Source organism: Centropristis striata, chromosome 19, assembly GCF_030273125.1.
Source record: "Centropristis striata isolate RG_2023a ecotype Rhode Island chromosome 19, C.striata_1.0, whole genome shotgun sequence".
Taxonomy (NCBI): domain Eukaryota; kingdom Metazoa; phylum Chordata; class Actinopteri; order Perciformes; family Serranidae; genus Centropristis; species Centropristis striata.
The window spans coordinates 27,638,629-27,771,128 of NC_081535.1; the positions used below are offsets into that span (position 1 = coordinate 27,638,629).

The 132,500-nt window shown below is 38.0% G+C and overlaps 4 protein-coding genes across 4 annotated transcripts in view; 1 reads left to right on the forward strand and 3 right to left on the reverse strand.

The window, feature by feature from the left end:
* The window catches only part of pum3 (pumilio RNA-binding family member 3), a 21,349-nt gene extending 12,339 nt beyond the window's left edge, over positions 1-9,010 (forward strand). The window contains exons 10-18 of the mRNA XM_059358038.1: positions 1-69; positions 1,286-1,384; positions 1,932-1,985; positions 2,699-2,779; positions 2,928-3,070; positions 3,931-4,153; positions 5,347-5,434; positions 6,340-6,430; positions 7,818-9,010. The exon at positions 1-69 is cut by the window's left edge and continues 10 nt beyond it. Coding sequence (XP_059214021.1) covers positions 1-69; positions 1,286-1,384; positions 1,932-1,985; positions 2,699-2,779; positions 2,928-3,070; positions 3,931-4,153; positions 5,347-5,434; positions 6,340-6,430; positions 7,818-7,947 — 978 coding nt within the window. The 3' untranslated portion in view covers positions 7,948-9,010. The remainder of the gene's footprint in view (positions 70-1,285; positions 1,385-1,931; positions 1,986-2,698; positions 2,780-2,927; positions 3,071-3,930; positions 4,154-5,346; positions 5,435-6,339; positions 6,431-7,817) is intronic.
* An 800-nt stretch (positions 9,011-9,810) lies between these two features.
* Positions 9,811-20,957, reverse strand: kcnv2a (potassium channel, subfamily V, member 2a). The gene is made up of 9 exons (XM_059357677.1): positions 20,820-20,957; positions 18,441-18,578; positions 18,130-18,308; positions 17,093-17,264; positions 13,942-14,133; positions 13,249-13,503; positions 13,043-13,159; positions 10,962-11,087; positions 9,811-10,153 (listed from the first exon to the last, which is right to left on the reverse strand). The coding sequence occupies exons 1-9, from the start codon at positions 20,955-20,957 to the stop codon at positions 9,872-9,874; spliced, it is 1,599 nt and encodes a 532-aa protein (XP_059213660.1). The 3' UTR covers positions 9,811-9,871.
* A 4,726-nt stretch (positions 20,958-25,683) lies between these two features.
* Positions 25,684-108,962, reverse strand: vldlr (very low density lipoprotein receptor). Its single transcript, XM_059357589.1, is given in 22 exon segments — positions 25,684-26,934; positions 28,326-28,495; positions 30,581-30,658; positions 36,399-36,455; positions 45,380-45,529; positions 46,648-46,789; positions 52,451-52,590; positions 54,898-55,016; positions 55,125-55,349; positions 56,577-56,748; positions 59,681-59,806; positions 62,620-62,739; positions 65,155-65,277; positions 67,662-67,784; positions 68,288-68,450; positions 71,347-71,555; positions 76,992-77,114; positions 87,707-87,829; positions 94,325-94,444; positions 108,765-108,859; positions 108,861-108,922; positions 108,924-108,962. Coding segments are annotated over 22 exon segments (2,700 nt in total). The 5' UTR covers positions 108,948-108,962; the 3' UTR covers positions 25,684-26,898.
* A 12,829-nt stretch (positions 108,963-121,791) lies between these two features.
* sh3bp2 (SH3-domain binding protein 2) overlaps positions 121,792-132,500 on the reverse strand; it is a 30,036-nt gene continuing 19,327 nt past the window's right edge. The window contains exons 5-13 of the mRNA XM_059358591.1: positions 131,981-132,048; positions 131,279-131,364; positions 131,111-131,185; positions 127,839-128,514; positions 127,429-127,546; positions 126,256-126,311; positions 125,362-125,437; positions 123,295-123,354; positions 121,792-122,370 (exon numbers count right to left, since the gene is read on the reverse strand). Coding sequence (XP_059214574.1) covers positions 122,233-122,370; positions 123,295-123,354; positions 125,362-125,437; positions 126,256-126,311; positions 127,429-127,546; positions 127,839-128,514; positions 131,111-131,185; positions 131,279-131,364; positions 131,981-132,048 — 1,353 coding nt within the window. The 3' untranslated portion in view covers positions 121,792-122,232. The remainder of the gene's footprint in view (positions 122,371-123,294; positions 123,355-125,361; positions 125,438-126,255; positions 126,312-127,428; positions 127,547-127,838; positions 128,515-131,110; positions 131,186-131,278; positions 131,365-131,980; positions 132,049-132,500) is intronic.

Genomic DNA, 132,500 nt, shown 5'->3' on the forward strand with positions numbered 1-132,500 from the left:
ATCAAACACTCTCTGGTCCACAAAGTCTTCCTGGACTTCTTCCTCTTTGCAGCCGACAAACCCAAAACCGTAAGCAGCTCTTCGACACCTCACATAATGTTGGAAGTATTTGAAGACATTACTGTATTGATGCTCGGAAGAAGTGTACAGTGTGGTGTACAGCAAAACTGAATTAAAAAAATAATAATTAAGAAGTAAAGAAAGACAAACACCAACAGAAATTAGACTTAGGAAGATGATACACAAATATCACCGTGTCATAGGAGAGAAAATAAAGCACAGCGTAATGAGTAGGGACGAGCGTTTGGAAGAAACCTGCCAACTGGAGCATCTATAACATTAATGATCAATTAATCGCTATGTTTTTAAACATACTCCAGTATGTATTAAAACATGCATATATGGGCAAAATAAAATATATATACACAGTTCTATGCAAAAGCCTGTTTTGATAATGGACGCTTTTATTTTGAAAGGACGAAAAGAGAATTCCTGTTGATTGTAAAACTCAAGCGAGATTATACTGTAAAGATAACGTCAAGGAGTTCAATGTTTTATGTTTTAGCCCCCGAAGAGCCATGAGGTTAGTTTTCACAGTAATCTGCATATTTAAATGTGTTTAAATAAGTTCTGGATCAAATTAAAATCAGTAATTCACGCTAGCAAGGTTCGATACAGTAAGCTAGTCTTGCTCAAATTAATCCTCTTGTATTTCTCTCTCGTACGTTTTATAATTGTTATTGCAACTTTCAGTTTGCAAACTGTAGCTTTATCCAACTTCATCCAACAACATAAACATTGTTTGATATCCAACTGATAATGTTTTGTTTGTTTTGTTAATAAATGTTTCTTCTTTTTGTTTAAATTGAGACTTGTGTAACATTTAATTATGATAATAATTATTAACATATAACATTAGACTTTTATAGCGCATTTAAAAGGTACTCAAAGTGGCTTTTGTTCTCATTGTGTCATTTTTATCATGTAAATGGAGGGAGAAAAGGCAATATCAGCTTCAAGAATCGGCCCAAAAAATCGGCAGCACATATCAGGGATCAGTTAAGACTGATGTCAAAATAATCAGTATCGGCATCAGCCTTAAAAAACCCGGCCACTAGTCAGATAAAATTAAACAACACACAGATTGATTAAAAGTTCCATTTGATCAACCAAATTCTCAACGGCTTTAATGGATCATCAATTAATTATTCCTATCCCTAGTTCTGAGTTAGTTTAGTGCTATGTTACCACTCACATGTTTCCTGTCTTTGCTTTGTATCCGCAGGAGATGATCGAGTCCATCAGAGAGTCAGTTGTCTACATGGCTCACACTCACGACGGAGCACGAGTGGCAATGCACTGTCTGTGGCACGGGACGGCCAAGGTGTGCGCAACACACACACACACACACACACACACACACACACACACACACACACACACACACGAAGACACACTTTAACTTTAAATGCTGTTTGGCTCAAATACACAGATAACAGAACAACATAAGTGAACAACAATCTGTTATCAAAAAAACATGCCAGCAATATTCGATATAAGAATAAAACAAAAATTGATAATATATATAACAAGTCAAAGCCATGAGCAAAGGATAAACACCTTCTACCATCTTGGAAAAAAGTGGAAATTTAAGATTTGTGTCAGGTTCTATAAAAATAAATGAAGTGCTGTTGTTTGTAAATGCATGTATGAAGTGTAAATAATGCCCTGCACGGCCCTGTGTGTTTCTTTCTTTACCGAAAGCTGATTCTGTAAACAGACTATCTGGGTCCTGTATAGATATTCAACAACATTGTTGGAGCCATCAGGATTTAAGATCAAGTGAAGTAGCCTTTCAGAAAAGTGATAATAGATATATATATATATAAGGAGAAATGCTCAGCAAATGAATTGTTTTTGTCACATTTCAGGACAGAAAAGTCATCATCAAAACTATGAAGACGTACATGGTGAAGTTTGCTACGGTGAGTTCTCACTGCTGCTCCTTTCATTCGTTCTTATTCATGAAAGAAACAAGCTCTCAATAGTTTATTTGCTCGCTGGATTTCAGAAATTCACTGTAAATAATGTATATTTTCCAGACTGATTATCGGATGCGATATTTATCATCATCTTTTTGTGTTATTTAATCTGGTTGCTGGTAAAATAAATTATTTTAAAATGCTGCATCAGTGCGCTGCCCACTGTCTGATTGGCTTCAGGTCACGTCTGTCAACATAGTGACACAAATGTGCAAAGACACATTTTTATATATTCATAGACTATTCATAGAGCTGCCCCTTTCAGCAAGTGGAGCTGTGTGTTGTTTTCTCGTAGATTTGCCACTTTAATCTCATAAATCTGCTTCTTTGTTCTTGTAGATTTGCCGCTTTTAATCTCATAAATCTGCGCCTTTTTCTCGTAGATTCGCCACTTTAATCTCATAAATTTACTTCTTTGTTCTTGTAGATTTGCCACTTTTAATCGCATAAATCTGCGCCTTTTCTTGTAGATTTGCCACTTTTTTCTCATAAATCTGCAACTTTTTTCTCGTAGATTTGCCAGTTTTAATCTCATAAATCTGCTGCTTTGTTCTCTTAGATTTGCCACTTTTAATCTCATAAATCTGCCACTTTTTGACACTTTTAATCTCTGAATTTTTCCGATCTCTAAGTGTCAGCTGTTATGTGTTCCACAGGGAGAGTACGGTCACCTGGTTCTTCTGGCCATGTTTGACTGTGTGGACGACACCAAGCTGGTCAAACAGGCTGTGCTCTCAGTAAGTCTGTTTCATGACATTTCAATATTGTCTGTGTACTGTGTTAAAAAAAAATAATTGTCCAGGTTATGTTTTTATAGACCTGAAAGTATAGGATGTTTTAGGTACTGTCTAAAAACCTCGCCCCTCCTGTTTCCCATTTGTTCAGGAGATCTTGTTGTCTCTGGATGAGGTCATCGGTAATAAATACGGGAAGAAGGTTTTGCTGTACCTGCTGAGCCCCAGAGACCCCGCCCACCTGCTGCCTGAGATCATCAAGGTGCTGGAGCAGGGAGACGGGAACACACACAGGTAACAGCCAGCACCAACATGTTCTCTCTTCAATAAAGACATAACCAAACAAATAATTACATGTGTATGTATGTATGTATGTATATATATATATATATATATATAATATAAAAAATACTATATATTTTCGTTTTACATCATTTAATTTCCATAATAACAGCTTTATTAGAATGCATTTTTATCTTTAAATTCTCATTTTCAAATAATTGTATTTCATTGCATTTTTCCCAAATGACACCCTGATGATACATTTATTTATTTGTTTATTTATTTTCTAGTTATAAGAACGTGCAATCAGTCATAAGTTCAATTAATAACAACAAGAAAAAATGAACTATATCAGAACTGTTCACTGTTGTTTTTGTTACAAATTTTAGAGACTCAAAATAACATTAAATCAAATAAAAAAGTAGTATTAATAATATATTTTTTAAAATATATATTTACTGTTCACATTCAAAGTAAGTAATATTTTTACCTTCATTAATAATTGCATTTATTATTTTTCACAATGTATAATTAAGTACTGCAGAAAATATCAAGTAAACCTAAAATAAACATGTTGGATAAGTTCTGTGTCATATTTTCAGATGTGTTTCTTTCATTTTGTTTGTGATGCAAAATGTAATAGTAATGAGCCACACCGTCTCATTTCACATTTTACTTGTCACTAAGCCCCGCCCCTCAGCTTTCAGCCAATGTTCTCCACAGCTCTTAACAGCAGATATTTTGACTTGTCATTATGGGAAATAAGCACTTCTAATGTGCTGCTATGTGATTAAAATAACCAACTGAATGAAGAGTATTATTGAATGAATCAGTGGGTCACAGTGACTTCAGCTCTGTGTTCCTCTCATCAGTAAAAAGGACATGGCGCTTCGGAGGAAGGAGCTGCTGGAAGTCGTCTCCCCCCCGCTGCTGGAGTATCTCCGTGACAACGCCGGGTCCATGGTGATGGACAAGGCGTCCAGCGTCACCATCAGCGACATCCTGGCTTCAGCCTGCGGAGACCTGCGACCCGCCATGACAGCCGTGGCTCAGCTGGCCAATCAGGAGCTGGTTCCCGGAGGGATCGGTGGGCAGGTAGGGTGTGTGTTTATCTCTGTGTGTGTCTGTGTCTATAGCCCCTTTCATAGTGCGGTCCCGCAAATGTCCCCCTACATTGCCGGAAAGATCTGTGCCGGCTTTTCACCTTACGGAGTTTATAGTGATCCCACGAAGGCGTGGTTGGAGGAGATGATAGTGACGTGCTACAGAGCCGCAGCAGTGCTGCGCAGTAGCACAGTGCTAATAGGCGAACAGTTAGCTCTGTAGCAGCACAGTGTGTATGTGCTGCAGCAGCATGTGTTCACTTAGCAACTTCTGTTTGTTTACAACTAGCACCGGACACTAAGTGGACAATTAGCGATGCTGGTTTGTTTACGATCAGCGGCGGACACTTTGTGCACAGCATCCACCGCTTATTGTAAACAAACCGGCATGTTAACTGTACACAGTTAGCAGGGTTCGTACGGTTGCTTGAAATCCTTGAAAATGCTTTAATTTAAATGTTGTATTTTCAAGGTTTAAAAAGGATTTTGGATAAAGTGCTTGTAAATGCTTGAAATTGTTACTGTATTTCTCTTGCAATCTGACTTCATCCATCTATAGACTATAGATAATCACATGTTCAATGTAAAAAATAATGAGTAGCCTATCTGAAATGAAGACCGTTCCTCTTAAAAACACCATGTAACACCATCGCTGTTGGTATGGTAAAGTGAAATCTCCCCCTTTTTATATGCAAGTACTCATCTAAAACATGCAGTTTACAACAGGTGTAAGATACTGGAAAAGCTTGAAAATTTACCTTGAAAGCTGCTGAACAGTGATTCAATGACTGTCAGACCAAGTGGGAGGTGTGTGTTAGACGTCACACGCCACGTCAAATATTCCTCCTTGCCGGGATGTCCCGTTCATATTGGTCCCACTTCCAACAGTCCCACCAATTTTCCGCCTCTGTAACTACCTCTGGAGGGGGAAAATTGGTGAGATCACTTGATCCCGACATCCCACTTCGGACGCTGTCATATTGGAGGCGAGACGTTACAGAGTCGTAAATGTCCCGGCATGTGTATGTCTCTGTGTATTATTAGCAGTGTGTGTGTGTGTGTGTTATTAGTAGGATGGTTATCAGAACAGTCGGCCATGGTTTAGATATTTGTCCTTACACACTGTGTAATCCAACTAAAATCAGTTCTGCTGTTCTTCACTCTACGTTTTTGTTTGTGCTGCAGCTTCACATGGCCGAGCATCCAGCAGGACACCTGGTGCTGAAGTGGCTCATGGAGCAGGACATGACACTGGCAGAGGCCGGCAAGGAAGGTAAATACACACACACACACACACACACACACACACACACGCACGCACACACAAATGTAAGATGATGTAGTGCTCATTATAGAACTGGAGATAATCTGCTTGAACAGCTGACTCATAAGTGTCTTTTAGTCCAACTGAACACTGAGCAAGACATTTTTAAGCCACCAAAGTGTTTAAATTAACTTTAATGAAGTGAAAACACACTGTGAAAGGGTCAAAGTTCAAAGCCGAAAACACACTGTGGCGGTGACCTGCCAATCACAGGGTTTCCCCGCACTAAAGCATACCTTGCCTCATCATCTATTTCACCTTAAATGGGACCATAATTTACAAAATGAACATCATGCTGTGTTCAAAATGACTTGAAACTAACGATTGAATCCATAATCAAAATGTGGGATATTTTGGTGCCACTTTTGTACAGTGGGACACGTCATTCATTCTTTTTACAGTCTATAATTCTAAGCATTTCCTGAAATCATCCCAGCAGTTTTTGTCAGCAGGCTATGAAAATTACGTCCCTGAAAAAAAGTGTGGTGCACTGAAAAGTGCACATTAAAAATAATGTGCACTAGTTTTTCACTGTGATCTGATGAATCTTAATCCTGTTCAACAATTCTGGAAGTGAGTCGCTTTATAAACGCAATGTTCAACAGCTGGGATAGAATATAAAATCACCAAAAAAGATGTCCAAATGACAAAAACTAGAAGGAATTATGTCAAAGTGTAAGATAATTTATTGACCACAAGAGGGCGCCAACTGCTCCAAAAACTGTTGACCCATGGCCCAACTTTCCACCAAACTGAATGGAATCAGTGAAATGACTTATAGGAGGTCAAAGCATGACTTAAAAATATATTTTCTCTCTCTCTCTGCTCTTCCTTCTCCCTGTTCGCCCTCTCAGAGCGGTTCGGCAGGATCCTGGTGGACACAGTGGGAACAGACAAACTGAAGAGCTGGGTCAGAGTCAACAGAGGAGCCATGGTGCTCTGCAGGTCAGTGGACACTCATACACTTAGAAAACAATCTGATGATATGATACACTGCTGCTACTTAAAGGGCCAGTTCACCCAAATAACAAGCTTTTTCTGCTAGTATCTGATTTGTCTCAGATTTCTGCTTCTGCACCAAGGTTATTATAGTAAACGAAATAACGAAAACTAGAATTGAATTTTTTTGTTAACTGAAATAAAAATGAAAACGATAACCAACTGAAACTGTATTGTGTGGTTACAAAACTAACTCAAATCATAGTGAAAATGTCCTTCGTTTTCGTCTTTGTCAACTTTTATCATACAAAATCAAGTGTTTCTGTTTCTCCACCGCTGAGTGTGTGTAGTCCTGCTTTGTGGGCTTCCGGGAAAGGCGCGAGTACAATTACCGCAATGACACCATATTGCCTGTAAAGCCTTTTTAGCTTTTAGAAACCTTTGGAAATATGAAAATTCTGATAGCGTAAACCGTTCAGTTATTATGGTAATCCAAAGTCGCATGTCTTCAATTTGCCCATGATATTACAAATCACGTTTTTTTTTTGCAGTGGCGCTGAAAACTATCACTAAAAGTAATAAAAACTGAACTAAAACGAAGCATTTTCAAAAAATAAAACTAAACTAAAACTAGCAAATTCACCCTGAAGACGAATTAAAACTAACTGAATTTGAAAACAAAATTTCACAACGAAATTAAAACTAATGAAAAATCCACAACTATTATAACCTTGTTCTGCGCTGAACAAAACTTAAAAATCTCAACACAAAGGAAGTTCTTTTCACAGGCAGTGTCCCAAGTTTTTCTTGACCTAACTTGATCTAACTCAGGGGTCGGCAACCTTTACTAACAAAAAAGATAAGATAAGAAAGATAAAAAAGCCTAAAATTCAGTCTAAATTAGCCTACCAACATTACTAATAGGTCATAATGAGCATTTATTAATATGATTTTTGTCAGAATGTAGTAAAGACCCAAGTGCAAATGAGGCTGGACATCGAGGAAATATCTCAGGAGATTTGAATCGAAAGATATCCTAGCTAGGGAAACACAAAACTAGACTTGAAGTTGGCAAAATTTAGAGGTTATGCTAGACTTTCGTAAGCTATGATCAACAGCTGACACAATGTTTTCAAAAAAATGTTAATACCACGTATAAGCTTCACATTTTTACAAGACTACAGATAGCTTTCGGCCTACACCAATGATAAATGAAAATTAAAATGTAAAGAAATTAACATTTGGCCACATGGAGCCACTGCAGACGGCCTAAAGAGCCTCATGTGGCTCTGGAGCCGCAGGTTGCCCACCCCTGATCTAACTGCACAGTTTACAAATGATGAGTTGAATGTGGGGGATAATATTTGTTTATCTGGTGTGTTTCTGTGTGCAGCCTCCTGAACAGCTGTGACAAGTCTGTGGCGTCTGAGGTGAAGGAGGCACTGGAGTCCATCAAATCAGAGCTCAGCAGCATCAGCAACAACAAAGGAGCTGAAATCCTGCTGGAGAATCTCAACAAGTAAAGACTTTTTATTACAAACAGACTGGCGACGGTGAACACATCACCTCCTGTGCAGAAGACGCCAACAAGACTGTGAGCGTTCGTTGCCGCAAACAGGAACGCGTTCACAAAGCGGATACAACCTGGAGAACAGTGCTGTCATGTCCGTCCCTGATGGAGAAATGGATTGTGTCTGTGAATAATGAAATAAAGGTGTTTGGAGGACGAGGAAATGCTCTGCAAAACAGGTTAAAATGCACACATGCCACTTGTGTGCAGGCAGCAACACAAATATGCAACATATAATGTTCTTTGCTGTATTTCCAACCACTGTCAACAAAACTCAACATTCCTTTCACAATAAAAGCTTGCATGGTAAAAGAAGACCTGTGCAGACTTTTTCAAGAACATCTGCTGGAAGTGTTGAGTTTCATTGACTGTAAAAAGTGAAAACAGTTAATTATATAACAGAATAACAGTATTTCATTTAGAGAAGAGAACTGGTGAATGTCATTATTTTGCACTGTTGGATTCTCAACAGTGTCCCTGTGGCTCAGGCCAAACTAAAACCATAACCATCTGTGGCTACATGAATACAGCCTGAGGGATCTCTTTTGGTACTTAACAAGGAGGCTGAATAAAAGTCAACTGTTGTGCACCTGAGCTGTAACATAGTGATGTACCAATGAAGCCTCATGAACCATTTTCTTTATTTTCTCACTAGATAGTGCTCTTGGTTTAAAGAAAAGGCTCAAGCTATTATAATTGAGTGTGCTTTCAGCTCTCTGTTGAACAGAGAGCGCCATCTAGTGGGTTCAGAAAATAAAGAAAATGGTCCATGAGGCTTCATTGGGACATCACTACTGTAACCCTCCAACATCAAAGCTCCAGTGACATTGCATTGTATTTGAGCGAACTGGCCCTTTAAAGGGTTGGCGTCGGTGAATACAACAGGTTCTAGCTGTCCAGTTGCCTGGACAGTTTGTGCCACATTCAGATTTGTTTGTAATATTTTCTACCTTGTGATTTATAATTATATCAGCTGAAAAGAACACGTTTGCAAAATAAATATTGTTGAATAAATATTTGTATTTTTCTTTTTTTTAATCAAATGGTGAATAATTAAAAGTTTTCAGTGTAACAACAGACACTAAAACGTGTTCTCTAATCCAGCAAACATTCAAAGGATGTGGAGGTCCAGGGCTTTTGATATGCAACTGAAATATGATAAATATATATATTTTTATACTTATGCACATGATAGATGACAAAGAAAGTGGTTCATGAGGCACACCACAAGTTTAAAGAGACACAGGTTTCTATTAGAGAGAGGGGAAATAAACTGGTCTAATATCCATTATCCAGATGTTGTCTTCAACTTGTGATTCATTTCAGTTCACTCCTGAATCCTGGATTGCTTGTGAGCTTGAGAGACTAATGGACATAGTGTGGATGGGTGAAGAGTAGAGGTTGTTGATTATGGTGGAACAAAAAGCTTGAGCACACATTATAGTACAGTATGTTGATTAAAAAGCATATAAGAATGAAGCATTTTGGCAAATATATAAAAGAAAAAGACATTTTTGTTTTGAAATCAATTCCAAACCCGCCCCACAGATTGAGAGGGTGTCTCCCTACTTTTCTCCTGATGCATGCTGGGACATCCTTAATATGAATACATATTGGTAGTAATGTGCCAGTGAAGCCTCATGAACCATTTTCTTTATTTTCTGAGCCCACTAGATGGCGCTCTCTGTTCATCAAAGGGCTGAAAGCACACTTAATTACCATTGCTTGAGCCTTTTTCTTTAAACCAAGAGCACCATCTAGTGGTCTCAGAAAATAAAGAAAAAGGTTCATGAGGCTTCATTGGCACATCACTAGTTATTGGTTCAAACCCCCATGATTTCTGCAGTTTAATTCTTGATGGTAGAATGTCAAAAGTCTTATTTCATATACTTGACTGTCCTCGGCTGAACCACGTCCTCGCAGTACTCGGCCAACCTCTTTGCCGCCCTCCTGCCGAACTGCACCTTCCCGCGGGCCTTGGTGACGGCGGTGTACTCGTGGGCCTTGAGCTTGGTGTAATAGTCAGAGAACTTGTTGTAGAGGATGGAGATGGGCATGCCGTTTAGGATGACACCGAAGGAGATGCAGGCGAAGGCGAAGATGCGGCCCAGGTTGGTCTCAGGGAACATGTCGCCGTAGCCCACTGTGGAAATGCTCACCTGAAGGATGGAAGAGACACAGAACGATAAAATATAGACCTTGTAATTCATCCATCCATCCATCCATTCTTGTCCACTTATCCGGGGCTGGGTCGCGGGGGCAGCAGGCTAAGCAGGGCATTCCAGGCGCCCCAGCCATAACGTCCAGCTCCTCCTAGGGGACCCCGAGGCGTTCCCAGGCCAGGAGAGAGATATAATCCCTCCACCGTGTTCTGGGTCTTCCCCGGGGTCCATCCTTACCAGATGCCCAAACCACCTCAACTGGCTCCTTTCGACATGAAGGAGCAGCGGCTCTACTCCGAGCTCCCTCCGGATCTCTGAGCTCCTCACCCTATCTCTAAGGCTGAGCCCAGCCACCCTACGGAGGAAGCTCATTTCAGCCGCTTGCATCCGCGATCTTGTTCTTTCAGTCACTACCCAAAGCTCTTTGTTTAAAGAAAAAGGCTCAAGCTATTATAATTGAGTGCGCTTTCAGCTGTTTGTTGAACAGAGAGCGCCATCTAGTGGGCTCAGAAAATAAAGAAAATGGTTCATGAGGCTTCATTTGCACATCACTACAGAAAAGCATTGACTTTTTATATCAGTCCTCACTATTTATATCCACTTTAGTTACTAACATTGCAGTATTTTAAAGAAAAGAGGCTCAAGCAATGATTAAGTGTGCTTTCAGCTCTTTGTTGAACAGAGAGCTCCATCTAGTGGGCTCAGAAAATAAAGAATATAGTATATACATACATTCCTGTGTTAAAGAATAGAAAAATAGAAGGAAGAATAGAAGGTGTGTATACGTGTTTATGTGTTAACTTACAGCAGCCCACCACCATGCTTGCGGCATGGAGGTGAAGTTGGTGTTGTGCACGTCGTGCTCCACAGTGTACACCATGGCTGAAAACATGAAGATGCCCATGCCGATGAAGAGCAGTAAGCAGCCCACCTGCACACAAATACATTTACGTTTGTAATTGCTCCTTAGGTTAACTTTATGGTTTTGCTCTTAACCGTGAGGCATAGATTCATTAGTCCAACATGTACAGTATCTATCAGGCCACTGCCATTTCCTCCTAAAATTCCCAAATGTGCAAATGCGGCCTCAAACAAAACTGTGTATGTGATCATTTGCTAGTCCTCTGTAACATATATGTGATGTAGCACTGTATAAAGACAATAGAGAATGTTCAAATGGATAAACATATTAATATAATTGTAAATATACACTTGTTCTGAATTCAGAACTGGCAACATGTTCCAAAAACGTTGGGACAGGGACATGTTTACCACTTCTCTCAACAACACTAAGGAACTGACAACACTAATTGTTGAAGTTCTGAAAGTGAAATTCTTTCCCATTCTTGTTCGATACAAGACTTAATTTGCTCAACAGTTCTTGGGTTTTCCTTGGCATACTTTATACTATATACTAGTGATGTGCCATTGAAGCTTTATGAACCATTTTCTTTATTTTCTGAACCCACTAGATGGAGCTCTCTGTTCAACAAAGAGCTGAAAGTACATTCAATTATCATTGCTTGAGCCTTTTTCTTTAAATCAAGGGCACCATCTGGTGGACTCATAAAAGATAAAGAAAATGGTTCATGAGGCTTCATTGGCACATCACTACTATATACATCATGCTCCACAAATTTTCACTGTCAGACCACAGCACACTTTTCCACTTGGCATCAGTCTGTCTCAGATGAGCTCAGGCCCAGAGAAGTGGGCAGTGTTTCTAGATGTTGTTTGTACAGTATAAAGATTCCACTTTGCATAGTAGACTATTAACTTACATTTGTATAACCAGCGAAATATGTACTGACAACAGTTTTCTTAAGTGTTCCTGAGCCCCTGTAGTAATTTCCTTTGTTGGTTGTTAATGCAGCGCTGCTTGAGAGGTCGAAGGTCACAGTCATCCAGTGTTGGTTTTCTGCCTTGCCCCTTACATGTTGAGATTTCTCTGATTACTAAGAATATTTTAATGATGTTATGGACTGTAGATGGTAAAATCCCTACATTTCGTGAACTGTTGGATTATTTGCATGGCGAACTTGCTCCATCCTTGACCCAATCATTATACTTTCTGTTACCAATTAATCTGTTTACCTGTGAAATGTGTGTGACAGGTGTTGTTTGAGCGTTCCACAACTTTCCCATTCTTTTGATGGCCCTGTCCCAACTTAAGCATATATAAACAAAAATCCATGAAGCTGATAAAGCTAAATGCTAGAAATGAGTCAATTATACTCTGTTGATACATGTGGTAGTATAGTTTGTCCAAAAATAGCAAAAAAAACCCCACCATATTACAAGATGTCCAAAATTTACCCACTCAAAAAAAGTTGTACTATAGAATGTCGATTTTTGTCCAAAATGGTCAAATTTTAAAATGCCCAAAAATGCTTCAAATGGGTCAATTATAATCTGCTGATACATATTAGAACATAATATGCCCAGAAAATCTATAGAAAAAAACACCTTATTATGGGATGTCCAAAAATGACTCCCTTAAAAAAGTCATACTATAGTATGTCGTTTTTTTTTTCAAAAATTGTCAAATTTTAAAATGCCTAAAAATCCTTTAAATGGATCACTTATATATAGTCTGTTGATACATGTTACATCATAATATGGCAAAAAAAAAGACTGAAAAACATCATATTGATGAATGGGATGTCCAAAAATGACCCCCTCCAAAAAAAAGCTGATTAAGGTAAAACAATACATATAATGTCTTTGTACAGTTTCCAATTGAATATATGTCAAAATGCATCAGCACATTGTCACATTTCATTTTATATTTTAAATTTTAGACAGCGTGCCAACTTTTTTGGAATTAGGGTTATACTAATTTCATCTATCTGTCTTCTTTGAAATAAGCTGACGGTGCAGTCAGACCTGCTGGTAGCACTGTCTCAGTGTGAAGCCAAACGCTCTGAGGCCTGTCGAGTGACGAGCCAGCTTCAAGATCCTGAAGATTCGCATCAGACGCATGATCCTCAGAACCTGACCCAGCTACAGAAAAGACAAAACACAGAACAAAAGCCATTTAATATGGACGAGACAAATAAATCTAACCAAGTCGTCCATCAGCCTCCATTTACCTTTCCGACCCGTGCCATGGTCTCGATGTCCCCTGCGTGAGAGTGGATGTCCTCGTCATCAAAGCACTCCAGGGCCATCTGCAGGTAGTGTGGCAGGATGGCGACCAGGTCGACGGTGTTCAGCATGCTGCGTCCGAAACACCTGAGGTCAGGGGTGGACAGCAGGCGCAGCAGGTACTCCAGGGTGAAGAAGGAGATGCAGAATGTTTCCACGTACTCGCCATAGAATCTGCCGCTGAGCTGGCCTGATGGCGTCTGGAAGAGAAAATACAAGTCCTGTTTTCCCTGTTTGCTTGATGAACTACTTTTTTTGTTGCGCTGTTTAGTGGTGATGTACCAATGAAGCCTCATGAACCATTTTCTTTATTTTCTGAGTCCACTAGATGGCGCTCTCTGTTCAGCAAAGAGCGGAAAGCACACCCAATTACCATTGTTTGAGTGTTTTCTTTAAACAGAGAGCACAGAAAATGGTTCATGAGGCTTCATCGGCACATCACTACTGTTTATGTTTATATATATTTTATTTTTCATTTAAGGTCTGATTTGTGAAGTGTTCTCAACTGTTGTTGGAATATCCAGATTTTAACTGAACGCCTAAGATGCCTGTATTTGTTTAATTTGTTCTCTTCTTCTTGCTTACTTACCCTTCTATCTCTCTTTCACACACACACACACACACACACACACACACACCTTGTACTGCATCTCCTCCACGGTGTTGAGTGTCATGGCGACCAGTGAGACCAGCACGAACATGGAGGAGGCGACTCCCATCAGTTTGGCGGTGACTGAGGAGAAAGGCTTCTCCATCAGGCTCCAGATCATTTTTCGGATCGGTCCGAAGGCCATGCCGTCAAATAACACCTCGTTCTCCTCCATCTCCACCTGGACAACACAGAAATACATCCAAGTCACAAAACAGGAACAGAAGAAATGTAAAAAAAATAAAATAAAATAAAAAGTGGTCAGTTAGGGCTAATCATTAGTGATGGTGCTCTTGGTTTAAAGAAAAAGGCCCAAACTATTATAATGAGTGTGCTTTCAGCTCTTTGTTGAACAGAGAGCGTCATCGAGTGGGCTCAGAAAATAAAGAAAATGGTTCATGAGGCTTCAATTGCACATCACTACTAATCATGAAATTAACTTTTTTTTTCTTTCTCTAAAATAGTGGGAAAAAACACACCACATTATGGGATGACCAAAAATGACCCAGTCAAAAAAAGTCATACTATAGTATGTCGATTTTTGTCAAAAATTATAAATTTGAAAAATGCTAGAAATTGGTCTATTATAGTCTGTTGATACATATAGTAGTATAGTTTGTCCCAAAATAGCGAAAAAAACACCATATTATGGGATGTCCAAAAAAAAGAAAAAAATTGTCAAGATTGCATGTTGATTTTGTCAAAAATGGTCAAATTTTAACACACCTAAAAATGCTTCAAATGGGTCAATAATAGTCTGTTGATACATATTAGAGCATAATATGGCCAGAAATGACTGAAAAACACAATATTATGGGATGTCCAAAAATGATCCACTTGAAGAAAAGTCATACTGTAGTATGTTGATTTTTGTCAAACCCTAACCCAAAGGTCAAATTTTAAAATCCCTAAAAATTCTAAAAATTGCCAAAAAAACATCATATTATTGGACAAACGTTAAAAAAGAAAGCAAAAAAGTGGCCAAACGGGACTAATCATGTAAATGAGCATATTTATTTCTCTAGAATATGTAACTTATTAAGGATCAGACACTGAAACAAAACAGAACACTAAGTGTAAAAAAAAGTTTAAAGTGTATATATTTAACTATGGTTTATAAAAACATATTATTTAAAATGAGGACAGAGCAAAACTGTCTGTATCACAAACCAAAACACAACTGAATTAAACAAGCAAAACACTACATGTCAAGAGAACACAACAGGGAAGAAACTGGAGCAACAAACTGCATCAGAGTGGGACCTCTGTAATGGAAACATCTGTCCAAGTCTGTGCCAAGAAAAAGCTTATTCTCCGCTCTCCATCTGTCAAGACGGCGGAGCGGAGCAGTGATTTATAATGTAGGTCAGTCAGATTACCAACAAAATACAAAAACAAAAACTGGTGAACCACTGAAGATAGAACGAATGACTTCTTGACATTTGTATTTGCAGCACTATTAAACATATGGAGTCTGGAAGGGGGGACTAAATACTACAAAATACTAATTCATACAAGTCTACCTCCAGAGTTTTCTGCAGATTATCCCTGGTACACCGGATACTACGTTTATTATTTATGTTTATTTTATTAACGTCATTTTTCAGGAAGCAACCTAAATTACATTACATTACATGTCATTTAGCAGACGCTTTTGTCCAAAGCGACTTACAATATTACAAATTATTTTCTATTCCTCTCTACTCAAAGGCAGTTCAGGGGTGGGGGGTTGTGCCCCTCTATTATTAAGTCTGGACCCTGTAGCTGTGGAAATATTTATGCACATTTTAATCCCCAGAGAAGGCAAATCATAATTATTCATGGGCAAGTGACAATAAAATGCATGTTAGCAATGAATGAGTATTCTTGTGTTTATTGTTACATATTGTCAGCCTTTTGGTGAACGACACCAACAGTAGTGTTGGTTGTAAATAACAGTTGTGCTTACTAAATAGACCAATTTGAAGTCTGTGTCATGGCACGTCACTGGAAGTTGCGCGCACAGACTGGTAGCAAAAAAAACTCAGAAGAAAACAGTTGCGATCTATAAAAACAATAAGGAAACAGGAAAACCGACAAGTTTCAGGGGTAACGATGTCTGGATGAGCCATTGGATGTCGGGACAGAAAAAGTAAAAAAAACAAAAAAAAACTGGCATTCATTCATATTGATTACTTTCATTAAAGACGCCCTTAGAAGCTGGACTGAATTATGGTTGCAAGCCATTAAACAGACGGACTGGACCACTGAAATTATCGGGGAAAAAAGTAATTCTAGAACATGTCAATTTTTGTCAAAAATTGTCAAATTTTAAAATGCTTCAAATGGGTCAATTATAGTCTGTTGATACATATGATAGCATAATATGATCAGAAATTATAGAAAAACACCATATTATGGGATGTCCAAAAATGACCCCCTCAAAAAAAAGTCATACTATAGTATGTCGATTTTTGTGCTCAAATGTCTTTAATGCCTAAAAATGCGTAAAATGGACCAATTATAGTCTATTGATACATATTACAGCATAATATGGCCAGAAATTACAGAAAAGCACCATATTATGGGATGGCCAAAAATGACCCCCTCAAAAAAAAAGTCATACTATCGTGTATGTCAATTTTTGTCAAAAATGGATTCAATTGATGTCCATTTAATTCTATTTTGGGTTCTTTACCATCCTGACAGTAAATCTGGGTCAGGAAATATCACAGCATTGTTGAGGGTTATTTGACTCATGTAAAAGTAATTTGATAATAAACCATTAAAATGATCAGGAAAAACATCTGGACGATTCATAATATTTAACAACTGTAGCGCTCGCAGCGCTGGGACCAGCAGCTAACTGTCACTTTCTGCCACCAATTAAGCTCCGCCCACAAAATATGTCATCATTGTTGGTAAACAGTAAATTGGTCTATTAGGCAGTGATGTGGCAGTGAAGCCTCATGAACCATTTCCTTTATTTTCTGAGCCCACTAGATGACTCTCTCTGTTTAAAGAAAAGGCTCAAGCTATTATAATGGAGTGTGCTTTCAGCTCTTTGTTGAACAGAGAGCTTCATTGGAACATCACTACTATTAGGTACTATTTATTGTACTATGGTTGGAGGCAAAACCACAAAACATACACCAACCCACCTCCGCTATCAGCTGTCTCTGTATTTTCAGCTGCTCAGTGAGCTCGTCCTGCCTCTCTTCAAAGGAGATGCGGCAGCAGCGTTGGCTGTTTTTGATTCTGACGCCCCAGTAGTTAATCTCCTCCAGGAAGTGGCGGGGACACAGCTCATCTTTAATGCACAACACTCCAGTTCTGATAGAGGACAGAGACAGGAGAACCAGGTCCAGAAGTATACCAGGGAGTCACTTTTTCTGCTTTTTAAAAAAATCTTACAATGTATTTTTATTAGGGCCGGGACTTCAACGCGTTAATTAAGATGAATTAATTACACAAAAATTAACGTGTTAAAAAAATTGACGCATTTTAATCGCACTTATTTTTGCACCGCGGAACGTTTCTCACTGGATGAGTTCCAGGCGGACCGATTATACTGGAGCACCAACTAGCGTTCATGAGTTCAGGCAACAACAAGCCACAGTGAACATGAAGGAAGAAGCTGATGAGACGCTTTGGTTGGCCCCGTGGATGATGGGACATTTTGTTACAAAAAACCAACGTATGGAAGCGTCGATAAGAGCATGGTTGTGTTGCTATGCAACAAGGAATTCACATATCACCGCAGCACATCGAGCTTCAAGTATCACCTCAATGCAAAACATATAGCAGCTAGCGGCTAGTGTGGTAGCTAGTGGATTGTGTTTTACTTAAAAAACCAAAGTATTATAGTTTACAGAAGGTCTACCTACCTATAGGCTACCTGAATTTCTGAAATGTACTATATTTCTAAATATGCTATTGCTACACTTAATGGCAAAAATTGCACTGGTCTGCTGGCCTTGAACAAAAATAAACAATATTTTTGTTGCTTAAGCTTATGTATTCAGTCATTATTCAATGGTATACTAAAAATCCATGTGAAAAAAATTACTTCTCACTGTTCTCAGGTCAAATATTTATATGCGATTAAAATGCGATTCATTTCGATTAATTATTACAAAGCATCTAATTAATTAGATTAATTTTTTTAATCGAGTCCCGGCCCTAATTTTTATTTTACCTGTAGAAGTTGAAGATGTTGTGGAAGATTTTAGGGTCCCGGTCAAAGAAGAACTCGTTGCTCTGGACGATGTAGTCGTCACACAGGTCCAACTTCCTGCTGTGATCTGTGTACGTGGCCAACTGACCGATCCGGGTCTTTGGATACCTGGCAGCTAACCTGTAGGGCAAGTAGTACACCTGGAGAATAAAGTAGACTTTTCAATTGGTATCTCTGCTGGAGAAACTGCAGAATGCAACAAGTTGTCATAAAAAGATGTTATCAGTCTGGTTTTCAACGTTTCCAGTAGAGCAGTATGTTTGTGGCGTTACCGTTCCTCCAACATTGATGTTCAGGTTGAAGTGTTTGGTTGGAGAGAGCAGCAGGTGGGAGGAAGACACCGGGAGCCGATCCTCCTCCTCCTCATCTTCGTACTCAGCATAAAGATCATAGATGTCTCTGCCCAGATCCTTCACAAAGAACACGTAAATAACTGTTGATGAATCCAGCATTTTAAGTTTTGGCACAACATAAATTAAACAATAAAGTAATGATCAAACTAAGAGAAATACAACTAAAAACTAGGACGCGATTTGAACAAACATGCAAATACTGGGTATTGAATGGAAGACTTATGGAATTATGCTAATTAAAAAATGCTCCCTTTTCATATAAAAAAATATGTCTGTGGATGTAGCATCGACTAGTGATGTGCCAATGAAGCTTCATGAACCATTTTCTTTATTTTCTGAGCCCACTAGATGGCGCTCTGTGTTCAACAAAGAGCTGAAAGTACATTTTATTACCATTGCTTGAGCCAGTTCCTCTAAATCAAGGGCGCCATCTGGTGGACTCATAAGATAAAGAAAATGGTTCATGAGGTTTCATTGGCACATCACTAGCATCTACCAATCAAGAGACACCTACTGGCAGAACTGACGTACTGACTGCTTTTCTTTGTTCTATATCATCAGTATCAGGAGGATTATTTTTAAAATACATTCCATTCTACAAATTAAAAAATACATGCCCTAAAATTAGATTTCTTCCTTGGCCCATGTTATACCCTTGTCGAAAATGGTCAAATTTTAACATTCAAATGGGTCAGTTATAGTCTGCTGATACATATTAGAGCATAATATGGCCAGAAATGACATAAAAACACCATATTACAGGATGTCCAAAAATATCAGTTGGCTTTGGCTCAGTTGGATGAGCGGTAAATCATGGAGTGGAAGGTTGGTGGTTCAATCCCTGACCATGGCAGCCTACATAACCAAGTTTCCTTTGGCAAGATACTGAACCCCAAATTGCTCCGGATGCTGCGTTCATCAATACTGAACCATGGCAGCCTACACCCACTCCAAAAAAAAGCATACTATGTATTAGTGATGTGCCAATGAAGCTTCATGTGGGCTCATAAGATAAAGAACATGGCTCATAAGGCTTCATTGGCACATCACTAATACATAGTATGCTTTTTTTTGGAGTGGGTGTAGGCTGCCACTACTACTATGTATATTTTGGTCAATTTTTAAAAAAATGCTAGAAATGGTCCAGTTATATACAGATATATAGATACAAGTGGTAGTGGAGTTTTTTTCTCCCCCCAAAAAATAAAAATCAATAAGAATGAAGGACAGTCTTTTTAAATTTTTTTTTTTTTTTTTTTTTACTATTCCTGTTCTGACATCCAACCGCACAGCCAGACATCGTTACCCCTGAAACTCTTCTGTTTCCCTCTATTTCCTCATTGTTTTCATAGGTCAGTCGTTAATAGATGTTGTTTCCCTCCAAGTTTCTGCCGACTTACAGTAACATTACATACATAGTAGCAGTATCTTTATGTTCAATCACTCAAACTTTGGCCAATGAATGCTATTTTGGGTTCTTTACCATCCTGACAGTGAATCTGGGCCAGGAAATCTTACTGCATTGTTAAGGGTTAGTTAACCCATGTAAGATAATCTGTCAATCTGTCAATAATAAACTATGAAAATAAACAAAAAAAAAACCATCTGGGTGATTCATATTATGTCAAAACTGTGCCAATCGGAAAACTAATTAAACTGAAAAAAGAGAGAGCACCATCTAGTGGGCTCAGAAAATAAAGAAAATGGTTCATGAGGTTTCATTGGCACATCACTAGTCGATGCTACATCCACAGACATATATGTATATATATATATATCATCATCATCATCAGAAATTTTATTGAGTAGGATAAACCCCTTGTATGTATATATATATATATATATATATATATATATATATGTAAATTATACAAATTAAAGAATGCTCCCTTTACATATATATATATATATATATATATATATATATGTAAAGGGAGCATTCTTTAATTTGTATAATTAAGTATAAATAAGTACTCAGACTGCAACTCTATTCAGAATACCACTAATATGTAATCCAGTTACTTGTATTCTATTACTCCCCATCCCATCCCGTGTATCATTGAATATATTTGGGTTCTAAATAAATGTTGAGGCAAAAAAAGCAAACTGAGGACATCAACTTGGGCTTTGGAACATAAATCAATCATAAAAATATTCAGAAATAACAAAGTCCTAGATTGAGCATTACAAATATGACTCTTCATGTACATTTATGCAAGAAAACACATTTAATATGACAGATGGATGTGATTTGTACAAACTTGGAGAGAAACTAGAACAAATGGAAGAACGTCTGACCTGCATGGAGTTCCATGGCTTAACAAAAGTGTTTGTGAGGTCCAGATAGTCGGCCTGTTCTTTGGCGGCTTGAGTCCTGCTGCCGTGCTTGTAGCTGGGGAACAAACTCCTGCTGCGGGCTCTGAGGTGGCTCAACATGCTCTCTGCTGATCCTGAACATCAATTAACCTGCATGGGGAGACATCCTGGCAACACCAAGCACTCCTCACACACACACAGCTGGGCTCTCACACACGGACAAATGAGTAAACATGCATGCAAGGATGGGGATGTTTCACACCAGTTCAGAAAGAAATGATGTCAGCATACATACAGCTGACACACACACACACACACGCCTGCACACACACACACACACACACACACACACACACACACACACACACACACAGACACAGACACACAGCGATGAGGTAGGAAGTGGCTCTCGTCCTCTAATGCAGCTGACTGAGATGATCTGGGTGCTTAAAGTTTTAAATACTGTTATCCTCTTTGATCCATCACTTGATCTCTCTCTCTCTCTCCTCCCACTGACTCCAACGTCTCATAACTTTACATTTATGGTAATCCTTGGCTGGTTGATATACATATGGGGAGATATAAATATAGATACATACATACAGTGGTGGAAGAAGTATTCAGATTCAGATTAAAGTAAAAGTACTAATACCACACTGTGAATTACTGCACTACAAAGTCCTGCATTCAAAACTTACTGAAGTCAAAGTACAAAAGTAGCAGCATCAAAATGTACTTAAAGTATCTTAAAGTAGTACTTAAAATGGACTTAAAGTAGTAAAAGTACTCCTTATGCAGAATGGACCCACTCAGATTGTTTTCTATATTCCAAATATATTATTGGATTATTTTTGTGCCATGAACATTAATGACACTTTGAAGTACCTTTTTGCTCATGATACTTGTCATGTTATGTTTCTGACAGGCTTGTGTGACTCTTATGTAGAGACCTTCAAAATAAAGTGTTACCATATTTTGCTTATGTCACAAAGTCATTTATTTCTCTTAAGTTACATCATTTACACACAGTGTTATTACTATGCCAATAGCCATCCTTTGTTACATCCTTTTTGAGTGAAATGATCAATAATTGTCATATGTTACACTTTTGGTGAAGTTTTTTGCGTTTCCTGCAAAACTTGAAAAATTACTTAGGCGATTATTTTAACAGGGTGACGATTTTAATTATGATCTTAAAATGCTTTACTTTGTATGGACTTTATAAGTCTCTACATAGCGGTGAACGAAACCATGGAAACGGCAAATAGCCACCTTCGTCCAGACCTTGACTGTGAATTACTCAAGTGGGCTCACTTTTGGATGATTGGATGAGGATTGTAGAGTTGTAATGTCAATTATTACATAATTGACATTACAATCTACCAATCCTCATCCAATCATCCAAAAGGAGCCACCAATCACGTCAAAGGTCTGGAGAAGGTGGCTATTTGCCGTTTCCATGGTTTCGTTCACCGCTATGTAGAGACTTATAAAGTCCATACAAAGTAAAGCATATTAAGATCATAACTCATATACAACAGCTTCCTTACTCACTACTAATAAGCAATAATTCTGAGGTTATTGAGGGAAAACTCTTAGTTAATGGCTTACTGCTTGTATAATAAGGACTTGCAGAATAAGCCATTAATAACTACTTAATAATGACTAATTAAGAGCCAATATGTTATTTATTTGTATGCTAATAAGCAACTAATTAATGTTGAATATGTGTTCTCTAAAGTGTTGCATAACAGAACAATAAGAATCTACGGCTAGTGACTGTACTTGCGCAGAGTGGTGCTTTAAGCTAAATGCTAGTTATGTGCTAATGAAACCATTTTCTATATTTTCTGAGCCCACAAGATGGCGCTCTTGGTTTAAAGCTAAAGGCTCCGGCAATGCTAATGGAGTGTGCTGTCAGCTCTTTGTTGAACAGAGAGCACCACCTAGAAAAAAAAGAAAATGGTTCATGAAGCTTCATTGGCACACCATAAATGCTAACGTGATAATGCTAATGGTTCCATCTAGTTGTGCAGGTTATCATGCTAAATGCGGCCAAACTAAAAATTTTAATTCACTGGAGTCAGAAAAGTCAGAACATCACCAAAGTTATGAGGACACATTATCTAGAGATCTTAAAAATATACGCACATTTTTATACGTTGGCTTTTTTGATGAAGTATTCAAATAATTGTTAATTCTAGTTTGTACACAATTTTCAAGTAAGTGAGATCCGATGTAAAATCTGGTAACAGTTAAGGTAATTTAAGGTAAATTGTAGCGTTAATGTGAGGTTAGATCTTTGTTGTGGTTTCATTCACATTGATGTGGATTTTTTTTTTTTTTACAAGTCTTACAAACATGAAATAATATGCATTAAGTATTTAATAATTTGTAAATTACACATTTTCAGAAATTGTATTTAATTTATTTATTTTGTACAATTCATGGATTAATTGATTACTAAGGCACTCCTAAGAAGCTGGGAAGAGAAGAAAAACAGGTGAGAAAAAAAAGTAGATTTAAATACTTTTGCATTCTTTTCACCCCCAACCTAAAAATAAATGGTTTTTTTTCTTCCCACCAGTATTTTTATTTTCTCCCTCATGTCCCCTCAGGCGCTCCGTACTTATAACATTGTTTAAGCAATACAATGCTGGAAAGCCAGCAAGGCACCTGCTGTGAAATGTGTATACACACAATATTTAGCATACAACAATTATCATTAAAGACTGTGTTGGGTTATTTGGGTTCTTATTAGGTGGTTCAATTTCCTCTTGTTAATGTCAGAAGAGGTTGAATCTCTTTTTCTGGCTGCAGTCCTTTCTTTATATGTAACCTAGACCTACACATCTGATATCTGTCTTAATCCAAGTGTGTGTTTGACGTAGTTTGTATAACGGATAACTCAAGCAGTCAGATAGGTGGAGATTAATCCTCGCTGCAGTTAAACGGGGATAATGAACCGTTGGAGCCGGACTCGTTCCAAATAAATCGACTTAACTCTCCCACCATCTCAACCCACTTAGTCAAAAACACACCTCCCATTTGTCAAACGAGTCCTGAGCAGTGACAGATGAAACTGGGTTCTGGGTTCGATACTTGGCTTTTGTTTCCTGTCTTCTACTTGGATCCTTTAGAGGAGGGTGCATGAATGTCAGTGATGCAATGTATCTAAGTACATTCAATCAAGTACTGTACTTAAGTACAATTTTGAGGTACTTGTACTTTACTTGAGTATATGTAACTTTAAACTTCTACTTCACTACATTTTGAGCCAAATATTGTACTTTTTGATTTTTTTTAACTACATTTAAACATTTAGCTGACAGCTTTAGTTACCCTTTAAGGTTGAGATTTAATATAAAAAACATGATGCATTTATTGAAATTAGACATTTATAACAGTATATTAAGTAGTTAAAATGAGCTTACATAAATCCATTTACACTACAATAATATATTTGGAATATACACAATGGCCCATAGGGTTGAATTAAAATATGTTTTACCCACTTCCATGAAATGATTGTCACAATGTGATTTATTATTGACTAGGCCTGGGCCGATAATCAATAAATCAATTAATCGCACGATAAATTAAATGAACTCAATAATTTTGCCGGCCTCGATATATCGCCATGCGCATGCGTGTTTGTTTTCCTCGTCTGTTGCCTCCAAGCAGGCTGGATGACAAGAGGGTTCACTCTGTGCTCGATCTCAGCACCTGGGCGCTTTTGTTCCATAGCAGAATGAGCGGAGTGAACCCTCCTGTCAGTCATCCAGTCTCTGCTAGCATTGGCTACACACAGAGTGCAGCAGGTGAGCCTCGTGCGGAGCAACGCGAGGAAAAAAGATGATTGCAAAGCCAAATGCCACAGCCCCGGTGTGGGAATATGTCGGTTTCAAACCGAATGAAAAAGGTGAGCCCATCAACACACGGACGAGCCTGTATGCCGAATTTGTTCAAAAGTGGTGGCAACAAAAAAAGCCACCACAACAAACTTGCATGCCCATCTAAAGCAGAACCACCCGACCCAGTTTTCCCAGCTGGGGAAAAAAACTGCACCTGGAGATGCAGAGCCTTCGTCCCGACAGTCAACACTGGTCGACAAAGTAAATATAAACGCTGTGCGCTCACAGAAAGTGGAGTTTACTACATCGCAAAATAAATGCTGCCCTTTTAAAAAAAAAAAGTTTGTTTTATTTATTTAGGATATTTAAACGTTCTTAAAATTACAATTACAATGGTAAAAAACACTGAGAAATAAAAGTGTATTGTATTTGAAAGGGTGTGCATTATTATGATATATTATCATGTTGTCAATAATATCGTTTATCGGCAATAATTTGTGTGACAATATATCGTCCAGCAAAATTTGTTATCGTCCCAGGCCTATTATTGACAGAAGTGTATATCTTCTCAAAACGTCATTAATCGATCCCTTCCAAACATATCACAATGAAAATAGAAACCACGATAAACAGGATTGTCTGGAAACAATTTTTCAAACTTTATGTGCAACCGTATATATAACAGTCTGAATAGGTCCATTCTGCTAAATGAGTACTTTTACTTTTTATATTTTAAGTACATTTTGATGTTGATACTTTTGTACTTTTACTTGTAGTGGAGTCATTTCACAGTGTGGTATTAATATTTTCACTCGAGTTAGGGATCTGAATACTTCTTCCACCACTGGTGCTAACTCGCATTAAGATTTCCCTTTTTTGGAACCAAGATGGTTTAGTTACCATGACAACAGCATCAGACTAAAGCTATACGAGTATGTGTCCTTATCCTCACATAAACACACACATGCATGATGGAAAAGACAGGACGCCAGTTCTGAACAATGTTGTGGATTAGTTTTTTATTCTCAAGTGATCAAATCGGTTTCTTCACAGATACAGAGCTTTTAAGTTTTGATAGTATTCCCCCTCACTGTACAAGGCTAGAAAAAGTTCACAGCAACAGCACACAAACATACAAAATAGTTTTACCAAATTCAGTTGTGTTGTTTTTTTTTGGTGTTTTTTTTCTCTATTTTTTCTTTCTTGTTAAATACATCTGAACTCTAACCCTGGTATGATGCCCAACCATAGCAAAAAATTGATTTCAAGTCAAATGTATACAATCTTATTTACAAAAGGAACATTTGATCAAAGTGCATTGAAGAGAGTCCTGATTGACGGTCATGTCTTTGAGGGATGATGGGTAAATATATACAAGGTTTTACAAATGCGGTAACCATGGTGATCCTTACGCAGCTTCTATATTATTAATAATAATAATAATAATAATAATAATAATAATAATAATAATAATAATAATAATAATAAACACTGGTTGAAAAACAGCTTGTAAGAAGTAGAGGATGTACTGTTTGACAGAAAAAAATTAAATAAAAAATGAGAAAGAAAGAAAGAGAAAAGAAAACTTACATTTTAAGATATTACTGCCCAAAACATAATGTTACATAAATATTCACACAAGTGAGCCTGTTCAGAGGAGGCAAGAAAGACCAAGTTTGGGTTGAGTTTCCCTCACTTCTTAATGACCCCGCTTTCACTCTGAATATGATCAAAAAGTAGCCTCACGCTGTCTTTAACACTTCTGTATCACTTCTGATACGGACAGCTCAGATCCAGTTTTAAATCCTGTCCAGCAGAGTCGATCTGTTTACTGAGAGAAACGCTGTGTCCTCCTCAAAGTGTTTCTCTCATCTGTTGTGAAAAGATGGCGTTGGACTCCTTTGAGAGGGCGGGCAAAAAAAAAAAAAAAAAAAGCTGTGGCCCGAAAATAACAAGGACCAAAAAAAACAAACAAAATCCTTAACACTTTGGATGCATTGAGTGAAAACAGTTATGGACACATAATTCATTGTAGTATTCACATAATAAATAACATTTCCTCAAGTCATCCTCTCCACAGATAATGACATAATGCACTTCAGAAGGCATGTGGTCGTACTGTAAGGGCTGCTGCTGCTGCTACGGACAACCGTCAGCATGGGGACGAGGTGGCGCCACGCAGCGCGACGGGTTGCCGTGACGATAAATCATGATAAGTCGTCATCTGTGCTCACTATCGAAATCTGGAGACAGAGAGAAAGAGGGAGGGGGAGGAGAGGAACAATAGGCTTTATTAATGTGTTCTATAACATGGTGCATCTTGATTGTTGTTTTTAACATTTCTTTTTTTTTTGCAAGTGAAACCATTTGTGTCTTTTTTAAGAGTTGCCTTCTGTCTGCTGCAGCTGTGAGGTGTGTGTGTGTGTGTGTGTGTGTGTGTGTGTGTGTGTGTGTGTGTGTGTGTGTGTGTGTGTGTGTGTTCATCTTGTGGCTCTGGCCGGTTTAGGTTAATCTCTTTAATCTGTGTACAGAGAGACGTGCTCTGTGCACTCAGGATTACTAAAAGGTCACAGAGTCAGGATGAGAGTAGAGGTCATTGACATTCAGTCTCCATCCTCCTCTCTATACAGATAAACTTATTTAAACTGCACGGCTGATCTGAAACTTACTGAAGACCACCACCCAACAGTGGAAATTGGGGAAAAAAGTTCTGATCTAAATGCATTTCTTTGTGTTAGAGTGCACTTAAAAACATTTGATTTAGTCTGAAATTAGGTTTTGATGTTGGGAAGTTGTGTGGGATATGGGAATTGTCTTTATTGCTGATCTGAAATGAGTCAGAGAGAAATGAGTATTACAACTAAAAAAAGATTTGACATCACCTGCCAAAACTTTTTATTTTTAAGAAAGCTTGTTATTTTAATGCATAGGGCTATAAAAAGTAGTGATGTGCCAATGAAGCTTCATGAACCATTTTCTTTATTTTCTAAGTCCACTAGATGGCGCTTTTTTAGATTGAGCCTTTTTCTTTAAACCAATAGCTCCATCTAGTGGTCTCAGAAACTAATGAAAATGGTTCATGAAGCTTCATTCGCACATCACTAATAAAAAGCAGCTGTGAGTAACATTTTAGTTCACATTGTCTTTACTGATTAAAAGTATTGATTGGGCGACAAATGTGAAAAACTTCTAGCAAGTTCATTTTGTCTACTCTGAATATTATTCTTAGGTTTCTTTTTTTTCAACGAAGGAAAGTAGGAGATGTTTTTTTACCTAGCAAGTCAAGAGAAATATAATTATAAATATATTTCTCTTGACTTGCTAGGTAAAAAAACATCTACTTTCCTTTGTTGAAAAAAAGAAACCCAAGAATGACAAATGTGAAAAGTTTTTACCCTTCTTACCCATGATGCCCTATGCTTAGAGGTAGTGATGTGCCAATGAAGCTTCATGAATCATTTTCTTTATTTTCAGAGTTCATTAGATGGCACTCTTGATACAAGGAAAGAGGCTCAAGCTATGGTAGTTTAGTGCGCTTTCAGCCCTTCCTAGCCCATCTAGTGGGCTCAGAAAATGGTTCATAAGGCTTCATTGTTACATCACTACTTAGAGGCTGTTTGTTTTTTTTACTCACCGCAGGGTAGGTGTGGCCCACGTTGGCACCGTGTCGGGTGATGTCTATGTTTAGGTCTTCTTCCGTGGTCTTCAGGTAGACGGGGTTGTCAAAGTTCATGCTCTTCTGGTTCTTTAGCTGCCAGTTTCTCCACATCAGGTAGCCACCCGCTGCCGCCATCGCCAGCAGCACTGTACACAGGAACCAGAGCACAAAGGTCAGATAATCCAGAATTAAGCTTTAGAGCTGATAGGCTGCAGTTTCCACACATGTATTTATCTGTGCTTGAATGCAGCACAGTGAGTACATCTTTGATAAGTTGTTCATTAACATTCATTGTTTGTGCACTCAAGTTAAATTTTTTCCCCCTCAGTTTGGTAACTTGTACCCCCACCCATTTTCGGTTTTATTGCTTCGTTCACACATTGTTACAACAAAAATAACTGGAGGTAACAGCTGCAGCTAACAAGGGGATCTAGCTTGGACATTAGCCATTACATAAATGGTGTAGTATTACTGCGTTTGTTGCAGCACATATGAACACAAACACATAACGCTGGGTTCCTAAAGATTAAAAGAAGACTTTTTAAAGGAAAATTATAAATTATATTTTATACTCAACCCAGTTTTCAAAGACAATATTGTTGAAATAAAGTCTATTCATTGCACAAATTAGTCATGGCCAATGCAGCCTCATACTCACACCTTACATGTGTGAATGTGTGTGTGTGTGTGTGTGTGTGTGTGTGAATGAGTATGAGGGGCATTTTATGCCAGCACACTATACTAAAACGCGTGTACAGCGCCTATGCGATGACATCAAACGTCTAACGTGCGCGTGTAAATTCCATTCACTTTCAATGGACAGACAGGCGTCACGTAGGCGTCACGCAGACGCTGTACAGGCGTTGTTGCACATACGCCTACGTGACGGCTGCGTGACAGGTGAACTACGCCTCAAATACGTGACATGAAGACCCGCGTGACTGTTAAGTACAATTCTACATAGGCGTACAGACACGCGTATTGCGAGTACACCAGATAACATGGGTGACGGGTGAAAAGTGCCACTAGCGAACGTAGTGGACGCCTGTGTGTGTGTGTAACGCGTGTAAGCCTATAACAGTTCAGCTGTTACACAGAGTCTCAGCTTCATATGGTATTGTTTATAAGAAAGCACAACTTATAGATGAAGAGAAAGACCATCTCGTACTTACCAGATAAACTTAACGTTTTTCCGGCCAAAACCGGAGGCTTAATTAGCCTGTTTTAGGAGTGAAAGTCAGCAAAATGCAGCTTAAACAAAATGTTTTACCTCATTAGTTAACTACGAATGTCTGTAAAACATAATGGGACTGTGCATAAGTGCCGAATTGGGTTAAACAGTGTAGATATAAGGTCCGATGGAATCATATTGTGAACGGACTGCTGTCCACATGGCTACTGAATATTCATTAGATAGGTCCGCATGGCTACTTAATATTCAGGGGTGACAGCGATTACGGCTTCTGCAGGCAGGTAAACCTACCTAATTACAGCTGGTGCGTAATGAACTGTGTGTCCGCGCGCGAAGCTGGGAACTGGCTGTGAGCGTTGCACTTTACTATTAGCCTACTATTTTTAAGTAGCTGAAATTATTTTAATTATCCCTTTCACCCTTGCTATCATTAAATATCAATTCGATATCATTCAAACCGAGAGAGAGAGAGAGAGAGAGAGAGAGAGAGAGAGAGAGAGAGAGAGAGAGAGAGAGAGAGAGAGAGAGAGAGAGAGAGAGAGAGAGAGAGAGAGAGATTTCGTTAACAAGAAAATAAAAACTGGCCTGAAAATAATAGAAATATCCTGACAGCTCTGTGGGGGCTTGGAGTTCATCTGTAAGTTGTGCTTTCTTATAAACAATACCATATGAAGCTGAGACTCTGTGTAACAGCTGAACTGTTACACAGAGTAACACACTGTTAACGTACACGCGTTACACACACACACACAGGCGTCCACTACGTTCGCTCGTGGCACTTTTCACCCGTCACCCATGTCATCTGGTGTACTCGCAATACGCGTGTCTGTAAGCACGCCTATTAATCAGACTTTATGCTGGCACAGGCGACGCATTCTAGGCGTTTAAGTATAGTGTGCTGGCATAAAATACCCCTCATAGAATGAGTGTGTGTGTGTGTGTGTGTGTGTGTGTGTGTGTGTGTGCGTATGTGAATGTGTGTGTGTTAATGTGTGCATGTGTGTGTAAATGTGTGTGAATGAGAGTGTTTTTTACGTACAGACAGGCAGTATGGCCCAGGCAGCAGCAGAGCCTCTGGCTGTAGAATCCACCTGAATCGACGTGCTCACGTTGGCTTCTGAAAGACAAAAAACAAAACACTTTAAATCGAACACACACTTTAGGACATCTTCATGTTCAGTTTGAGAAAGCAAACTGAATGCTGAAAAATGAAGAAGGTTCACTTAGAAGTGGAATGGGGCTGGGAGGTCAAGACGACGGAGAGCGTGTTCTTGATTACTACTGAAGTGCTGAACTATGCATGGAATCCATGCATGACTGACTTCCTGTTGGGAAAGTATCATCACCCAAAAAAGATTCTGGGAACAAGCACTGACTTGTTTCCTTTGGGGAAAATGTCAGCTGGTGGAAATGTGAAATATCATTTTCACATCCTGCCACGATACTCAAGTTGTGAATCTGACAGTTTGGCTTCAAACTTTAAGCGTAATGTTAAAACTTGTTGCAGCACTGTGTAAAGAATCGTTTTATGTTGTCCCTGGATCAACATTATGTAGTCTCTGCGTTCATGCAGCAGGCCAGAGTGTTTTGGTGTCAGTAGCAAAGTGAGTGACATGACTGGCAAACAGCTCGGCTGAAAGCAGCCGCAGAGACTTCAGGACAAAGAGACAAAAAACGGGGTTTGTGAACTCATGTTCTTCCTGCCAGTCAGTCTGCTCTGCTGCCAAACGCTCCGGTGATGTCATCCACACGGCTGTCAGCCACAAAATGAACAGAGCAGCTGGTCAAACTCGACTTAAAAACAATTACAAATACACCATCAATTCTACTATTCTAATGCCACAATAGCTGTTCAAATGCATTTTACACATATATACAATACAATAAAATACAATATACAAAATTTCTAATTCTTAAAAAGACCTTAAATGTGTCAAGTTTGCCTCTAAGTACTTTGACTTTCATCCTGTCTGTGGCTTTGAGCCCATTCATTCTTTGCTGCAAAGAATGTCCTGATCCCCACAAATGTATCCTTTCATTTTAAAAGGACTCTGTAATTTCCTAAAAACAGCTGGGCACTGTATTTCTATCAAGTTACCCAAACAGTAAGAAATATAGCACATTTGTTAGGGACTGTTTACAGCTGTGGATTCATACACATTTAGTGCTCTAGTACAGTGCGTCCCCCAAAATAATCAGGCTGGTGTTTGCAACTGATAAATATTTGTAAAAAAAAAAGTTTGTTTGTGAGGACAGTACTCACACAGTAATGTAAAAATATATTTTATTTTTTCTACCTGGTGTCACAAGCCCTCAGGTTGAGAACCACTGCTCTAACAAGTAGTGATGTGCCAATGAAGCCTCATGAACCATTTTCTTTATTTCCTGAGCCTGACAAAGAGCTGATAGCACATTAATTATAAAAGCATCTTGTGGTCTCAGAAATTAAAGAAAAGGGTTCATGACGCTTCATTGGCACATCACTACTAATAAGTATCTCTGGCAGCAGGACGGTGTTTGTGGAATTAAGTAAAAATAAACTTGTATTCATGGTAATGAATAAAAACAGTGTGGAATAACATACTGCACACAAAACTTGTGAGGAGGATCATTTTTTTTGCTGCTATGGACTCTTCATGGGATTTGATAAAGATAGATTCACTTTTTCCCCCTTCATCCTTACGTTTTAACATGTTTTACTACCTTTTCGTACAGTACAGACACTGTACTAATTGAGGGCTGCATTTTGAGTTTACTTGAAATCAGAAAATAGACTTTCATCTAAATAGCTTTTTGAGCCCTAGTGTAGATATGAATAATTTGTGTGTTCACAAGAAAGCTGAGATCAGAGTTAGAAATATAGAATAACAAATATCACTTAATTTCTCTTCCTGCACAGCTCTGTTTCCCGAAGCTGGTTGGAAGATTTGAGGTACAATCCCTGTGTGTGCATTAATACAACAATCACACTCATTAACCTGTAACTGTAGGGGGACAGTTCCTCGTCTGTGCCACTAGGTGCTGCTCTCGACCTGTGCTTGCAGACAAAAATCTACCGGTGCAAAATGTGATGCTAAACTGTGGTTTTAATATTCAGATATTCTGCGTCACCAGCTCATTCTACTGTAACAAAGGAGCAGAAAATATAAAATGCTCTGTGCGGATGAATCCAAAGAATTCTCCTGCATCACATGTGCAGGACTGAGTGGTCAGCTCAGTGGTCAACAACATTATGGCTTAAACATAAAAATAGAGGGTCAAACTAACTCAATGAAAGTCATGAGAACAAGAGCTGTAGGTATCAACAACTCATCAGAAGAAACATTGTCTGTGCTCCTTGTTGGGCTGATTAGACTCCCTCATTTTATGTGGAACACTTTCAACTGCATTTTTCAGAGGATTATAACAAAGTTAGTGAGCAAACACTTCATTCCAGTTTACTAAACACATTAAGTCTGAAATGTTTACAGGACGGAACAGTGTGGTTTTAATCCACAGAGCTGGAGTCGAGCCACAAATATGACCCCAGACGGACACTAAGCACGTACACAGGTTACACCCAGTCTAAAGCAAATAGCACCAACAAAAGCCACAGAGGCCTGAAAGGTATTGGACACTCAATATAGAATACAGAGCTGTACCCAGATGACAGCTCAATGTGTGTTCATTTGATCTGCGATTAGATTACACATTGTGATTAGGAGAAGACGAAAGGAAACATTTGTGTGGTGAGATAACAAAAACAAGGGAAAAAAAGAGTGATTCTCCTGAACATGGTACAGATCATACAAAAAATCCAAGAGCATTGAATACATATTTTCCTTGACCCTTTATAACAAATATAATCTAAAGTCACTGTTAAATATGAATTTATAATCTATTTAAAATTTTTCAATGTATTTGACATTTTAAGAGACACTTTGAGCAACAAAATTCATTACTGTAACACATTTTTAAATGGAAATGTAAAAAAAAGGTTTTTTTTTTCTTTTTTTTTTTCTTTGGCAAGCACTTAAATATGCTCAAGGGTAGCTGATATCACCAAAATGTATTTTATTAAAATATACACATATTTTAATGCAAACAATTCTATCATTACCGTGACATCTAACCATTTTTTCTCAATTTTCATTCAAATTTTGTTCTTTATACATTGTTAAAAAACATAATATTTGATTATATTCTGTTAAATTATAAATTTTTAAACAAATGTATATTTATTTTTATAAAGTTTAGTAAATATTTATTGTATACAAGTGTGGGGAAACCATGACATTTTTATCTGGACACATTACGGTAATGAATTTGTGAATTAAAAATATGTTCAAAAATATAGAAAATATTATTTTAGCACAAAACAATGAATTGTGCCTCGTTATGGCTATATTGTTTATTCATATAAAAGTGAAACATATGTAGTTTAATAAAGTATGTCCTTATAATCTTCACAGACATAACTTAGACTGGCTTCATGAGAATCACCCAAATGTAGTGTCATGCAGTCATTTGTGAGTTTTGGCACTACACAGCCATCATTCTTTGGCTGATGTAATAAGGCAGTATAATGTCATGGAGTCAGTGGCAGTTAGGGCTGGCCGAGGACGGAGTCAGGCGGGGGCGGGGAGTAACGTCACAGCACGCCAGCAAGTGAAATGCCAGCATGGACGAGTTGTTGTTATAGTCAAAGAAAAACATAAATAACATTTATTCAGCCATTATAATACTTTGGATTACTAAGAGTAAGTAATGCAGTCTTTGTTATCCAAATTTGATTATTGTGACCGTTTATGGGGCTTTTACACATTTCTATTATTAAAATGTTTCATTACCTTTATAGTAACATTCATAGTGCCAACAGTAGTAGTACATTCATTTGTTTGCATGCATTTCATTAAATCACATATTTACAGTTTAGCTGTTTATTTAAATTATTGACAACTGTGTTAATTGGTCTAAAGGAGCACAGAACAAAGTTTTGGCGAGCAGAAATATGGATTCATGCTCATGAACAGGTGAACCAGATTTGGAAGTAAGTTAGTTCAAATCACCTTAATATCGTTGTGGGGAAAAGTAATTGTCTATTATCTTTTCAATCTTCAACATATGATCTGATTGCCATTATAGGTAGAGCAATATATCGGCTGGCTGATATATCGGCCCGATATTTGTTGTATTTTTTACTTGTATCGGCATTGGCTGATACGCGTGTTCGCCGATCAAATAGCCCATTTCACTGAGCCAACAGCAGGCAAGGCTCGGTGAGCTGCTGCTGATACCGGAAAAAAGAAAAACACATCAAATATGTGGATCATCTGAGGCGCCACCACCTCGAGGCCTAGAACAACATACACATTGTTTGCTATCCAACTGTTAATATGTTTGGTTTGTTTTGTTAATAAATGTTTCTTTTTTGTTTAAATTGAGACTTGTGTAACATTTGTTATCATTGTGTCATTTTTATCATGTAAATGGAGGAAGAAAAGGCAATATCGGCAGCACATATTGGTTAAGACTCATACCAAAATAATCGGTATCTGCCCCAAAAAACCCATATCGGTCGACCACTAGTTACCATCAGCAGAAGCACAGCGGCTGTGCCCCAAATAACTTAATAATAATAATACATTTTATATATAGGCGCCTTTCAGGTCACTCAAGGTCATCTTACCAACACAGCAAAAAACATTAGATAAGAACAAGAACACAATCAGCATCATAAAAACAACAGAGCAGAAGTGAAAATGGCAAGGTCAAACAGAAAAGGCTAATCTAAAGGCGATTTTTGAGCTGTGATTTGAAGGTGGAGAGAGAGAGGTAATGTAATGGATGGTAAGTGGAGAGAGAGAAGACAATGGGGTCCAGACTTGCCATTTGCTTCATAGAGAATCACTCTTTTTCAGTTATTACCATATATAGCGCCCCCTCAATAATTCCCACAATGGCACAAATAAAGTAGTGTCCATGGGATGTACACTATATACTTTCTAAGAACAGAGATGCCTGGCTTTATATAGGCACAAAATAACAGCTGGGCTACAATAAACGTGTTAATTATGACTCAAAATGACAATTTATTAGTGCCTGAACTCTGTTTGTTGCTCACTAGACTCAAGTTGTGGATGAGCGAACAAGAATCAATTTGACACAACAGAAAAGTTCTGTGGGCTACACCTCGACATCTTGATTTTTTTTTTGCAAAACTTAGGGCATTTGCTGCTATAAGTTAAATGTGTACAAAAAAAAAAAAAAAAAAAAAAAAGCATCGGGTTGGGTTCACAGGGATAAACAAACTGAGCAACCCAACTGCACTGGTCAGATTAATCAAATATATAAACACATTTTCATACAAGTATTAAAAAACAACAACTTCTGAAGTATTTTGTTTTGTCTCAACTTACAGCAGACCAGAGGACAGCTGGGATGGAATTACCCCTTGAATACCTCAGGCTACTTGACCGTGTGTCACAAATTAGGCCGAAATAGACTTAAATCAGTTATCTGAAAAATGCAGCAAGGCCTGAAACACATCTGAATGTGCGTCACAACCAACAACAAAGCAAAGACAGAAGCAGTCGTTACAGATGCAGGAGAGGAAAAAAGACAAAGATCTCTATTAAGCACCTTGGAGACACAAGAAGAAATTTGATTTTTGTTTCATTTTGGCAGCAGATTAACAAAACGGCTGATTCAAGAGTACATGCCAGATCAACTGAAGCCAAGAACAATCAAGAGACAGATGTATAGTTTAACAATTAAAAGCCACGGTAAGAGAGGAGAAGAGAAAGTGTTATTTTGCTTGTGAACAACATGCTTTAAGGCGAGTCAGCAGCAGAGCAGGCAACAGCTGATGGGTTTACCTGGTGGCTGTATTAGAGCTTTTCCATCATCCTTTGAGGGGCCTTTGGCAGAATGGTCTGTTACAGAGAGAGCCAGAGTCATGCTTTTGACAACAAGACATCAGACTACAGCAGCTGTCCTATTTACAGACGGCACACGCACGCAAGTAGCTTTCTTTGAAAATAGACCAGATCTCTGGAGACTAAACTAGTAAATAAACGCTCGATGGATCAAAGCAGGATCCATTTTTGTTCAGCAAGACATCACCCAGCTACGAGACGAGACGAACGCCACGACACCATCGACAATACACACAAACAGCAGCAGCGGTACATTTCTACATGGAGAGACAATCCTGATAGTTTCCCTGCTTTTTAACAACAGAGCAAGATGCAGACAAAGCTGGAGAAAAAAAGTGAGAGAAAGACATCCAGAAGCAATTAAAGAGGTTTAAAGCCACATCGCACAGTTAACTGTATCGATCATAACATCTCTATCAGCAGCCGTACAAACAGGGTGGACAGCTGCAGCAACAATAAGAATCCTTACAGGCCAATCAATGCAGCTGTGATTAGCAGAAGCAGCAGAGTGTTGCAGTGTTTACAGGGCTGTTAGGTCTCCTGTGTGGGAGTGGGAAATTAATGCATATCATGCTTGCTGCCAAACGGTACTACAGTAAGCAGTCTAACTCACACTAAAACAGATCCAAATCTTTTATCTACAGGACATTATACTAGTGCTCAAACTATTGATCCAGAAGCTGATCAACAGGAAATGATCATGACATCGATAATCAATTATAACCTGATGCTGCCAGAACAGAAGCAGTTATTGGACACTCTTTGAAAAAGGGCAGGCATTTTCACAAAATACATGGTGGGTGACTGGGTGAACAATCTGTCTATCGACGTCATGTTAGAATTATCTGTTATTCTGTCTCTGTGAATGGGGGTCACTATCTGTTAATGTAGGTCACTTTCTAGGCGTGCAATTCACTAACTGTGTATGTAACCTCTCTCTGTGCATTTATAGATTAATCATGCAAGATGCTTTGATACAATGATCATGTGCTAATATTGTTTTTAAACTATGATTAAACTAAATACATTCATTATATCTGCTTAAACTTTCTCTGTCCTACTTAGAGTAAGATTCTATTATCACAACAAGATATATTTTATGTTTTATTGTTTATTGAAAATCTGTGTCTCCAGTAATATCTCTGCAGGTCATATCAAGGCAGGAGTTTGTGTTTTGAAAGTTTGTTACAGGTCAGGTCACTGACATGATGTGCTGAGCAGAAAGATAACTGTTCAGTATGCTGACACGTCATTTCACCAAGCAGAGAAGACAAACTGACAAATCAGCGGATTGGACAGATCTACCTACATTCTTAGAAAACTTTTGTTCGGCTAAAAAACTGGGTTTAGGGAAATTAGAGTGCGTTCAGACTTCATGAACTGACCAGCCTAATGTCATGTCAGGGACGTGTAGTTTGAACCCAGAGACTCTGTAACTGCACATTTCTTGACGTATTGTAATAAAATGAAGTTAAACAGAGAACTGGTACGTCTCCTGCTCATCATTCCCCATCAAACGATCGGAGCAGAGAAATAGGTGAGGATTTGGTGTTGGAGTCAGATAATTTAATTTTAAAGGTTCTCAATGTATTTCTCAACAATCATTATGACAGGATATCATGTGATTCAGCGGCCATGCAAGGTAAACTCAATTAGTCATTTAACAAGCAATATAACAAGTACCCCAACAATTTGGCAATTAATTCCTAGAACATAAAAAAAGAACACAAGAAGAATAAGATCAAAGTTGATGCAACCTGAGGTTTCATCTTTGTCGTTTTATAATCTTTCTTCCTTCGGGGTGTGTTTTTATCTTTCCACCTGCAGCTAATGTAGCCTTGAGCTGCTAGCCTCAAGCAGAGATGAGGAGCGGACTACAGAGGTCTGATAAAAGCACTTTTACCTGAGACTGACAGATTGTTTTTTATCTGTGTCCCTCATTTTCACATTAGTAATCTCCAGCCACAAACTATTCTGACTCAAGCGACATCATTTGAGGTTTTAAACAACTTTTCCACATATGCAGTAATACTCCTCAAGACCTGCAAAACAGACTGTAATGTAAAATTGTTCTCCACTTTAAGATTTGGTGCTTTTCAATATTTTTTCCACTGACTTTTTATTTCACTGACTTTTTTTATTTTACAGATTTTTTTAATTTTATTTTTTAATTCCCTGTTAAGAGTCTTTGAGTGTTTAGAAAAGCGATATATAAATGCAATATTTTATTATTATTATAATTATTATTATTATTTATAACACTTTGAGATTGTTGGATGGAAAAAAGAGGAATTTAAAAAGCCCATCTTTTGGGAAATTATTTCACCATTTTGGACATTTAAAAAGGGTAAATCATTAGGGTAAAAAAAAATGTACAAATAACAAAAACAGCCATTTGCTGCAGCACAAAAGTACTGGGAGAGAAATCTAGATATATTCTATTATAGCTGAAGTTGTCAAAACTGTTGCACAAGCTGGTCTAGGTGCAAGTGGGAGAGGACACAACAATATATCAATAGATTAAAAACTTGTGACTTTTGAAAATGATATCCATTTTTTACAATACATTTTGACTTTTGGATTTTACAGTGCTCTCCAGTTATTGGAAATGTTGGGTCACACCAGTTGAAAACAATCCTACACTGCCACCACTAGAAGTCAGTTATCCCAATATTACTGCAGCCTCATTTTTATCTGCAACTGTGTCGAAATACTGGGTTTAAACAGAAAACGAAAACAAAGAAACATGATGAGACAATCACATCAGGTGTGTGGGGGTGAGACAGTTAACTTCTCTCTGAAGCCCCTTCATTTCTACTCATCACAGTTCATTTCTCTTAGTTTTGGACAGTCTTATTGAAGGCATTCATTATGTTACACTTGACCGTTCACGTAAAAAGGGTGCACTGTTAGCAGAATATGTACAATTCATCAAATTGAGATGACAAATATGAGAATAATGCAGACAAGTCTTGGAGAAAAACCAGAGAACAAGGAGATAATGATAATTTTGCCTAGCCTTCCAGTGGTGGTAAAGCCTTGTCATGAAACACTGAGTGCATTGTTGTTAGTCACAATAAAAACTTCACAGGGTACCTTTGAGACTCCTCAAAGCTAAACCTGCATAAATCAAATGAGGGATTGGAGAGGATTTGCATTTTATAAGCATATTTGATTGAGAAGTCAGTTTGGATAACATTTTGACAAACCCTAACTGTAAAACCCTCAATCTTAAACTCTAGACTTGTCAGGCTAATGATGACTGATTTCTAAGGAAACAAGCCGTAAAACTAAGGAGTCCCAACAGAGTCACAACATCCTGTACTTCAGCCGGAGATCGTTCAGCCTGAAGGAAAACACTCCCCGGTTGCCTCTAAAGGCGGTTATATAAATCTCTCAGTGGTAGTTACAGGTTCAACCCCACAAGTGAAGAGAATTGCTTATTACTTTCTTTCACTAACAAGATTAGAGCCGGTCAAAGCTGCAACTGCACAATGCTCTACAGTTCCTATTCGTTTCAGCTGCAACGGCTATAAAAAGGGATAAATATGTTAGCTGGAGGTTTAAGCAAAGAGCAGCGAGGCCTTTGGCTCCAGCCCAACTAGGAGGAAGGTGGAAGAGCATTCAGCGAGTGACAGGCATCCCTCTTTAAACCCTCCCACACTATTCTCACATCTAAACAGTACCAGAAAACGCAGACAGGCGTGGAAACACACACATGCACATAAAGACACTCACAAGACAACCCGAGCATGCGGGAAAACTTGCAGAAGCGCCCACACTCTTGGAGAAAAAAAAAAAAAAAAAGTGTTTTCATATATCCACATGTCTCAGAAACACTCTGAAACTACATACATGCCCTCACACACACACAGAGCCAACAAGCTGCAAGAAAATGTGCAGAGAAGAAAGTCTGGGTGGTACATTCAGTCATCACAGCGGCTGTAAAGAGCCTGGAGGCAGCTCCAGATTCCCAAACAGCCTGTGAGGAGGTGAGTCAGGCTGCAGGGACTTTCACTTTATGAAGCCCATTACATTTCTGTAGACCAGGCAGCCTGTAAAACCTGCTACAGCTAAGGCAGATTTTTATTGCTGCAGAGTTCATCTAACCCTACTGTATCTTATTCCTCTAGTGCCATCCCATATCTGTGAATTTTTCAACATTTCAAATCTGATCTGAATCTGAATCTGCTTGTATCAATTGCTGTAACTTTCTTAAGCTCACGATCAGACAAGCAAACCAAATTCACACAGACCTTGCAAACTCTGTTATCTACAACATTAACAACAATCACTGCATGCATACATGGGCAAAATAAAAGATATATACACAGTACTATGCAAAAGCCTGTTTTGATAATGGATGCTTTTATTTTGAAAGGACGAAAAGAGACTTCCTGTCGATCGTAAAACTAAATCAAGTGAGGTGATACTGTAAAGATATCAAGGAGTTCAATGTTTTGTGTTTTAGCCCTCAAAGAGGCATGAGGTTAGTTTTTTCAGTAATTTTCAGTAATCTTCATATTTAAATGTGTTTTGTGTTTTAATAAGTTTTGGAAAAAATGTAACCTAGTAATTCATGCTAGCAAGGTTTCATACAGTAAGCTAGTTTTGCTCAAATGAATACTCTTGTATTTCTGTGTTTTATAACTTAATTCTCAGCTCATTGGCTGATTGTGCATCACTGAACTGAAACACGCTGAGCGTTCAGTTCTGCGGCCGTACATCAGTCATAGATAAAATAAAAAATACACAGATTGATTAAAAATTCCACGTGATCGACCAAATTCTTAACGACCATTCATTGATAGATTAATTATTCCTGTCCCTAGTTTGGAACCTGAACAGTTCATACTGGGCTGGAGCAAACGTTGGATTCTCTAAATGCATGACTCAATTAGACTCTTGATTTTAAGGTTAAACCATTTGATTCATTTCAATTCCAGCACTGACGGCAGGCTGTTCTCAACAGTGTGTAGGCATTTGCATGAAAAGTAATGCACTGAATTTCACAGGTATCCCACAAAATGTTTCCCCATTTATGTTGCATTCACATAAGGTAGGTGGAGGGCATAAACTCAGGAATTGACCCAGGAGACCACAGTAAGCATCCCGTCCAAAACTTCTTTCCCTGTCGCAACCGGGGCCGGCGGTTCAGTGATTTTAAGAAAGGAGAAAAGGCTGCACAAACTGTCAAGAAACTCTAGAAACAGATGAGGAGAAGAGACGTCCTTAAAAAATTGAACGGGCTAACTATGCGGACTTTCATTTCGGAGGGCAGGAGGAAGGTGCTGGGGAGAGTTGCCAGGGAGATGTTCCAGTATTTTGTGTACACCAGTGTCTCGGTCTACAGTTTGAGTCCAATTAGGAGAGTATGTGCTCTGAATTCAGCTGTCAGGTTCCTATCCGACGCTGCCTCAGTATGAAAAGGCTAATCTGTGGGAGCGCAGAAAAGAGCTGGGCAGCGAAAGACAAAAACAACTGGAGCAGAGGAGATGAGGGAGAGAGGACAGCGTTTCCAAGCAAAGGAAATTAGCCTGATGCAGGGCGGGGCTGCGGTTAGAGTTTCATTTTGAAAAAACAGTTATTCAGTTCAAAACTAATGCATTGGAAATAACATGTCAAAAGTGACAAAAGTACTTTTTTAATGAGTATTCATAATCTTCTAGTTTGGGCTCAGCCCCTTAGTTTTAACAGAATTAAATCTTAATGCTTCTAACTTTTTTTTGACATGCATGTGTTTCAGTTTCATGCCGATGCCACTATAAACAAAGACAGGCCCCTACAAGACTGGTGACCTGGTTTGCTGTGGAAGAACTTAACTTTTGTGCACAGAACCCTGACCTCCCTCACCCAACACCTTTGGGATGAACTGGAGTACTGACTGTGAACCAGGCCAGCTCCAGAGAGCAAATCCCTGCAGCCGCTCTCTGAAATGCCTTCTAAGAACAGTGGAACTATTATAGCAGCAGATGAGAAGTCCCACAGTCAAGTTCCGAATTCTTAACATGGGAGTTTCAATTCTTAAAGTCACAATATGCTCATTTACGAAAAAGTAACAGCATTTTAACAAAAGAGTAATATATTCAATTTACTAGAAGGGTGATTGTTTTTCAAAAATGTGTATTTGTGTGTTGAAACAAGTATCATAGCATATAGCATGGCTTGGGAAAAAGGTACAGAAAACTGGTTTTTAGAGTGCTTCCCAAAAGTGAAATGCAGTCTGCTAAAAAAAAAAAAAAAAGTTAATGAGCCGAATTTGATGACTTACTAACAGAAATGTAACGCATTAGATTAGACTGGGTGAAATATATTGATATAAAGAAAAATATTGATATATTTTTAAATGTGATATATCAATATAGTTCAATTTTTTTTCAATATTTATTTCGGAAAAAGATTGGCTTATTTTATTTCATAGGTTATTTTATTTAAGATATTTTCTTAATTAAATGTGTACTTTATTAAGCTTTGATTTAAAAAAAAAAAAAAGGTTCTCCTGTTATACAGTATTTATGTTCACTTAAATAAACAGTTTCAATAAAACTACTTGTGGTGTACTTATGTCATATTTGACTTTGACTGAACATTTGCTCTCACTTTGCGATAAAAATATCGGGATATATATCGTATATCGATATTCAGTCTAAATAAATCAGGATATGACTTTTGGTCCATATCGCCCAGCCGTACATTAAAATCTATGAGAGTAATTCCTCTCTAGAAGGAATGCTACAGAACTAGTGCACAAAAGCAACTCCTCAAAAGAACAGAGTTACAAGTCTTTTTGGTTTTAGTCAAGTTGGGTCTAAAGTCGTCAAACTTGTGACTCGAGTCCACACCTCTAGTGTGTTCGGCCTCATAACTTCAGCTGTCATGGTACACGGTCACATCCCACTCATAAGTCGAAAGATTTGAAGGCAGCTCAAACCAGGACTGAACCCAACAGGCAGAAAATTAACAGGAGGACAGCTCTGAATGTGGAACCCCCCCCCAAAAAAAAAGAAAAAATGAGCTGTCAGGATGAGGCCACGAAGACACTTTCAAACATCAGAGGGACAGACAGAGCTGCAGCTGAGATGCAAAGGAGGACGGTGTTGAGACGTGTCAGAAAGACACTGAAAAAGTGGATCACAACACCAACTGACTCAGCTACTGTTGTGCTGTCAGACTACTAACACAAAGAGACAGCTGGGTTTGTGGCTGGCATGGATACAGACAGAAGACGAGACTCAGAGGGAACTCACTCACACGGGGAAACATGCTTGAGCGCCTGAGAAGCAGAGGAGAGAGGAGGGGGGCTGAAGTTTAGAATTCGACTAAGTGAATTCTGTTTCTTACAACTGATTCTGTTTTGAGGGCTCCACTGTGAAACGCGGCTCCCTTCAGCCTTTTCTTTTTAATCAGTTCTTGAAGAAGAGGCACATTGGAGAGCAGCAGCACAGCAAAAGGAAGATGAAGCAGAGAGGAACGCACAGAATGGCCTTTGTGTGTGCAGTCATTGAAATGCACATTTGGCACTATGAGTAGCTACAGGTTTACAGTCCGATTTTCCCATGAAGCCATCCACACCGACCTGAAGGCATCAAGAAAATCACTCAGATGGATTATTGGAAATATTTACCCCAACTTCTATTAAGTTTCCATTTAAAACATTCTTCCTTTTCGAGATTTGCTCCTATGAAGTGTCATAATTCTCTATGGATTATTCATTTTGTAGCTAAAACAGCCACATAAGTGAGATAACACTGAACTCAGAGTCCCATGAAGCAGTTGAATAGCAGATTTTCCAGGCAAAACTTTTGATGGAGTTTTGAAAGGAAAAAGGTTTGTTGGAAAAAAGACGTTTTTCGAACAAACTTCAAGACCCACTTTCCTGGGCCTGCACACTTTTAGAATAAACAGAAACTGCAATAGTCACATTTTTTTCATGATTTCATAGAAAACTTAATCACAATGTTTGCCAGATCTAAGGTGGATATGTATATTTCCTCACCACCACTGGCAAGTTTTTCCCTTATTGTGAATAATTGTGTTGCTGTTTCTGTAAATCTTCTGCAGGGTTTTCTTTCATCATGTTACTCGACCATCTCTCTATCAACAAGTCTTTGCACATAATTCAGTCTTGTCATTTGGTTGATACAACATGTTTGCAGAATTAAGGAGTGCTTGGTTTAATGCAATAGATCTCCATACCATTGCTACACAATTGTAAGACTTTTTTGAAACATGTTTACTCGCAAATTAGAGGTCGACTGATATATCGGCCGGCCGATACATCAGGCTGATATTTGCATTTTTACTGTATTTTTAACTGTATCGGCATTGATACGCGCATGCGTTCGATCAATTAGCCCATTTCACTGAGCCAACACCAGGCAAGGCTCAGTGCAACATCTGCCGTTCTCTGGTGAGCTGCTGCTGATACCAGGAAAAAGAACACATCAACATACAACATACACATTGTTTGCTATCCAACTTTTCATATGTTTTGTTAGTTTTGTTAATAAATGTTTCTTTTTTTGTTTAAATTGAGACTTGTGTAACATTTGTTGTCATTTTTATCATGTAAATGGAGTGAGAAAAGACAATATCGGCTTCAAGAATCGTCCCCAAAAAAAATCGACAGCACATATCGGGGATCGGTTAAGACTGATGTCAAAATAATCGGTACCAGCATCGGCCTTAAAAAACCTGTATCGGTCGACCACTATTGCAAATTGTAGATGCAATCGTGAGCCCTACTGAGGTTTCACATGCTCATGCAAACAAGTGTGGCATTTGTTTTAATCATAAAAACATGTCAAAACCAATGGGAGAAGGAATGATCTAATGGTGAAAAATGTTCTCTGGGTTGAGGCGTAAACACGACATACATAATGTAAATACATCAGTTTTCACACTGTGGTGCTGTGACTCACCAGGTCTGCAGCGTAGGCCGTCAGCAGCCAGCTCCTGTCCCTCCGGACACACACACGTGTATTTGGGGGAGTGTTTGTTGATCTGTGGTGCAGGCAGACACATGTAGCTACAGCCTCCATTTTCACCTTTCTCTGCACACCAGTTAGTACCTGCACACAGGAGTCAAACAAACAACGTTTATTTTTTTTAATATTCTTCTAATTTTCATGTTTATACGTGTCTGGGTTCCTACCAGTGGTGGAAGAAGTATTCAGATCATTTACCCAAGTAAAAGTACTAATACCACACTGTGAAATTTCTCCACTACAAGTAAAAGTCCTGTATTCAAAATTTACTGAAGTAAAAGTACAAAAGTATCAGCATCGAAACGTACTTAAAGTATCAAAAGTAAAAGTATTCATTATGCAGAATAACCGTATCAGACTATAATTTATACATTCTAAATATATTATTGTATTATTATTATTATGATGATCCATTAATGTAAGCAGCATTTAATAAATATACTGTTATGAGGTTTGATTAAAATAAAATAAAATAAAAAACAAGTAAAATTACTTTAAATGTTTTTGTGTTAAATTTCTGCCTGAAAAGTAACTAAAGCTGTCAGCTAAATGTAGTGGAGTAAAAAGTACAATATTTACCTCTAAATGTAGTGAAGTAGAAGTATAAAGTTACATAAAATGGAAATACTCAAGTACAATTTTGAGGTACTTGTACTTAGTTACTTTCCACCACTGGTGCTTTAATGTTTAAAGGACACATTTTGACTGACGATAGCTGTATTCACCCTCTGTCTGAAACACGTTTTGGTGCCCGTCTCTTTCCTTACTAGCTTGTTTTTGACATATTCAAACTGCATTGCGCATTTTGCTCAGTTATGGAATTGTAAATGCTCAAAATTAAAGCTTAAAGGTTAAACTCCCAACGCTGATGGTTTTACGATAGCTAGTAGCTAGTTCTTCCATCAATCAGTTGCCAATAGGCTCGTGTCAATAAGGGCTGCATGATTACAAGTAATTAGATTAGAAGTAATAACCATCATTAGTACTTCCTGTACCCTAGTCATATGCACTTAGTGATTTCTGACCAACTTTAGCTTCATTAACTGCAGCAGCTACTGTAAAATAAATCCACCAATTCAGCTCTGAACTTGAAGAAGCTGTGATGTCACTGAGCCTGCAGCACTCTAATGATGGAGATTATCAAGCAAAACCACTATTAACGTTGGTCCTTTCCTCCAGTTTCTCTGCGAGCAGGTTTTTACCTGACAGCTGGATCAGCTCGTGGTACACTATGATGTCCTGGGGGTCGTTGAGGTTACTGGCCAGCGTCACCACGTCAGAGCCTGTGAACTTGTTTGCGCCGTAGATGGCTTTGTTTTCACCGTCCGTCCAGAAGACTCGATCCTGAGCGAGGAAAAGAAAACACAGCTTATTTTCCCCAGGAACCCATTTGTGCTCACAACTGAAATGTTAGATTTTCCTTTACAGTGCTCACTGGGGTTTCTGAAGCACAACTGTGAAGACATTTACAAAATCAGTCAAACCGTTTAGCTGAACAATGACTTTATCATACTCTAATTAGTCTTTGGATACATCTGACTCCATTATAATCTCCATTATAATTATACACAATCCCGTATTTGAGTTAACCCGTATGCCCTCCTCAAATTTACTACCCTCCCGTGACCTTCCATGGCCAAAAAAGGCCATGCACACATTAATCCCCTAAATAACCGTACATATTGTTCAGGGTTTTTTTTCCATAAATCTCTTCAACAACTCTTCTACAACTTCAGACTTGTTCAAAACTATTACTATTTTACTGTAGCCTGGCTAACACCAGACCAAATCTCATTGGAGATTAGGTCTGGACACCTTCAATGCTTTTCTCCGTAGAGGAGGTGTGGTTTACGATCCTCCGGAGCCGTTTATTGGACGCTTAGAATGTCTATCAAAGGGTCTGTAGGTAGCTCTTAGCCAATCAGATCAGTTATACCAGATGACGTAGTAGAGCAACAGAGATGGATGTTTGTTGTGTGTGTGTCTGTGAGAGAGTGTTGCTGCTGCTTTGCTTCTCCAGTTCTCGCTTTCTGCAAGATTATTTATTTTCACGCTTTATTCCCCCTCATGTCATTCTGCCCCACACATCCACTGATTTTATGGGCAATAAACAAGCTGCTGCGGGTCTCTGGGGGCTCCGCTGTCCCCCGGCTCGGAGCCAGATCACCGGCGGTGACCGGCGGTCTCGCCGGCTCGGCGCCAGATCACCGGCGGTGACCGGCGGTCTCGCCGGCTCGGCGCAACGAGCCGCAGAAACCGCCCGTGCGGCGCTAATAGCCCCGCTACCGGTGATCTGGCTACCAGCCGGGGGACAGCGGAGCTGCCGAGAGACCTTTCGCCTTTCAACTTTCGCTCTAAACTATTTAAAACACCATCTACAGCTAAAGAGAGTTTCGCGTCTGCAGCAGCCATGTTGGATCCGGAAAGCTTCCAAGTGCCGAGTAGTACGCGTCATCGTCTCACCGTCCCTCCCCGCTCTGTGATTGGATCCCTAAAACAGGGCTCGCAAAATCGCCTAGTTTCCAGACTGGCTGGAGGTTCGAAATCAAATTCGAGCGCGCAAGGCATTCTGGGTATACCCAGGCTAATTTTACTGTACTATTTTCAGAATTTTACACTTTATATGCCAGTTTTTTTCATAATTTCTTCCAAAAAAAACAACAAAAAAACACAAAAAGTGAATTATTTTCCATATGATAAATAGTGGGGAGCTAGAGTTTTGGTGGTGATTACAGTCTTGGATAAGTCAAAGATAAGCAACAAAATGGATTTGATTGCATTAGTATTTTTTATGTAGTGCCAGATACTCCCTCTCGTGACCTTTGTGGCCAAAAACGCCTCATAAGACTTCCATTCAAACCACATTTTTTGATCTCACTGCCATTATGGTATAAAAACATGCATTGTGTAATGTCAGCATTTCATTTTGAAGTAGTGGTATTTGACATTTTCACTGTATTCCACCAAATTCCCCGTTGTAGGCAGATTCATGAAATTCTTGTATTTTTGCCAGTTGTATAATGGAGCTTTGTGACTACCGGGGGGTGTGATGTGATTTGTGTGTGTGATACGTGTATGCGTGTGTATGAGAAAGGGATGTGTGTTTGTGTGTGAGAGAGAGAGAGAGAGAGAGAGATGTGTGTTCAAGGATATGCAAGAATATGGAAAACATTTAATCAACCCAATTATACATTTTTCTAGTTAAAAAAAACAAACAAACAAACAAACAAAAAAAACTATTGATACAAATGATTTTTCATGTCATGTAAACATTTCAAAGCTGCACTGTGAGATGCTTGCCAAAAGTCTGCCCATATAAAAATGGAAGACTTTAGCACATTTAGAACAAATGTGGTTGGCAGTTTTCTTTATACTGAATATAATCTGTGGGCCCAAATGGACTGATGGCTAAAAGCTTTAATGGATTGAAGAAAACAACAGACGAGGCAAAAAATGCAGAATGCCACAAACCGATGTATCAGGAAAATATTCATCCATTGTTCAAACTTAATTTGGCTTTAAACGGGTATCTTAGTTTGTCCACAAATCCGAAATTTTGTGGTTATAACTATGGTACAGCTATAATAAAATCAATTCTTCCTTCTGTAATTAATACTTTCACAGACAGCCTGTTCCCTGCAAAGTATATCGTTTAAATCTGAACAAAAGAAAGTAATTCATAGAAGATTGAGCAGAGGTTCAGCTGTATTGTCTTCTAGAAAAAATTCCATTAAAAAGACACACAAAAAAACATGATACTTCATTACTTTCTGGAGTCAGGCATTGGAATGATTTTCCTTCACAAATGGGTGTGAGGTAATTGTGGAGTACAAATAGGAGATGTGGAAAAATGGTGATGAGACTCTACATCACAAATTCAACCATCTGTGTGCCCCGGCCATCTGCGAGGTGTTGTACTGCACATTGCAGGGACCGGCTGTCAATCTAATACACATCTCTCTTTGGATTTTTCTGCTGAATAAGATGGTGCGCTTGTTTTAGACTCTTTAGCCTGTTAACATTCTGTTCATCAAATATTTATCTTTTTATAAAGCACAGAACTTCTGTACAGCAGAGGATTTTTTTTCACCCAGGTGTGATGAGAGCACCGAGCGTGTACTGTTTGAGAGTTGGGTCCTAAATCTATCACCTGGAAGAAGCAAAAAGTAATTTAAATTAAACTGGGACTAACGGTAGGGGTGGGCGATATGCCCTGAAAAATAAAATCACAATTTTTCAGGGTATTTTTGCAATAACGATATTCTTGACGATATGACAAAATACTGAAAAATATATAGAAAAGGTGATTTAAATGTTTTTCCCCCAAGTTCATCATTTTGTTGTGTGTATTTATTTATACAATCATGAATCTAAATTGTAGTGTACATTACACATCTCAACAGTTGACAAATACAAAAAACCTACTCTTTACCCCTCTGTGCAAAATGGAAGTATTAGAAATTAATAAAAAAATAATGGTGCAATTGTCAGTAATGGAATGTAACTAAGTACATTTACTCAAATACTGTACTTGAGTAGATGCATCTCAACATTTTACTTAACTTGTTAATTTCCATTTATGTAACTTTACATTTCTACTTCACTGCATTTTAAAAGGCAAATATTTCATTTTTTACTCCACTACATTTAGCTGCCATTTATTTGACGTCACTACATGTGTGTTGCCATAATCACGATATGCATTTTTTAATCATAAAAAATATACCCGTATTATCGTGAATGACACGATATGGCACACGCCTAACTAAGAGTCATTTTAAGTACAGTGTTACAGCACTACAGGGTAGTGTTTAGCTGAAATCACTTGATGTTAAAATGGTGCACTACAGTGTTCAGACATGAGCTATACCATAAACTCATGTGCCTGAATGTGAAGAAGTGTGTCATCTGTTAGCAGTTGTCTGAGTGGGTGGAGGTGAGACAGACAGCCAGGGAGCCACATGTCCATGGTGCTGTGACTGCTGAAAGATTACGTGTGAAAAGACACAGCACTGATATATGAAGAGTCCACGTTTAAAGCAGGAGAAATCATGTTGTTGTTTTTTTTGTTGTTTTTTTTAAATGTTACGACACTAGTTCTCTCCACACCTGATACAACAAATCATCTCAGGCCCCGTTTACACGAGGACGCTTGAATACAATTCAAGACCGATTTCACATCCATTCTGGCAAAAAGTACAGAAGACATGAAGGAAAATTGGGGCACACTAGCTGGTTGCGCTCGATAAATTGTGACCAGGCTGCACAGGTACTTGGTTCAGTTTTGTAATTATGTTATAGCTTCCTCAAAAATCTAAACATTTAGAAGCGTGACTGAAGTTTATGCATTTGTTTTAAATTAAAGTACTCTTAATACATTTTTAAGACCTTTCAAAATTGTATTTAAGATATTTCATGAGATTTTAAGAGAATTTCAAGGCCTAAAATTCAAATTATTTTAAGACTTTTTAAGACCCAGCAGATACCCTGAACAATGTTGAAACTTCTCCACTGAATCGCACAGAGTCCACCAGACTTTATATGTGACAGCGACCTTAAAATCTCCACTTGTAAAAAATATAAAAACATGTAGCCTATACACAGAATAAAAAAGTGAAGTGTGTCATGTACCTGTATGGCCTTATCCTCTACATTTTGCCAAACTTAAATTGTGGTGGCTAGTCTTCATTTGATTTGCTGATAATAGCACATGGACAGATTTGTTTGCCTTTGATACAAATGCTTTGGGCTTACCAGTACACTAGATCTATGACGAGCATTTCACAAATAACCTTCAAGACAGCTTTTAAGGCTCTCGGCAGTTTTGGGGATTTTTGCCAAAAATGTCTCTTTTGATAATAAATGTTTCTGATGCCTGAGGTAGATGACAGATTACTATTCATGATGCTACACTGTGCTGTTTGCTCAGCTCTAGACTGACTCAAAGGTTGTAGACTGTTGGGATAAGCCTGCCAGTGGAAGAAGAAATTCTCCTCCCCCTTCCACTAACTTTGCAATCTATGTTGCAAGGTCAGATGTTGCCGCAGCAACCAAGACAATGAAGGAATTGGTTTAAAGAAATACAAACAAGCCGGTGTGTTCTTTCCCTTTTCCTGTTTCCACTACAACCCAATACTCTGAATGAGGCGGGTCTCACTCAACAAAACGCCCCTAATTTGAATACTTAGCGATCTCCGTTTGTTTACAACAAGCACCAGAAAACTGTGCACAGTTAGCGATGCCGGTTAATTCACGATCACTACTCCTACCTACCTGAACGCCCTGATTGAGACATATGCTACCTCACGACTGTTGCGCTCTTCCAATGAACGGCGCCTGGCTCTACCCCCCCGTTGGTCCAAGGCAATCCAGACTCTTTGCACTCCTTGTTCTCTGCTGGTGGAACACACTACCAGTTCCAACCAGAGCAGGGGCGTCCCTCTCTACCTTTAAAAAACTCCTGAAGACCCAGCTCTTCAGAGAGCATCTTCTCTCCTAGACCACACGATAATTCTACTCCTCAAAGAATTGTCACCAGCACTTATTGATGCACAAATAGCTCTTATTGCAGTATACCTTGATTGTTTGTTTTTACTCTTCCTGTAAGTCGCTTTGGATAAAAGTGTCTGCTAAATGACTAAAATGTAAATGTAAAATGTTTATGACGCTTTGTATAATTAGCCAAGCAGCTTTCTTTATGATCAGCTGCTAACATTGTGCACACCTCCTGAGTCTCTAAATCCCTCTGGACTAACTTGTAATGGAGACACACAGAGTGAGCAGACTTTTGAGAGGGCGTGGCCTGAGACTTTCCTGGTAGCCACTCTTCCCCCTAAATGAAACACAGCTATAGTATGATGATCCTGGATCATGGCTGGTAGCAGTGATTCCAGTTGTTAATGTCGGACACCATTATTATAATTTTAATGATAATGACAGACTAGATCTGATCTGTACTAGTCTGTCCAACAACTCAGAGAGAATGAGGAGTGTGTGCAGCAGTACCTCAAAAACAGTGAGAGCAAATGGATGAGCCAGGTAGTCAGGAGACTGGAGGACTTTCTTCCTGTTGTCTCCGTTCAGGTCGACGCTACAGAGCATATGCAGCTTGGAGTCGACCCAGTACAGCCTGCCTTTGATCAGATCTGAGAGGAAAATGAAGCGCAAGACGCAAACAGAAGCAGAGGAGAGGGTGAGAAGAGGTGAGGAATGATAGAGAGGAATAACAGAAGAACCAACAATAAATGGGAAAGACAACAGAGGGCAGAAAAAGACAGGAGGGAAAGGAATATTTACACAAGGTGAGAAGGAAAGACAGGAGTGGTACAAGATGAGTATTGAATAAAAGTGTGTTGACAGAGGATGAGACGCCAGGGAGTAGAAGAATAGAGGGATGATAGAGTACAGAAGAGTGGAGTAAAAAGATGAAACATGGCGAGCAGAGATAAGAAAAGAACAGGGAGGGAGAGAGAGAAAATAAAGATCAATACAACATTTCATTATCAAGGAGAAATCAATAGCTTTTCCACAGTGTGGAAGATGCAAGTACAGGGAGATAAAAGAGACCGAACAATGGACAGCATTTGATTATCTGAGGAGCTGTAAAGTATGGATTCTACTTCTTTTTTTTTTTTTAAAGAACAGCAACGGTGTTATTCAATATTTACATGTTAGGTTTAATGTATTCAAGGAGTGGAGTCATTTTAATATCATGTTTGACTGATAACCTGCGGGGAAATTCATAATGATTGAAGGATTAGGTGCTGGGGCTGCATTGTTCATTCTTTTCAACTTAATTATTACATGTATACAAGGATAAAAAAGATAGATAGGTAGATTAAAAAAAAGCTACTTGAAGATGCATTAAAAATGAAACAATTAAAACATGTGTGCTAACTTCAGCTGGTTAGAAAATTGACAATTTAAAGATTGATGTGAAAGTTGAGACTGAACAAATTCGTGGCAGATAGAATTTTAAATTCTGAAAGAATGCAAGTCCTGTAAGTTAAGTCACTTGGACGATGCTTTAACTTCAAATCCTGCAAGTGCTGGTGAAGCTGGAGCAAACTATTGAGGTTTTGCAAACATTAAATATAAACTACACAAAAATAGGCTCATCATATGGTTATTTCATATAGATGATTCATCTATTGAATTACCAGAAAACATGCCGTCTTGTGCTGTATGTAGTTATTCAGAAATGAAATGATCTATATCAGGACACAAGATTTTGGTCATATAGCCCAGGCCTAGTGGCTGTTGGAAGAAAATTTAAATGGCAGTAGAAATGTAAACACTAAGGAAATTAATTGGTGTATAAGCTGGAAGACAAATCTAAGAGGACTGGAGGTGATAATGGAATATAACTCCACTTTATGAAATAACCTACATGTGTTAATAAACATGTCCAGGGTGCCAAGAACAATAATTTACACACACTAATAAAAGAGAAATATTATACATTTAGCACCTTCCAGGTTCAATCATTTCCAGAAAACTTCCAATATGGACTTTTTTTTTTTTTTTTTTTTTTTTTTTTAAGTAACTCGAGTTCAAGTGGGAAAGGACTGCTCTGTGGGCTGAAATATGTGCCAGCAGAAACTGAATTTGAATTGTTTATATTTAAATTGCTTAATTTGAATAATTGCATTAAAAAACTGAATTTGAATCACATCATTTTAATTTGTATTGTTCAATTTGAATCATTGCATTGAAAAACTGAATCTGAATTGTCTCAATTTTCTGCGACGAAGATCCGGGTAATTGAGGCAGAGCTATCGAGCGCAGAATAAGGATGTGGGGATTGGCTGAAGAGGCGCTCTGTGTATCTGCACTCGATTGCTCTGCCTCAACTACCCAGATGTTCGTCGCAGAAAATTGAAATTGAATTTTGCGAACTGAATTTGAATTGTGAGAATTGAATGTTCAGTTCCAAACTAATAACTTCAATTTCAAATTACAATTCAGATTTTCAATGCAATAATTCAAGTTAAGCAATTCAAATATAAATAATTCAAATTCAGTTTCTGGTGGTACATATTTCGGCCCATACTGCTCAAACTAACTATGAAATTCTTTCTTTAGTTACCCGTTTCCCCACAAAACGGCTCAGTGATCGCCTTTCTTTTCCAACAGACATACAGTATAAATGTAAACTTCTGAAATACTGGGGTCAGTTTGGCCATAAATCCTTGTCACTTCAATACATTCTGTTACAGTTTAACTCAGAGAAAGTCCTCAGAAGATTCTCAGAGGAGAGAAGTAGTAATATTTCACAAAATCATACACAGAGGGAGGAAGATTCAAAGGGAGAGACATTTTTCTATTGATAGATCAGCAATGATGAAAAATGTGCAGTGAAGATGGGAATGTATTGTTGAGGAGTCATTGGTCCTTCACACAGAGAGAGTGTGTGTGTGTGTGTGTGTGTGTGTGTGTGTGTGTGATCCTACCCAGTGTGATTCCGTTAGGCCACTGGATGTCTGTCGCAACCAGGACCTGTCTGTCCACTCCGTTCATCCCAGATTTCTCAATTTTGGCCGGCTCGCCCCAGTCTGACCAGTAGAGAAACCTACAAGACCAACACACACACAACAATGTACAAAACAGATATGCAAGCGTACATGGTATTTTGAAAATTTAGTGTTTTCACCTGACATCAAAGCAGCTTCCCACTCACCCAGACAGTGGATCCACAGCGATGGATGCTGGTTCTTTGAGGCCTCTGTTGAACAGAACTTTCTGCTTGGTTCCGTTGAAATTGCTTACAGAAATGGTTTTGGTGGCAAGATCAGACCAGTACAAGTTCTTATAGATCCAGTCAACGGCAATTCCTACAGGAGTCTGGACGTTGTCGATGGTTTTGTTGTGGGTGCCAACTTCCCCTCGTTTATCCAGCACAGTGCTGTGAGAAAAAAAAATTGTCAACTGAATCGTCATATAGCCCCAACTTCAAACTCCTGCTTTGTTTTTTCCCCCACAAAACAATGCAGTAATGTCAGGTCTTACCAACCTCGTGTCAAAAAGCCTGATAAAGAAAGTCCAACACATCCAACTTCTCTTTCAACAACACTAAAGTCACTTTAGCTCAAGTCTTAAAAAGTTATTTTTTATTTTAGTTTAGCATATTAGCATGCCAACTTTTACTTATCCACACTAAACACAACGTTTAAGTAAGCGGATGGGAATGTCGTTGATTGTGCAAGTTTTGGGCAAATTAAAATAACCTGATAACATTCAATGAAAAGTCAGAGATTTCTTGGCAATCTGATTTTTGAGAAATTTCTGTGAACTTCATGGTGGCACTAGCTCATTGAATCTGATGAACCCCCGACATTTCCTTAAGAATCTGATCTATATACACACACAGATATCTGCAAGATTTGGGAAGTCTTCTGGTTCCCATTTTTAGTCTGAGTGGCATTGATCAATCATGTTTGAGCAGGCTTTGTTTGACTGCAGGTAAACAGTCCTGATGGGGAGCAAAGGAGGCGGAACACATTGACTGAAATGCAATCTGGGAAACCATTGGCTATTGTCTGACAACTTCATGCAGAGAAACAATCCGGTCAGACATCATATCTCAACACCATTCTTTCGTATCAAGTTGCTAATTGGAATGTAGTCGGTAGTCTTGTTTAGTAGTGTTAACCAATTTCTATGTGCATGTTGAAGATTTGCATGAGAAAAGCTTGATGGCAACACCACAATTCGATTAAAACTTTCAAAACTGCACATAAAAGTTTATATGCTTGCTTGATTTTTTCTGTTGAAAAACAGTGAATTGGCTAAGTTGTCCGATTAGCAACCAACCTCTACTTCTACTGTTTACTGACGGATTAGCATACAGCAATACATTATACTTTCTTCAGAAGATGGCGGTGTATCCATGAATGAATAGACAATGAATTTGTAAAAATGTCATCTTAATTAATCACTAGTTCCTGGCGTATTTCAGTCTGGACCAACATGGCGGGTCAAAGGACCACTAGCATGGCTAAAAATAAAATTGGGATTAATTTGTAATGTGTGTGCTGCTGGCCATAGTCATCCATTCAATCTCTGAATTTAAGTGTCTGACCAACTTATAAAACTAAATTGACTTCAGTAGAGTTTGAGGAGTATAATCTACCTATAAATGGCCTTCTGGCCCAGATCAGCCCAGAAGATCATCTGCTGGTCAAAGTCTGCGTCCAGAGCCACTGTGTTCCTCTGCTGCTCCACAATCTGAGTGTACTCCTTTCTCTCCAGACCCAGACGACGGATGTCACGGCGGTTAGTGAAGATCAGACAGGGTTCCTTACCTAAGAATAAGACAGACAAGAAAGACTTTGTTAAATAAGAGAAAGAGAAGGTAAACCTCTTTGATTACAGTTGTAAACATTCAATAAGACCATTCTATCAAAGTGTGCGGGCTTTTTCTTTTCTAGTCTTTCATATCACCCAGAATCTATTTAGACATAGAAACTCAGTGACCCACTTGTTGGAAGTGTATAACCAGCAATCACTTCTGAATAATACATCTAAATTTGTGTTATTTTCATAGAGCGTATGAAGATTATCAAGGTGTGATGGGGGAAGAATTATATTACAAATAAGAGTTTATAAGCTCTGATTACAATTCATTTGGAGAAAAAACAAAAAACAAGTGGATACAATGATGGTCTTTGTCAACAGGCAACACAATGAAGTCTTTTTACTACAGATACAATCAAACAGCATGTGATCACCAGAATAGAAATGACATCCGCATCGAGCAGCAGGAGAACTCCACAATTCATCGCTTATGATAACCACTTGAAGATACTTGACTTATTTCTACAACTTGACATTCTTCTAACAAACCTTTGTTTTCAGTGACTCAGCTCTCACTGAAAAACAGGTTTTCATACTTGTTCACTTTACTCATGTACTTTCCCATATTCATCATGACAACAAAGTTCCACTCATGAACCAGTTTAGTTACTTCATCTATCTCTATTCATAAAGTTCAGTTTTTGTTGGAAACCCTATTATATTTTGCCTACCTACAGGGCTAAATTGGTGGACAAATTATTGGAAAGACTTTCCAGTTTAACATTACAATGCAACAGCATTCGAATACAACTCAGTCCTGCCACATCCAGAAGTACTCAGACAACACTGCTATTGTGGCGTGTATCAGGAATGGACAGGAATCTGAATATAGGGATCTGATAAAAGCCTTCAGTGACTGGAGTCACAAGAACCATCTCCTACTGAAAGACTAAGGAAATGATCAGAGATTTCCGCAGACTCAAGCCCCTCTTCAGCCAGTGAATACCTGTGGGGTGGACATGGAGGTGGTGCAAAGTTCTAAGTATCTAGGTGTTTACCTGGATAATAAGTTGGACTGGTCCCTAAACACAGACGCTCTCTCTACAAAAAGGGGCAGAGCTGCCTCTTTCTTCTTGAAGCTCAGATCTCTGGACATCTGTAGTAAGATACTGCAGATGTTTTATCAGTCTGTGGTGGTGGTAGTGTGTTGTTTTATGCTGCAGTCTGCTGGGGAGGCAGCATCACACACAGAGATGATCAGACTGGTCTAAAGAGCTGGTTCTGTGGTTGGAGCCAGGTTGGACACACTGGAGGAGGTGGTGGAGAGATGACCTGTCAACATGTTCCAGGTCACCCTGAAATACCCAGATCATCCGCTACACAAAACCTTTATGGACCAAAAAAAAAAAATCAGCAGTTGACGTCTCGTCTCTCTCCGTTGCAGGACGGAGAGATTCAAAAGATCCTTCTCATTCTTCAATCATTTACAAAAGAGCCAATAGACTAACTGAATTTCCCCTCAAGGATAATGTAAAGTAATTTTGACTTGATGGGTTTGTCTAAGACTCTTTTAGGGTTTACAAATCAAACAGTCTGACAGCAGACTATATTTTTGTTCCATATAATCTTACTCTATATGGAGCGTTTCCTTGTGTGAAATTAAATTTAAAATAAACCTTAAGAAAAAAAAAGCAAACATTTTTGCAATCCTACACCCAGAGACTTTATAAAACAAGTGGATGTAGCCTTCAGGTCTGAAAAGGGAAGCCAAGTGCCTTAAACCTGCATTCTTTCTATTGGCCAGCAGGGGGGCAACGGTATAGCAGTCTTTGAGAAAATGGCCTTACTTCTCATTTGATTCATTATTTCGGTAAAGTTCGTTATTTAATTAGGTTATGATTTTAATCAATAGTTTCAAGTGTAAGTTATTGTCAAATTTTGAGTACAACAGGCAATAAATTAGGATATGTTTTTGGGCGGGTTTACCTTGTAAATGAAAGTCAACTGTTATATTTTGGACGCTCACATAATTAAACAAAAACAGCTCAATTCAATATCAGTTACCATGAATTATGGATGCACCTTACTGGAAGCAAGTTATCTTGGTAGCACTTAAGTTCTTCGATAACATAACTAGCATCAGCTCCACATTATCCTCCAAATATGGTCACTTCTGGCACCAAAAAAACCAAGATGATGATGGTCAAAACGCTAAACCTTCAGGTGTATGAACCAAGGTTATTATAGTAAACGAAAACTAATGAAATAACAAAAACTAGAATAGAAAAAACATTTTTGTTAACTGAAATACAAATAAAAAGAGTTTAAAAAAAAAATGATAACTAACTGAAACTGTATGGTGTGGTTACAAAACTTACTAAAATTAAAGTGAAAATGTCCTTCGTTTTCATCTTTGTCAGCTTTTTTCATACATAATCCAGTGTTTCTATTAGAGGATTCTGTTAGTGAACATGCAGGAACACATGGTAAATATGTTTATTGAGACTGGGATGTCTACACTCCAACCAAAATTCAAAACACCCGGAACTGTAAGAGTTAATAACCTTATTGGGGCTGAGATGGATAAACCAAAGGAAATGAAGGCAAAATTATTATGACCTCTTTGAATCTGGCATCCAACACATAGCCCATTACAAAAAACTAAAACTAACACTAAAACTAATAGAAACTAAAACTAAGCATTTAAAAAAAAAAAGAAATAAAAAAAACTAGCAAACTCACTCTAAAAACTAACTAAAACTAAGACTAATAAAACATCCAAAACTATTATAACCTTGGTGTGAACTGCAGTGTGTGACATAACAGTATGGCTACATCCACTTCTTTTCAGACTGTCTGTAACTTAACCAGTGAATCTTCAAGTTTGAGAAATGCAGTTATATTTCAGGGAGTTCCTCTGTATTCTAGCAGCTGACTCACCAACAGCCTTGCAGACTCCAGTGGTCGGATCCATCTGGTAACCGTTGTGGCATTCACACTTGTATCCACCCTTCAGGTTGATGCAGATCTGACTGCAGATGCCGGGGTTCTGACACTCATTGATGTCTGCACAGAGAGAGAGAGATGAAGAGAAGAGGGAGGGATGAGGAAGAGAAAACAGAGGGCATACAGCTGCTATCTGACATGTTTAATTAATCAAGTCTGCTGAATGCTTTCATTTGAGCGATTGCACATCTGCACACGGCTCTGCAGCAAACAAAAACTATTGAAAACCTTTTTTTGAAAAATTACTTCTCGGAAACATTCCCATGATTCCTGTTGAATTAAATTGGGAAAATGATGTGAGCTTGGGATCCACAAAGTGAAAATTAAACCCAACTGTAATTGCTGTTGATGTTTTGCCAGAAGGCTCTTTAGCAACAAGCGGCTCTCATCAGAATTAAATGTAGATGTACAGATGTTTTCAGCTGAGAGTGTAGTGCTTATTTTATACCTGCCAGTAGATTAAGTGCCTGTGCAACCAGTGGGGTTCATTCCAGATGGGATTACACACATTTCCCAATAACCAAAGCGCCGCTTGAGGCCAAGATTGGCTCAATAACAAAACTGTGTCGGATCTCCTGAACATTACCACGGAGAATTTCTGCTTTTAGAATAAAATAACACGGCCAATCACGTTACACAGAAGCATGTAGCAGCTGGATGTGAAATATCTCCAGGTCACACCAGCAGCCCACAGTGTATCTGACCCAGCCTGTTGGATTAGTGATTTCTAACACGGACAAAAATAGTAACACAACCTCAGTCTGACACATTCTCCAGTCTTCATGGTTTCTTTTCAAACAATTCAGAACAATAACCTGACAAGCACATTGTTATTCTGGATTAATGTTGATTACTGGGAGGTTTAAAGCCCACGGTTGGGTCTGAATCTATTCGTCAAACCGATGAGGTTTATGTCTGCCAAGGAACAAAAGCTCGTCAGCATGAAGGACAGTCAACAACCAATACAAATATAACTGGCACAAGACACAGCTCAACTATCTAATCTAATCTAAATGTGCTTCAACAATATTATTCAATCAGCTGCAAATTATCAAAGTCAAACTTACTTTGTATGCTTCTAAGCAGACAGGGAATTATGATTGGGGTACAGGAATTCATATTTTCCAGAAAGGAATATCTGTCTCAGGAGCAGACGCACACTAATGACAGATATCCTGGAATATTAACTTGTTTTTAAGGTATAACTGCAACTACAGTCAAAACCTTGGTCATATTTAAAAGAGAAATATGCACAAACCTATTGGCTCCAAACCAGACAGCCTTCAGTCTATTATTTGGTGATATAAATCATGACATACCTCTTTTAAATCACTTCTTAAAACAACTTTTATAGACTTGCTTTTACGTACATTATCCTTTTTATTTATTGACTTTTGACTCTGTATCTGAGAATGGCTTGTGATTGTTCCTGCTCCATCTTTTATTTTTTTTATTTTAATGTAAGAATTGTTTTTAGCCTAATGGCATCATTGCCGTAAGTAACTGCTCTATGTCGAAGCACTTTGTGAACTGCTGTTTTAAAAGAAGGTGCTATAAAAGTTATTATTATTATTATCATCAATATAATTATATTTCTGGGGAGATGGGAAATAGTTTGGATGATTATTTCCAGGAATCTTGTTTGACAAGATTAAACCATCATGTACAGTAAGGACACTTTTCATTATCTGTTGACATGTCAAAGTATTGCGTTGCCCCTTTTTCCTTACTCACAAACTAGGTTCTGTAGACTGATGATTATAATAATAATAATGCCCATCTCAAAGCTTTCTGAGGTCAATGGTCGGGTCTTCTACAAACTAAGTGAGCCATGAAGATCTGAGACCCAATTATAATCACTCTAATCAGGTCAGATTCCTGTTCTGTTGCTGGGTGAGTCGGTATGTCCAGATCAATTCTGAACATGTAGTATTGCATCAACATCAGATATATAGACCCCCCTTATTGTTTTTTAACTAATATAGATTTCCTGGCTCCACTGATTTCTAAAGAATAGCTTCATCCATGGGTGATAGTGATGGTAAGGTATGAAGAAATGTTGATTTGTGTATTTACCAGGGCCGGGACTCGATTAAAAAAATTAATCCAATTAATTAGAGGCTTTGTAATTAATTAATCGAAATTAATCGCATTTTAATCGCATATAAATATTTGACCTGAGAACAGTGAGAAGTAATTTTTTTCACATGGATTTTTAGTATACCATTAAATAAAGACTGAATACATAAGCTTAAGCAACAAAAAATATTGTTCATTTTTGTTCAAGTCCAACAGACCAGTGCAATTTTTGCCATTAAGTGTAGCAATAACATATTTAGAAATATAGTACATTTCAGGTAGCCTATAGGTGGGTAGACCTTCTGTAAACTATAACTTTGGTTTTTTTTAAGTAAAACACAATCCACGCTAGCTACCACACTAGCTGCTAGCTGCTATATGTTTTGCATTGAGGAGATACTTGAAGCTGGATGCGCTGCGGTGATATGTGAATTCCTTGTTGCATAGCAACACAACCATGCTCTTGTCGACGCTTCCATCCGTTGGTTTTTAGTAACAAAATGTCCCATCATCCACGGGGCCAACCAAAGCGTCTCATCAGCTTCTTCCTTCATGTTCACTGTGGTTTGTTGTTGTCTGAACTCATGAACGCTAGTTGGTGCTCCAGTATAATCGGTCCGCCTGAAACTCATCCAGTGAGAAACGTTCCGCAGTGCAAAAATAAGTGTGATTAAAATGCGTCAATTTCTTTAACGCATTCATTTTTGTGTAATTAATTAATCTTAATTAACGCGTTAAAGTCCCGGCCCTAGTATTTACAACTGAAACAACAATGCATTGTAAAAGGCACCTACCTCCGCAGGTCTTGTGGTCTATGAGCTGAAGTCCAGGTGTGCAGTCACACTGGAAGCCGATCACCATGTCTTTGCAGATGTGAGAGCAGCCGCCGTTGTTCAGGAGACACTCGTTTAGATCTGAAGCAAATGAAGGAAACGGGGCTTTGTTGATGCTACAAGAGGACAGATATCATGCAAGCAGTAAGGGTGTCCTTGACTTAAGACATTTCTCTTATCCATGAGATGATTAAATCGACAGATCTGTGAAGTTCCTCCATAAAGAATTATGCAAAAGCGCCACTTTAAATCAGAGATGTGTTGATATGTCTTTTTGAAAATAACTTAATTCAGCATGTGTCTGATTGCATCTGTCGGGTCAAAACAAAAGCAACTTTTGACAAAGTAGCAGCAACTTCTTTTTGATTCACTGGGTCGTTTACAAAGTATATCACTGTCACCATGTTCTTTGCTTTATTAAATTGTTTTTCCCCCCTAGTTTATATCAAACAGTGCACCAACACTTGAAACAGGACTCAGCTCATCAAGCTGAACGACATAACATTTAGAGAATAAAATAGCTTTCAGATTTTTTATTTCATCTAATAAATTGATAATTTATTGATAATTTCATACAACTCAGACTAAGACGTTTAGATTTCAGATTGTAGAAGGAATAATCAGTTTTGGCCGAGCTCTTTGATGCATCAAAGAGAATTATTTAGAGGCACTACTCATTCCCTCATACTGAAACGCAGGATGCATTAAACCTGCACGAGGCAGGATTTAATATAAAAATCCACATATTATCAGCAGAAATCAATGTGCAACAGAGAGGAATGTCAAATAGTTTTACCCCGTTCGCTTTGGTGCCCAATAGTAAAAGATATCTCAAGTTGAAGCTGAAACGCTGTTTGCTCCTGAACAGTGACTGAGTGACCTGAGAAACCCAAACGTTGGACCTTCTTTCTTCACTTTGGTTTGCTCTGTGCTTCACTGTATAGAATCAGCATTCTGGGAACTCAAAGGTTTCTAGTTCAAACACTTTGATGTGGCTGACATTTAGAGCTGTCAGCCAGTTGGGGAAGCGCTACTCGACTTTTTAACAATGACATTTTTCAAATTACTGCAGACAAACACACTGTGGGTTGATCACAGCTCAGACTACATTCATATTTACACAGATTCTAGTGCAAATATAAAACAAATATACAAAGCACACCACTCATCTGTTCAGTTATTCCTCATTAATGCAAGCTTCAGTAAAATATCCAAATGTATTTACATTGTTCAGGAAATTGCCACTAATTGTGATGTCAGGCACCATGGTATTAAATTTGAAAGCCTCGCTGTGACTATAAGACTCCAGGAAGCTGCACAGTCACTTATTCTGACTGTATGCCAAAAAAATAACACCAGCATGTATAGCAGGCAAACTGGGGGATGTATTATAATACCAATACCAACATGGTATTGTGCTCAGAAAACAGCCACAGAGTGGATGTCTTCCCCAGAGGGACAATCTTTGGTTTTATGTACGTTAGTGGTGTCTGATGCTGCGATACTGAGGCTGATGGGAAGTTCCGGTGGAAGAACTGTCAGCTCATTTTCCACATGAAATGAATATTTTATAACATCTATAGCATTGACAGACAGCTCAAAATAACTGGATTTCTTTCAAGAGCTCGTCCTTTTACCCCAGAACAGAGAAAAATCTATTGAATCGTGAAATTAAGCCATTGTGGACGAGGGGTGGACGACATGGCCAAAATCATCTATTAGGGTATACAGTCATGGGAAAAGTTATTAGACCACCCTTGTTTTCTTACATTTTTTGTTCATTTTAATGCCTGTTACAAATAAAAGGTACATTTGTTGGAGAAATATATTGATAACAAAAATAACTGAGAAGACTTTAATTTAAGAGCTGATATCTAGACATTTTCCATAGTTTTCTAGATAATGATTTTGGTTATTACCAAGAAAACCATGGAAAATGGCATTAATATGGACAAGAAATTGAAGAAAAAGAATGGTCTAATAATTTTTTCCATGACTGTATTTTTTAAAATCATGATGTAGAAATTAATTTAAGAAATGGTTTAATTTAACTACACGAAGGGCTACTTTGTTTATTTGGATGTTTCAAATAAAATAAGGAAATAATGAAATGTGACAACTACCTCACATGAGACAACACTTGAGTTAAGAAGTAAAAAAAATATTTTTAATGGAAGCTTTGGAAGTTCCTGTGAACAATAAATACAATGTTACAGGTTAGCAAGATGCCTCAGTCTGCTCTGCATTTAAAACATTACTTTCCTCCTCCATGTCTGCCCAAATTACATTACATGGCAAGGCAGCTAGATTTGTGAGACTGCAGCTGGCTGCTTAAGAACACAATCACACGATAATTCAGCTTCGAATAGCTCCTGTTGTGGAAACCGGCACCACTCTCTGGACTTATTTCTACTGTTGCACGGTATAAACCATCATGGTGAGGAGTGTTTCTAGCTTTAGAGAAGGTATTTTTGCTTTGTTTTTTTTTTTACTCACTGCATTCCTTAATGGGTTCATCGCTCCAGTCAGGACAGTCTCGGGCCTTGTTGCACACTTTGCTCATCTCGATACACTCCCCGCTGCGACACTTGAACTTCTCTGGTCCATTACACTGAGTCACTGTGGAGAGATTCAAAGTTTACACATAAAGGGCACTAATGGCTTATATAACACAAAAAGCTTCTTTTGAAAATCCGATTGCATGAAAAGCTACCGAGTAATCTTCAATAGTTTCTCCTCTGGTCTACATACAGTGCCAGGCCGATTGTTTATTCCTGCATCCAGTGATTAGGTTGAGCTAATCTAATCGCATCGCAGATCTAGCGCCGTAATTAATACAAAGATATGATTATAGTGCAGTAAATGGAGAGAGGGAGGGGTGATAGTGAGATAGAGGAATAAGACTTTTTTTTTGTTACAGTCTAAAGCAAAGATCCACACCTCTGCTGGAAGGTGCAGCATTGTTGGTATACGAGATGCATGCTGTTGGTGTGTGTGTGTGTGTTTGTTTGTGTGTCAGACACACCAACTGACAGCACACAGGAGAGAGGCGAGGAGCGGGGTGAACACTGAAGCACAGCTTTGTGAAATACTACCGCTTTGTATCATCATGAAGGTGCGTTGTGTGCTCAGTGTTGTAGACGCTGAAGAGCCCCGACAGCAACTACACACCCTGCTCAGTTATTGGCTGGGGGTTACACACCCTACGTGTGCCATAAGTGATGATTAAGACAGTCTATTAATTATTAATAGTGAGTAGTGTGACGTATATACATTTTATGAACTCTATGTTACTTTACTTCCTGTCCAGTATACAGTAACATTATCTACCTGCAGTGGTCACATTCCAGCGCTTTTTATCCTTAAGTTAGTTATTTAATTTTTCATGTTTTCACGAGGTTAGCCAGTCAGCTAGCCTAGCTGGCTACTAAACTGGAGTTTAGCTGGCTCCCTCTTTGGTTTTCATCAGTTAGTTTTTATTTTTTACCCTGTTAGCTCTCCCTCCTTTCCAGCAGATGGTGAGCCAGAGCGATGTAAAGCTAGCTAAGCTGTGAAGGTCAGGCTAACGTTGATGCTATACTAAGTAGGGATGGAAATAATTAATTGATGATCGATCATGTGGAATTTTTAATCAATCTGTGTATTTTTTTGTTTTAAAATGTATCTATGACTTGTATCAGTATCACTGAACTGAAACCCGCCGAGCGTTCAGTTCTGCGGCCGTACGTCAATAAACCAATGAGCAGAGAATTAAATTAGATAAAGCTACAGTTTGCAAACTAAAGGTTGCAATAACGATTCTAAAACTTCTTAAAAAAAATAATTTAAAAAAAATTCTAATTTGAGCAAAACTATTTTACACATTTAAATATGCAAGATAACTGAAAACTAACCTCACCCGGGGCTAAAACATGAAACATTGAACTCCTTGACATCTTTACAGTTTAATCTCACTTGAGTTAGTTTAACAATTGACAGTCTCACAAGTCTCTTTTCATCTTTTAAAATAAAAGCATCTTTTATTTTGCCCATGTATGCATGTTTTAACACAGACTGGAGTATGTAAAAAAAAAAAAAAAAAAAAAAAACATAGCGATGAATCAATAAATTGATCGTTAACATTATAGATAATCAAGTTGGCAGGTTCCTTCCAAACACCCATCCCTAATACCGAGTGATTAGCTTATTATCTTACACAGAGATTACCAAAATGGTCAAAAACACAAAATGAACGGTAAATACTTTGAGCAATATATATATATATATACACAGCGAACTGTGAAAAGTAAAGAAACGAATTTGTTACTGTATATTGGACAGGAAGTAAATATACGTGCAGTTCGTTCAAAGTATACATGTCACACTACATTATGCAAGTGGTCAATATGTTGTTTTTTTATGATCCTGCATATTATACCTTTACAGCTTTTAAACTCCACAGACTACCTGTAGGCTTGGATGTGTGAGAGAACAAGATGTTGTAACCAAGAAATACTTCTTTTACTAACATACTCAGCTTTGGATAACCTAATGTTGAAGCACTTCTATTCTTACAACTGAAGCAATTTTTACAGTCTACAGTCTTAATGGGAATCTGCAGCAAACTCTTTCAACTTTGGTTTCAAACCCAGGACTTGTGCTACTGTAGCAAGAACAAACAAATTCATGAAAAACAAGACAACCGGGACGAGCACAAACACACAAAAAACAGATGTATTGTAATGTATTTTGTAAAAACACACCTGGAGAATATGAAAAGACCATTAACATGCCTGCAGCACTGACACTAACGCACACTCTCAGCTTCTGAACCTCGGGACAGCCTGAGGTGGAATGTAAAATTACAAACATTAAGATGTACGTGTTCCTGCATTACCATGGTTAATTGCTCCCTGACCTGAAAGTAAAAATTTTTTTCATCTGAAAATACACTCAGGATAATTAAACACACATTTCACACACACACACACACAAAGAGAGACAAAGACAGATAGAGCACATACTGTTTTTGCAGTTGACTTCGTCTGATCCATCGGCGCAGTCTCTGAGACCGTTACACTGTCTGCTCCCCAGGATACAGTTTCCATCCTCACATTTGAACTGATCCGGTCCACAAGTGCGTACAGCTGCAAAGGACACACACAAACACTGAACCTATGAATTTATGGACTGTTTTGTAACTTAGCACAGAAAATCAAGCATCAAACAACCATTTTAACATTCACTTATAACTAAAACCAAAGAAAAGCCAAAGATGATCTGGTTGCAGCCTGTCAAATGTTTAGATTGTCTTAGGTTATTGTAGCTGGAGATTTAGAGATTTGCCATGACATTGATGGCTGTATCTTCGCCACTGTAGTGATTCATTTTACAGATAACTGTTAGATAACGGAAGATAGCTTGTGCAATGATCCATTAAGGGCTGCATTCATTTCATTTAACATTACGTAATAATCTGTTATTAACGACTGAATTCCTTCAGATGAGGTTATTCCACAGTAAACATGTCTTATTAAAATGCTTAAACCTGTAAAAAACAGATTGCCATCCATAAAAAGGATCGGAGGTTGAATTTAATACTTAAAATGCATGGTTTTTAATGTGGTGATGGCAGCTGGTCTGTACGTACGACAGTTGGCTTCGTCGCTGCCGTCCTTGCAGTCAGGGTCTCCATCACACCTCCACTTCTTGTGAATACACTCTCCTGAGCGGCACTGCATCTCACTGGTGGAACACTTGGAAGGCGGCGTCGGGTGGCGGCCGCACCGGGTCGGAGACTCATCAGACTGATCCTGCAGCGCACAGGGACGAGAATTTGATCATGCCTTGAAAAAACTACAAATCAACAGTTAAAATTCTGAGATTTCTTAGTTTGGACGCTGGGAACTGAAGCCGTCTGTAATTTTAAAGATTAAATGATCATATTAACGAGTTGCCGTTTCTGCTCCACGGTGTTTTAGCAAACCTTCAGTTGTGAAAACGACAGCATTAACATTTGCTGTTCCCTCGCTGTCATCAACACTTGCTCCTTTGTAACCATTTCCTGGCAGGAGGCCTGCTATTTAACTTAAGACTTTTTAAGAGCAGTTAGAATGAAAACTCAGACTGAGGAGAAACCTGCGGGACAGAAATCCTTGCAAATCAGACTCAGGATCGTTACCACAGAAACCCATGCAAATAATTGGTTGATGTCTGAACACTAATCAGATCTGATCACCTAGAAATAACTGCAGACAGGTCGGTCTTGAAGATCTGATTTGAGAAACAAATCAGATAGCCTAGCTAGCAGGGAAACAGACTCTGGCAACAACTTTGATGAGGTTAGGGAGAGACGGTCTTATTCAAATTTATAAAAAATGTAATTTTACGGATCATCTCAAACACTTAACTAAAAGTGACAGCTGTTGAAAACAGCACAGTGTGTATCCTGTGATTTTATTTTTGTAAATCAGGACATTTAACTCGTCATTAACCATGCCTCAGCATTTTTTATTTCTCTTACATTCACGCACCTAAGAAACCAGCATGCATGCAAGAATACAACAGAAACGTCAGCCTACAAGTCGACGGTGAAGTTGTGAACACTTTAAAAGGGATAGTTTGGGATTTTGGGACATTAAGTTGTATGAAATACTTGCTAGTAGTGTAGTGGATGCAAAGCCATTTCGCTTACTTGCCGAGCTCCAGTGTCGGAGTTCTGGCCGGTTCCTATCAGGAATGGATAGTTCTAGCAAGCTGCAGCAGTGCCGAGTGAGGTTGATTTTTGGTATGCACAAGGACCATCGTTTTGTGGTGGAATGGGTCGCTGTCTAGTGTACACCGGAGCTCAGAAAGTAAGCCAATAGCTCTGCGTACACTACTTTCAAGCATTTCATACAATTTAATGTCCATAATCCCGAACCATCCCTTTAAGTGGATATGTTGAGCAGTTTTGTAAAACAGAGATATTTCTAGGGGCACTACCTTTTAACTTTAGGTCAAATTCAAGAGGATTTCCCAAACGTCTACAAGCGAGATTAAGTTATATTGACCAGTAGTCATAATGGACAAAAGTATGCTTACAATTTAGGTAGACAAATAAACAATTTCTTTTTGAATAATCAAGCACTTAACAATTAAACATTTCAAGGGTTTTACAAGTTCCGCACGGAAATCCAAGAATCCAAACAAAGACAGACCAGGGTCCGCCCACATTGTGTGATTGACATGAAGGGCAGAAATGAGGGAGAGCGGTTAGGACTCAGATGATTACCACTTTAATTAGAATCAAAAGTGGCCAATCAGACAGAATGGGATCAAGAGGAGCAGCAGGAGGAGTTTCTCACACTTTCATCATCTCAGAGAGTCACTGACTCATGCGGGAGCAGATTAATGGAGTGTGAGAGTGTGTGCATTTGTGTGTGTCTGAGACTCTGTGACTATTAACACTGACGCAGGGCTGGCTGGGTGTGAGAGAGCAGGAGAGTGAATAACAATGAACTTCCCATTGAACACAGCGTTTTAAATGATTGTGGGTGTGAGCGTTGACAGCATTTTTCCACTTTGCTGAGAGGCAGTCACAGTGATAACCACACAGCCAATTAGCAGGTACCAGGCAAAGTGCCGACTCAGTGCAACTTGTTCTGCCGTGTGAAAACGTGTTCGGAGTGTATGAGTCAGTGTGTGTGTGTGTGTGTGTGTGTGTGTTTGCACGTGTGTGCGTAAGGCAGGTCAATAACCACAGGGTGTTGTGGAAATTAAACTTGAAAAACCAGTGTGTGTGTGTATGCACGCACATACTGGACCGTTCATTATAGTGAGGCACCATCTACTTATAAAATGAGAGGGAGTGCGTTTGTGTGTGCTGCCTGAGTAAAAACCAGGTAGAGATTGTGAAACTTATCCCTTAACATTCTTCAGAACATGGTTAAAAACTAGGGATGGGAATAATTAATCTATGATCAATTAATTTGGTCAATCACGTGGAAGTGTACTCACTGAACTGATACCCGGCCGAGCGTTCAGTTCTGCGGCCAAACGTGAATGAGCCAATGAGCTGAAAATTTAGTTGGATAAAGCTACAGTTTGCAAACTGAAAGTTGCAATAACGATTATAAAATACACAGAAATACAAGAGGAATAAAACATAAAACACTGAACTCCTTGACGTTATCTTTACAGTTTAATCTCACTTGAGTTAGTTTTACCATCGACAGGAAGTCTCTTTTTGTCCCTTCAAAATAAAAGTGTCCGTTATCAAAACAGGCTTTTGCATAGTACTGCATATACGGCTTTTATTTTGCCCATGTATGCATGTTTTTATACATACTGGAGTTTCCATTTTAAATCATTGTATTTAAGAAGTAGTAGTAAAACTCATTGCTTTCCATTTTTTTATTTTAATGTATTTAGATGTTTTCACTTGTCCTGCATGTGCAATATGCCACCAGTGTAATGAGTGACAACTGTCAACCATCCAATCAAGCTTCCAAGACTTGTTGTTCAAATCGGCTTGCATTGATTACTGCATGATTGAAATAAAAAGTGCATGGCACTGATTGATGAGGACCATTATCCAGGCCAAGTAAAAGTGTTTCCTGTCCTTGCCCTCTGATGGTTCTAGAATGTCATCTCTCTTTTAACCTCTTCTCATTTGGACACAATCTGCATTCCAGAATGTGTATGTGTGGTGTTGATTGTGTTCCTTACCTGGCAGTCAACGTCGTCGTCACACACCCAGCTGGCCGGAATGCACGATGAGTTCCCACACTGGAACTCGCTGGGACCGCAGGAGGACGGCGCGCACTCCACCTCGTCGGAGCCGTCGCCACAGTCGTCCTCGCCGTTGCACACAAAGTTCCTGGAGATGCAGCGGCCGCTGGCACATGTGAACTCATTAGGGGTGCAGGTGATGTTACCTGGAGGCAGTTAGGGGAGGAAGCAAATGCAAGAGCGATGTGTCAAGGTCAGACAAGATAAGATAGAACTGTATTAAACCCGAAAATCTGGTTGCAGATTGCTCCAAAGTAAGAGACAAGATGACGAAAAGCGACTCTGGACGACGGCGTCAGAAGTTTTATGAGAGCAGCTGATGTATCAAGCTGTTATACAACCACAATTCTGAAAAACTTGCAACGCTGTGTATAAACAGAGTGCATTACATTCAGAGAAAATATTTACAAAAACAAAAATTTCAGTTTTAGCTCTAAATATACAGTCTTTGTACAGTTTATTCGAATGTATATAAGAAAATGATCGCATTATGTTTTATTTACATTTTAGAAAACGTCACAAATTTTTTAAATAATTGTTCTGCAAGAGTTAGTTTCACTTTCAAACTGCTTCTGCTGATCTTGGTTTTTGATGTCTCTGTGTGTGCCAGATAGGGATGGGACAGTTCGTTATAAAAACCTGAACGGATGGGTTCGCTGGTTAACAGTTTGGGGCATGTGTGTATTGTATAGTTAATTTGAGCCTCAAACATTTCGGTAAAAAAAGTTGAAACACTCAATGTGCAATATAAATTCTTTTTTTACAGTTTTATATTTATAATTATCTTACATTCCAGAGTATTGTGAGCCAATGCATCAGAATTTCATTCAATTTGCATATTTCTATGTACAACTGAATGACAAAGTCTGTCCAAGTATAAAAGTTATTGGGGAGAAAGAAAGGCCTCGCCAACAAGAGCGCCAACTTCTCAACTAGCACCGATAAGGTAGAGAGTGCAGCTGTCAGTCAGTCAGTTCTCAAAGTGGCGACTGGAAAGACAAAGTACAGTTTGAGGACCTGTGGGCATTGTTTCAGACTGCTGTATGAGAGTATTACCCAGTTAGTGTTACCTATTACAATGACAGTTGCCATTCTATGAAATACTTTTTCCTGTATAAAAAAAAAAAAAAAAAAAAACACTGTTCAACAATACTTCCAAGCAATTGGAAGCAATACTTCCAATATGATGGTGCGCATTAGGGCTGCACAATTAATCTAATTTTAATCATGATCATGATTTTGGCCGCCACGATTAAATTAAGCCGATCGTCAGCGATATTTCCATTTTGAAATGCGGCTCTCCTGCATATCTAATCAAGCACTTTCTACACCAGTAGACCACCAACCACCAGGGGGCGGGGCCGTTGGTTACGGATTGGATATAACGCTAAGCAGGATGCGAGTACTCCACGCCACAACAACACGCGCCATTTGTAAAAGCCGGCGAAGCAGTGTTGCCAACTTAGCAACATTGTTGCTACATTTAGCGAGTTTAGTCAGACCCCCCGAGCGACTATTTTTCCAAAAAAGCGACTGGCGACAAATCCTGCGACTTTTTCTGGTGTTATTGGAGACGGCTCGTTAAGAAGAGTAAGAAAGAGTCGAAGCGGCACAGTTCTCATGCAGCAGTCTCTCCCAGCTGAGAGTGAATGTTAGCCTTTTAGCATCCAGTCTGCAAATTGCTAATTGGCAAACAGTTAGCTCTGTAGCAGTACAGTGTGTATGTGCTACTGCTGCAGGAGCAGTTTGTTTACAACAAGCACTAGACACTCTGTACACACACTAAGAACTTTTCCTATTGTTTGTTTAAAAGTAGTGCAATAAGATGTTTTCCCTAACATGATGAACAATCGTGATTACAATATTGATCAAAATAATCGTGATTATCATTTTGGCCATAATCATGCAGCCCTAGTGCATATCATGCTGGTGCGTCTATTGACAGTAAGAGAAGGAGAGAGTCAGGTTCCACCCCTAGTCCTAGAATAAAACCCATTAACAGTACCACTATAAATTTGCTTTACAATAATCAGGCCTTTCTAATGAGTGGGTTAAGCTGACTCAGCCACTCTTTGCTTACAGGTGCAGTAAACACCTGATAAGTCAGTAAACATCCATGCAATCTTTGCTGACAAACATTTGCAGTAGAATGGGTTTCTGAAACTCTGAGCCTGACAAGATCTGCCTTGGTGAGAGTATTAAAAGGGAAAAATCACTCCTCTCAGATGCAACACGAACTGCAAAGTTCTGAAATGGACCAAAAAAAGCTACGTCAACACAAGTACTGTTCTTCAGTATGTCATACCTGTATACAAGCCTCAGATCACCATTCACAATTCTGAGGTTGAGTCATGCAAAGCACACTTGGATGTGAAGCATTGATAAAGTGTGATGAACAAACTGGGTTTGGCATATGCCACATTACCTGTGCCAATTATAAATATTCAGTGGAGGAGAAATAGAATATCAATCTTACATATGTACTATGTAAAAACACATAAAACAAATAAAGGGATAAAAAAAAGCATGGAGAATTAAAAACACAATAGCGCATATATCCATGTCCACATATATACACCATTTCATGAATCATTTCATGTGTTCATTTAAAGCTGTAATGGCCTTTGCATAAAAGCTGTTTTTAGTCTGTTTGTATGTGCTTTGTCCTGTACTGCCTGCTTGAGGGCAATAGTTTAGAGGGCAATGAGTCCTTGATAATGGTCTGGGCTCTTGGAAATGATGGCCTGGATCCGTTTGTGGTTTGACCTCATAGTTAAAAAGAAATCAAATGCTACAGCATGCCATGCCATGATAAAAAGCCCTGTACACAAAGACTGGCCTGTAAATGGTTTTCCCACTGTGGTCTGTGAAAACTTAACTGTCCTACACACAGAGTCCTGACCTCAACTCCATTCAACACCTTTGGGATGAACTCGAACACTGACTGTGAGACCGGCCTTATTGGCAAACATCAGTGTTGGATCTTGTGGGAATGGGAACAAATCTCTGGTTCTCAGGGTGGAATCATACCGCACCAGAGGTTGCGTTAGACTTTTCATTTTAACGGAGAGGTGCACGAAAATAGAAGACATATATAAAAGCATTTATTGTTCTTTTTAATAATCAATATGAAAAGAAATTAGATTAATCGAACAATAATCAATTATTAAATTAATTGGCAACTATTTTGATAATGGAATAATTGGTTTGAGCAGTTTTTTAAAGACAATATGTCCAAATTCTCTGATTTCATCTTCTTGAATGTGGATATTTTTGGTTTCTTTGTTCCTTTATGACAATAAACTGAATATCTCTTTGGTTTGTGGACAAAACAAGAGATTTGAGGACGTCATCTTGTGGTTTGGGAAACACTGATATTTTTCAACATTTTATTGACCAAACAACTAATGGATAACAACTAATGGATTAATGGTTTAACAATTATTTTCATTATCGATTAATCTGTCGATTATTTAGTTGCAGCCCTAATGTTGGATAATATTTGGTTAACTTCACCACTGCACCAGGCTGCAGTAAAACCTGTCATCAATGAATACGATGTTTCATCAATATCATGCGATTAACACCTTCCATCGTCAGCAGTGACGTCAATTAAAGGAATTCAATACTAATCATTAACAATGCCTATCAATACTGATAAGCTGTCAATTGTTTTGGTTAAAACGGTCCTTTTTAAATCCTATTTAAATCACCCATTTTGCTTCAATTTAAAACTTGAAGCCTGAATATTTCTAATCCAGGCTTTGGGAATGCACGAGGATCCCCGAGGAGGAGCTGGAGAATGTCGCTGGGCAGAGGGGCGTTTGGAGTGCCTTGCTCAGCCTGCTGCCACAGCCACACAGCCCCCGATGGCCAGTGGAACATGGATGAATGGGTACATTTTAACAGTATCCTACAGGCTGTGTTTTCTGTCACATCCAATTATTTTAGTTTATAGTTTGTCCAGGCAGAGCTTCATGCTCTGTGCAAAAGGCTGTTAGTGTGTTTATGCTGCACAGTGTTTAAGATAAACAGCTGCAGGATGGCGAGTAATTGATACACACATCCATGAAACACTGTCAGTGCTTGAGTAAGTAAAGGACAGCAGCTGTTGGTACTTGAATCACTCCCGAAAAATTGTATGATTGCACTTGTTCAAGCCACAAAAGGCATGTGTTTGTGCAAAAAGTTGTCTGTCCACAGACAATAGGGATCAGTCAGAGGAGAGACAAATTCAGAGGATGGACCTTATAATGTCTACATTTTTGGAACAAAAAGCCAGAGGGAATGACCCCTATCAGTCTTTTCTAAATGTAGCCATATATGTAGCATCATTTTACTGAAATATACAGCTCTCAGTATCCTATAATCAATCATGCTAATGGGCAGGCCAGTTGTTAAAAGGCGCGTTCGGTCGATCCTTTTGCCTTCAAGTGCTCATCAATCAATCAAAATGCCATGATGATGAATATCATGATGTGGACAAATGAACAGGTCACAGCAGGACGCTCCACTGGGTGTCCTTGTTAATCGCAGGGCATTCCAGATAAATCAAAGCAGGGGCAGACAATAAAAATATAGAATCATATAATCAGTCTCTTTTCTCATTAGCTCTATCCCTCCTTTCACTTTTCTTAAACACGGAAATAACATCTTTAAGGTGATTAAACCCTCCATAGAAAGAAGATAGATGTGTATTTTTCTTTTAAGTATCTAACAGCCAGTGTGGGAAAGAATTTATAATTGAGCTAGGGTTTCACTCTTTTTCTTAACTTTTTCTGTGTATTCAAACTCAAAATGAATGCTCTTCAAGTAATGTGGCATGTTCTTATGGCCAGGGAAAGCAGCCCGACGTATATTTTCAAGCACAGAGGAGCATTACTGTCTCCACTCCTTTCTGTTACATCTCTAGATCTCTCATCTCAGCGATTGGTGCCGCAAAGGCGTTAATGCCAGAGCTGACATTAGCCAACATTGATGTAGAAGTGCAGATAAATCAAACGATGCATGGGCAATTAAGTGATATCCCTGCAGCTGTGGTCTTGACTGGCCTTGTAATAAAACCCTGAGTCCTCCTCTAGACAAGACTGATTACAAATCTGGTTAATTCTGAGACAGAGAGCTTCAAAATGTGAAGTCAAAGCACCATCTTGAGTATTTTAACACTGAAAGGGTTAGGAAATGGATGGCTAAGAGCTAGGCTAATACTATCCAGGATATTCCTTGCCAACCATTTGGGAGATGGTTCTTAAATGTACCTTCACTACAAGTGCCGTGGATTCAACACATGGACAAGTAAGTACTGTTTGAAAGACATGCTGCCGGCTGTTCTCATCACTCCTTTCGGCTAAAAGACATTTCATATTCCCTACTCACTTCATGTGCTACTTGACTACAAAATCAATATAAATATTTAAGTTGAAATGCATTAAAAAGCCTTAAAAACTTAATTCTGCCATGTTATGCAAGACTTAAAAACTTAATTCTGCCATGTTATGTAATGGAAAAGGGATCCTGCTAAATGCTGAGGCAGACATGTGGACAAATATCCCTTCCGTATTAATGTGTGCTTGTCCACTTACCACAGTTGACCTCGTCCTCTCCGTTGTCACAGTCCTTCTCTCCGTCACATTTCCAGAAGATGGGGATACACTGAGTGGAGCCCGCTCCGCAGCTGAACTCGTTGACACGGCACGTCCTCATGTCTGCATGGACAAAAACACAAAACGCACCATTAGCGATGTAACGTTTCATTTTTGGAACACAAAAAGGAAGCACGTTTAAAGAGACAAACACTTATTTAATGACATTTTAGAGAAGTTCAAAATGGAGTGGAGATTAGATATTATGTTGGAGCTAAAAAAAAAAAAAAAAAAAAAAACTGGCCACCAATTTCTTTTGGTCCTTTTCCTTTCAAGTCTCGGAACTAATCTGTGAAATACTTGAGGCTTTGTCAACGTCTGTCATCTCATTATCATTTTGTGAATGTCTGTCAGACTGCAGCTGATAAACCACTAAACTGAGCTTACCCTTTAAAAAAAACCCAGTGCCAAACAGATTCTAACCTAACAGACTGCAGCTGTATCAAACAGCTTAGTTTAAAAAGTGTTGAGACATTTCTAATCATCGAAGGAGAACAGTTGCTTAAGAAACGAACCTTAAGGGGTCAAAATTGGTGATGCTAATGCAGAAGTATAAAAATAAATAAAATGAAGCAACATGCCCAAGTGGTATCATGTATGGTGTCATCACACAGCTGCTGTGGCGCTACTTGTTGCCTTTTGAGTGCATTTCCCCCCCTGACGGCAGGGCCAAAAATAACCAGAGGACAGAACAAGGACACGGCAGAAGTGACTTCTTTTTGTGTTGGAAATAGAGAGCAGCTTTTGGCAGATTAATGGTGATACTGAGCTACGCTTTACCTTGTCAAAGAAAGAAGCGATGAACATAAAGTTCTCACTTCTGTGAACCCAGAAAAACCAGAAGACCGCATTCGGTTACATAATCCAGTTTGCTGGCACAGCAACAGCTGAGGTCTGGAAAATCACATTTAAACAACAGTGTCGCCATTTCTCTCAATTAAATTGTGAAAATACTTGTTTCTTCCGATATTCGAGCACCAACCGACATTTGATTTGACATTCAACCGAATTAGAACATGTTCTTTGATTTTGACCCCATTTGGTCTGTTATTTAATTTGTTGCCTCATTTGTCCTTTTACTTTTTTAACTAACAAGACAGACATAACACAAGAGACACACTATCAGTCTGTGATATCAGTCACCTGGAGGTTAAACTCAAAATCTTCCTGCATCATTAGGAAGTACTTTTTTTCTCTTTTTTTTTTATCTCAGCACACATATTCATCCCAGAGTGCTCGTTTCCATAAAATGTCAGCTTCAAGACCTGGTTTGCCTCTTATCCCTGCGATCTTCCACTGCTGAGGGAGATAAGAAGCGCTGTGGCACAGAAAATCGGACTGTGCTGCGATAAGAGCTGTTCAGTGGAGCAGTAGATGAAGGTGAATTGAAAAGTGGCTCCTACAGCACTGTGAATTATTGACTACAAGGATGTAGTTTTGTTGTTAAGTCAGGGAACAATATGCTGCCATATTCCTGAACCAAGTGTGGTGCGCTACACCTCTCAGCATTACAACTCCATGCATGACAATACATCTTTCTCTGCATCAGTCCAACTACACCAGTTTACTCATAATGTAGTAATGTTTGCTCCATACAAGCTGCCTAAAAAATTCAGGGTCTCTTCATAGTGGTTCGCAAAATTCTATCATATATTGTCTGAAAACATTCACTGTGGTTCCAGCGTAATACACAAGTTTCAGAACTGATAAACATTTTAACACCTCTGCTCAATGAATAAAAACAAGTTTAACCTTTCTTTTTCTTCATTTGAAAAACAAGCATACCTGCCAAGTGCTTTTAAATGGACCATAAAATTCCAGAAATAATTAGATTTAAAGCCCAATCAGAATAAAATTGCCTACATCCGGCCCTGATTGGAGGGAATTTTTCATCAGGCTGAGAGGCGTGGTGCAAACTTTTGATGATCCGTTCAATAGGGAAAATACTAGCGTCTAATAACCATGTAAATCAAATCAACTTTATTTGTAGAGCCCTTTAAAAAAGCCACAGCTGATACAGAGTGCTGCACATGGCAGGACAGACCAACAATAAAACAGAGAACAAATAAAAACAGAGCGAGTCTCATGCTGGGTAAAAAACAGTAAATAAAAGTGGGTTTTAAAATAAATTTTAAAAACCACAAAGAACAGATAAAAACAAATAAAACAGAGCAAAGGATGACGTTGAGTTAAAAGCCAGTGAATAAAAATGGGTTTTAAGATTACTTTTAAAACATTTTAAAAATATTCAACCTGATTGTTTCTCTCAAGTTAAAATAAATATATTCCTTCTGTGCAAGTTTGTCCCAGGTGGGGTTACCTTGAGGATGTGTTGATTACAGGAGGGACAGAAACATGGCAGTAAAAAGGTCAGGGACCTTAAAAAAAGTTAAAGATTGATGCCTTGATGGTCGACAAGGTTCTGAGTTGAAAAGATGAGCAATGCCAGAATCCAACCAAACAAGTTAGATAAAAATTATTAAATAATTATATTCCCCACCGAATAGACCCTCCACAGTGGGCGAAAGCTAAATTACTTTAGCATTCATGTGAACATCTAAGTTGGAATCTGTATTCAGAATCATTTAAAATGGGTTGAAGTCATATTGTTTATGAAAACACTGTTAACCAATAATAGATGTAGGTAGTGTAGTTTGCCAATGTGAGAAACATAACAAACAAAATTAACGCATTCAACTCTGGATACTTGTCAATACTGGATGCCTAGGACACATTTCAGTGGTATCTTGTTAGTTGATTTGTTGAGTCTCATTTGTTCAGTCCCATAGAAGTAGTTAGTGAAGTTAAATATTTTCACCTGACCGCCAGTGTGAGCATGAGTAAACAAAACACAGATGGGCGGCGGAAACCCTGGTTGTAACTTAAGTTAATGGAAGACTGACATCCTGCTTGTATTTTTATCAATGACTAAGTGGACGAAAGCTGCAGCTTACTTCCTTCCAGTCTCAAGACTAATGCAGGAAAACTGACGTAAACGCAACCACAGCACAAATCTTTGACACAGAAACTGGGAGGAGGTGTTTGCATCCACACACACGCACACACTTTAGATTCCAGTCCCAGCCGCCAAGTCATGTGTAACAGCTGGTCAAACAGTACAGTGATATAACGGCTTTAGTAGTTGGTTTGAACCGCACGTACACCACTGCAGCTATGACTGGAACTTAACACAAGCTCTTGACACACACACACACACACAATATGGACTACAACCTGGAATGCAGCTGATGACCTTCAGTGGACTGACACACTTACAAGTGCCAGTGGAAACATGTGCACACAGGTTGTAACATTTAACCTACACAAGCACAGACCAATGTCAGAGAGTTCACAAGAGATCAAATGGCACAGTAGGGCTTTGTCATTCTCTCAAGTTGTTATGAAACTTCAATAATGTGCAATTTCAAAATGTGGAATAAAAAAGTATGGAGGATGCATTTAACCAGATATAAATGGTAAATTAAAGGACAGTTGGAAGAAAATAGTTTCAGCAGAGGCTGAGGCATAATTAACAAAAAAGGCTAGCGTTTTAGTCTTTTGCAGTGGAGGGTTGGGCGATTGGCTGAGTACATTGCCAGCTGGTGTTGTGCAGATTTGCACTTTTATTTTGCCAATTCAATAGTCTGCTTCGGAATATTGGCCAAAAGAGCTCCGGCAGTTGAGAAGCACCCAAACATAGTGATCGACTTCTTTTTCTCTATAATCAGCACATCAATTAAACTTGGTAAATGATCAAAATTATTTATCAGTTAGCTAAATTATAAATAGTCAGAGTTCAGCATTATACATAAGTGACAATAAACTGCTCTGACCCGTTTGTCTGAGCTCTACAAATGATAGTGGCTACAAATTAGCTCATGGATGCTTCACAATTATCTTGTAGGTTTTGTCTCCCAACTCTTCAAGTTATGGGGGACGGGAGCTAATCCCAGCTGACACTGGCGACTGGTGGCCAGACGTTCATAGGACTGACACACAGACAATCAATCAATATGAGTGTGATTGGTTGTCTGATTTTATTTGACCATTCTTGATATAAAAATATGAAACAACAACCTGTGCCATATGTTATATAAATAAAAAATATATAGTCAGGGATGACACAATAAACCCCTAAGGCTTATTTCCATTGTGGTCTTTATAGGTTAGGAGACAGGGGACAGTAGCAGCATATCATACATACATACAAACATGTATCATTCATACATATATACATCCATTCATAAAAACACATAAAAACAAATTACAGTTTCAAATATACATGACAAATACAAATTGCCAACAGTCTAAGATTGGTGTCTAAACCATTTTTTCAAGTTTTGTTTAAAACTGCTTATGCTTCTGACTGATTTGAGTGGGCCAGGTAACCTGTTCCAACGAATAGTTCAAACAGAGAAAGGACTCTTTACCCATGTTCTTCTTAACCCTAGGTGATACAAAATCTGTTACGCTTCCCCAAGTGGAATAGCGGTGAACTTCATTCACTCTATTTAAATATTTTTTTAAATAATTGGGTACCTCCCCATAAACACTCCTATGTACCATACATAACTGCATCCAAGATACACAATCCACCTTCAACCATCCCACCTTATCAAAGTGGGATGATTCAAGGTGGGTTCTCATCGGGAGCTCCAAAACAAGTCTGACTAACTTGTTTTGTGAGGTCAGTAGCCTATGCTTCAAATTCATTGTGACACCATTATACCATAAGCCACATGCATAATCAAAATACGGCTGAATTAAGGCTTCTGCCAAAATTACCATTATTTTTTTATCCAGAAAATGTGAAATTCTGGCCAGAAAACAGACTCTGGTTTATTTTGGTGATTGCCTTCTGTGCCTGACATATGCCACTTAAGTTCCAGTCTAACACTCGCATTCACACCTACAAGTGATTTAGAGTCACCTGTTAAGCCCGCCTGCATGTCATTGGACTGTGGGAGGAAGCCGGAGGAAGCAGAGATACCCATGCTACACTACTTAACAGAAAGCCATGTTGGAGGTCATAGTTCAAACCTTGCCTTCTATGGGATTGGAGAACAGTCCTAGTTTGCATTTATTCTGTTGGCAAAGCAAAATACCGTCATGTTATTTCTCAACTGATGAAGATTTATTAAAAGTAACAAGGTTCAACAATCAGGTCACTGTTTGCCCCTTCAGGACTATTATGACCCAAATGGTCCAAAGCAGGTGGGTCAGCTGAGTCGTGTGACAACAAGTGGATTATACAACTCTGATAAAACAGTATGTGATCATTTGCTTATCCTTTGTGACCTATTCAAATAAAAACTCCACAAAGGCAACATATTTTATATTCAAACTGATAACATGATAACACTTGCCAGTAGTGTAATGGATGCAAACCTATTGGCCTACTTGCCAAGCTCTGGTGTCGGAGTTCATGACAGTTTCGGTCGTAGGAAAGATGGTGTTTGTTTCTTGAAAACGGCAGTAAATATAATGACAGCGCGTAGTGATAATACTGGCGTTTTTGTGAATGTTGCCCCATATCTACTTTCATTGTGTCTACTTAACACTAAAAAGCAGTAGGCCTTGGCAACAGCACACAGCCGACTGTTTCAATAAGTCCAGAGCTAAAACCACTCCCTAAACTGCACCGCTCTCATTCTGGCAGAGAGAAGCACAGATCCCAATCCAAGAGTGCAGGGGGGGAATTTGCTTTGACTCGAAGATGTAGTGTTGTTTTCTTTTCTGCCAGTGCTGAAGAATTTATTTTTGCATTGTCTTCAGGTTTGTGCATTCAACCTGCTGTGTTGACACACAAAAACCAAAGACCGCTCTGTTAAAACAGATGGAGTATAACCCTGTCACGCACACCTCTGCCTCCCCGACAAATATCACACATGGCAAACACTGAATATAAAGTAGAACCTGAGAGCTATCCACACTTCAGCTCAGTGTTGGGCTCAAGAATTGGTTGTATTGCGTTTGTCCATATTATTCCTTCTCTTTTCTCTTAAAGTTGTGTGAGATTACACACAACAAAACTCCTGCAGTAGCCTTCCCTAAAGTAAACCAAAGACGCTTTATATGGACCAGAGCTTGGGATCGGTCCACCTGTCCTGAAAGATTTCCGTTTCATTACCATAAGCAGTCACCAGTTGATCCTCGTGTGTCTATCTATATGCTCACAATCACTTGTTAAATGGATTGGCTGATGAAGGTGGTTAACTGTCCAATTTTCAGTGAGTATTTGTCACGTCATCTCAGCAGAATCAATCATGGCTTCCCAGTTGTGATAAGGAGTGCAAAATTTTTTTTTTTTTTGAGAGGATCCAAGGGTTTATTTTTGGCAACATTTCAATGAGACATGTACATCGCGTTCCAAATTATTACGCAAATAGTATTTAAGTGTCATAAAGATTACATTTTTTGATTTTCAATTAAACTCATGGATGGTATTGTGTCTCAGGGCTCTTTGGATCACTGAAATCAATTTCAGACACCTGTGATAATTAGTTTGCGAGGTGAGCCCAATTAAGGAAAAACTACTTAAGAAGGGCGTTCCACATTAAGCAGATGACCATTTCCAAGCAACATGAGAAAGAATAAGGATCTCTCTGCTGCCGAAAAGCGTGAAATAGTTCAATGCCTTGGACAAGGTATGAAAACTTTAGATATTTCGCGAAAACTTAATCGTGATCATCGTACTGTTAAGAGATTTGTGGCTGATTCAGAGCACACACGGGTTTGTGCAGATAAAGGCACAATGAAGAAGGTTTCTGCCAGACAAAAACATCGGATTAAGAGAACAGCTGCTGAAATGCCATTACAAAGTAGCAAACAGATATTTGAAGCTGCTGGTGCCACTGGAGTCCCACGAACATCAAGGTGTAGGGTCCTCCAGAGGCTTGCAGTTATGCATTATTCTATCAGTTATTCTATTCGGCCACCCCTAACCAATGCTCACAAGCAGAAACGGCTGCAGTGGGCCCAGAAATACATGAAGACTAATCGTCAAACAGTCTTGTTCACTGATGAGTGCCGTTCAACCCTGGATGGTCCAGATGGATGGAGTGGTGGATGGTTGGTGGGCGGCCACCATGTCCCAACAAGGCTGCGACGTCAGCAAGGAGGTGGCGGAGTCATGTTTTGGGCTGGAATCATGGGGAGAGAGCTGGTCGGCCCCTTTAGGGTCCCTGAAGGTGTGAAAATGACCTCTGAAAAGTATTTGGAGTTTCTGACTGACCACTTTCTCCCATGGTACAAAAAGAAGAACCGTGCTTTCAGTAACAAAATCATCTTCATGCATGACAATGCACCATCTCATGCTGCAAGGAATACCTCTGCATCATTGGCTGCTATGGGCATAAAATGAGAGAAACTCATGGTGTGGCCCCCATCCTTCCCTGACCTCAACCCTATTGAGAACCTTTGGAGCATCCTCAAGCGAAAGATCTATGAGGGTGGGAGGCAGTTCACATCCTAACAGCAGCTCTGGGAGGCTATTCTGACATCCTGCAAAGAAATTCAAGCAGAAACTCTCCAAACACTCACAAGGTCAATGGATGTAAGAATTGTGAAGCTGCTATCAAATAAGGGGTCCTATGTTAAAATGTAACTTGACTTGTTAAGATGATTTTGATTGAAATAGCTTTTGATTTCGGTAAATATGACCTCCGAATGCTGGAAAATCCAAAAATGAGCATTTTCAGTTCTTAAAAACCTATAAAATGTTATAAAACTCTGTCGTGCGTAATAACATTACATTACATTACATGTCATTTAGCAGACGCTTTTGTCCAAAGCGACTTACAATAAGTGCATTCAACCTGATGGTACTAGACATAGACCATAGGAATCGAGTAAGTACACAACTTTAAGAGCTAACTGTCATTGCTAAGGAGTGCTATATGTTAAAGAAGAAAAGAAGAAGAATTTTTTTTTTTTTTTTTAATATATATATCTGTTAGGCGACCATGACTTAACCGAGGTATTGTTGGAAGAGATAGGTCTTCAGCCTGCGGCGGAAGATGTACAGGCTGTCTGAGGTCCTAATAATGTGGAACAGTGCATTTTAAGTTTTTTATTTTTAAAAAAATACTGTTATCATTGAGAGGTTTGTCCAATCACATTACAATTCATTAAACTAATGGTTGATGACTTAAATTATGCTGACTGTCATTTGCATCGACTATTTAGGAAAATCAGAGAAAAAACTCAGTTGCATAATAATTTGGAACACAGTGTAGAATAAATAGAATAAGAAGAAATATCTCAACTGTTTCATTTTGGTTACTTTTCCCCGTTGACTTGTGAACCGTCAGAAAGTTCAAACTCAGACGAGAATGTTTTGATAGTTTTTCTATGACAAAATGTTGTATTTTTGACAATTTTTAAATAAAGAAAACATACTTTTCAGGATCCAGAGGGTTACACTGAAGCTATTTAGTACATTTACTATCAGTACTTTGTTTTGATCATTTTTTAGGAAGCGCAAGCATTTATTGTTTCAACTCATTTAGCTGAACATTGCGCTGGCAGACAGTAAAGCTTTAGTACCTTAGAAAAACTATTATTACTGAAATGGGTTTAATAAACAGCTGCTGACATTTTCTTTTCTACTGCTGAGACATGAAAAAAAAAAAAAGTGCCATTCTCATCAATCCTCCAGCGAGCCTCTCTTCTCTGTCCTCCACTGATACTGGTTTCATCCTGGCATTATGCAGTTTTGAAGTTAGAAATAGACCTGAGGTTCAGTATTTACTTTCAGTGCCATGGATGAAAGACACCATCTCTCTTTAGTTGACAAAAAAAATGCTTTAAGTATTCAAGAAGATTTCAGGAAGCAGTGAATATCAAACCAACATGCTTGTGATGAAGAGCCTTCATCTTCCCTCTGATGTTTATCTCTGTACCTGAGGAGACGCCATAGTCCATTTGTCTTTACAACGGCACAGTGCAGGCAGCGCAGACGAAGAGCGATTCTCATTAAAAGACGACTTCAGTATAAACACTTTCCATCATCGCTCATCTCTTTGATTTCAGTAAGCACCTCGGCAAGACCTCACATCACAGTTATACCATTAAAAGCTCAGCAGCTCCCCTTAGTTCCATTTAAACAACTTATTTATTTGACAGGGCTGCTCGCAGGGGACCCACCCTCACTGCTTTTAAGTGCCTCACTGAATTTCTGCAACTGTGACATACAGCAAGAAACAGCAGGAAAGTGCATCCACTGCATACTGAGATGGCAAAAACTCTGCAGCTGGCTGCTAAGCAAACTTAAAGAAAATTGTCCCCATGTCTCACACTGTTTTCAGTTTCAACATAATATAAAACAGATCATCTCTTTGAGAGAGTATTCAGACAACATACATAGTGTACTATAGAAATAAAGTCCTGCCATTACAATCTGACGTAAACAAATTTATCAGCAAAATACAGTTAACAAAATTAAGTATGCACATTGCCCCCTTAATACACTTACTTTTTTTGTCTATTTGTGTTAGCATTGCTGATGCCAAGCTTTTTTTAAAATGTAAAACCTAAATTAGTAATTTAGTAACTACAGTTGCCATAAATTATTACCGGAAAAGAAGAGTACAATATTTCTCTACAGATGTGATCTGTTGTGATTTGGCGTTCTATAGAAAATAAAATTAACTTGATCTTCAAGAGGGGCGGGGGGTGCCGTTGGGGGGGCGGGGCGCCCCCTAATATAATGGTAGGGGAAACACTGACTTCAGTTTAGGTTTGTGCATCTTGAAAACATACAGTTTAACCAAAATAACAACCTGTCCACCTACCAGCCTTTTCAGCAGGTTTCAACTGTATTTCTCAGTTTTCCACAGTGAATGGAGGGCTGATATGTAATTACATGATCTAAGAACTGAAGTCGGGTCACTTGGAAGCTTCACATAAAGCTACTAAAGCAAGTTGATCTTTGAGTTAGGACTAATTCTGTTATAGTATTTTTATGAAGCACACAAATGAATTTCAATGGTCAAAATAGTAACGAATACAGCGTGGCTAACGTTGAACCAGAGACTCAACTTCAGCCTTTCTGGTTCATCAGAGCAAAACAATATGACAAAAAAAAAAGAGGTTGGATTAACTGTTCAGATTCAGTTTGTCCTGTCCATTTTTGCTTTAGCCTGAACCGTGGTCTTCACTACAGTCACACAAACTGCAGTAATTAAGACTGCTCACATCGTCTGACCTCCTGGGGGACGCGTGTGTACAAGTCCTGGTTCCACACTTTATTTATGCTCTGCCTTGCTCTGAATGAGCCTATTTGTTTAAAGTAATTTATGAAAACAAGAATAGTCGCTGACCTGTGTACAGCAGTGTTCTCTCTCAGGTGGCAGATACAGCAGGAGTAATCAATCATCATGCAGCATGCAATATATATTTACTGAACACCAAAAAGTCTCAAGTTCTGGAGCAAACAGTCACCTTCACTCGGACTGTTGTTTCTACAAAACTGGGCTACAAAGCTTTAAAACATTCGTAATAACCATGTTTGGAGCCTTCAAATCATTGCAAAAAAGTTCCTGGTTTGTCTTGGGAAGCATTAATGTGAATTTGTGATTATGATTTATTGGAAAATGTCTGAAGCAATAACCTACATCGAAAGTGTTGTGGTAAACAAGTATCCATGTACTCACGGCAGATTTCGACGGTCTCGTCTGAGCCGTCCTCACAGTCCGGCTCCCCATCACAGTGCCAACGCTTCGGGACGCATTGGCCATTGAGGCACACAAAGTCCACCTCCTCACAAGTCTTTTTCACTGGAGTGGGAGAGAAAAAAAAAACAGACACATTCATTATACAGAGAAAGCAAACTGTGTGTTCTTTAATGAAACATCTCACATCAAAGAAATAAGAGAAATAGGAAGAGATGGGGGAAAAAAAAAAGACCAAAGCCATTCTTACACACCTCATGAATATATATCGCAGTTGACCCAACCACATCACCGGGTGAAAAGGTCACATGTTTACAATTTGTTGCCTTCTGGTTAAGCAAAGCCCAAACTGCACATTTGCATTGAAAATGCTTTCAAAGCGATCCTCTTGAGATTTTACTGATGCATTCATCTTCCATCAAAGGAGGAGGAAGACGAAAATCACATCTAACAGATAAAGTCAAATCACAAGTGAAGAAAACTCCCATCTTGACCATGAGGGAGAGAATATCTGTTATGAATTCTTTCTTTTGAAAGTAGATAGAGCAGATGAAGTGTCCAGGTAGGGCTGAAAGATTAGAGAAACATATCCAACTGCCATGTTTTGACCATTATTGCTACTTGAATTTATTTTGTTTCTACTTGAATAAAATCAGATTAAATAATGCTGATGCACATTGTTGAGCTTATCCCAGGTTCCAAAGCAATAGTCAACTACAGAAGACTTAGGCTACGTTTACATGATGACGGTCTGAACAGAAGACAAAAGACGCAAAATCTGTGTCCATATGGTGACGCAAAAGTGTGTGAATTGGATTGTATGCATGCCAGGCGGCATCACTTAAAGCGATAAGAGCATCTTTGGGCATGTGGAAGTTTTCACGCCACACATTTTCATCAGCTTCTCCTTCCACAAAGTTCTCCACCATCCACTAGATCTCCTAGGTCTCGTCCAAAGCCGTCTGGCTCGCCTCCGACCAATTGGTGCATCCAAAATGTGATAGTGAACAGAGAAGGATCTGTGAATTACCTCTAATACTATCTGTACATATCCTGTACATTTGGTGGAAAGTCTCCTTTAAGTTTATTAGAGCTGCCAGAGCAGTTTGAAGGTAGCCTGGGTATACCCAGACTGCCTTGCGCGCTCGAATTTAATTTCAAACCTCCATCCAGTCTGAAAACCACGGCAGTTTCTTAGCCCTGTTTTAGGGATCCAATCACAGAGCGGGGAGGGACGGCAAGACGATGACGCGTACTACTCAGCACTTGGAAGCTTGTAGTTTTCTTACGGATCCAACATGGCTGCTGCAGACGCGAAACTCTCTTTAGCTGTAGATGGTGTTTTAAATAGTTTAGAGCGAAAGTTGAAAGGTCTCTCGGCGGCTCCGCTGTCCCCCGGCTCGTAGCGAGATCACCGGTAGCGCCGGTGATTAGCGCTGCACCGCCGGTGATCTCGCTACGAGCCGGGGGACAGCGGAGCCGCCGAGAGACCCGAAGCAGCTTGTTTATTGCCCATCAAATCAGTGGATGTGTGTGGCTGAAGGACATGTGTTTTTAAGCCACAAAAACGCCGTCACTGTCTAAACGAAAGGCACTTCAGATAAAACATTTTGACGTTTTTACCAACAAGCGTCCTCGTGTAAACGGGGCCTAAAGATGCATTTACATTCAGGGCTCAACAATATGGGTTGCCCAATTGCCCAGGGTCAAGTAAAATGTCATGTTGGATGAATAAAAATAGCAACATACTGGCCTGATTGAGCTAGTCGGAAAAAAAATAAAGATTGCTCTTTCCAGAGCTGATAGTTTAAGTCCCTAAGAAGGGAACCTTTTTAGTTCCTTCTCCTTCTGAGATTTGCACAGTCACAGTACGGGGCGGGCATTCGTGGGAAATGCCAACATCTATGAGCTGATGCACAAGCAAACCATTCAAGTATCATAGAAGCAGGACTATAGTTATGTGGTCCCGGTCAGAAGATACTTACTACTACAATCACTACATTCCAGACTGTTTCCAGCCTCATTTTATATGTTCAAAATGACAAAGAGCTGTGAACAGTAAGCCAAGAATTTTTCCCTTCTCAGATTCGGTTCATTTTTAGAGTCATAAAAAGAAGCTATTTTTACTTTTTGAAAAAAAAAACCTGTTTGTTGTTGCAGAAAAGTATTTTTTTCTGCTTTCCCATCTTGTCCATCATCTTGTGACTCTTGAGATTTGTCTTGTGTCCCATTGGGAGGTGGCCAAACCCAAGGTCGGCAAACTTTGCCTTAATGATACTATCAACATGTACTTAAGCAGCTTAAGCGAACACTAAAGTTAGCTTAGAGCTTAGTGCTTAAGAGTTTCACAGTAGATTGTGATAACTGTTCACCAGCCATCGGCCATTTAGATTCAACTACTGAGCAACCTACTGCATGAGCTTCCTGTCTGAAATAAACAGCCACAAGTTTGATGTTGTTCAGCCTACTCGAAAGACGTACTCCAGGTGAGTAAATGGACCAAGCAACAGTATACTGTGAGGAATAAAACAGCCTTCAACTAAAGCTTTTACCTCCTGCAGGTTATCAAGACTCTATAAATTATGCACTCTGTAATTAGAATCAAGGCTTTTGCAATTTGAATAAGAATTTGCAACTGCAAATTTTGATATAAAACAATGAATCATTTAACTCCATTTCCAGGTTATGTTGCCCTTGTGCAAAATTTAAACGGAACAGGGAAAAGAAAAGAGGTCAGGAAGAAATTAACAAACTGAACAAAATAAATAAAAAAGTTTAGTAATGCCAACTTAAGAAACGGTTCCTGATGGTGCGTCAGATTTTCTTTCAAGATGCTTGAGGCTTTTCAATACTGTCTATAACACAACACAGCCCCCTCTACTCTAAGCACCTCCATGTCCATGCAGGGCTCGAGTGTCTCCTTGAGGCCTTTCCTCATTCTGACCAGAATACAAATATGCACCCAAAAACAACCAAGTCCAATTTGAGCCCCGACAGCAGCAAGTCGCAGGGGGCCTCATTATCAACCTTCTTTTATGAATTAATGTTAGATTCTCATCTTTCACACGTCTCAGTTCTTTCTGGGTTGAAAGTCAAAGCAGCTCTGATCTCCCACTGACTCCGTCACAGACGGAGAATAAACTGCAACAAAATGTCAGCAGCTGTGAGTGGCTGGATGGGTGAAACAGATTATAAACAGAGAAGATTACAATCTGTTTTAGTCCATTTTGCTGCAAATTCTTAAACATGGACGCTTCACAATCATCTTCAACCTGGCAACACAGAAGGTTTATATAAGAGCCTGACACAGTATATTGGTTGACTGATATTATCGGCAGCTATTAGCCTATTGGTATAGGTGTATATGCTGTCCAGTATGTGCAGTTATGGAAACTTTTTTAAAACAATATAAAATTAAAAAATGCCGATTGGCATGATTTAGAAATGTTGTTAGCTATTCATTTTTATTTTTTTTATTTTTAAATAGCGAACAATAGACTGTTTATTTAGCTATTCATTTTCTCAGTTATTTATAGAATTGTCTGACAATGTAATACACTGTTTGTATAATGTAGAATAATGTATAACAATGTTAAAATTTATAGTTAAATAGAGTAGAGAAAGTTGCTCTCTGGGTACATTTACAGAGTGGATGTAAAATATTTGCACAATCCACATGAAAAAAGGTCAATTTAATTCCAGCTCAAAATGGATCAATGTATCGGCCACCATATCTGTTATGGGTTTCCCTCTCTAAAATCGATATCAGCATGAGTCCAATATCGGTTGGGTTCTTGTCTATACAATTAGCACAGCTTCAAGTGGGCATTTAAGATTAGTAACACCAATTCAGTATCTGACAAAATTCTCCCCTTCTCTTCCAGAGTTATGGCGTTCAATAATAGCCAGAAAAATGTTGCTTTCAGACCATTATGTCACAGTGAAGTTGACCTCGACCTTTTGGATAGAAAATAAGCTAAGGCAGATGTGACTTGTGAGGCTACAGCGACTTTGGGCACTGACAACCAAAATCTAACTAGTTCAGTCTAAGACTAAGTGGATGTTTAAGCTCCACTGAAATAACTGTTGAAAATGTACATTATACTGAACTCGTCCGGTTTCCAACATCCAATAATTTCTGGAAGGAAACCCTGTATATTTATATCTGAGGGGGTCTTCTGGTAATCAGGATTTTTTTCCTCATATGGCCCTGCAGTATGATCAGCTGTGTATTTTCTTCCTTTTCTCACTCATTTCCTTTACTTGTTCTTTCCTCCCTCCCAGTCTCACATGACCCAGATAGATGAGGGACATAAGAAAATGGAGAAAGATCTGAAATATATTAGACCAACACACACATACACACAGACTTCTGTCGTATCCAGATTTAGCTCTGCTCTATCTGCTACCTTCCCATCACCAGGTCATTCTGTCCCAAGGGATGCTGGGAAGTCTCCTGGTGGGACCAAGTTTACAAGGTGGATTCTGAATGGCATGTGACATCTGTGTGTAAAAAAAAAAAGAAGTGCCATGCATCCTATATCTTCTATGGGCACTGAAGCAATGAACAAGTGTAGAACAGACTATTGAATAATTTCTTGCGGTGAGTATTTGTGGAATACAAAAGACACTCAGTTATTCTTAGCTAACAAGATGATACTCAGGAGGTCATATTGAAAGTCCACAAGAGCATCTAACAGATAAAGACAGCATTCATATATAAAACAGCTTGCCTGGAGCAAGGATCACAGCGCAAATTTGAACTATACAGACATATGCGATATGGTCTGGTTCCATATCACATTTAAAAACATATAGATATATTTTTTATATTGATATATCGCCCAGCCCTAACGTGAAGCAGATTATCTCATGGTAAAGCCTTTTGTTTGCCGTTTGTGAAATTCCTTCCTGCAATTTTTTTTCTTCTTTAACAGATTTGTATTCTTTTTTTGACTTAAAGCAAAGCTGGAAGGTGGTAAGGGACGTAAACATTTAAATACCCTACTCCGTGGTGCTCCATCAACTGCAGAGAGAAAATAAACTGCAATCACCAATGCTACCGATGTAAAAAGTTAATCAGGCACCCTGCGTGCTGACCTTTTAAAATACAAGTCAGACTCCTTTTCCACCTTCATTTACATATTGTTCACTTTGGCAGGAAACCATGTTCAATTGTAACCAAGATGGATTGTCATCACTTCGCCCACACTCCATCAAAGGCCACATTAACAGTGTAAATACAATTCATTTCCCAGCCCACATACAGCACAGCAGCAATGGAAATGGCAACTGATCCACACAGAAACAATGGCACAGTGACATATTACATTTACATTTTAAATTTACATTTAGTCATTTAGCAGACGCTTTTATCCAAAGCGACTTACAGGAAGAGTAAAAGCAAACAATCAAGGTATAGTGCAATAATAATTTTATTGTTAAATCTTGAGAACAGGCGAGAAAATGCATTTACAATGAAAGCTACACTGCAAAAAAAGGATGTCTAAAAACAAGATCAAAAAACACAAGATAAAGTAAAGCTGCAATCAGCGATGAACTGGCCCGAGCAGAGTGCACTGCAAATTATTTGTTTCTTACCAAGATATAAAAAACTTTAGATTTAGAAGTGTTACATAATTCATCTTGGTTTAAGAGTTCCTTTCTTATTTTAAGCATTTAACATGCTTATTTCTAGATTTAACAATCTTAATTTATAAATCTTGTCAAGTGAAATTATCTGTCCATGCAGCAAGATAATTTCCCTCAGACTTAGTGTTTTTATCTTGTTTTTAGACACCTTTTTTGCAATGTAAAAACGGGACAATTCTAGTGTTAGAATATTTCTATTACTATGAAGAGAATGACCATGAAAAGACTTACTTCCCAGGCCCCCCCTGCCATTGGCTCCTACTGAAGTTGTAAAGATAAAAAAATATATATTTATAGTTTCATTTTTAGGCTCTAGTGATTTCCTAAAACCACAAGGCAAGGAAACTATATGCTAGTTTAATCAAACAAATAGTGCAATTGATTGGGACTATTTTAAGTTGTGGATAAATAAACACTTCTATTATCAAGTATAAAGAGCAGCAGGACTGTTTGTGTGTGTGTTCATGGTAATACAATAATTTGTCACCCAGTATAACAGTATGGCTCATTGATGTGTTTTAGCTCTATGGCACAGAGCATGACAATATATCAGGCTTTCATTTAGATCTGTTGACATTAAGAAAAAAATAAATATCAACTTCTTGAAAGGGTATCCATAAATCGCGTATGTGGCATGTCTATTCCGTGATAGAAAAAAAAGAAACCATGTTTCAGTGGCTATGACGGGTCTGATAACCTGACCGTTTTATATCCTGTCTAAAGTTCAGACTGTAATCACTGTGTTACCATGAGCTACACTCAAACAATCTACCTCAGTACGCAATTATTAATTGGCTGACATTGCTAAACTCAACACAAACAAAATCCCTTTCAAGTTGCCTGTTGTTCCATTTGTTTTCCCATTTGTATACGTGTCCAGTGGTCTCAGTGTTCTCTGTGCTCTCAGTATGTGCGAGTTGTGGGACAGCGGTCTGTTTAGCATCTTACCACAGGAGTTCTCGTCACTGCCGTCTGTGCAGTCCTCGTCTCCGTCACACTGCCAGACAGATGGGATGCAGCGGCCGTTCCCACACTGAAACTGGCTGGCCTCACATTCTGTCTTAGTACCTACAGAGAAGACAGACACAGATAGGGTGTTAAGAAAACTGAATTTATAGTCCCAAATGTTTGTTTAGATTATTTTGCTTTTTGTTTTGTCCTAGCAAGACTCCCTGTGGTGCTCCAATTTCACACTAATTGTTTTAAAGAGAACTGCCAGGCAACACTGCTCCTCTGGAGATGCACCAGCTCCACAAAAACCTTCCTTAGATAATAACATGAATCTGAACTGAAGATAGAAGTGACATCAATATTTCAGTGGAGAACTAAAACTTGGTGTGGCTAAAAATGTCTGCTGGGTAACATCTGTTGAACAGTCATCTAAAAAAGGACATCAGACAGAGAAAAACTGATTTAACGGAATGACAATTCTTCCCAAATATTCAAAACCACATGTCCAGCTTTTAACTTGATGGAATGATGATAGGGCTAATAGATTAGTAAGGTACCAACAATAACTTAACCCCTTTTTGGTTTTGAACTACTGTTTAGATAAAATAAAACATTAAAATATGTCCCATCAGGCTCTTGGATCTTCCACTGGGCAATTTACCATTTTCTGCTGTTATAGACCCAACAACTGGCTGGTTAATCTGCTAAGTGTTTGGCAGACACATTGCTATTGATTGATTACTATTCAACCACTGACTCTTCATAGCATTTCTTACAATAGGCCAGAGACACCAAATTGATTTTTCGTTCTGTCTAGGAATACAGTGAACTGTGGTGTCAAAAGCTGCATGAAAGGTCCAGAAGCACAGAGATAGAATCTGAATCAGTAATAAGCAGAGGATCATTTACCACTTTATTAAGTCTTGTTTCAGTAAAGTACCAGGCCTTAAGAGCAGATTGAAAAGATTCAAAAAGATTACTTTTAAATGTGGACCTTTCTAATTCTTTTCAAAAGATTGTAAGGTCAAAGACTGGCTGACAATTGGTTTCTTTAGTAGAGGTTTACAGACAGTGGACTTAAATCTGGTCAAGACGGTACCAATATTCATCGTTCTCCAGATAGCCGTCTTTCAAAGGTTTAGTCAGTTGGGGGCAAGGAGGTCGGTAGTTGGTTTAGAAGCAAACAACAGTTTTTTTTTTAGTTTTTTTAGAGAGATAGTCTCAAAATGTGCAAGAACAGAGACTGATGCAACATGAATATCAGCTAACGCAACCCCCCCACAATGTATTTACATTATTTAAGGTTTTCATATCAAACATGCATGAAAAATAAAATTATATTGGTGTGATATCCAAGTTAGAATCTGATCCAGACCTTATTCTGTTATTATCCTAGTGATTATTTTGCAGATAAACCTGGTAACCCATGCAACCTAAAAAAGATGAATTGTTCTCGTTAGTTTGTTTTTCTGTTACGATCTTACTGCACACAAATACGTTTTATCCCAAGACCGTTGGAGAAATTATAGCCCTGAGGAACACACACAGACAATATAAAGATGTAACGAATACGGTGAAAAGTTTTAATCGAAATCTGATCCTATTCAGGACCTAAAAATCAAGTCTAATCAATTCCTGGATTCTGAGCATCGCAACATCCTAAATTCTGTTTTTCGGGACTCCAATGTGCATTTCATGGGTGTGTTATAGCAATTTTGTGGATTGCACTAAGTTAATGGGTGAGCTGGCCAAAGACAAAGCACTCAATACTCTCTTCAGCAAGTTTTATTAGCACATTCGTATTCCATACACTGCACAATCCCGAATGGCTGTTTTACAGTACAACAAAGCCCCATACACCACTCGACTTATGACTGTTGCACTTTCCAGCATTAACTATTAAGCAAGAGGCAAAGTGGCCCTAATCTTCCTTCCCTGTACGTCACATCAGGACAGACCCCACTTATCTACACGTTCCCCTCTCACATGGTGTTATCAGAGTTGAGTTCACAGTTTGAGTTCCCACAAGGCCTTGTGTCTTGAATATCAAGTAGGTCACCACCTACTTCATGTCCCACCATGACCGGAAACACCAAATTTCCTCCACAGGTGGTAGGGATGATAGTTAAATTCTGTGTCAAATTGAGAGAAAAACAACTTGTGAGGGGCACAGTGGGGAGACAGCCTCAATGTTTTAGACCAGGCTATCAGTCAGACTCCAGAGAGCCTGCTAGGTGTCCATATTTGATCACCTGAAAAGTGCCAGACTGATGTAAAAACCTGTCCTGATTCCTGATTAGTGCCTATTCTAGTAAGATGACCACTGTTAAGCAGGTCAAGGTGAAACCAGAAAGGCCAGTTACAATCCAGTCAAAATCCATAATTACTGCAGTAACAAGCCAGCCACTGGTTCAGTAAGTTAGCCTACTGCACAAAACATTAAGCCTCAACAGATAAGGGACCACAGATTATCTGTATTGGAACCTCTGGTGCCAGGCAGTCAGTAAACAGGGCTGATAATGCAGGCCAACAGGAGCACTAACAGGGTGGCAAGGGTCAATAACCAGTTTGCAGTTGGGATAGGGGACAGTAAAGCAGGGCACAGATTAGGGATGGGCATCGATTTTCGAATAATCATTAAATCATAAAAAAATCAAATAGTTCATATCGAGAATAAAAAAAGTTGTATTACTGGTGCCTTTCGCACGGGGGCAGCGTAGTATTTGATGACACAGTGTGGCGGGCTGGATGCCAAGCTGTAGAAGAAGAAACAAACCAACTTTGCTCCCGTCTTCATCCCATCTCTTCATCATGTGGACATGCTGATCTTTCTAAATAAAAACATGGAATAGGCTGCAGTCTTGAACTATTGCTCGGATTATGAAGACAGGCATGTTAAAAATGTTCACGTCAGCAATGCTGTCTCAGGTATGTTCAGTAAAACGTGTTCAAAATGAATATTGTTGCTTGAAGTCACTGCAGTATGTGTTCATGGTTTGTTGTGATGGTGTTATTATTGTGATTTATGAAAGGATAAACCCGGTCCCGCACAAGCACCTTTTGTATTGTTATTACTGTACAGTAGGCCTATGTGAGAAAGACATGCGTTCGGCTGTGCCTTTGGCAAATATCTCATGCTTTTGTTAACTTTTTTTATGCCTGGACAGTGAAGGCTATGTTGCATACTGAGTTTTAATGTGTCAGGATGATTCCCGCTGTCCTGTGCAAGAGAATTGCTTTAGAGGCGTCAGCACACTTAATAATAAAATCCTGTGTGTTTAATGTTTAATGGGATTGTAACAGTTCTAGAAAATGTTGTGCTGTGAATTACATCACTGTCAAAATAAAAAGACAGTTCTGAAAAATCACAGATCTCTTTGTCATTCCCGCAGCAGCGGGTAGGGGGTGGAGGGGTGTTATTATCGAATATTAAATGATTAGTACCCCAAGATTATCGAATAGTACTTTTGCCTGAAATGCACATCCTAGCACAGATCTGGTTGCTTACTGTTGCAAGTCTTTCCATGGTGCTAAACAGGGATAAACTCTGCATTATCTGCAGACGAGGCTATACTTGTGCTATCGCTAATAGGCCTGCTATCAAGCCTGTGGCAAAAGCAAATTGGAGTGACCGTGACATTTAAGGAAAACATAAGCAGCGATGAGATGTTCTAGATGGACAAATTTCTCTGGAACAGGCACCCTATTTTTAAAGGTGGAACTGTTAAAACAATCAGTTTTCAAGGTTGCATTCAAAAATAAAAACTCGCAAGTCTATCATTATATGGACAGCACAGATAGAGTAACAAAGTAAATAAGTCGAGGAGTAAAGAATAAGGAGAGTTATAAGATTCAAACTGAAAATTGAGGAGGAAGAAATACTCGTCAGCTATAGTCCATCACATGGAAATCCCAATATGCATCACAGTGACGAAGCAGCATCAAAGCGCTGAATGGAATTTGGATTCAATAAGACTGAAAGAATGTTCTTATGTGCTGTTAAAGGAAGTGAAATTACAGAAGGAACAAAACTGCAGTCTGTCATACTGGAGGTAGTGACGGCTTCAGGTCCTAAAATAAAACTGTCTGACCTTGACAACTGTTTTAGTCTGGACTTTGTGTCTGCCCAGGTGGGTAAATGGAGCACACAGTGATGATAGAAGCCCAGGAGAGGTCGCAGATGGAGCTAAAACGCTGTACCACTGAGAGGTCAACCACTTTTTCACAAGTTTCCCTGTTAAAACTGTTAGTCTTTGGCAAAATGGCAGTAAATTAAAAGTAAAAGACGTTTTTAATCGGAATTGTATTCTTCTCAGGATGGAAAAAGCCTCTAAAAACTGCACTTAGTCACTGAAACACCATTATGAAGGAACTGTTTAAAGTGGGTCAGCAGCTCCTTAAGGGAGAGAAACATTCCCTTTTGATTTGATTTGAACCTGAAGAGCTTCAGGCCTTTAAATGAAGCAGCAACACACAACTGCAGACCTGCATGAATGAAATTGTGTCCAAGTTATAAAATCTATGGTTGTACAGACATTGTAGCTTTGGCCAGTTAGGAACCTTCAGGCAAGGAGAATTAATCCTAAATGATAAAATCAATCAATAAACAAAATTCTTCAATAGGTCAAGTGTAAACAAACATTCTCGGATTTCAGCTCTGCAAATTGACAACTTTATGCATAAACATAATATGTTGTGTTTTGGAATAAGGCTTGGCAATATGGACCAAAAGTCATATCCCGATATATTTAGGCTGAATATTGATATACGATATATATCCCGATATTTTTTATCACAAAGTGAAAGCAAATGTTTAGTTAAAGTCAAACATGACATGTCACAAGTAGTTTTATTAAAACAGATTATTTATGTGAATATAATTACTGTATAACAGGAGTACCTTTTTAAAAATAAAAAAAATAAAAAAAATCAAAGCTCCATAAAGTGCACATTTAAATATAGAAATATCTTAAATAAAAGCTGTAGCTTGCCTGGGGCAAGGATCACAGTGCAAATTTGAACTATCTCGATATATGCGATATGGTCTAATTCCCGATCACATATAAAAATATATCTATATAATCACCCAGCCCTATTTTGGACCATTGGTTGGTACGCTCGAGAAGAGTCCACTAACTTCACAGCACAGGAGGAGGTAAAAAACAGCCAAGAGCCTGCAGACATCCATTGAACCAAGACCACACCAGCTGTCACACCACAGTCATGTTAGAGAATAGAGAGTAAGCTGACCTTTCATCCACATTACCATTTCAATCACCACAATCAGACAATAAGGGATCACAGCGTACCTAGCTGCATTTTAATCAGAACAAAATGAGCAAATCAACCCATCAAACAAATAACCACTGACATACAGACAAATAACGGTGTGGGACACTTCAAGTACCACCACAGCTCAGGAAAACCTTCCTCCTCTGTGAGAGACTTTATACTGCTCACCATGTTACCGTCTAACATGTTAAGATCCAGCAAACTGTTGGCTTGCATCAGTGGCCAACAGTGGGGCATCTAAAGTTGGCCAACGGCAAACTAGGGCTGCGATAAATGTTTATTTTAAAAGTGTTTGGTAATGAGTGCCTGACTACGGTTTTACTTTTTGGAAATCAGGTTCTTCTTGCAATTATTTCCAAAGGGAATTACAGGGTAAAACCAGTTTATATACAGAGTCCAAGAGGGTGTGTCAATGCTTCCTCATTTTTCTACGAGTATGCAATGTCTCGTAAAATAGTTTTGTTTCCTTTAAAAAGGATTACAAGAAAAACAGGTAAACTTGGTTCTTAACACTTACACAATATTATTGAGACCCCTGTTCCACACAGCATATGTGGTCACACATGGGCTTGAGAACTTGGACTTGAAAACTGGCTAATATCATTAGATTTTAGAGACTGTGGCACAAAAGCAACTGCAGCTGACATTGGTGTGAGTAATTGTTAGCAGCCATAATCTAATAATAGTTATAAATTATAAATAGATACAGATTCCACCAAATGAACTGACCGTGACAATACCTGGATAAACAGGAAATATTCATTCACTTCTTGTTTTTTTAAGTGACTTAAGACAAGACAAAACTGATTTTATAAAGTGCTTTTAGAGGCTCACTGCCATGCATGCAGTAGGTTGGGATCAAAGGCACACTGGGATTACACTGAGATGCTTAAAAATCATTGCCAAACAAAAATGTTTCATTAATTAAAGTAGGTATTTGCAAGCTTTTGATCCGACTACCCCATTGTTAATGTGAGTTGGGCCTTGTCAAGCATCTTGTTGTGATTGTACAATGATCTAGACTTCCTATACTCACTGGGCCAATTTAAAAACTTGATATGTATTGTGATTTTGAGACAAAGTCTGCCATTGTGCCAGAAACACTGAGAACCACTGGGATCTGCAGAGGCAATCTGCACAATCTTTGAAATAAAAACCATTTTACAAAACCTAGAGAACTTAAAACAGAAATTATATTGACAAAGAGACATTGGAAATGTATCAGTCAAATCCTGACAAATTTTACCCGTTGCTTTCAGTTAGCAAAGTGGCCAACTTTTATCTGCAATCCCCATTAAGCATCTAATCTGCTGACTATGAAGTGAAAGTATCAGATATAACTGATAACTGTGTTCAGCTGTGCATGATGGCTACCCCATGTATCCAGCATTTTTGTGGAGCACTGGTTGTACGTGTCTTAGAAACAGAAACGTTAGACATGATGGCAGTACACCACAACATTGGCAAAAGTTCTGAAGAGGAACTATTTGGATGCATGAAAACCAGATTTCCCACACTTGTCATGTTTAAACTTTACACCATTTCTTGCACACCAATGCGACACCTTGAATAAAAATGTGACCTTTCCATATCAAGCATGTATTCTGCAAATCATCCATCCACATCAATGTGACCTTTCACAATATATTTACAATCTTTTACTTTTAAGCCACTCACTCTTTTGTGCTGCAAAAGCACCAACTCTTAAATATATTAGAAAAGTTAGAAGTAAACACAGCAGTCATCATCACAGTCATCATCACAAGATGTTACATGCATGAAGGAACCCGTTTACATCATCAGGAAAAGTCCCGACTCATCACATCAGCCTGACCTACTGCTCACTGCTGACGTACATTTAATGCTGACGGTGCAAGAGTGTGAAAGATCATATAAAAGAGCCTCAGGCACCCAATGGCTGCTTAGTGCTGTGTTGATCAAAAACAAATCACTATCTGAACCACAGAAGTATCATAAAGTTGCAGCAGGGTTTCCAGATTAAACTAATATGACTCAGCTTTTCAGCAGTTCATTTTGCTGAGTCCATCCATCAATGTTCTCTCAGGTTTGTTCCTGTAATTCACAAGGACAGCTATAGAGCTGTGCTGATATAATGCCACAGTTTGGGGACCAATAACAAAGCTATACTAACTTTATAGTTGCCTTCTATTCAAAAATATGTTTATGTTCCCTAAAATGTTAATGCCAGGTGAACTACATTAGGTATGTCACAACTTTGAAAAGCCTATCAAAAGCCAAATAAGAAACCTGAAAACTCCAACACAGAGCACAGTACAGTACAGAGAGTGAAAACGAAAGATATTATTGCATGTTCCACAACCACTACTACCAGTTACAAGCTAACAAACAATATAAAAAGGTGCCAACTAGGGCTGGGCGATATATCAATATAAAAGATATATTGATATATTTTTAAATGTTATATGGAATTAAACCATATTGCATATATTGATATAGTTCACATTTTAAGATATTTTTATGTAAATGTGCACTTTATGGAGCTTTGTTTTTGTTTTGTTTTAAAGCTACTCCTGTTATACAGTATTTATGTTCACTTAAATAAACGGTTTCAATAAAACTACTTCTGACATTCCATATTTGGCTTCGACTTTGACTGAATATTTGCTCTCACTTTGCGATAAAAAGATAGGGATATATATATCGTATATCGATATTCAGCCTAAATGTATCAGGATATGACTTTTGGTCCATATCGCCCAGCCCTAGTGCCAATTACTCTTCGCATTTGATACCTCTACTCGCTGATTTGGCGAGTCCTCATCAGGAGTCTGGAGGCTCAAACATGTATGGATGAATCTTTTCAAAATAGACCAGAGGGCATAACTACCTCTGTAGCCTGCAGATCACTAGCCTGCTCAAAATGCTCTTTCACTGGGCAGCCAAGTGTGAGCAGTGATGGTGGATGGGGTGCAGGCCAGATCCAGGATTTCTCATTCAGGGAGACAGTAACTGCACTTTCAGCAGACACTCTGCAAAAATAGCATCCATCTATAATTTGAAAAGTTTATCAAAAAAAGAAATCTGACCAGACTTTCAATGCCAGCTTTCCATACTTGAAGTAAGTTCAAAACTTAAAATGAATTATTTTGATTATAAAAAATTGCAAATGTGCAAAAACATGTCAACCTAAATGGTTGGGTGTCTAAAGAAGTCATTTTTTACAAATTACATACAAATCAGCTGGTTTTAGTGGACAGACATTGAGGGAGTCTGTGCCATTTCATAATAAAGACTGAAATGTATTTTGCACTCAAGTGGAATGAGCACCTGTTATTCATATAAGTATATAAATAAAACAGGTGCTGTACTTTTAATCATTTACTACCTTTAAAGGGCCAGTGTGTTTGTGTGGGAATGTACATTTTAGTGAGCAATTTGAGTATTGGGTTGTCTTAGATTTTGCATGTATTTTTCTGACATTTCCAGGTAGTAATTGGTTTCTATACAACAGAGACATCCTGCAATGAAAAATAAGGAAATCTAAAAACCTCTCAGTTTGCTAAATGTTTGCTGTAGTGTAAAGTAAATGTGAGATGCAGCATACTAGGTGCTACATGTATAGCCACTGTAACCAAGAACCCAAGCTGAAGAAAATACAAGATATATTCCTGGGTTTTGTTTCTTTAAGGGTGTAATCTCTAGGGTTACTATTCTAGTGTCTCTACAGAAACCCATTGACTTTCTGTCTGGCAAACTGCACACCCTGCACTTTGGTCCAAATCAGCACAATAACAGACTTCAATAGTGACCAGAAGTATATAAACCTGTGCAGTAGTGTTCTCATTTCCCCTGCATTGTCTGTCTCAATTTTTAGCTGCCATTTAAAGACTCTCCAAACTGTAAGCTGCTGCTTCCACATACAGTAGTAAGGACTGGGGAAGTTGTCACCACTTTATCTTTCAAAAAGGCATGGAAAATGTACTGCTTCTTTTCTTTTTAAATCCCTTTTGTGTGCCTTTTTTGTTGTCATTCTGCATAAATTACTACAAGATTAGTTCATGATGACTAAGAATGCATAACTATGGGTTTTGGTGAGCTAGACACTGCTATATTTCTCCTGTGGCTGCAATGAACCACCATTTTGGACAAACCAAAGTGGCATGCATGTCTCATCACATAGCCGACACAAACAACAATAAAACAATCTTAAATTGGTTTATCTGCTAATGCTTTTCATTCCAAGCTGTACATAAACAACTATGTTACCTATAATGTACAGTACTGCTGCCAGTGGGTATCATATTTTTCTCTGTGGCAGTATCTCATCATAATTAATGACACAATAAGCCTTGATCTCAAAGGTTTTCCCTCCATTTCAGAGATATACTCCTCTCTCGCCACTCATCACTTCTTGCCGGATCGTGCATCGTCCCTTTGAAAAGGAGCACCCCCACTGATTTACAATAAGTCAGAATAACTCAATTATGGCTTACTCAAAATTAAACACTTCTTGAACAGGTTTCGGTTATCCTGACAGTGACAAATGTTTATGTAAATGTCATGGATGCAAATGTGTTGATTGAAAGGTCTATATTAACTTAAAGAGCCAATTCCCTTGATACAGCCATTAACTGAAGGCTGATTATTTTAAATGATAATTATCCACCTGCTAGTCCCCCCATGAGTTCGAAACCAAAGATTCAACAGGCATGGAGCTTCAATGAACCATTACCTCCCAAAATACTAGATCATTGTGTGCTATATAAATGCTGTCACACTGGAGGTCATGGTAATGCAATTTTCCCCAGTAACAGAAATGGTTGCAGTGTACTCCTCCTCCTCCTCCTCCTCCTCCTCCTCCTCCCTCTGTCCACCACTCCGCCCACTTCAAGAACCAAGCGCTCCCCCACACAGCCCCCCTCCGTCATATAGCTGAGGATCTGGGTCTAGCATGGTATCACAGTAACCGTGGAGGAGAAATACATCCATTTTAATCAGGCCAGCGTTGTAGCAGCCGCTACTGCTCTTGTTGCTATCTAATTCGCGTGACGTCTTGTTCAAATAGGCTCACACAATCTCAGTCTGTGCGTGCGTATATGTGTTTGGGTTTGGTTTGGAAATGAGAAAGAAGGTGGTGGGTGTATGCGATGGGGAGTGTGTGCACATTACAAGCACTAGTTTTGATTCATTGTTTCCTCCAAAGGCCATTTTCCACGGTAGGAAGGAATTCAAGAGGCAGAAAACTGTGCAAGACACAAGCAGCTCTTTACCTCTCTGAGCTGTTTTATAATTTAGCCTGCGTGTAAACTGATGCTGAAATGATTAGTAACTGCATTAATAAAATGATGTATGTATTCTATGTACCTGCAGCCAGGAAGAAACCTTCACCACATCAGCAACTAGGCCTTACTCAGGACTGTCAAACTACCTATCTCAGTCATGCAATTTAATCTCCAACAACTAGTTCCATTCTTTTTAGCAAGCCATACGGTCTGGAAAAAACAATATCAGGCAAGTTCCTAAAACTTACAATATTTATTTCATTTAAATGGACCACTAAAGGACTCTCCAATTTACAGTAAATATAAACAATGTCTTTTTTACTAAATGAGAAATAGTCCTGGATCAGGGCTATTCAGCAACATAGCTTTAAATAGGGCGATATGGCTCAATCTCCTGTTCCAAAATTGGTAATTTCATATCTCGATATGAATAGATATCACAATAAAGCACGTTTTCTGGTATTAAACCTGAAGCTTAGAAGAAAAAAAACATGCTTGAGTGTGAATTAAATACTTGACGAGGAAAAAGCACTGAGTATTTTCTTGTTTTTATGAGTTTTAGTGCAAATTTAACATAACAGTCAGGAAAATTATGAAGAATAAACATGGGCCATTTCACTGTCATATCTTCTGGTCAGGCAACCCAACAGGAAACCCATTATATCCATATGCTCTCCGCAAAGCCACCAGACTATTAGCAAAACCAGTAATTTTACTTCACAGAACACATGAATTGCAGGTCTCCAGGTAGCTCTTACCAACTTTGAAACACCAAAGTCACACAACAAAAAAAACTAACCGATAGAGGCAGCAGTAGACCAACAATTCATGTATCCTGTGAGGTAAAATTGATGTTTAGTGAAAGGAGTCTGGTGGTTTTGAAGGGAGCAGAGAGGGATATGAAAGCTCCCAGAAAGGCCTGCCTAGCAGCAAGATGATAAATATAGCATAGATTTAAATTGATATTCATTTATTATGTGAGCCTTCTTTTAGGTGGCTAACATAACACTCGTTCATAGCAGTACGTTGCTTAGCTTCTGTGCTGTTATCCTGCCTTCACTTCCAGTAGGTAAAACACCAACTATGCTAAACTACATCATACAACCCCACTTCAACTATCCAAACTATCACTTGTAACATCTGCAAAAATACAAAGCAGTATCTATAAAAGCAAGAAGCGTCTGTGTGTGTGTGTGTGTGTGTGTGTGTGTGTGTGTGTGTGTTAGACTGTTAGACTGACCAAAGATTTCGTATGTGGCTTGAGCATGGCACGAAGGTGTGCATCCTTGATTTTGAAGATTTAATTTATTTTTCAAAATATCATTTACGTAGGATGTGTTGCGGCATTGCACTGATTCTGATTGGACGCCTTTTAGGGGAGCCCTGCCCCGTTGTGTGATAAGCACCTGGTCAGTAACCCAATTCACTTTGGATTTTCACGCCTGACTCATCTCATCTGTAAGTCTATTTAGCCTACCTATCTTTCGGAGTTTTAAAGTGCGCTACAAGGTTTGATTTTCAAATAATATTTGAATAGTTTCCAGCGAATATCAATGTGTATGTGTATGTGCTGGATGCTGTGCGTACCTTGTGAAAAGTAAGTGTTTTATCTCCCATTATACAAATACATACTTCCTAAAGGCACTGCACTAGTTTACTAAAAGCAAATTACTTTCCCCATCCACTGTTAACCACCATGGTTAACTACGAGGAATAACTAGCCCACTGCTGCTTCAGCTAACTCATCAGAAGTTAAACCCATCATCATTTCTACAATAGTAGTAGTTTCTACAGAGAATAAGGAGGATATCTTCTTTAAAACAGGCCAGGCTATGGACGTTTATATAAAGGGGGACAGCAAATGCAATATGAATCAAAAACAAACAGCTGATAAATGCATTTTACAGAAAAGGTGGCGGATATAAAGGCCCATAACAATGTATACAAAAACATCTCAATCTGAATCAACAGCATGACAGGTGTAGCAAATATAGCACATTATCATATCACTGGTTATAGTAACCAAGGAAAGCTGTACAGAGCATACTGGTTTTAAAGGTGAGTTGTTAACATTCTGTGTCACTGTACAGCAACGGACATGCAGTTTTTTTTGGCGTCAAACAGTCATACCAATTGAATATTGCGCCAGGCTATCTGTGTTATCTTTGTTCATGAAGTATGTTTCCAAAGATTATTTTATTAATCAAGTTACCATCGTACTGTTGCACAACAGAGCTACTGTTAGTACATAAACAGCCACAAAGTAAACATTATGTTAACGTGTTCCTGTGTACTGCAGTCTACCAGTAGGTAGAAGAAAGAGCATTGTACTGGTTAACATTAATGACAACAGATAGTCCACACTCAAATATGCCATTAATAGGGACGTGTGCCCAACTTTGCAGGAAATGTTTTTCTGGTCCGTGTCCAACATTTTGTAGCCAAACCACGTCGAAGGTACATAAGTAGCCCCCCCATTTGGTACAAGCGGTCCTTGTTTCAGTTAGGCTGAGTTTAAAAATGGAAAGTAAAGTGTTGTCCAAATGACAAATAAATAAACATTTTATTTAATTTTGATATATAATTTTAACTCAAGCAATGTTTAAGTATGTTAATCGGTGCTGAAATGATAAATCGATTGGTTGATCAAGTATAAAACTAAACAATTTCAACAAAGTTAAAACAATCCATCATCCGGCTAAAACAGCAAACTTGTTGTTAGTCGTTTCTCTAGTTAATGTACAGATTTATGTTGGGATGCACCAACAATAAGTTATATAGTGTATTAGCCGTCAGAAATAAAGAAAATCAAAAAAAGAGTCTAAGTGGTGTTTGATTCTTTCAACCCATGGTCTAATTTCAATGAAATTAACAATAATATCAAACAGAGGAAGACAGCAACTCTTCTATCATTTACAGATTATTAACTGTGATCAATTTGTTTGTCCACTAATCAATTTATAGACAAATTAATAGACTAAACGACTGTTCTGCCATTATTTATGATTATAGCTATAGATGCAGCACTGGTGCAAACTGCCCTACAATTACCACCAGGTAGTAATATAACTAACCTCGGCCACTCGGCTCATAATGAGGGTCTGATGTGGATCACTTGCGGTCGGTAATTGGCCGCGGTCTCTCCTCAGCTGCTGCTCCCCTACCGGGCTGCGGTGCTGCTTCCTGCCCCTGTCGCTTTATCGCTCTGTATCAAGCCACTGTAACCCCTTTTTTCTTCTCCCCTGCCATCCCTCTCCCCTCTGTCGGCTTCCACTTCAGGAATAAATAAATAAATCAGCAGCCTCGCTGGGGGTTGGTGACGGCAGGAGAGAATCCCACAGTGGAAGTGAATGAGAAATCAGGACACGCATAGACGCAACACGGTACAGGAGCAGGGGTTTATTCGTATAAGGGCTGCGTGTTTTCAGGGTGAAATTAATTGACCGCAGGGCTAATTGGCCATGAATGAGTGGCGACAAGCAGAGCTGTACAACTGGCAACACAAACCACACGGGCCTCTCCATCCCCCCCTTTCCCCTTTCATTTCATTTTGAGCTAAAACACTCAAGCTAACTGAAATACTAATTCAAAGACGAACCTTATAAATACAATTAAAGCACCACACTCAAAACAGGAAATGAAACTGTCTGTTTTAGATCAAATTTACGTTCAAATTTCAGGTGGTTTCTTTGCTAAGAAGAAAGGTTGACTAGCCCCAAGGTGTGTAGCCGAGCACGGTCATTCCTTCAAGGAGCAGCCGAGAGACAGACAGGTGTAGTGGTCGGTGGTGTTAGCTAACCTCACGGGACACAGCCAGCGTTTCACCCCCCAAAACACAAACACATAATTCAGACACATTACACAGAGGACTCGGGACTTACCGTGGACGTTAACGCAGTGCTGGAGACATATTAGCAGCGGCAGCAGGAGGAACCCCGGTGTGGACGTGACCATCTCTGGCAGCGTAACGTACGGTGCTAGCTGAGCGCTCGCGGGCTGCCTCTGTGCCTCCTCTGTGCCTTCCTCGTCTTTGATTTTTATCGGTTCACGCGCAAACCACACATGCAGACTACACACACTCTCAAACACACACACACACATACACAGAGCGGATTAGAAGAGCACGGCCGCTCCAGCAGACGCCACCGACCGACCGACCAGCAGCACGCGCTGCACAGCTCTGTGACCGGAGAGGAGGAGGAGGAGGCGGCCACCGCGCAGACCACGCGCCTTTTGAGCTCGTTTCTACAACCACGCGCCGCCGTCAGGGCCGCTCGAGCTCCCGGTCGCTCCTCTCGAGCTGAAATCCATTCTCCCTAAAGTTGACGGTAACGAGCGGTCACACAGCAACCGGGTTGTTCTGGTGCACACAGAGTCCGTCACAGCTGAGCTGAGGAGGATTTTTTTTTTTTTTTTTTTTGCCACCTACTGTACGTCTTGGAACATTGTTAACCCTTCACTGTCCGCATGAAATAATAATTAAGAAAAAGATGAAGGGGATTCTTATTTACAGGTTCATCTCTATACTGCCCTACAAAGCCGAACTGCAGTAACTACATTTTTGGTCAAAATTGAGTTATAACTAAAAATGTTATCCATGGGGTTCTCAATCGTGCCATAGAAACTGTCTGCATCTGAATCTGAGTCACTGTGGCAACAAAGAAAATGTTAAATACACAATATTAAGAAAAAGCTGCTAAGCTTCCAACATTAGATTTTTTTTTTAAAAGGGAACGGGGAAATTTCAAGTGTAACAGCAGCAAAGTGGATAGCAAAAAATAAATAAATAGTAAACAGCAGTATAAACTAGAAATATAAGAATGGTATTAGCAAATAAACAAGAAAAAATATATTTAAAAAAATATTAACAATTAACAATCTCAACAAGTAGAAATATAAAAAGTAAACAAAACAAAAATTAAATTAAAACTATGTCTAACTGTGTCATTCTAAACAATTACATTCTCTTGGATATTTTTCCTTTCTGCATGTACAGGTGCATCTCAATAAATTAGAATAGTACCATGGAAAAGTCCATAATAGTCAAATAGCCCCAACCAAGTATTGAGTGCATATAAGATTACGATTAAGGGAAATAAAACAATAAATAGTAAACATCAGTATAAACTAGAAATATAAGCAGATAAACAAGTAAAAAATATAATAAAGTATCAACAATTTACAATACAGTCATGGAAAAAAATATTAGACCACCCTTGTTTTCTTCAATTTCTTGTTAATTTTAATGCCTGGTACAACTAAAGGTACATTTGTTTGGACAAATATAATGATATCAACAAAAATAACTGATAAGAGTTTAATTTAAGAGCTGATATCTAGACATTTTCCATGGTTTTCTTGATGATAATTTTGGTTATTATCAAGAAAACCATGTAAAATGGCTAGATATCAGCTCTTATATATACATATATATAAAAGCTATATATTACTACATATATATAAAAGCTATATACGTAACTTACAGTTTAATTAATGAATAAATAGGCACAAAAAAAAGTTCCCTGAATTAAATAAAAGCAGTTTTTTCTTTAGTTTCTTTATTTTACTATACAGGCTATACCTAACAACAGCAACATGGCTCATGCTATAGCTCCAATAGGACAGATGTAGGCTAGTTTTCTATGACCGTAGACTGTACCATTTAATGACTTTAGCTTCTTCCTAAACTGACATATCTACAATTCAAAACTGAGCACAACAAGCACTTTAAAGTGAGCATATGTTTTGATAAGAGGTGTCCACTGTGACCTAGAGTGTTGATGAGAGAATTAAATTAGCATTTATTTCTCAAGATTATCTGACTCTCTTCAAACAGGACTTACTCACCTTCACACCTGGCATACTTTGTGTGAGGGGCATCAGGCTGTCTGCTAGATAAGCGGAAGACCTTGAAAGTGCTTTGTATATCTAAAGACGATATATGATAATTTCCTCAGCACATAAAAGAACACTTCATCTTTCAGTTGATCACAAACATTCAAAAACAGCACATCTGGATGGTTTCACTGGACAGGAAGGAGAGGAAAAACTGTTTTCTAAAAAGTTTCAAAGCTGTTAGACAACTTTAGTGCAGTAAAAAATAACAATATTTACCTCCAAGATGATTTGGAGAAGAGGTATAAGGTTGCGTTGCACAAAAGGGAAATACCAAAGTAAAGTACAAGTAGAATGAAGTCAGGTAAATGGGACAATAGTAACTGTTATTTGTATTTGTATTCATTTATTTGCGCCATAGGAAAGGACAGTTACAAAAAACAGAAATGAAACAAGAATTGCAAAACAGTCTATTTGCATATAAATTAAAAATTGTTTCTAATTGTAGAAAGAAAATTCACATTTTAAAAATGGTCTAGAACCATAAATGGCACACTGTGAAAACTCCTATGATTGACTTTCAACTGGCTTTGTCAGCTTGTCTACATATCATATGTAAATGAAGTTATTACTGCAAATAAAACATGTGTATTTTCAGTAAATAGATGGATTCCAGAGGGTTAAGTATTAGCAACCTATCACCTAACATGTCATAGCATTGTTGCTACAAACGCCCTTTACATGAAACAATCACTTTGAGATAACAAAGGATTGGTGGAGCAAAGATTTAAAAAAGTACTGGTACCTGAACTTGCACAATACATACCATGTGGCATGTTACTTTTGTCCTGCTAGTAAGAGCACTGCAGCTAAAACAATATGTGCATAACACCAAACATAGTTGTAGGATGTTGCATTTTATTAACCTTTTGAATTTTCACAAAAAGATTTTGAGTGATTACAACCCCGATTCCTAAAAAGTTGGGAGCCAAATCCTTTGCAACCCACATTCAATTGAATACAAAGACAGGATGTTTAATGGTCAATCTGGCAAAAATGATTAAAAAATATATTAATAATTTTGTAAATGTGTACAGTCATTCTAAATTGTATGCATTCTTTTTTGTTTCTTATTTCACACAGCATCCCAACTTCTTTGGAATCAGAGTTGTACTTAATGCATTCAGGTGAAACAGGACAAAAATTGAGTTTAATTGCAAAATGAAACAAGCATGTTTCTATGATACCAAATGAAGACGCGGCAGATATAAGTTCAGTATTTTTGTCCCCTATCTTTTTAGAAATATAAAAGTAACATTTGGGTAGTCTTTCTGTTCACAATGGTACACTGTAAGAAAAAAAACCTGTTGTTTTTACGGTAAAAAACCAGCAGCTGTGGTTGCCAGAACTTTACCGTAATAAATACGGTGCAACTTTTTGTAATATTATGGTAAAATTATATTAGCACTGTTAATTTCTTGTTTATTGCCATTTTATTCCATATTTTACCGGAAAAAATAAAGTTTTTCCATCAAAAGAAACGCTGTTTTGCCATATAATTGACAAGAAAATACTTTATAAATGCTGCATGAATTAAAGATTTACCATTAAATATTACAGTATATTTCTGTCAGAGACATGGTGTTTAGTACATTTAACAGTGAGAAAAAGTATTTTTACAAAAAATAAATGCAAAAATGATGGCTTGTATTTATATATTACAGTATATTTTTTTGCTACAAACACGGTGCCAGTGTATTTTACAGTGGAGTAATGTATTTTTTTTTTAATAATAAAAATGTAAAAAATACTGTTTTGGCTGATATATACATTTACGGTGTTTCATTGTTACTGAAACTGAATTAACCCATTCATCATTTTATGGTCTATAGACATTTTTTACAGTGTACTATCTACATAAATGTACCCTTGAAGGTTAAAAATCGGACCTTAATTATATGTGTACTTTCTAGGCCAAAAAGGTACATACAGTATATGTTCCATGGTCAATGTTAAGGGTACAACAGCTTACCTTACAGGGTACTGCCCCAGTGACAAGCTGTTGAATCCCTAAAGGTACAAATTCAGGTATAATGTATTCTATTCAAACAGAAAACATCTCAATTACCTTCATTACTTTTGTCAACATAACAGAAGATCAAATGTGTTTTTCCTTTTGGCAACCAAAGAACAAGCAGTTCAACAGTACCATATGTGTAGTTTTATTGCCGATCACCTCATAAGAGCAGATGTCTCCTTTTTCAAAGAGAGAATACCAAATCTTAGAACCAAATTCAGCTCTTACATTTTCTTCCTCCTGTCTGTCTGATGCTATTTCTCCTCATTTTGATCTCTAGGCCTTTGGATTTTCCAGAGGGCTGTGGGCTGCCAGGTTTCATAGGCTCTCATCAGTTCTTATCAGAGGATTGAACCTCATCTTCAGTGAGGGCTGATGGCTGCTGATACACCCCAAGGCTCATTCTGTCCCAGATTTTTACATCCCCTGAAAAAACACACACACAAACCACTGTATAATTCTGCGTGAGGAAGTGTCTCTGTCTCTCTCTGACTGTCAGTATCTCTTTCTTGTAGTCACCTCCAAACACACTATAATACACACACACTGATTGCAGATCTAACGGTTGCAAATCCGGTCTCTTATGAAATACAACTGTAGAAAATCATTGTTTGCAAGCTCACCAGCAGGGATCAGAACAGCGATTCTCTAATTATTTCACTTGAAATTAGCTTTATAACTGCTGGGGAAAAAATAGAGTTAAAAACAGCACTGTGTAAGAGTTGGTATAGGTAAAAAGGAGCCCAGTTTTGCTCAATAGATCCATGATTATGAAAAGCCATTTCAGATGTTATCAGTCTATTGAATGGGCATCAGTAGTTATCATCCCATCCTATAGACTCTATAAAGAATGGACGACGTATCCCCAATTTGGCAGATAAACGATTATCAATGCAAAATAAACTACCAGGAACGTGCATGTGCACCATGCAGTGCTGTGCATTGCCGTTTCTTTGTGCTGCAGCAAAAACAGGGTTTGAGCTGCTGTAGTACTGATGCTGATATGAGCCTGTTGATGGACTGCCCATTTTAAAAAGATTGGACACACCCGTTCCCACTATTTCAAGCGTTTATGCTAAGCTAAGCTAATTGCCTGCTGGCATACTGAGTGTACATTAGTGATGTGCCAATGAAGCCTCATGAACCTTTTTCTTTATTTTCTGAGCCCACTAGATGGTGCTCTTGGTTTAAAGAAAAAGGCTCTATAATAGAGTGTGATTTCAGCTCTTTGTTGAACAGAGAGCGCCATCTAGTGGACTCATAAAATAAAGAAAATGGTTCATGAGGCTTCACTGGCACATCACTGGTGTTCATTAGTGATGCGCCAATGGAGCGTCATGAACCTTTTTCTTTATCTTATGAGTCCACCAGATGGCACCATTGATTTAAAGAAAAAGGTTCAAGCAATGGTAATTGAATGTATTTTCAGTAGTGATGTGCCAATGAAGCTTCATGAACCATTTTGAACCATTTTTGCTCTTGGTTTAAAGAAAAGGCTCAAGCTATTATAATTGATTTCAGCTCTTTGTTGAGCAGAGAGCACCATCTAGTGGGCTCAGAAAATCAAGAAAATGGTTCATGAAGCTTCATTGGCACATCACTAGTGTTCAGATATGAGAGTAACAAGAAAGCAAGAAAAAGGAAAGCAAAAAAACAAATGATTCATTTAATGTAAATATGATTACTGAATTCAGACCCAATTCAAGAACATTATCTTCTGAGTGATAAAATGAATGTACCAGATGCAGTAATATGCAGCCCACAACCCTCCTTGCATGGTGTGTTCACTTGTGTGTAAAAAAAAAAAAAAAAAAAAAAAAAAAGATAAAAGGATGGGTTAGTCTTTGTAAAAATAAAATTTTAAAAATCATCAAAAAAATTCAGACATAACATGTTTTCAGGTGTATTCAATTGTTAAAATTTGGTTAAAAATTAGATGAATTAGAAAACGTTGTGCATACAGTCCAAATTACAGTAAGACACTGGACGTCACTGCTGACTCACCGTTTGACCAATTTGAACACCACACGCTGTCTGAGACAGTTTTGGTACCATTTGATGAAGTTTTATGGAAATATACTCTCTTAATTGATAATTAAAAACAATTGATCATTTTCGAAAAATATAGAATGACTTCTGCATTTACCATAGCTTGCAGTGAAATAATCATGAAAAATAATGGAACAAACTCAAGATTGACAAAGTTTCGGGATGACTGACCTGAACGATTTCTGACGAGTTGTCAAAAACAGGCCATCAGAGCAAATACGCAGCAGATTTTTTAACGATTAAAATGGTAAAAGAATTTTGACTGTAAGCCAATCCATTTTTGAGAAAGTTGTGAAAATGTAAACTTGATCGTTATGGCAACACCTTGAGGTCACTGTGTGTCATTTATGTGCCTGAGTAATGGCTGGAGTTTACAACCCACCTGTCAATTTTGGAGATGGTATGAGTTATGGTTTGCTAGACAAAAAATTATATTTTAATGCAAATTAATTGGATTAAAAATATGCCCCTGGTGTTTTAAGAGCTGTACTCGTGGTGAGAAAGCTGCCTCCTAATAATTAAATTCTGTTTGAAAGTACTCATGACAAAAACAGTTGTTCGACAAAATACACGGTTGCCCATAAAATTGAAATAATTTTGTTTTCAGACACAATCCTGTTAATTGTGTTTTCATTTTCATTGTGATATGTTTGGAAGAGATTGATTAATACAGTTTTGAGAAAATGATACACTTTATCTGTCAAGAATAAATCACATTGTCACAATCATTTCATGGAAAGAGGTAAAAATTATTTTATTCCAACTTTATGAGCAACAGTGTATATTTACATGCAAATAAGTGTCAGAAAAAGATAATTGTCATGATGTGTAAAGGCCTTTATTTGTAGCCGAAATCTACCACTTTCCAAAAAAAAGTTTTGGATTTGGGGTTGAAAAACAAACCCCACAGTGTGTAAAGGCCTTAGAGTTAAGGCTTTAAGTGTAGATTTAAACACATTTCCAGCAGTGCTATGAAGGGCTGCATAATTGGTTATATAAAAAAGAGATAAAACAGACTCATCTGGAATAAAAGAAGAAAAAAACAGAAAGAACTCAGCCACAGATGGTTTATAAAACCAGGCCCCGTCAGGGTTTCAGTTTTTCCTTTTTCCTCTCATCATGGAAAAATATGTCTCTGTGTGTTAAAATCCAGCAGAGAAGCGACATTTATAAGGCAGAGAACTGCACACAGCCTGGAGATATCAACACTTCCTCAGACCAAACAGCTTTATCCTCCTCTCACCAGGAAGCTATCCACTGGCTGCAAGCAGATATTTAATCATGCCTAGATCTGGGCCAGGTTTCTGAAGATGTTTGTAGCCAAAGGGGGGCTTCTTTATCTCTGTGTGAAGGCGAACAGCTCGTCCACTTTCTTTAGGAGTTTGATTTCCTCCACTTCACACTAAGAGAAGACAGCAGAGAGGGGAGAGACGCTCCTGCTGTGATTAAATACAACACCAGAATCATTCATTTTGCCCAAAGTGAGCTCTAACCAGAGGTGGAAGAAGTATTCAGATCCCTTACTTCAGTAAAAGTACTAAAAAACACAATGTGAAAAGTCCTGCATTCAAAACTTACTGAAGTAAAAGTACAAAAGTATCAGTATCAAAATGTATACGTATCAAATGTAAAAGTACTCGTTATGCAGAATGGAACCACTCAGATTACTTAATGTATTATTAGATTATTTGTGTTAATGCATATATGTAAGCAGTGTTTTAATTTTGTAAAGACAGGGCTCATTTAATCACTTAATATACTGTTATAAGATTTCATTTAAAAAAAAGTCTAATAACTTGAAATTGATCATGTTTTTTTATGTTAAATTTCGCCCTGAAAAGTAACTAAAGATGTCAGTAAATGTAGTGGAGTAAAAGTAAAAAGTTACATAAAATAGAAAAATGCTCAAGTAAAGCACAAGTACCTCAAAATTGTACTTAAGTACTCTGCCCTACAAAGTCTAACTGCAGTAACTACACAAAGGGTAAACCTGAGAAAAACTGCTTTTTTTAATCTGGCCAGCCAAATGGGTTATGTGTAGGTCAGTGATATGACACCTTTTTGTACATTTATTGATGATGTCATTTTTATGCAAAAAAAATCGATGATTTATTTGACCTTTGACCCTAAAAACGTAGTTACTGCATTGCTGTAAAAGGTTCTAATAGTAATGCAAAAACAGACTGCAGTAACTACAATGTTGTTGTTTTCTTTCATCTTTTATACTTTGTTTTCAGCAAAAAATACTTTTAGACTTTTTAGAGTTTAACAACTCTATTCATAGACTTGTGTATTTTAGACTTAATACTATAAAGTAATGTTATATTTTAGTCTTAATTCTGGATTTTGTAGTTACTGTCATTTTTATATCATTATTTCTCTGAAATAAAGCAAAACTGAAATCTAAAATTTTGTCACAAGATAAAACAGACATCAAGGAGTTAATTTGTAGTTACAACTCAATTTAGACCAAAAATGTAGTTACTGCAGTTCGACTTTGTAGGGCAGTATAGTACTTGAGTAAATGTACTTAGTTACTTTCCACCCCTGACTATAACCATGTGACAATGATGACAATAATTGGTTAAAACATGTCTAAGTAATATGAACTTGACAAATAATTCATGTAAAGAAAGAAAGTCAGTTATTAAAGCCACAGAGAGAAGAATAAGACAGAAACCATAATGAGAATTTCAGGAAAAGAGGGTGATTGCACAGCTGTGAAGAATTGATAACAGGGTGGGTGCTGAGTCAGCTGAATCATTACACTGTAAAAAAAAAAAACTTGCTGTGATCTCTGTGTGACCTCATTGGACCACCAGTGTGTTCAGCACCACAGACAGCGACACTCTGAGCTGGTTGAACCTGGTCTCACAGGAATCTGTGAAATAGCCACGGATTCGCTGAACTCAAAATCCGTGGAATAGCCACGGAATAACTCAAATTTCCGTGAAACTGACACAGATTTCGCTACAATGCAAGTTAATGACAGTCATATCCCGTGGCTATTCGTGGTCCAAGTCACGTGACTTTCAAGGTCCCGGCGGTCAGAACAAAAAACATGGAGGACAGGTCTCTAGTTTTTAGTGAAAAAATCAATATTTTGACTTAGTTTCTGCATAAAAATGGATTTTGATCACATTTCTAGCGAGAAATATATGTTTTATTTTCTAAATATTCACTCAGTGAATGTACATAATCACTTTGTATGTTGGAATAGCCACGGGATATGACTGTCATTAACTTGCATTGTAGCGAAATCCGTGTCAGTTTCACGGAAATTTGAGTGATTCCGTGGCTATTTCACGGATTCCTGTGAGACCATGTTGGCTGGTAACGCTCATCAGATTTTTGTTGCTATCCACAGCTCTTTCTTTTGGCACTACTTTTTCTCAACCGTAGAACTTCCATGTTCCTACGCATGGCCGCACTAATATGCTTTGCGCACTGCTGCAGATCAACTGTTTTGGTCAGAATCCAGGGGGGATTCTCTGTTAGAAATAGTAGTAGTAGTCTAGTGTGGATAGCAACAAAAATCGGTGGACATAATGTGAATATATCGTACACATAAACAGATATAACATTTTTAGAGTGGGCCTTTGTTTAGGTGGTTAAAATAGGATTTGTTGCAGTCAGCGTCTGCAGTCCGTCTTGCCTGGAGCGTCAGCTTCTCCAAACTGGCAACGCGCAAACCAACATCTACTGCAGTTAATACACTGACTGTGGGTAAGCGCGGAATGGTTAGGGCCAGGTAGGAGAATTTTATTTTTTTTAGAAGTCGAAATCGGTGCTCTCTGTTCAACAAAGAGCTGAAATCACACTCAATTACCATTGCTTGAGCCTTTTTTCTATAAACTAAGAACGCCATCTAGTGGGCTTATAAGATAAAGAAAATGGTTCATGATGCTTCATAGGCACATCACTAGTTGAAACCTCAAAGTTCAGATACAGCAATAAAAAAAGACAAACCACCAGGAGGCTCTGAGTAATACTTTCTACATTCCCAACATATATTTCTGTAGAAAACAATATATTTACATTTTATACAGACATGTTTTTACACTACATACAGCATTTACATATAAATATAGAGTGATTTACAGCATTGACGTCTGGCTGTACAAACAAAGGTAATAAAAAATGTCTTCATGTTCAGAGTGAAATCTGCAACAGTTATGATAATGGTTTGATTTCTTTTCAATAAGTGAGATGTTTTTCTACCCTCCAAGACTTGCATGAAAATGATTTTCAAGCATTACAATACCTTGCGAGGCATAAATCACAAATTACAGTTTTTGGACTTCACTCCTGGATGAGACAGATGTGCACACGTTAAATAATGAGATGTTGCTTTTCAATTACAGAGATAATAGAAGTACAAAGTCTGAACCAGATTTGAATATTTGTGAAAATCTACCTCATTCAGGATTCTGACACTTGGGTTCCAGTGTATGTGCATTTTGTTTTGTTTTTAATGACATTTTTGTGTGATTTCCTGAAACTTGGCACTTTTGAATCATCTTTGTGCCCATGATGAGAAGACAAGAGACAAAGGGTCTCTCTTAATACACTACACTATTGGTCCTGAACACTTAAGCTAGTGATGTGCCAATGAAGCCTCATGAACCATTTTCTTTATTTTCTGAGTCCACTAGATGGCGCTCTCTGTTCAACAAAGTGCTGAAAGTACATTCAAGTAATATAGCTTGAGCCTTTTTCTTTAAATCAAGGTCGCCAGCTGGTGGGCTCATAAGATAAAGAAAATGGTTCATGAGGCTTCATTGGCACATCACTAACTTAAGGCCAAACATTATCCCAGGACTGTCAATAATCAACAGACATAAATAGCTTCATGACATGTTGTATTCAGCTTGAATATATTCTTCCTATCTGAACAATATGCACCTAGTGCTGAACTAGCACAGATTTTTATAATACAATTGTATTGATCTTGAGACTAATAATACCTATGGAAGCCCTGAGATGCAAGTGAAAAAAAAAATCTGGTAATCCATTTTCTTCTATCTAAATAATTTGCTCTTTTTTTTTATGACTTCAGAACACTTATGTTCCTTTTTCCCCCTGTGAAAAATACCTTTTAAAAAGAGTTTACCCAGGATAACTTTTAAGTTGTTTTTTGTGTCAGGTAATTGTTTTTTCTTACTTGTTATTGTAATATTAATTTTGGCCACAAGGAGGCAACGTGCAGCACACTACACAGTGCATGTGTTTTGCTTTAACTTTTTTTCTTTTAACCTGTTTTCAAAGATGAAATGGGTAACTTAGAAAAGAATCCTGACAAAAAAATATATAAAAATAATACAAAATTGTTGAAATATTCTCCTGGCATTTTTTCCACCTGTTCTTATTAATAAATCAAAATATATTTTTTTCTTACTTGCTTCTCAGGGCTTCCGTAAAAACACATATCTGATAAAGTAAAACAAAATAAAACAAAAATAATTTTAATAAATTAATGAATACAGAAATCATTTAATTGATAATATAGATAAAATGATTCTCTAAATGTGAGTTTATTTTTCCGCTATCATCTGAATGAAACACATCAAACTGATAAACGTTTTTTTTGTAAATATGCACTCTGAATTCTGAATTTGATGCATTCTGCTTTGTTTACTGTTTACTAAACACGATTGTAGTCTTAGGTCTGCACTTGGCAGTTAAAATATGTTACATAAGCAGGGATTTTTCTCCATTACAGTGGCAGTTCATGCTAGGAAATTAGTTAAATTTGTTTTATGGTACCGAATCAACTGGAAATGAATCAGATTTTCCCAAAATAGCGTGGTTTCTGTGGTTAAACTGTATGGATTCCAAATAAATTTGGGTTGAATATTTGTCATTTGGTGTCACAGTGCCCCCCTGTGGACAAAATTAGTTTGTTCCTGTTCACAGATCACAGTTGTTGGATTCATTAGGATATCTGGTCCTTTTGTCCTTTTGAGAGTTTGCTATATTTCTGACGGCGCTTTCACAACCCAAGTCTGTTTGGTTCGTCCGAATCAGAGTGAAATTGATACATTCGGTTGGTTTTGTATTTTGTCTAATTTGCTTTCACAGTTCAGAAATGTAAGCAGACCAAATACAATAAAAATATTTGAAGAGGGGCGTGTACGAAGGTGGAGGAATGGAAATCCACTTGCACTATTTTTTCTTATTAATTGAAAATTGACGGTGAAGAATGTAAACATGGAAATAAACAAACCAAATAAACTGATTATGTTTGATTATATAGTTTTTTTAATGTTGCAGTTGCAGTAGCTAAACTGTACGGGTCCACAAGGGTGTTCGTATAAATAATCTATCCTGTGAGACCGCTTTTTCTTTTCCTTTATTTATCTTCAATTTATTTTTTGGTATCTGTTTGTATGTTATGCTATGGAGTTTGTATGTTATGCTATATTGTTTCTATGCTATGCTATGGTGTTTGTATGTTATGCTATGGAGTTTGTATGTTATGCTATGGTGTTTGTATGTTATGCTATGGTGTTTGTATGTTATGCTATGGTGTTTGTATGTTGTGTATGGACTCTTAATTTTACTGTACAAGTGTTGCGTCATGTCTTGTGATACATGTTTGTCAGCGTCTATGATTGTATATGTGTTGTGACTGTATTAATAGTTGTTGTTGTTGTTAGGGTTAGGTTTTTTGTGTATGATCTCGGAGAATGGACAATTTGATTTAATGTTTGAACTCCAGGAAGAATAGCTATGCTAACGTGCTGGTGCTAATGGAGATCCAATGAATAAATAAATAAATACCGGCTGTAATCTAGTCTGGTGTTCCGACCAAACTAATGTGGAGAGAAACGCTAAGAATGAGCTCCTGTTGATGCTCCGGATGTACATTAAGTGTATCAATTTCACTCACAAATGTACTTGGATTGTGAAAGCAACCTAAAACAAAAAAAATTAAAAAAAAATCTTCCCTGAATAAATGACGTGTATCTACAGTAACTTGAGTTTTCAGTGCACAAAAAAAGGGGATTAGCATGCTTTACTGTAATAACATAGACTAGTTTGTTGTAAAATAAGTTAAATAATGTTCCACTAACTGCTGATTGCTAATGTCTTTCGTCTTGTTATTAAGACTGACACAAGTTGCATAATAGCTGCTGTTCAGTGGAGCAGCCAGACAGTCTGAGCTGTTCATCATGAAGCTCTACGTGCTCCACTGTGCTGCAGCAACAAGTTCTTCTCCACAGAGCAGTGAGAGGAACAATCTGCTCTAATACGTTGTGACAGTTATTTCATCTCTGTGAGTCACTTTCTCTCCATGTGTCGCTGACAGAGATGGATTGCAGAGACGTCCTGACACACCGTTTTTTCTTTGGTTTCCGCTGTGTTTTTGTTGAGTTGACAGTGGATCAGCTGTGCAGTGACTTTGTGTAAGGCTTCTGCAGGCAGAGTGAGCCGTGGTGAGGGAGAGGGTGGCTGTAGTAGTGTTCGATCACAGCTGGCAGGTTGGGGAAAGTGACTTCAGTGTCCAGAAACACACAGTCCTCCTGTCAAAAGTGAGAGCAGACTTTATTACTATGAATGTTACATTAATACTGCCCTACAAAGTCTAACTGCAGTAACTACACAAGGGTTCAAACTGAGAAAAACTGCTTTAAAGTTTTTTAACTTGTTTTTATGGTCAGCCAAATGGGTTATATGTAGATATATAGTGATTTGACACTTATTTCTACATGTATTGATGATGTCATTTTTATGCCAAAAAAATCATGCTGATTTATTTGACCTTTGACCCCAAAAATGTAGTTACTGCACTCTGGTTTTGCTATTTAAGTTTCTAATAGTAATGATACTAACAGAATGCAGTGACAACAGTGTTGTTGTCTTCTTTCAGCTTTTATATTTTGTTTTCAGTGAATAAACATTTTGAAATTGATTTTCTTATAAGTGTATTTAAAAGTGTTTTACAGCTCTATTCAACGATTTGTGTATTTTAGACTTATTATTGTAAAGTAATATTAGTAGTATAGTATAGTATATATATATATATATATATATATATATATATATATATATATAGTAGTATAGTAATATTTTAGTCTTTTTATCTCACTTTTTTACTTCATCACTATCTAGATCATAATTTGCCTTTCAAATAAACTTATAATTACTATTATTTTTATGTTTAAAGTGGTATATATATCCAAAGCAGACCGTGGTAAGTGCAATTACTGCTTGGTTTTGAGTTGTATTTTGTGGTTTTTATATAATAATTTATCTGAAATAAAGCAAAATTGAAATCTAAAACCTTGTCACAAGATAAAACAGACATCAAGGAGTTCATTTTTAGTTATAACTCAATTTAGACCAAAAATGTAGTTGTACTGCAGTTATACTTTGTAAGGCAGAATACTCCGCCTGATTTCTACACATAAATAATTATAATTGTATCATATGTGAAGTTCTCTTACCTCTTGAAACAGCCGGTAGTTTCTAGCTTTGCCTATACTGACATCCCACACCACCAGCACCTTAACGACAGAAAAATAGATTGTTTTTATTTTTCAGGATCAGGTGAAATGTATTATCAGCAATTTATTTCACAAGAGTATATTCTTTAGTAACTTTGTGTGTATCTGAACATGTTCACACATTGAAACATAAATATGGACCAAGAATAATACATGAAAAATAGAGATGGATGAATTCACATCAATCAGCACATAAAAACTAAATTGTTGAGGGTCTGTGTAAGATTTATTGGTAACACTTTAGATTAGGGAACACATATTCAACATTAATTTGTTGCTTATTAGCATGCAAATAAGTAACATATTGGCTCTTAATTAGTCATTTTTAAGTAGTTATGAATGCCTTATTCTGCATGGCCTTATTATACAACCAGTAAGACATTAACTAAGAATGTTATTATTATTATATTATATTATTATAATTATATTATAATATTATTATTATTAAACTGACATCAGCAGTTACAATCCTGAAACTTGGTGACATACATAAGTTAACGTTAAATATAATAAGTATCCAAAGTCACAAATCCCTTTAAATGTTTTTGTTATTGTTAAATGAATTACTTTAGACAAAGAAGTTGTTTTTATTTTTAAATTTGAATTATTATTAAAAAATGATATTATTATATAATTTATTAATATTTATTATACATGTCCTATACCACTTATACTCTACTGTGTATCTCTGCATATATTTAAATATATTTATTAATTGATGTTCATACTACTATATACAACAACCTGTTTAACCTATTTAACATGCTAAAATATATTTTCTCCAATGTGCAACATCTGTAAAATGTAAAGTGCTTTCAGGAAAACAAACAAACACTAGAGAAATGTATGTATATAATGTTTATATAATGTGTGGACATGTCTTATTTTTTATATTCTTTATTCTGTTTTTCCATATCTATGTGTCTGTATCTTGAGCTTCCCACTGCGGGATAAATAAAGTCATATCTTATTTTTCCATACAATGACCCATAGATGACACAAACTGTTTGCATTGGATGCTGTTTTGGTTATGTAATTATGACTAGTTTTATATTTTAGGATATTATATGATATATAATTTGCGCCATATGGGGCCCAAAACCAGGCAGTTCAGCTCTGTGAGGCTGTGATCTGATTTACTTTCATCCTATGAACCCTGGAGGACCCTCAGGTCTTCTGGGAGCCTTTTAATAAAAACCAAAAGTTAGAACTAAAACCTACGGTGAGGTGTCATTTTCTCACTGTGGTCCACGTTTGTGGAGCAGCCTCCTGAAGACCTGAGGCCATCAGAGACGCTTCAGATTTTTAAGAGCAAACTTTTAAAAGACTTATCTTTTTAATTTGGCTTTTACTTGAATCGTTTTTAGGGATTTTTCTGCTCATGCATCTTAGTGTAATAACATTTTCTCTTATAGGTTAGGGTTAGGGTTTAACCCTTAACCTTTATTTATTTATTTATTAGTCTATTTTTATAGATATATATTTAATCCTGCTCTACTTCTTACTTATTCATTTATTGGTTTTATCTTTATTATCTACTTTTTTTTTTTTTTACTTTTTATTGTTATTATTTTTTACTTTTTTTTTTTATTTTATTTTATTTTACCTTACCTTACTTTATTTTTTATCTAATTAATTTCTAAGCTGCCTCCAGTGTTTCCTCACTGCTCCACTTTGAAGAAGTTTGTGCTTTGTTTATAATGGGATGGTGGATGGAGGGTTGGGGGTGGAGGGTTTGGGATGGGCGGAGGTTGTTTGCTTGTTTCTATGTTTTGTTATTATCATTATTATTATTATTATTATTATTATTATGTTCTCCTTTTTTACGTAAAGCACTTTGTGTTGCATCTCTTGTATGAAAAGTGCTATACAAATAAAGTCTGATTGATTGATTGATTGATTGATTCAGATGAACTTATGAGCTATGTGCTGCGTAGCAACGCTAGAAATCTGTTTTTATTATTATCATTATAAAATGACTAACCGCTGCAGCGCATCATATCTTACCTTTGATGTTTTGGTTCCTGAGTTCCTGATGCCGTACAGTCCGTCCTGTGGGGGGATGGGGCTCTCTCTGAATAACCTGCAGGCACACACCAAGGTTATTATAGTTAACGAAAACAATAACGAAATAACGAATACTAGAATTGAAAAATCATTTTCGTTAACTCAAATAAAAATTAAAATTAGAGTTTTTAAAAAAAACGATAACTAACTGAAACTGTATTGTGTGGTTACAAAACTAACTAAAATTATAGTGAAAATGTCCTTAGTTTTTGTCTTTGTCAACTTTTTTCATAAGTAAACCTTTTTGGTTGATATGAAATCTATTTCATCTATCTGGTTTTATGACTTAATAAACTTATTGGGGCTGAGATGGATAATAAAAGGAAATAAAGGCAACATTTATTGTGACCTTATTGAATCTGGCACACAACAAATACCCCATTACAAAAAAAACTAAAACTAACACTCAAACTAATGAAAACTAAACAAAAACTAAGCATTTTCAAAAAAATAAATAATAATAATTAAAACTAGCAAACGATTTGGCAACGAAATAAAACTAAAACTAATGAAAAATCCAAAACCATTTTAACCTTGGTATACACACCACCAAAGGTTATCAACAGAGACACACACTGGTCATACATGTCATCAAAGATATAACAATATAAAGTTATATTTTATGTCTGACTGTTTTTGTATGACCTGTAGTAAACTACAGCTGTAAGAAGCTGCAAGAAGGACTGAACAAGAATACATGCAGCAACTACCACATGAATATAATGTAAATAAAAAATTGCGTTAAATAAGCACTAGAGGGCAGGAATGCTCTACAGAGCAGCAGAACTGTGCCATTTCAGATTGTACCTCTATAATAGAAAAAATGTATCTTACTTTTCTACGATGCTGGTTTCAGTCGTATCGATGAACACAGAGTCTGGCAGCTGCACCTGCAGATGCAAACATCAGGTTAAACACAACGTGCACGCTGGCCCAAATATGGATCATTATACTGAGACTGACAAATGCACTTACAAATTTTAGGATACACACACAACACATTTTTTTTGCATGTGTGTCTTGTTTTTACCTTGTATATAGTGTATATATAGATTTTTATTTCATTTTAATTTAACTTAATTTATATTATTTAATTTTTGTATTTTTGTCTTGTTTTGACGAGTTTACATCATCAATTAAATTATTATTATTATTACAAAAATATTATTTATTATTATAATGATAATTATTATTAATTGTATTATTATGATTATTATTATCACCATCATCATCACCATCATTATAATAATAATAATAATAATACACACAAAGTGAAAAATTAACCCAAAATATTGAAATTAATATATATATATATATATATATATATATTATATATCTAATTATTGTATTCTGTTGCACTAAAACGAGAGCTGCTCTTTGCTGTGCTTCTGTGCAAAGACAAGAAAATCTATTCTATTCTGTTTCTATTCTATTCTATTCTATTCTGTTCTATATGTATTTTTTAATAGCATGTATAAAGTTTAGTCTGCCCCACAGTGAACTCTCATATGAGTTTCTTTTAATTTTGCAATGGTCGCAAATAGTCACAAAAGGGTACACCTTGTCTGAGATCAGCTGTGTTTTGCACTTTCATGTCACCATGACAACGCTGCATGAGGTTTAAAGCAACATTTATAAGCAGTGACTGAGTCAGTGGTGGAAGTATTCAGATCCCTTACTGTAGTACAAGTACTAATACCACACTTCAGAATGACTCCACTACAAGTAAAAGTCCCGTAGTCGAAACTTACTGAATGTAGGCTATATTTTAACTCCTTAATACACTTTTATGTGGTTTAATTTATAAGCATGCATAATCACTATAAATTGATCATGTGTTTATGTTAAATCTCGACCTGAAAAGTACCTTAAGCTAAATGTAGTGGAGTAAGACGTATAAAGTTACAAATGTGGAAATAGTCAAGTAAACTACAAGTACCTCAAAATTGTACAGTACTTGAGTAAATGTACTTAGTTACATTCCACAACTGCTGAAGTGCCTCTTACGTTTTCATAGTCGTCATCAGACTCGTGTCCGTCACTGTGTTTGTCTCGTTTCCTCCTGAACTCCGCGGGCGTCTCCTCTCCCAGTGAACGGAAACTCTGTCCGTCTGGAGATGCTCTTCTGGGGGAAACAACGTCTTAGTGAGGTAACGTCAACCACATTCACCTTCTGGATTAGTTCACTCTAAAGTAGTGATGTCCCAATTAGGCCTCATGAACCATTTTCTTTATTATTTGAGTCCACTAGATGGTGCTCTTGATTTAAAGAAAAAGGCTCAAGCAATAAGTGTGATTTCAGTTCTTTGTTGAACAGAGAGCGCCATCTAGTGGCCTCAGAAAATAAAGAAAAAGGTTCATGAAGCTTCAATGGCACATCACTACTTTAAGTGTTTGTGTGTTTGAGTCCAACTTACTGACGGGGCGTCCCTGGCGGCTTGGTCTTGGATCCAGGCAGCGGGGGTTTGACTGTTGGCGGGGGAGGTTTAGGTATCCCCGGTTTATTGTGGAGAGCAGGTTTTAGTAGAGGAGAGAGCGGAGGGTGGCCGGGCAGCGGTGGGTGGATGGAGGAGTCTGGAATCACAGGCCTGAGTGCAGACACTCCAATATTCAAATGATGAGGTAGGCTTTGCTTGCTGATCATCCCGTGGTGGTTGTTGCCCACTGAGTGGGCATTAGGCGTACGGGGTCCGTTAATCCCCAGCCGGGCTTCTAACTGGTCACAGATGGGCAGAGTAGCCGGGGTAAAGACCGATACGGCCGGCAGGGGCCTCCGGTCCCTCTTGTCGTTTCCGGTCCCCCCCACAGATGTGGCCCTGTTCTGAAGATGCAGTTTTTTCACATTGGGGGGTGGAGGAGGCGGGGGGGTGGGAGACGGGGGCTTGGGCAGGTGGGGTGCGAAGGGAAGAGCAGGAGGCGGGCCTTTGATGGGATGATTGAGTATAGGGGGAGGGGGGAAAGTGGGCGCGGGCTTTTTGGGGAGCGGGATGGTTGGGATTCTAAGTATTGGCGGGACAGGAGGGGGTGGGCCTTTGGAGAAACCTGCCGGCACCGGGGGAGGGGGGTAGGAGGGGGGCGGCCCAGTGGGTCGACCTGAAGTGAAATAAAGAAAAGTTCAGAATGTTAATTTTTCCTGCAACCGCTTGGTGTATTTAGCTATCTCGGCACGGGGCGAGTCGTGTCTGCTGCTGCCTGCTGAGGAGCTTCACAGGTAAAAGACACAAGCATAATGTGTAGATATTATTGACTGCAATGTGATAATGAAGTTTTGTTTTGGTATAAGCAAGGAACTTTCAGCCGAATGCATATGTGGATGCTTGTAGTAGCAGATGATAAACAGAAATTATGTGTTTTGTATTGATTAACATAAAATTGAAGACTTTTACGAGGCATATTTCTAGTTCCACTTCCCTTTATTCTCCCTACATAAAAATAAATAAATAAATAAATAAAAAAATTATATATATATATATATATATATACCTCATAACAGTATATTGAGTAGTAAAACGAGCGTTATCTTGATAAATGTATGCTAATAGTAATCTAATAATATATTTATAATATATAAAATAATCTGAGTGGGTCCATTCTGCATAACAAATATTTTTACTTTTGATACTTTAAGTACATTTTGATGCTGATATTTTTGTACTTTTACTTCAGTAAGTTTTGAATGCAGGACTTTTACTTGTAGTGGAGTAATTTCACCGTGTGGTATTAGTACTTTTACTTAAGTAAATGATCTGAATACTTCTTCTACCACTGCATGCAACTGAATACAAAAATGGCTCAAAAGGTCACATAATACACTTTAATATTAACTGGTGTGCCAGTCCCTCAAAGTAACAAGAATCAATATATGAATGTTAGAAAAACATAGTTGTTACAGTATTTTTGTAAATTAGATTCGCTCTTTTTTCTTCTTTTTTTCCAAATCAAATTACATTTATTTTATAAACACAATAAAGTCCTTAAACTGAGAATTATGTTCTCCAATAAAATATTCAAAACCTCTAACATGGGTGATTTAATGTGTGCAAGCATAATTCTAGTTCCACTTCCCTTTATTCTCCCTTCTTCTTTCAACGAAATCCCTTTTTTGTCTCTTTGTCTTCATGACCTCAGCTTGTGTTTTATTTCCAGGAACAGTTTGGATGACAACTAATCCTGTTGCTGATAAGTAGAGGTGTCACGACTCTACACTGTAAAAAATGTCTGTAGATTTGACGGTGAAAAACTGCTAAACCATGACAGTAAAATACCGTAAAATGATAAATGGGTTAATTCAGTTTCAGTAACAATGAAACACTGTAAATGTATATATCAGCCAAAACAGTATTTTTTGCATTTTCTTTTTGAAAAATTACATTACTCTACTGTAAAATACACTGGCACCATGTTTGTAGCAAAAATATACTGTAATATATATACAAGCCAACACTGTAATTTTTGCATTTAGTTTTTGTAAAAATATTTTTTCTCTCTGTTAAATGTACTAAACATCATATCTCTAACAGAAATATACTGTAATATTTAATGGTAAAATCTTGAATTTACGCAGCATTTATAAAGTGTTTTCTTGTCAATTATATGGTAGAACAAAGTTTCTTTTGATGGTAAAGCATATTTTTTATGGTAATATATGGACTAAAATGGCAATCTTAAACGTTAAATCAACAGTGCTAATATCATTTTACCGTAATATTACAAAAAAATACCGTTTTTATTACGGTAAAGTTCTGGCAACCACAGCTGTTATTTTTTTTCGTAAAAACAACAGTTTTTTTTTTTACAGTGTACAAAAACATATTATAATTAGACTTTAGATGAGGTTCTGCCACTGTTAGCATTTCAGTCTGTATTCGAAAACAATCAACTGGTTATTGGTTTTATGTCACTTTCATGTTTTAAGTTCTTCTTGAAAAAAGCTCCATAGTGTCAAGTGGGATAGAAGTGACACATTTTTGTGGAGACTTTTTATTTTATTTTGATAACTGAAACTGAAACCTCATTTAGATCAATTTTTAAAATAAAACTGAAATTGTGAAATCCCTGCTGATAACATTAGCAGTTGTGGAATGCAACTCAATACATTTACTCAAGTACTGTACTTAAGTACAATTTTGAGGTACTTGTACTTTACTTCAGTATTTACATTTGACTTGATACTTTTACTCACTATACTTAACTGACAGCTTAAATTACTTATCAGGTCGAGATTTAACATAAAAAACATAATACATTTAAAGTGACTAGACATCTTATTAAATTAAACCACATAACAGTATATTAAGTAGTTAAAATGAAAAAATAAACAGTTGCTTACATAATTGCATCAATAAGAACAATCTAATATGATATATTTTGAATATATATAACAATCTGAGTTGGGTCAGTCTGCATAACGAGTACTTTAATACTTTACTTTTGATACTTTAAGTACATTTTGATGCTGATACTTTTGTACTTTTACTTCAGTAAGTTTTGAATGCAGGACTTTTACTTTTAGTGGAGTAATTTCACAGTGTGGTAATAGTACTTTTACTGCAGTTAGAGATCTGAATACTTTTTTCACCGCTGAACATTAGAGTTAGTGTGGGGTCTGAACCTTTGACCTCACTGCTATAATGTCAGTGTGTGTGTGTATGTGTGTGTATGTGTGTGTGTGTGTGCTTGGTGCCATCACCTGTCGATGGAAGCGAACAGTCACTGTCTGGCTTCAGATAGTCTTCTTCATCGTCGTCGTCATCCTCTTCATAATCTACACAGATAGAAAATATACCTCAGTGTCATAACACACAAAATAACGTGTGTGTGTGTGTGTGTGTGTGTGTGTTTATTAAGGTGCTCTTACCATCTTCTGTGTTATCCACGGGGTGTTTAATATCCATGGGCTTCTCAATCGTGCCATAGAAACTGTCTGCATCTGAATCTGAGTCACTGTGGCAACAAAGAAAATGTTAAATACACAGTAGAACCTTTTACAGCAATGCAGCAACTACGTTTTTGGGGTCAAAGGTCAAATAAATCATCATGATTTTTCAGCATAAAAATTACATCACCAATACATGTAGAAATAAGTGTCATATCACTTATCTACATATAACCAGTTTGCTGGCCAGTTAAAAAAAAAAAAACGTTAAAAAACTTTAAAGCTGTTTTTCTCAGTTTTACCCTTTGCTTAGTTACTGCATTTAGACTTTGTAGGGCTGTGTAGGTGAATCAACTTCCTGTCAGGTGAGGCTCTCTGAGCTACACAGATGTCTATCTAGAATAATAAAAAGCTATTTAATGAGCTGCTAATGTCTCCAGTTTGTGATCTGAGCCAAGAATTACTCCAGGCTTTGTAATCAGAAGCAAGAGGACATTTTAATTGCAGACATAAATTACAAATTAGCCCGTAGAACTAGCAGGTAGTGAAAAACTTTAAGTGCCATTAGACTGCTGGGGACAGTTGTACCAGGCTGCCAAACAAAATTATATTTTTCTCCACGAATGACATGACACCTGGAGTTTACATTGTGGTGTGAAATATGATTCAATTTGCTGAAATTACCTTGGAATGTGGGACTCGTGTCTGTCGTTATAGTGATCTATCTCCCTCCGCAGGTATCGCATCCATTTCTGTAAAAGAACAACACAATATATAGCTTGAAAAATGTATGGCAAAAAACACAAATTGTCCTCTTATCTGCCCATTGTTCTGAGCTTATAGCAGTTGATTTAAACCTCTGAAATCCAGGAGATTTTGGTTGAAATTTGTCAACCTCCTATGCATTATTTCTGTCTCTGTTCAGCATCTTTCAGTCTGTCCTTACATCACATGCATGGCTCCTTTTATCCCACACAAACTTGGCTATCAGTCAGATTTTTCATTTTATTCTAATTAACAAAGTATAAAGCTGCCAGGAACTGAAAATACAAGCAAAAGACACAGGTTTCTATGGAAATGTACCATTTTTTAAACCATTTAAACACACAAAAACAGCAGAAATAATGATAAATAATAAAACTACAAAACAGTCTATTTGCATGTAAATTAAAAATAGTAATAGTTTTCATTGTAGAAAGAAAAT

Bases quoted from the DNA above. Each gene is read 5' to 3' on its own strand.
- kcnv2a (XM_059357677.1), bottom strand. From the start codon at position 20,957: ATGTTGAGCCACCTCAGAGCCCGCAGCAGGAGTTTGTTCCCCAGCTAC. The intron at 18,309-18,440 runs GTAACGCCACAA...TTTATTCTCCAG, and splicing joins ACATCAATGTTGGAGGAACG to GTGTACTACTTGCCCTACAG. The intron at 14,134-17,092 runs GTGGGTTGGTGT...TGTGTTGTCCAG, and splicing joins AGAGACAGCTGATAGCGGAG to GTGGAGATGGAGGAGAACGA.